Consider the following 127837-nt stretch of genomic DNA (forward strand, 5'->3'; position numbering starts at 1 on the left):
ACACGTGTTTGTGAAGCGAGTGGAAAAAAGTGAGGGTATAGAAGTGGCGTCCGTCCCGAAAATAAATCGTTGTTGGAAGTTAGCGCCTGTGTGTGTCTTCGTTCTACTTCTACGTCCGCGTGTTTTTTGCGCTTCACGAAGAAAATCTGCCAACTCATATAGCCGATGCAGTGACGAAGGCACACTTTGCTTTTACAAGTTTACTGTTTACTTTAGAAGCTCTATGGAGTTCAGAGAACTGCAGCATCTCGGGTGCAGATAATATGGTTGCAAAAAATTTAGCGTCTGAGCTATTTCTTCCCTCGATCTCTTCATGGAAATTCATTCACAGTCGAGCTACCCAGAGGAGAAGGGTTACTGTTGATTTGAAGAGAACGAGCATCACGATTTCCCAGATCTTTTGCACCGCGGACGCAATAACGACTGCGAAACAGCTGATGAGCTGGATTAGAAGCCGCTCTCTGTCCAATGGCAATCTCTGTTGCTCCTTCCCCTCCCAGTAGCTCACTGATGGCGCCTGTCGTATGCTCCATCGTGAAGGCCCGCAATTTACCCGACCATTGTTGCTTATTTTTGGCGCTCCCCTTCTCCAACTACCTTTTTTCTTGACTACGGACTGCTGCCACAACGTGCACGTGTAACTTGGGTGTTCCTTTAAAGAGTAAGCGGGTGTAAACAAGTTCTTTAAAGGGACACTAAAGGCCGTGAAACAATTACCAATGAACAAAGTGAAATGGTCGACGATGTAGAGTGTGCGAACCTCTTTAATGCAGCCTTAGTCTCTGTATTTACAGAAGAACCTACCACGTCCCCTATTTTCTCGCGTACTAATGCAACAAGTGTTATGCCAACCATCACCTTTTCCCCAGATGGTATTTAATCGTTAATCTACAATGTTAAACTCGCATCGTCAGCCGGCGTGGATAACATAAATTCAAAACTGTGTTACGTATCTACCTGGGCCAGCGTATAACTTGTACGTTCCCCACAAGGCAGATCTTTCGTCAGCGTCGCCCAGACGGCGACAGTCCCCGACACCGACGAGACGGGCAAACAAGCGCCCCAACTCGGCAGTGCGCATTCTTTGGGTGCTTCCCCCGATGCCACCCCCTTCATCAGCGGCCGCCTACCTGGCGACGCGTCCCGACAGCGCCAGTGACGTTCGGACAAAGAAGCTCACTTAGAAGCGACTGACCACAACCGCCACCCTTTGTTAGAAGCGGGGATTAGCGTGAAGGCCATTCTCCCGACCCTGGCAAGAGAACCGTCGGAGGGCAAGAAACTAAGTCACCGACTTTCATGGAAGTAGCGTCAACCCCCTGTTTCCGGATTGCCTCGTCCTTGCTTCGAAGGTGCAACATTAGAGGCGGAGTTCAGCGAACCATACGACCCCTCTGATTGGCCGCACCAAGGTCATCTGATTCCCTAGTCGGGTTAACTAGGGAATACCGATGTTTTATAAGGAGACACCTTGAGTGCAGTAGAGAGAGGGGTTGACGTGACCTGAGACGAACTCAGACGTTGAAGGTGCTCCTGATGGAGTGGGCTTCCGTACCCGGGGCCAGTGTAAATAATGTAAATTAAACCATTTTCCTATTTCCTACAACCGGATATACTCCTCAATGGGCTTGGTGGATTCCTTGGACCAAACGCCACCGAGATCCGCAACAACTGTTAAAGAATACTAAACATGTCACCGTGGCAATCCTGTGTTTGCTGTTCTCGCAGTCACTTTCAACTGGTGAATTGCGCGGACAATCTCTCTCGTGCGGCATGTTGCAAACGGAGCGAAGTGTGGCGCGACTGCCTCGCTAATCGGGAGATCGCGAGTGGAAGATAGATAGATAGATAGATAGATAGATAGATAGATAGATAGATAGATATAGATAGATAGATAGATAGATAGATAGATAGATAGATAGATAGATAGATAGATAGATAGATAGATAGATAGATAGATAGATAGATAGGCTGAAAATAGCTTAAGTATGCAAACAATTGCTATAGCCACATTAAAATAAATATGTGTGTACATATGCTAGGAAGCAGCGCACTGCCAAGGACACAACAAACTGCTCACGACGGTGGAAATACGAAAAAAAGAGTGCCCCAAGTATTCCACAGTATGACATGCAGAGCAGGGTGCCTGATTGCTCTACTCCTCGTCCTCGCTCGGGGAGAAGAGGGAGAGTATCGGGTGCCCTAATGCGCAAGAGCAAACGGCGCCACGCAGTATCAGAGTCTCGACGAATATGGTCTCTCAATTAACACAGCAGCCCCTCACTCCCAATTATGTCTGTCGAGATCAATGTCTACGAATATCGAATTCTGAGAGTGGACGAGCGTGTATATTTTGGTGGAGAGGACAAAGAAATGCATCAAAAGCACGAACCAAGGGCTCACGGACTACCTGGCTCTCTTCTTCTATACTTGGGCTGCAACGCAAAACAGGCGAAAGACAAAAGAACACAGAAACGCAATTCATGGGCGCCAACAAGTGATCCTTTATTGTGAGCTGTCTGACATGTACAGATACCGGTTGAAGCGGCTTGCTTGCCTCCTAGAACCACTCGTCTAACTTGTCGATGTATTTATATGTTTGTCACTGACCGGCTCCTACCAAATGCGCATTGTTGCGCATTGTCATTTATGAATATGGAATTCGTGGGCGACACCACGCATGTACTACGCTTCGTGCCGCGGTCGTACAGTACGTTCTTCTTGGGCTTTCTAAGCTTCAGCCTGCATTGTTGTCCAACAGATCGCTCATCGAATAGCCTATACGGCAAGGGCGTGTTTGGACTTCCTCGAGCTGTTTCAAGTCCACAACAGTCGTGCTCACCAGAGATCATTCAATTCAAACGTGCACCACTGGTGACTGTCGTATAACGAACATTCGTCATATTTCGCGGGATCTCTGATCCCCACAAAGCCCTCCAACCGTCTCGAGGACCTGGACCTACATTTGGGAAATAATCATGCACCTACAAAGTGCGTCGTTCATCGGGGCATACGCCAGCAGCACAGCGTTCATTTCGATACAGGTGTCTCCCATAACACAAGCTCTCCTGAGCATTACGGGGATTACGAAGACGACCGCGTGTAGACCTACAAATGCCCCCCCCCCCCCCCCCCCCTAGGCGGCACTGCTGGTACTGAATATAAATATTGTGAAATGGCACATTCATACAGACTTTAGCCGCCAGCTTCACTGGCGCCGTTTTTATTCCCGCTACAATAGTCACAATGAAGGTTAATTATGGCCCAGATGACATCAGCGGTGACAGAGCTTGCTGCCCTGCATATGGCTGTAAAATAGGTCCTACAAGAGCGACCTCGCAAATGCATCATTCCTTGAGAATCTCGCAGCTTGAAAGTTGCCTTACACCGCAGGATTGACCAGTAGATATTATGAGGCAATTAAGACAGGACTGCCACTACGCCATTTAAGCCGGACGTGTCATCACCTTTCAGCGGCAACCAGGTCGCACCGGCATTGTTGGTAATGACTTCACTGACGAAGCTGCGTGGGTCGCCCGTAAAGGTTATCCACCAAACCAAAACCGGCCTTGCAAGGAAATTTTGTTGCTTGGCTAGAACCACTCCACGTGCGCTTCAGCGTGGTCTGCGTACACTCATTTAAGACCGCTTTGAGAGGCCGTGTGCACCGCATGTACAGAAGTGCCTTTATTTCGCAACCTTTATTTCGCCCTTCCCAGCGCGTAGTATAGCAAAGCGGATCATAGTTAAACCGGCGTTTACTTATTTACAGTGGAAGAAACGAGTGCCTAGGCAATGGCTACCGGAGCGGTTCGCGTTAGTTGTAATGCACGGTATTAATGTTTCTCCAGACACGAAGCGATGGGTGTTTCGCTGTACGCACCTTTAAATTTAGTTGACTTGTCAGCGCGTTATTGTCCAGGAAAAAGGTTCAGCTTAGTTTTTCAGAAATGGGGTATTTCTCTCGTGCCCTCCAGAATTTCCATCACAGTCAATCGTATGTAACTTTTCACTAAATAGGCACATACTTTGGCATTATTGCGGCGTTATTGTGTCCGCGTTTAGGCATGCCATAATCTCAATCACGATACCATTTAATTTTATTAATTAATTCATTCATTTTATTTCGGCATTATGGTACATTATAGTATGTACAAAATACTGGGGGCACCGACTAAAAGCCAAAAAAAGGCTTGACGGGGTCTGTAACCAATAACTGAACTTTGACAGGGGCAACAGGAAATGTTCCTATGCGACAAGCTCACAATGCCAAAACTATACATCTGAAAATAAAACTAACAGTGTTGCAAATAACATTAAAAAGCAAATACTTTACTTTTCTGCACGGCATCAAAATTTATCAAAACTTGGAGAAACTTTCCAGTATAAAATCAAAACTTAACAACAGCAGCACAACAGAAAACAATGCTGGTTGTTTAAAAGAGTAGGCAATGTATATGCGATCATTTCTCGGCCATAATTAGTACGGATCCAAAAATGACCAAAAAATGATTACGCGCGTGTCATAAACATGCACTCTTTCAGTCAAATTATCAAGTTATTTCACGCTCAGATTGTTTGTTTTACATCTTCGCAACAACATCTATTTGACAAATAGACCAAGCAACAAATAATTATAACTAGACTGGACAGTATCGTCTTGTTAGATTAACAGTTACTACGTTTTGTCGCGTCTTTTTTCTTATCTTATTCAGATAAAAATAAATGGAGGTTGCCTCATATCGTACGAGTTTCACATAAAGTTTCTGGGGACATTCATACAGACAAAATTGAAGCTCGCAACGTCTAAAGCAAGCCGTAAACGTAGTTTTTTTCGGTTACCGCTCATAAAACAAAGAATTTTGTGCGAGCCCTCCCAGTGTTTGCTGCTGTCTTGCTGGATAGCTTACCAGAGGACATCCCACGTAACTATACCTGCAGCCATTTGAGCTATCGCTACAGATGTGCCGGTCACCAATTATGTGCTTCCCGAAATCACGCAACGAAATAATAAGCGCTGTATACATAAATATATTCACTTCAACAAATATCCTGCCTGACAGCCCACCAGCACTTGTTTAATAAATCGAATTTACTTCTTTGGTTATTTCTCCCGTTTTTAAAGCGAATAGCTTACTTCTGTCGCTGGGTGCACCGTTTCGTCATGCCGGCGCATCAGAGCTTCGCTTACAGCGATTCCTATGCAGTGCATGCATACTTTTTTAGTCGAGAGCAGTGAGGTGCCGCCAAGTGCCGGTCGGCATTTGCTTGCGTTTGAAAAGGGCCGACTGCCGATCCCCGCAAGCACTGAAGGACAAGCAGCGACGTAGTATTTGCATGGAGATGCAATTCATCATCCACTACAGGCTAGCTCAAGCGGTCCACAGCGTAGGCACTCGGGTTATCATCTCCAGCAGCGCCGACCGAGCGTCCGTCTTTTGAAAAGGTCAGAACAGCAGCGATCAGTGGAGCTTCACAAGCGCAAGAAACGCAGAAGCGCCAACTATGACCTCCGACATTGACCTGCTCCGGTGTATCACGTCCGTGACGAGGTGTGGCTACAAAGGGGAGTCACCTCGCCAGGCCAGTCGTTACTACCACCGTTTTGAATGAGGGCCGTTGTTGCGGCTCGAGGTGGCGTTTGGGCCAAGAATACACGATCGATGAATACATCCAGTAGTAGGAAATCGGCAACTGATTTAATTTACATTATTTACACTGCCCCCTCGTACGGAAGCCCACTCCATCAGGAGCATATTGAACGTCTGAGTTCGTATCAGGTCACGTCTGCACCACCCCCAGTGCACCACCGGTCTCCGCTTTTAATCCCTTCGTCTTCCCTAGGAGACTCGACTGGGGAATCTGCTGACTTTGGTGCGGCCAATCAGAGGGGTTGTATTGTTCACCGAACTCCGCCTCTACTGTTGCCTCCTCGCCCTCAAATTTGCTGCCACTGTGTGGTCAACTCGGAAACCGATATCGTTGAGGTTCCCACGGTAGTAATTCCTCGAACTTGACCTCTCGCCTCAATCCATGGCATCTTCGTGACGGTCAGCTTGTCAGGGTTGGTGTCTGGCGCTATCGCCGTCTGGACGACGCTGATGAAAGGGGCAGCCTCGTGGTAAACGTCCAAGGTATACTTTGGACCAAGTTGAGACGTAACACCCTTCACTGAGCGCATATGTAGGAGAGAACCCCTGGCGCGTGAGCACCTCAGTTCCAGGTGCCAGCCTCGACAGGCGTAACAGAAATAAGTTCCCCGTGCACGTGTCGTGCCTCAAGAAAAGGTACTGGCGGTTGAACTGAACTGTCAGTTTTGAAGTGAACTGTCGATTCCTTTTTTTCAGGTCCGCAGCATGGCCGAGTGTGAAGACAAAGATACGCACTTGGGCGCGGCGGGCGCGACCCCTGGCGCGTGAGCACCTCAGTTCCAGGTGCCAGCCTCGACAGGCGTAACAGAAATAAGTTCCCCGTGCACGTGTCGTGCCTCAAGAAAAGGTACTGGCGGTTGAACTGAACTGTCAGTTTTGAAGTGAACTGTCGATTCCTTTTTTTCAGGTCCGCAGCATGGCCGAGTGTGAAGACAAAGATACGCACTTGGGCGCGGCGGGCGCGAGAAAAGCAGAAGAGGCAGAAGTAAACAGGCGTTCCGGCAGATAGCCGATTGTTGGTCTGCTTTACAGTATATATCATCATCATGATCATCATCATCATCGTCATCATCAGCTTATATTTATGTCCACAGAGGGACCAAGGTCTCTCCCTGCGATCTCCAATTGCCCCTGTCTTCTGATTTCAGGCGCAAGCAGATTGCAGGCGCAACTTACAGGCGCAAGCTGATTCCAACTTGCGCCTGCAAATTTCCTAACTTCATCACCCCAATAGTTTTCTGCCGTCCTCGACTGTGCTTTCGTTCTCTTGGTATCCATACTGTAACTCTAATGGTCGACCGGTTGTCCATCCTATGCATTACATGGCCTGCCCAGCTCCATCTTTTCCTCTTAATGTCAACTAGAATATCGGCTATCCCCGTTTGCTCTCTGATCCACACCGCTCTCTTCCTGCCTCTTAACGTTAGACCTAGCATGTTTCGTTCCATCGCTCTTTGTGTGGTCCTCAACTTGTTCTCTAGCTTCTTTGCTAACCTCCAAGTTTCTGCGCCATATGTTAGGACCAGTAGAATGCAATGATTGTACACTTTTGTCGTCAACGACAGTGGTAATCTCCCAGTCAGGATTTGGTAATGCCTGCCGTATGCACTCCAACCCAATTTTATTCTTCTGTATATCTCTTTCTCATGATTAGGGTCCCCTGTGATTAATTGACCTAGATAAACGTACTCCTTTACAGACTCTGGAGGCCGACTGGCGATCCTGAATTCGTGTTCCCTTGCCTGGCTATTGAACATTATCTTTGTCTAATGCATATTAACCTTCAACCCCACTCTTACACTTTCTCGGTTAAGGTCCTCAATTATTTGTTGTAATTCGTTCCCATTGTTGCTGGATAGGACAATCTCATCTGCAAACCGAAGGAGATATTCGCCGTTGATCCTCACTCCTAAGCGTTCCCAGTCTAAGAGCTTGAATACTTCTTCTAATCATGCAGTGAATAGCATCGAAGAGATTGTGTATCCTTGCCTGACCCCTTTCGTGATAGGTAACTTTCCACTTTTCTTGTGGAGAACCAAGGTAGCTGTGGAGTCCTTGTAGATATTTACCAAGATATTCACGTATGCCTCCTGTACTCCTTGATTACGCATTGCATCTATGACTGCTGGTATCTCTACTGAATCAAAGGCATTTTCATAATCTATGAAACCCAGATAGAGAAGTTGAAGGTACTCCGCAGATTTGTAGATTACCTGATTGATGACATGGATATGATCCATCATAGAATATCCCTTCCTGAAGCCAACCTGTTCTCTTGGTTGGCTGAAGTCAAGTGCTGCCCCGATTCTATTGGAATTTAGCTTGGTGAATATTTCATATATTTCATACAAGATTGGAAGCAAGCTAATGGGTCTACAATCATTCAATTCTTTAACGTCTTCCATCTTATGGATTAGTTTAATGTTGGCGTTCTTCCAGCTCTCTGGCACACTTGATGTCGTGAGGTATTGCGTATAAAGGGCCGCCAGCTTTCCAAGCATCATAGCTCCTCCATCTGTGATTTAATCGACTGTTAGTCCATCTTATCCGGCAGCTTTTCCCTGGTCATGTCTTGCCAGGTCCTTCTAACTTCATCGCTGGTTATAGAAGGAGCCCCTGTATCCTGTTCATCACTACTTTAAATGAAAGTAGTTTGGCTGCTCTGGGCACTGTACAGATCAGTATAGAATGCTTCTGCTGCTTTTACTATGTCATCGAAATTGCTGATATTACTCTGCTTATCTTTCAGTGAATACATCTACCCTTGTCCTATGCATGTATATATATATATATATATATATATATATATATATATAATATCGAAAGAGCAGGAGCCACCACAAACTTTTTTAAATGTGCAGTTTGTACCGTTGCTCAGGTACACGTTATAAATAATGGTGACTTTAGTGTGCGGACGAAATGATGCGAGAAAAAAAAAAAGGGGGGGGGGGGGAGGGGGCAATCGCGCAAACAACCGACGACAGCAAATACGAGCTACAGTGGGCGCCCTCCTCGCCAGTTTAGCAGCTCGAGCGACGAGCGGAGCACCTCGTCGGCCAGTCGGTGGTCAGCCAAGTGCGCACTGCGGTAGCAGGGTGCGGCGGGCGCGCAGTTCTCGAAGTACTCGCCACTCGTCTGCTCCAGCTCGGGATCCACGGCGAGCCGTACAGTCGTCTGCGCTCCCTCCAGCGGCGTCTGCGTGCAGTTTTCAAGGGGCGATTAGGCAGCCTGTCGAGAGTTGGTAAGAGAGAGCGGAAGCATATGTCCTCTCCTGCATTGGCTACATCGGCGCCTCGTGCGCACGTGAAACGTCAGTGACAATGGTCAGGTGCTCATTTGCGTTGGTTTTCGGGAGCCCGAAACCGATCTATAGCCACAGGAAACAGACGAGAAGGTGCGTCAAGCTTTGCGCGAGCCGTGTAGTACATACTGGGGAGAGAGAAGCCCAAGCGAGGCGAACTTCTCGTTCCATTCGTGTCCAGTGGGTCCGCGTCTTTTACGGACAATTTTACTATATGATTAATCTTTACCAAAGCACTCAACATTCTGCCGCTTTGAGAATTAAGGGTGCACGGTGAAAGCTATATATATTTTTTTAGAGGTGCTGTGAATTGTGACTCCGTAGATGGGCGCCGCAGAGCCTCCTCAGTGTTTCTAAAGGTCTTTGTGTAATATTGAGCAACACGAGGGTTCCAGCACCGGCCAAGGCTGCATTTGGAAAATCGCGCGGGAAATAAGAGGTGCGCTCTATAGCTGAAGGCGCTCTTGGTGTACGCCTAATAATAATGGCGCACTGATCTACGAACGCATTTTGTTTCTATGAAATTACGTTGTTGCTTCTCTCGATAATTTTGTTCTCTATAAGCGGCTCTTAATGTTTCAGACAGACCTGCTAGAAGTTCTTTAGTATAAATAAAAAAATCGCAGTTTCGCCCAAAAGGCGAAGCATCGATTGCGATGAGCAAATAAGTGGCCACTTATACGAAGTAAGAATAGTAGTTTCATCGGCCGTATCAACTTGTAAACATAGGCATATGAACTAAATGAACAAGCATGGTGTCATGCGCGCACGAGCACACTTGAACACATCTCACTCGATGAACGCGTGAACTCGCTGTCAAAACGCTGGGGTGAGGAAGCGCGGCGGCAGCAGCGAGGGAATTGACCTTCGTGCTGCTTATCGCATCAACGCAAACTAAGCCGCGAAAGTACAGCGCTCGGCGGACTTTGTCCCCGACGCAGATGGCTTTCAAGATATAGCCCGACGGGCGCGCGCGGCCGCCGGGGCCGTCCGGAGGAGAACGCCCCTCGCCCTCCCTACCCTCCCCCCAGAACATTGTGCGCGACGGAAAACGGTGTGTTTCCTTCCCGCTTCTCTCCCTTGCGTGAGCGAGATTCAGCTGCGATCGCCGGCTCACCCTCACATGCTTTCACCCGCACATGCAGCATACGGAACGCGGTGACGATATAATCGCTCTTGGACGTTATAACGAGCCTTACGGCGACATCAAAAATGTGCCTGGAGTGCCCATATAATAAATAAATAAATAAATAAATAAATAAATAAATAAATAAATAAATAAATAAATAAATAAATAAATAAATAAATAAATAAATAAATAAATAAATGATTCGCCCTTCGTGTCGCGTTACAGCACTCTGAATAGTGCATTGCTTCATTCATTCATTTTCTGAACGGCTATTAGAGCTCGCTAAAGGTGGGAAGAATTAGCGCAGCCCAGGCCAAGACTCAAACATTCGGGTTTCGCCGTCATATCTCGTTGTCAGGTATTGAAAGGGCGTTGAGGAAGTGGGTGCTCACCTTGCCCTTGATGATGAGGATCAGATCGAAGAGGAACTTGCGGAGGCCCGGCCCCTCATCGGCGATGTGCGTCTTGACGGCACCAGGATGAAGCGAGTTGACCGTCACGCCTGTGAAAGTCGGGAAATGCATTCACTTGACGCGGCCACTGTGCTCACTTCGCTTGGATGAAAGGGTCGCCGCCACTGTTGACCTGTACACACAGGCTGAAAAATCGAATTTGTTGTCGTGCTTGTAGCGACAAATCTTAGTTTTTGGTAGTATTTTAAGACACAATGCTCTTGCCAGGTCAGATATTTGTCTCTTGTGCAGAAAATTCTGCGCTAAAATTTCTCGTCACGTCTCGTTAACATTTCTTGTAATGACGGTAAGCCTTGCCGAAGGCTTGTCATCCTGTCGGTGCAAAGAACGTGACATATTTGTTGCCGCAACTAAGCGTCAGGCTTACGCGATACATACAGTAATCGCATCTTGAGGCCCTTACCCACCATAAAATGGACGAACATCCGTACATGGATGTAAAAGGAAAAATTGCCGGCAACGCGTCACTAAGATTATAAAGACAATGCGTGCCACTGAAAACGTAAGTTTACTGCGACCTGCTGATCATCTTGACAACGCCGATTGCAATATTGGGCGAGAATAATGAACCACACATGGCAGGCATTGTCCTATTTGTTCCGTCTTAGCAACAACTTGGTTTGGGTAAGTTGGTTTCCCTTGAAGGTCATTGAAGCAGCTCGATGGAACGAGGACGAAAAAAAATTCACAGTTTTGCCCTAAGGGCGAAGCAATGAATGCGATAGCAACACAGCAATGTCATACGAAGTAAGGTGAGCGGCTTTGGTAGCAATAGCAATTGTAGTAAACATGAGCTGATCAAGTAAGCAGGTGCGCTGCGGCGTAAGTAGACCGACATGAAGAGAGACTCGATGACCACGAGAAGGCGCGTGTGAAACGGTGGTGTTGATGAGAAGCGCTTCCCGTGGGCAGCGCGTGCGAAGGGACACACCTGTAGCGCTGCACTGCCGATCTGGGCAGCATTTCATGTGTAGCGTGCGTTGGAAAATGTGGCCCGACTATTACTAACTGAATGAACAAGCGTGGTGTGAGCGCGCGCAAACAAACACGAATAGATCACACTGAATGACTGCAGACAACGACTGTCAAAACTCTGGCAGCAAGCGCATACGCCGCAGCGGCGAAGGTACAGTCAACCACAAAAGTTTGCGGACCACGCGAGCGCGTGGCCAAGAGCCTCTTCGCGACACTTCCGCTACGTCACCAGCGATCGACAGCAGCGCTACGTTGAAGACGCATCCCTCCTTAAATCTATGGCCTGTCTATTTTCGCACTGTGCGCAAATATTTTCTACCTATCTCTTGCAACGTGACGCGCTCTTTGTTAGCCAGGGCTACTTGCTTATATTTTGAGAGCAGAATATCAGTACAAGTAATCAGACAGCGTATTCTTCGGCTGTTATCAGTTCTATTTTCGCGTAGCCACGCTGTTTTTTTTTTTTTTCGTGAGTGCGTGAGTGAGCGGTGAGGCAGCCATGGGACACAGATGCTTAGTCAGTAGGCAGAATTTTTCCGTTCCTCCCCCATCGCTAAGTGACAGTAGCGGCCGAGATTTGATCGCCTGCGCCCAGGTTTTGCTGCGCAAAGCCCGAACCACCGCGCTGCTATAGTGGTTACATTTAGAAAAATAAGAAATAATCGGCTGCGATGACTCTTTTTATAACCCTTTGCGACACGGCGTCCTCGTTTGGGGACTCGAACTTCGGAGGCGCGTCCCACGCCACGTGTTTCTTCAAATGACCTAAAACTCAGTGTGCACATTCATGTCCGCTTCCTGATGGGACAACTAGCGGTCAGTTAACTTCATTGTCCTGCGTATTGCTGCAGATGATCACTTTGCTGGAGACACTACCATGTTAGACAATCGTTTGACGTGCCGCGTTCCAAGACCAACGTCAAGAGTATTTTTTTTCTCCGGTCGACACGAATACAACCGAAAAAGCAAGTGTGCATGCGTTTCGGGCCTAATAGTTTATTCTTTTTATGCAAGCATTGAAGCTGACGAATTTCAGAATAATTAGATGATGAGTTATACGCTAATTAATTTTTTTTACTGAAACTCGCACAAAACAGCACATTGCTTCGTCTTCTTTCTTGGAATGTAATAGTGAGCGTCTTGAAATGATGTCATGCGCATTTGACGCATTTGCAGCCAGTGCATCATAATTCGTGTCTGAAGGGGATGGATTTATTCACAAGACATTTACAGAAGTGTCATGAAACATAGGTCTCTCAATGATCTAGTAGGAAGTGAAATGTCCGCCGTTTTCTAGCACCTTATTGATGCGTGTGGGCATCGACTCGTACAAAGATTCAGTAATCTCCGGTCGACCGCGCAGGCTTTCCCATTCTTGTGCGATCGCTTGCCACAGCGTATCGGCCGTGCGGCCGCGGTTGGCTCGTGTGGACAGCCGTTTCTTCAACATGCCCCAGACATTTTCTATGGGATTCAAGTCGGCGCCACATGGAGGCCACTCAAGCTGGCAAACAGCATGTTCTTCTAGCAATGACTGGACGATACGTGCTTTATGGATCGGGCTGCGGTCGTGTTGAAAAAAATAGCAGCCGTCGCTGAAGGGACCGTCCAGCGCATACGGAACGAGGTGTCTAGTGATGACGTCGCAGTACCGTGACGCAGTGAAGGGCCCTTCCAGACGCACAAGGGGACCAAGGCCATCTTTGCTGATTGCTCCCCACACGCTCACGGAACACCGTCCACTGGATAGAACACTCTGTGTGTAATTAGGCAGATATCTGCAAGAAATAGCATACAATTGGGTTCCAGCGGCGCGTCTAAAAATGTTGTGATTCCTCTTGCGTATGAACTTTATAATGCTGTTATAGAGTTGCAATAGAAAACGTGCAAACATCATTAGATAGTACTGAAAGACCCACTGGCAGCTTTTAATTAGCTTCAGAGTAAGTAGTACTATGAAACAATCGTTAATGTTTTCAACATAATACCACTACAGAAAAATCTCGTAATGTCCAAAAGCTCATTTTATGTGAAACATGTTGTGATGCAGAATTAGCTTCGTGAATTAACTGCCAATACACTGTAAACACACCTGCAGTTTAGTGGACGCCAAACCCGCTTCCGTTGGTCCCAGCGCGTGGAAAAAGTTGACTCGTCGCTAAAGATGACATTTCCAAATTTCTGTGTTGTCCAATCTTTCATTGCTGTAGCGAACATGAGTCGTTCTTGTAGCTGGCTGTCTGAGAGGCAGGGCTTCTGTGCTGCTACGGAAGACTGCAGGCCAAGCTCACTCAGCCTTCTTCTTACAGTCTCAGACGATACCGTGAGCGAGAGCGCTTCTCGGATATCCTCTGCACTTTGAAAAGGATCAGCCACGATGGCGGCCGTAATCAGGCGGTCCTCTTCCTCAGTCGTGGCCCTTGGACGCCCACTGCGCTCCATATCTGTGAATCTGTCATCGTCGCGGAAAGCTTGAATAATCCTATTCACGGCAGTCCGGCTCCTGTTGGTTCGGCGGCACATTTCGCGCTGAGGTATTCCCTCTATAAATAAACGCACAATGTGCCTTCTTTCGTCAAGTGGAACACGCAGCGGCATCTTTCCAAATAGGCAATCACCACGTGGCCTGAAGCAAGTCTACTACGTTTTCAGCGACTGATGCGAAGATGCGCCTATGTGTGAAAGAAAATTTTCTATGCATCCGCTTTTTCTTTATTTTTGATGACAGTGAAACACCTCCCTACCCTTTCTCTCAAGACGCAGAAGCAGCAACACTCATTGGACCAAGATGCTGCCAACCAAAGTGCGCCAGTAAACGTCGCGTAAAAAAATCGTCGCAGCGCTTCGTAAAACTTATCTACCCACTGGCACACCAGTCGACAAAGGTTGCAGTGATTGCTCCGATACTGCTATCAAGCCAGATATGTGGCGGTCTTATCGCAGACAGCGCTCTGCGTCAACACAACGAACTAACAATGTCATGCACGGGAATAAAAAATTAACAGGCAGGCGAGTACCAAGAGGGCTCATATCCGGGAGAGCGCCCCTGTCGCCGCTAGGTGGCGTACCGCTAGGTGACGCGGATAGGCAGTCTGGCACGCGCTCGCGTGGTCCGCAAACTTTTGTGGTTGACTGTACGTACGGTCTGTCGCTTCAACGCAAACTGAGCGGCGAATGCACGGCGCATAAAGGTCAGAGCCGTGTGGAGATAAGAGACGGTGCGGGCGAGCGACGAGCGCGGTTCTTGGCAGAGTAGAAGTGCGCCCCCCCCCCCCCCCCCTTCGGCGCTCGCTTCCCGCTTCCTTGCTTGCGCGTGGGAGATTGAGTGCATTCGCTCTCGGTGATAGCGCGCGTCCCCGCACGCTTCCGCTCGGGCATACGGCGCGCGGCGAAGATTTTATCTATAGGGAACCTCACGGCGACGGCGACGCCGACGGCAGAAATCAGGTTGAAGTGTCCATATAATTGCTATCGCAATAAAAACACACACAACAGGACTAGCGATGCCCGCGTGGCTAAAATGATCCAAGTCAACGTCAACAAGCTTTGTCTATAAATAATCAAATATTTATTTGATGAATTAGTTAATAAATAATGAATCAATTATTTGATTAAATAATATTTCGATACTGCATGTCAAGTTTGGCTCAAGCAGGAGCGGAATACAATGTTCACTAACATAACCACAAGTCATTTTATACATTGAGAGATGCTTGCACAGAATTATGAATTCGCTCACATAAACACTGAAACAGTGAAGAATTAAGGGATTGTTAAGTGCTAGAATTTGCTTACATGCGTTACGCAATAATGAAAAATCAAGGAACGTAGATAGTATGAAAAATAAATAGAGAAAGCTGCAAAATAGAAGAGCATAAACTTTAAGTGTTGAAAAATTGTTCAAGAGACTTAAGTATGTTATCTGTATTGAATATGTCATGAGGCAATGAGTTTCAATGAGATATTGTTTGCGATAGGGTAGGTGTTAGGTAGGGTAAAGTACAGTGACCATAAGTGATTGAGGTCTAGGATTTTTCTCAATTTGAAGAGAGAAAGAATAATATTAGTCAAGAAGAAACAGGCCAACCTAGACGCAGTAAGGGTAAAAGCAGACCAATTCAGGCTGGTGCTCGCAAACAATTATGCATGCTTTAGAACAGGAAGATCAAGACAACATAGAGGTAATGAATGAAACCGTAACTAGGCTGATCTCAAAAGCAGCCATTGAAATGGAAGGTAAGACACCAAGGCAATAAGTAGGTAAGCTCTCCCAAGTAACAAATGACGTAATAAAGAAACGACAAAACATGTAAGGGTCAAACTCGAGGGACCAAATAGAATTCTCTGAACTGTCAAAACTGATCACCAAGAAGAAAGTAAGGGATATTCGAAATTATAACGTGGAAAAGATTGCGGAAGCAGTAAGTAAGGACGCAGCATGAAATCAGTGAGAAGAAAACTTGGCATAGGACAAGGCAAGATGTATGCACATAAAGATAAGCAGGGTAATATCATCAGCCATTTTGATGACACAGTAAAGGTAGCGGAAGAATTCTATACTGACCTGTACAGTGCCCAGAGCAGCCAAGCTACTTTCATTCGAAGTAGTCATGAACAGGATACAGAGACGCCTTCTATAACTAGCGATGAAGTTAGAAGGGCCTTGAAAGACATTACCAGGGAAAAAGCTGCTGGAGAAGATGTAATAACAGTAGATTTATTCAAAGATAGAGGAGTTATCAAACTTGATAAGCTTCGGCTCCTTATACGCAATTCCTAACGACTTCAAGTGTACCAGAGAGCTGGAAGAACGCCAACATTATACTAATTCATAAGAAGGAAGACGTTAAAGAATTGAATAATTATAGACCCATTAGATTGCTTTCAGTATTGTATGAAATATATGAAATATTAACCCAGATAATTTCCCATACAATAGGGGCAACACTTGATTTCAGACAACCAAGAGAACAGGCTGGCTTCAGGAAGAGATATTCTACGATGGATCATATCCATCTCATCAATCAAGTAATCGAGAAATTTTCAGAGTACAATCAACCTCTCTATATGGGTTTCATAGATTATGAAAAGGCATTTGATTCAGTAGAGATACCAGCAGTGATATAGGCATGCTGTAATCAAGGAGTACAGGAGGCATCGTGAATATCTTGGCAAATATCTACAAAGTTTCCACAGCTACCTTGGTTCTCCACAAGAAAAGTAGAACGTTACCTATCAAGGAAGGGGTCCGGCAAGGAGACACAATCTCTCGAATGCTACTCACTGCATGTTTAGAAGAAGTATTCAAGCTCTTAGACTGGAAAGGCTTAGGAGTGAGGATAAACGGCGAATAACTCCTTCGGTTTGCAGATGACATTGTCCTATCCAGCAACAATGCGGACGAATTACAACAGATGATTGAGGACCTTAACCGAGAAAGTGTAAGAGTGGGTTTTGAAGATTAGTATGCAGAAGAAAAAGATAATGTTCAAAAGCCTGGCAAGGGAACAAGAATTCAGGATCGCCAGGCAGCCTCTAGAGTCTATAAAGGAGTACGTTTATCTAGGTCAGTTACTCGGGACCCTGATCATGAGGAAGAAATTTCCAGAAGAATAAAATTGGGTTGGAGTGCATATGGGAGAAATTACCAAATCCTGACTGAGAGCTTACCAGTGTCCTTGAAAAGCAAAGTGTACAATCATTGCATTCTACCGGTGATGACATATGAGGCAGAAACTTGGAGGTTAACAAAAAAAAAAAGAAGAAGCTTGAGAACAAGTTAAGGACCGCACAAAGAGTGATGGAACGAAAAATGTTAGTTCTAACGTTAAGAGAGAGGAAGAGAGCGGTGTGGATCAGAGAGCAAACGGGGATAGCCAATATTCTAGTTGACATTAAGAGGAAAAATTAAGCTGGGCAGGCCATGTAATGCGTAGGATCGATAACTGGTGGACCATTAGGGTTACAGAATGGATACCAAGAGAAGGGAAGTGCAGTCGAGGACGGCAGAAGACCAGGTGGGATGATGAAGTTAGGACATTTGCGGGTGCAAATTGGAATACGCTAGCGCAAGACGGGTAATTGGAGATCGCAGGGAGAGGCCTTCGTCCTGCAGTGGACATAAAAAATATAGGCTGAAATTATGACGATTGTTTGCGATAAGAATGAGTGTTTGAGGCAATTAATACGCAAAAAAATGGGAGTTATAACCTGAAAAGACGGTGGTGTCTTGTAGGTCGGGTTGACGATGGCTGCAAGTGGCCGATAGTACTATATTTCGAAATAATATTTAGCAAGTTATACACTGCTAATCGCAAAAAATATGAAGAAAGATTGCCACATCTGTTTCGCGCGTTTTTTGACTGCCTCTAAAGTGCATTATTTCTGTAAGCAACCCTGCAGTGAGTCATATGAGAGGAGCAGTACGTTTCGGCACTGCCATGGTGGACATGGAAGGCATGTGAGTGCACGGACCGGGCTGTGACAGAGCTATTGTAGTGTCACGGAGCGGCATATTTTCGAATGTTTGGACGCTGATTAACGACACGCCGAATTACGAGCGTCAAAAACGTGGGCTCCTGACTGTGCAGCGTATAATGCATTCGACATCGACACGCCAAATTACGGGCGTCAAAAGCGTCGTGGCCGCTCGGGCTGCCATCTCGATTCCAGACGCGACACGCCGATTACGGACCCCGAAGTGTGCGTGTACGGCCACGTGGTAGTGCCGGGCTCGACCTTGGCCCTTGACATTGGGAGAGAGGATAATCTGCGGTTCTTCGTCCATAGTGAAAGGGCGCGGCCAAGATTGTTGGGAGCTAAGAGCCCTGAATTCGGAGAACGCTACATAGCGGCAGTTTCCCTAACTAGGGAAAGGAGAGGCTATTTAAGCGCATGTTTTGGGCCCTGCTGCAGGTTCAGCTGAGAAGCTGAACCTATGCGCTGCTGAGAAGCCGTTGGGGGGCTAGTGCCGTCCAGTATCGCGTGGGCCGCCTGGCCACGTCGGAACTCCGAGGAACTTGTTGGCGTACGAGACGTCAAACCAGCGTCTGCAACGAAGCTCACGGTAGTTCACCTCAAGTTAGCTCAACCTGCTTGAGGGAAGTCGTCAGATCTAGACTCCCGGGAACCCCAGCCCAGCAATTCGCATCCACCTCGACAAGATCGGACCGCCAGCATTCTTCGGGAAAGCTTTGTGCACCGACTTCACGGTTTATGGACTTGCTGCTGCTGCCCGGCCATGCGTATGACACCATTTGTTTTCTTTTGAACTTTGATTTCTTTTGAACTTTGTTTAGTGAAATGCTGTTAGGTGTTATTCTTGTATATTTGATCCGCGTCCTGTTTCATATGTATATGTACAGATAATTGCTCGTATTTATTTGTCTTCATCATTGTGTTAGATTAAGTTCAGATGTGTTAGTCTGTCTTGTGTTTTTTTATTATTGTATTTTTTTATTTGCGTATATTTATCAGCCGATAAATATCTTGTTTTTTTGTTTACTCCCGACTCTGACTCTTTTCACTGTGCTCGCTTGAGTACGGTACGACCAACCGGCTTGTCTACCCCGTCGATTGACTTCGCGCCAACGACGAATCGGGGACAGCTGTGACATGTAGTCATACAGAAGTGCGGAACGAACGTCCTTGTTCTGTGGTTCTTCAAAGTTGTGCGACTTCTGGATATCAGGAGCTTCCCCGAAGACGTCGTCCTCTGGAATGGGGGACGGAGGACCTCCGCGCCCTCCTGACAAGGCGAGTCCCTGTCCGTGGGAAACCTCGACATCACGGACTATAGACTTCCCGATTCATCTGACAGCTCTACAGCGGGAGAGATGGAATCGGACAGTGATTACACGTTAGTGCAATCGTGCCACTTGAAGCGCAAGCTTCGTCGTACGTCAGCAGGCAGTGATTCTACTCATAAAAGCAGATGCGACGAACGGGTCTTCTCCGTGGGCTACACCCCAACTACAGCAGGAACGAATTTGAATTCGTTGAACAGACAATCGCTGACTAAATACTTCGATCGAATAGCCTCAGGACATGTGAGAGAGATCCACATTAATGCTCGGAAGAACATTCTGACAGTGGACGTGAGTTGTCAGGCAGTATTGGAGGCTTTGAAAGCCATTCAAGTGGTTGGCAACATTCCAGTTCGCTCATTCCTAGCGTACGGCAACGATACCTGCACTGGTGTTGTATCAGATGTCGACATTGACATCAAGGATGACGACCTACGATCTCTTCTATCGTCAACACTGCGAATACTCGACATCCACCGATTCGGCCGCTCCCGGTGCATCAAGTTGGTTTTCGAGTCAGACTCTTTGCCAGCATCAATCAAAGTAGCTTATGTGAGGCACTCAGTGCATCCATATGTGCCACGACCGTTACAGTGTCACAAGTGTTTCAAACTGGGCCACGTGAGTGCTGTGTGTAAGAACTCTACGTCGTGCCGTAGATGTAGTGGTGCTCATCAGGTAGACTCCTGTGAGACTGACGCCATGAAATGTGCAAATTGCTCCGGAGCCCATGAAGCGACATCCAAGGACTGCCCCAAAATGGCAGAGGAGAGACAAATCCTGCGAAAAATGCTGAGGGAGAACTCCACGCACAAGGAGGCTGCCAATTCCGTACGCAAGGCGCCGGTTGCGGCAACAGCGTCGCCACTCCCAGAGCAAGTCCCGGGGGAAAGAGGCACTTCATTTGAGTACTTGGATGCAAAAGGTGCCCCACAGAGAGCAAGGCTGGCACACACAAGATCCGCCTCCCCCAGTACCTCCGCGCCCGTCAAGGAATGAAGCGTCATCCAACGTGCGTCCAACCTCTTCGGCTGTAGCGTGGCCTTCGCTACCACAAAGGGCTTCAGGTGGACATACTCTTTCGGCGCTCCCCAAGAGCCGGGAGGGTAATGAAAGGCTTGAAAATGAAAAGATGATAGACATGCTTAAACAGCTAGTAAATACTATGCGTATATTGATCTCCGGATTGGCAACACCAACTGCTCTATCTGTCGTGAAGGCGTTAGATGCTATGGAGCCGCTATTAGCGGCTCTAAAATAAGGGTGGCAATCCTGACTCTCGCGATAAAACACTGGACATTGGAACAGAAGATGCATCATTCTGTTATAATGCAATGGAATGCTCGAGGTCTATGCCGGCCGCATGTCTGACTTTAGGCAACGGGTTTTCAAATACCGCTTCCCAGTGGTCGTGATATGCGAGCCAAATCTCACGTCGGACTTTTGCCTTTCTGGATACGTTAAGCTCTGGTCACCTGAAGATGGACACAAGAGCAAAGTGTTAATGTGTATACGCAGCGACATGACGTTTGTTCGGCACACGATCACTCCACATGACAGCAATGAATATGTGTGTGTGACACTAAAACATAAACTGTATGTGTTTTCGATCATCGGCGCCTACGCACCTCCTAGACAAAGACTTGACCTCTCCTACCTATCTACTGTGTTACAAGCTTCTCCAGGCCCTCATGTTGTTATTGGAGACTTCAATGCTCATCATCCTTACTGGGGAAGTGCCGCAATGAACTGGCGGTGTAGCAACTTGATGGACTTCATAGACACTGAAGGTCTGACTGTCATCAACGATGGGTCGCCCACTTACATCCGCGGCACTACCTACGGATGTTGCTTAGACCTCACTATTGTATCTCAGAGCCTCCTGCCCTCAGTCAGCTGGTGCTTGGACATAGAAACGCATGGGAGCGATTATATACCAACAGGTGGGAATGGAAGTACTGCAGTGATGCAGCCGCCTCAATCGCCATTCTGCTTTATCGTGCAGGCTTTGATAACTGTTACCATGTGGATCCAGCAAAGCAGTGCAGGAACCGAGCTACCGCCTCCTCGATGTGACGCCGTGTTCCCCCTTGAACTGCCAGCAACACCTTTTGCCTGTTGCGATGAGCCCGCTTCATTCCCTCGCGAGTACCAGCCTGTACTCGCCGTAACCTGGTCTTCCACATCGCCGTATGCATCGCAAGAGGGCTTCTTAAGCAGCTGGCCTCCTCCGCCCCCGCTCAGTGGGCATGGAAGTACTGCAGGGATGCAGCCGCCTCAATCGCCATTCTGCTTTATCGTGCAGGTGGGTTCTTCTCCTTCGTTGAACTGTAAAAGATCTAGCAATCGTTGTTTGCTAGTACTTCCATGCCCACAAGTGTTATTCTCTCTTGGTTGCGAGTGTGTATATGTAACAAAGGTACTGTTTCTCGCCGGTGATGTGGAGTTATACCCTGGGCCGCCAAAGGAGGAGCCAAGCAAAGAGCACAAAGAACTTCTTTCCTTGATAAAATCCCTTCACAAGAACGTTAATGCAAAGCACAATGAAATTATGGCATCTCTGAACGCTGTCAAAGAAGCGCAGAACTCGCTTGAGGAAAAAATTTGCGACATTCATAACAGGCTTTCTCTGGTAGAAGACACTATGCGCTTGACTGGAGAAAACGCGTGCTTGGGCGTGTCACCGCAAGTGGCAACTTTAACCGAACGTCTTGACGAGCTTGAAGATCGCTCTGCCGAGATAATCTAATATTACACGGCATTGAAGACAGTGTTGCCGAAACATGGGCCCAGTGTGAAGAAAAGGTGTGTAAAATCCTTAATACAACGTTGAAGCTTAACCTGGGTACTGATGACGAACGCATATCTCGTGCGCACAGGCTGGGGAAATTCACACCGAGAAAGTGCCGGCCTGTCATAATCAAATTTGCGTCTTCCAAGCTACGCGAGGGCATTCTGGCCGCAAGAGCCAAACTGAGGGCTTGTGACGTGTCGGTTAATGAAGACTTCAGCAAAGCTACAAGAAGTGTGCGCAAAAAGCTTTTTGAATACGGAAAGGCTAGTAAGGAGCAGTTCATGGTACGTTACAACAAATTATATATACAGAAAAAGTGATTCGTCTACTCGCGAGCAACCGATAGTATTTGTGAACTAGAATCTGACAGTGCCGTAAGTTGAAACAATTTCTCGTCCGCTTCTACGTCTGCACTTACTTACTTGTCCTAGCACAACAAAAGTTTCGCCCTCTGTTCCACGAAGCATATCCTTGCTGCTTTCAAACGTGCGAAGCATAACCAATAAGCGAGACACGTTATCGGCTATCGTTGACTCATGCTCTGCTGACGTTGTGAAGCTTACAGAAACGTGGCTTTCTGCCGTAGTAGCGAACTATTTGACTGCGATAAGAAATACACCGTCTATCGTCGTCGCACCGGAAGAGGGGGAGGTGTACTTATAGCAGTAGCCGATAACCTAGCGTCACATATGATACCAGTGAATTCTTCCTTAGAGCTTGTTTGTGCGAACATCCCTTTGCGTCATCAGAGTGCTCTTTTTTGTGTGTGCTACAGGCCGCCCAACGCGACGCCTGATTTTTGTGAATTATTACATGACGCGTTGAACTCCTTAGTTGTACAATTCCCGCATGCTCCTTTGTTTCTGTTAGGAGACTTTAACTTCCCTAAAATTGATTGGTCAGGTACCGGCCCTAAAAACACTGAAATGACCGTCGAGAATAAACTATTTGTTAATCTATGTTTAGATTTCAATTTCACTCAACTGGTGACCAAACCAACAAGAGTAGGCCTTACGTCTGCTAACGTGTTGGATTTGATCCTGACCACGACACCAAACTTAGTGCACTCACTGACTTATTTTCCTGGTCTTAGTGACCATTGCTGCCTTGAATTTACCTTAAACGTCGACATTTCACCCCGGACTACTATTACCAAAACTATAAGAAACTACAAGAAAGGGGACTATGCAGCGATAAATAAGGAACTGGAACAGTTCATCGATAATTATATGCCTGGCTTTTCTGACAGGTCACTCGAGCAGAATTGGAGCCTCTTTAGAGACGAAGTCGATTCATTGATCGACAGGCACGTACCACTACAAGTTATATCCAAAAAGCAGCGAGCGCCATGGTTTACAACAAACCTAAAAAGGCTTCTTAATAAGAAAAAACGCCTCTTCCGTTCTGCAAAGCTCGGCAGCAGTGTTTTTCGTTGGCACGCTTATCGCGAAGCTCTTTCCGCATATCGCACTTCTATCAAAAACGCCAGGAGTGACTATCTCAACATTACGCTTCCCTCGCTGTTGTCTACTGACCCATCCAAGTTTTGGAAAAGCGTTAAACCAATGAAAGACACCGTAATAACACTTACTGATTACGATGGGCGTGCACTGCGCAACGAAGAATGCTGTTCCGTTCTTAACAATGTTTTTTCGCAATGTTTTTCTGATTCAAGAGCAATTTCGGTGCCGCAGCTATGCGACCGCGGGTTTTTTCCAATGGATTTTCTCGTGATTGAATTTGAAGGAGTCATTAACTTAATCCGGAAACTTAAGCTGTCGTCTGCCTGCGGCACCGATGAGATAAACGCGAAATTTCTGAAAAACACTGAAGTGTACTCTTCCATAATTTTGTCACACATTTTCATGCAGTCTCTTCAGCGCTCCACTTTGCCACCTGATTGGAAGGTGGGGAAGGTGATTCCCGTCTTTAAATCCGGTAACCAACACTCTGCCTTAAACTACCGACCAATTTCGTTAACAAGTATCCCCTGTAAGATGCTTGAACATGTAATCTATTCTAACCTTATAACATTTCTTGAAACCAACTCATTCTTCAGCAGGTTCCAACACGGCTTTCGTAAGCACCACTCGTGCGAAACTCAGCTTCTGTCTTTTACGCATGATGTCATCTTAGTGCTAGATAATAGAATTCCGGTTGATTGTATGTTTTTAGACTTCGCAAAAGCCTTTGATAAAGTGTCGCACCAACTATTACTACTTAAGCTCAGCACGCTAAACACCGACCCCAATATCCTCAAATGGATAGAATGCTTTCTGACTAACCGCACTCAGTACGTAACAGCTAATGATTGTTCCTCACATCCCTGCGCAGTTAAATTTGGCGTTCCACAAGGATCAGTTTTAGGTCCTTTGCTCTTTTTAATATATATCAATGACCTTCCGCATAACATCAAGTCATCCATAAAACTGTTTGCAGATGACTGTGTCCTGTACCGTAGAATAACTAACGAAAACGATAACTACCTTCTTCAAGCCGACCTTAATCGCGTCTCGGACTGGTGTAGTACATGGCTAATGACTCTTAACGTAAATAAATGTAAAAGTATGGCAATCTCGCGTCTTTCTAACACTTCTGAACCTTTTACCTACACCTTGAATGGAACTAAATTGGAGCAGGTTAGTACTTACAAGTACCTTGGTGTTTACATATCCAATGATTTATCAAGGCACTCTCACATTAACTACATTACTAACAATGCTTGTCGTACTCTTGGTTACCTTCGCGGAAACTTTCGCCAAGCACCAGCACACCTTAAACTACAGCTATATCAAACATTAATCCGTCCAAAGCTCGAGTACGCTTCAGCCGTATGGGATCCCGCTCAATCAACGCTAATTGACACCTTAGAATCGGTCCAGAACCGTTCAGCTCAATTTATACTCAATAATTATGCTCGTACTGCCAGTGTCACCTTGATGAAATCCACTCTTCAACTTCCAGACCTGGTAATGAGAAGACGGATTTCCCGTCTCCTGCTTTTCCATAAATTTTTTTTTTCATAATCAAGTACTTCGACAGGAATTCATCTCAGAACCTGTCTACTTTTCATCACGTGTTGACCACCCAAATAAAGTAGCCGTTCCTTTGTGCCGCACTAATCTTTTTTACATTCTTTTCTTCCGAAGACAAGTAGAGAGTGGAATCACCTTCCTCCCTCCATCGCTGCCACTGAGGACCAAGCATTGTTCAAGTCTGCAGTTACCGAACACTTACTGGTGTAGCTGCAAACTTATGTTGTTGTTGTTTTCCTGTGAATTCCTTTTATTGTTTTGTTTTTTATTTACATTGTACCCACCCCCTCTGTAACGCCCTCTGGGTCTTGAGGGTATACTAATAAATAAAATAAATAAAAAAATATATATGTGCAGATGAAGTGGTTTGTGCAATCAACTGCATCTACTGTACGCTGCACTGATTGGTCCACATTCTCTACATTTGTCGAAGAGTATTGCGGAGACATCACTTCACCATCTGATATAGAAGACATTATTGTATCGTCAGTCCAGAAGACAACAAAGGTTATCAGTGCACCTACATTCAGAACGGCGATTGATATTGAGTATGAACGGCTCCGCGCGATCCGTCGTAGAGCGGACAGGAAGGTGAGGCGAACTCAATCGTCATTAGACCTTGTCTTATGTCGACAAGCTCAACGAAAAATACGGCGTCACCTTCAAAAAATGGGAAAACAACGGTGGAGGACCTTCTGTTCGTCTCTGGATCCTCGAAAGCCACTTTCTAGGATATGTCAGATAGTACGAAGCCTTCGTGCCCCTCCTCAGAAAAAAAAAAAAAAAAAAAAAAAAAAAAAAAACATCCTTTCCGTGCTCTAGCACTTCACCAATCTGACGGAAGTGCAGGTTGCCGAATACTTCTGTAAGATAGTCACCAGTACCGATATTTAAACATGTCCAACATTGGATCGACCCGTGCCACCTCCTAAAGATGCTCGTTTTGACCTTCCTAGCTTTCACGATGCCGGAATTGGAAGCTGCACTTGCTGCTTCGAGACGATCTTCTGCACCTGGACCTGACGGTATTTCATGCTCTGTGCCACCTTGGTGTGGAAGGTCGGAAAGTCCTGCTGTCGTACTATAACGCCACGTGGTCATCCAGTACAGTCCCGAAGCAGTGGAAAACCAGCCGTTTGGTGGCCCTCATAAAACCTGAAAAATTGCCTTACGAAATGTCATCTTACCGGCCAGTAGCTTTAGCTAGCTGTGTCGGTAAGGTGATGGAACGAATGGTGCTCACTAGATTATAATCGTTCATGGAAGGGAATGAGCTTTATCCTGAAATGATGAACGGATTTAGACGTGGAGGTTCTGCAATAGATGGGGTCATTGATTTCGTGTCCACGATCGAACCCGAAAAAAGGCGACACCGACTTGTAGGAGCAGTTTTCTTGGACATAAAAGGAGCCTATGACAATGTGCTGCACGAAGCCATTCTTGATGCCCTCAGTAATTTGGGTATCGGCGGCCGTCTCTACATGTAGATTGAAAGTTACCTAGATGGTCGCACAGTCTTCATGTCCACGACTGATGGCGAAACGAGAAGACACGTTGTGGTCCGTGGAGTGCCTCAAGGAGGAGTACTCAGCCCGACTCTTTTCAATATCGCCCTTATTGGCCTTGCGGAAATAATTCCTTATACAGTACGCATCAGTACCTACGCAGACGACATATGCATATGGGCGTCCGCAGTCACGCGACCGCAAATTCGTGCAAGATTGCAGCGAGCTGTTTCTTTAACATCTCAGTACCTGCAGTGCCAAGGACTACAACTGGCCCCAGATAAGTGCGCTGTGATAGCGTTCACACGGAAGCTTATGTGTTGGTATCCAATTATGATCAATGGCAATGCCATCCCATATGTGACCCACCACAGATACCTCGGCGTTGTCATTGACCGCGGTGTTTCATGGTCGAAGCATGTGGAAATGTTAAAGAAAAAAATAACTGGGCTTGCTCAAGTTTTTCGCTTTCTGGCCGGTATGAAGTGGGGTCCATTTGAGCATTCGCTACTCCGGCTGTACCACGCTCTCTACGTCGGCTATATTCGGTATAGCCTGCCAGTTTTATGAGGTATGAGCCGGTCACGCTTGCGTACGCTGGAAAGTGCCCAGGCACAGATGCTGAAAACATGTTTCGGTGTTCCACGTTGCACCTCAACCTACGGAACAATTGAGGAGGCTCGCGTCACCCCTTTATCTGTCTATCTACGATGCGAACCACTTCGAGTATTCCTGCGACTGATGTGCCGTCATGGATGCCACCCCTTATCGACACTTCCCGATATATATATATATATATATATATATATATATATATATATATATATATATATATATGGCCGGACTCCACTTTTTCAAGAGCCATTAAATGCCAAGAATCTACCATACCATCATACTTTGACCCCTGCTGACCTTCCACGTATGCCCCCATGGGTAATGTCCAAAATACGGGTACGTCTATCTATTCCCAGAATTTCTAAAAAATCGTGAATACCTACCGTCGGCCTCAGACATTTAACACTTGAATATATGTCGAAAGAATATGACTCGTCGGTGAATGTGTATACAGACGGATCGGTCTCTTCGTATGCGTCTGGTGCGGCTTTCGTCGTGCCTGCGCATCAAGTCATTCAACGGTTTCGTCTGTGTAACAAGACGACTACAACATCTGTGGAACTAGTGGCAATCAGAGAGGCCGTTCAATATATTTCGCGACACCCTCCTCAAGTATGGACAGTCTTCAGTGCCGCAAAATCGGCTCTGCAACTACTTAGACTGGTGTTGAAAGAAAGCGCTTACAGAGTGTTGGCTCTTCAAACTGCCGAGCTATACACTTTAGCGCAAGAAAACAGCCACCACATCACATTTCAGTGGATTACCAGTCACTGTGGTATACACGGCAACGAACTGGCTGATGCCGAAGCAAAGAAAGCACTCGAAGAACCACAGTCAATGCTTGCAATTCCTTTTTCAAGAGCGGACACCAACTGCCCCCTCTCCAGTGTCATCCGAAAATCGACAGAAAAGCACTGGGACAATCCCGATAATCGACACAGACGACTACAGAGATTGGACCCTACCATGAGATTTAGGCTACCACCGAAAATTCAAAGCAGCTGTGCCAGTCGTCTGCACAGATTAAGGCTGGGGGTAGCGTTTACGCGCGGATACGTGCACCTCATGCGACGCACCGAGTCTCCAGACTGTGAGTTGTGTCATGTAAATTAGACTATAGGTCATGTGCTTTGTGACTGCCCTAAGTAAGTGGAAGAGCGTCAAAGTTTGAAGAATGACCTTGCGCGTCTCGACGGCCTTCTGTTGTCGGAGGACGTTATTTTAGGCCCTTGGCCAGACGCTCAATCGGGTTTCAAGGCCATTCAGGCGCTACTGAACGATGTGAATGACTCGCATTCATAATTTGTAATATTCAATTTCATTTCTCCCTCAGCCTTTCGCATGGTGGCTCACGCAGAGTTGGCGCCGATCACAGAGACGGCGTCTGTGAAATAGAAAAAGGGCAAAAAGAATGATCAAATAAATCGCATGGCCTCCGAGGGCTCTTAATCACACAGAAATTAATCTACAATGTGCTTTGTCCTGTTAGCTAGAGCTCGCGCTCTTGCCACTATAATCACACCGATCGGCGCAGTAAGGAGACGATCATGGCGGCCATGCAATCATTGAAAGTTTCTTACGTAAGAGGTTTTCCAGGGGCTTTAGTGAGAGGCACCTCGTGGGCCCTCTGCAGTACATTAAATGAACCTCAATTTGAGCAATGGTGCACACCCACTGAAAAATGATGCGATTCATGTATGCTATAAAATGCAGGCGGAACGCGAGGTATGCATGCCTCTTCTGGCTAAAACGCTGACTCGTTCGCACTCATATTTCGTAGTGGGCACGTTTTAATACCGCAGTCGAGTGTAATACTTGCCTGCAGGCGGACGCTTGCAGCGCCTAAACAGAACGTGTCGAATTTGCTGTAACGGAACAGTGGCGCCGTCTGACAATGTGAAGGTGAAACCACAGACTGTGGGTGAAACATGGCATGCGCCATGTTCTGCCGCTATAACGACAGGCGGCACTCCGGTTCCGTTAGCGCAGTTGCTACACTTTCGACTTTGCAAAGTAGGCGACGTGTATTCCGATTTAATCTGAACGAGGCAAGAAATAGTAGACCCAAATGTGGCATTAAAAATTGGGAGACGCTTAAGCTTGGCCTTTAAGACTAGAACGCGATAGCATTCAAAGATCCCTGGCTGCTTCTCACGCTTCCCGGCAACTTTAGCTTATGTAGCTGTAATGTTTACCGGGAAACGCTGGCGGCGAATGCTATGCGCGAAGGCGAGCGTTCTAGTTGATTTTTACAGCGATTTTTTTATTCCAAAACTTTATTATTCCACCGAGCTGGTGTGCCCGCCTCTTAACCTACACGTAGGTAGGGGGGGAGGACGAAGCAGTCCCCGCGCGTTGAGGACGGTGAGTCTTCACGGCCTCAACAGCCAGGCGGATTTCTCGACTCTGGTTGTCTTCAGCCTCGCTCTGGAGCAAGGCCTCCCAGGCTTCTCTACTGTCAATGTTTCCTTGGCCCCTGGGGAACCAGCACACTCCCATATTACATGGTCTAACGTACCTTTCTCCTTACAAATTTTGCAGAGGGCGTCGTTATAGTCCCTCGTCTGAGTTAAGTAGATCCAATATGGTGATGTATAATTGTTTCCCTGGAGGCGCCGCCAAATGCGAGCGTCCTCCAGAGAGAGAGACCGATGCGGAGGCGGAAAGATTCTTCTTTCGGCTTTGTAATAATCTACAATTTCCCTGTACGTGATGATGCTATCTTTTATCCCTGGAACTGGCTGCTCTAGGAGTTGCCCGGTGGTAGAGTGCTCGGGCGAGCTCGTGAGCGGCTTCGTTACCTGGGACTTCTTCATGGGCCGGAACCCAAATAAAAGTTTTCCTACTAGGAGGGTTTTTGAGTAGAGATTTGAGGGCCTCTTCCGAGATTCGCCCTTTGCTAAAATTTCGGATAGCTAATTTGCTATCGCGTAATATGACTCCCGCTTTTGTACCCGCACAAGCGAGCGCTACTGCAACCTCCTTGGCTGTACAGGCGTCCCTCGTGCACGTGGAGCACGCTATCTGAATGCAGCCGTCGCCATCTACCACCGTCGATACCGCAGCCCCGTCTCTGCCGCAAGCGGCGTCCAAGTACGCTACTTTATACGCCGGTGTGTTTTCAAGTTTATTTACTAGAGCCTTAGCCCTGTGAGCTCTCCTCTCCTTGTTGTAGATAGGGTGCATATTTTTAGGTAGGGGGGCAATCCGAAAGCGTTTACGTGCGTCCAATGGAATGTCCTTCTTGCCAGTCGGGGCACCCCTGTCACATTGGATTCCTACCCATTCCATGATTTTTCTCCCTGTTTTGGACTGGCCTAATCTTTCCAACTGAGATACTCGTACTGCCTCAGTGAGCTCAACTAGCGTGTTGTGAACCCCCATTTTGAGAAGAAGGTCTGTCGAGGTCGAGTCTGGGAGTCCTAGGGCTCTCTTAACGCTCTTCCTAATAATCGCATCTATTTTGTCGTTTTCTTCTTGTTTAAAAACAAGATACGGTGTCGCATACGCTATTCGACTAGTAATAAAGGCTTGCATGAGCCTGAGGAGGCTGTTCTCTTTGAGGCCCCTGCCTTTGAGTGCAACTCTCCTAAAGATCCCCGTGACTTGCGCCGCGTATCCTTCCAACTTTTTGATTGTCGTGAGGTTGTATCCATTTCTCTGGATATACATGCCCAGAATTCTGATTTCCTCGACCTTGGGAACCTCCTTTCCGTTTATGAATACATTGATTGGTCTGCTGCCCCCAGCGTGTCTCCTTTGATGTTTTGGCTCAATGATTAATAGCTCCGATTTCCGTGGCGAGCACGACAAGCCTCTGCGGGCCGCATCCTCTTCCACCATATTTGCCGCTATCTGTAGTTTAAGTGCGATGGCTGCGTCACTCCCACTGTTAACCCAGATGTTGATATCATCCGCGTACATGATAAATTTTATCGATTTAATCTTATTGAGTTCCGCTGGGAGACCCCTCATCACTATGTTGAATAAGAAGGGTGATAGCACCGACCCTTTGGGAGTCCCCTTGCTCCCGAGTGTGATGGGAGGGGACTTTACATCCAGAAATTTTATATTCGCCTCTTTCTGTGACATAAAGTCTTTGACGTATGTATATGCCCTATGACCCACACCTACCTCTTCGAGGCCTGCCAAGATAGCCTTGTGGCTAACGTTGTCAAATGCTTTGGTGAGGTCGAGGCCTAGGATCGCCCTGGTGTCAGTTGAGTGATATCGGTCTAGGATATCATGCTTAAGTCTGAGCATGACATCTTGTGTACTGAGCCCCGGCCTGAATCCAACCATTTCATGCGGCCAGAGATCGTTCTCCTCCATGTACCTGGTCAGTCTCGTCTGAACAACATGCTCCATCAATTTTACTACACACGAGGTGAGGGGAATTGGTCGCATGTTGTTCAAGCTGGGTACTTTGCCTGGCTTTGGAATAAAGACTACGTCCGCCTGTTTCCATGTCTTTGGGAGTTCTCCTGTCTCCCACACCTGGTTCATGTATTTGGTTAGTGCGATGATAGACTCATCGTCTAGATTCCTGAGAGCTGTGTTCGTTATCCCGTCCGGACCCGGGGCCGATCTCTTTCTGAGGTTATTAATCTCTGCTCTAACCTCTGTCGAGGTGAGGGGGGCATCGAGATCTGGGTTGGGAGGTCCCTCGTAGTCCTTAAACACCTCGCTCTCTGTTTTTCCAAGATATGTCTCTTGGAGCTCGCTAATGAGCTCGTCATCTGTACCAACGAAGCCATGCCTCGCTTTCACCTGGTTTTTACTAGCCTGCATTTTTGATTTACTAGGGTCGATGAGATGTCTGAGAAGGCTCCAGGTTTTGGAGAGACTCATATTGGCTTGCATCTCATCGCACTTGCTGTACCAATTCTGCTCGTTGAGCTTAATCGCATATGTTTCGACTTCTTTATTGAGTCTGGCTAATTCGCGCCTGATATTCCTGTTCCATCTTTGTGCCTTGAGTCTTTTCTCCAGGTTACTCTTTCTGCTCCACGTGTTCAGCAGTTTGCAGTCTAGCGCTGGGGGTGCGTCCTCATCCTCTATAGTTGTAGTCGCTTGCCCTATGTGCGTTTTAAGGAGGTGTGTCCACTCGTCGATATTGTAGATATCGTCCGGCAGTGAGGCCTCCTTTCTTATTTCTCTGAATTTGTCCCACTCCGTTAATTTCGGCTGTTTGATGAGGCGAGTCTTGACGCCTTTTCCTAGCGTGAGCGAAATAATAAAGTGGTCGCTGCCTAGATTTTGTCCTGTGCTTCTCCACGTTACTGTTCCCGCCATATATATGGGTTATCGTGAGGTCGGGTGCAGTGTCCCTGGTTATACTGTTGCCTGTGCGCGTAGGGACGCATGGGTCATTATGTAGAGTAAGCCCTAGCGTTTGTAGATCCTCCCAAATTCGTCTACCTTTGGGGTCTCTGTAGGTATATCCCCATTCCTCGTGAGCCGCGTTGAAGTCTCCCATAATGATGAGCGGTCTCCCAGCTGCGGCTTTGAGTGCTTTGCGGAATAAAGTAATGAATTTAATTTTCTTCTGCCTGGGTGTGCTGTACACATTCAGCAGGAATATGCTATCGCTATTTTTCTTTCCTGTGATAATCTCAACGAGAACAGCCTCTGCCTCGCTTGGGGAGACATCATGGACTATGGTTGCAATGTTTCGCTTTATGAAGCTGGTGACTCGGCTTTTATCCCCCTTGCCGCTGTCAGAGCTTTGGCAACCCGATAACCTAACAGGGGCCTTACCCGTTTCCTGCAAGACTATGGCTACGGGTGCTTCCTGTTGTACCTCGAGGTATTGTTGCAGCAACGCTCTCTTCCTTTGGTACCCCCTACAATAGAGCACTGCACGGGCCAATTTTTTCAGCCCGGGCCCGGCCCGGGCCCGGCCCGGGCCCGTTTTTACGTTGGGCGGCCCGCCCGAGCCCGATCAAAACTTTCATCGCGAGACCCGGGCCCGGCCCGGGCCCGGAAATTATCTACGTTACCCGCCCGGCCCGGCCCGCCACCCCTTTACCTTAGGCACGAGCCCGGGCCGAGTCCGACTCGAAACCGGCCCGAACCCGGCCCGAGACCAAAAAATAATGTTTTTCAGAGTTGAGACGCCCGAGAATAACTCGCTGCACGTCACATGCACACCACCAGAAAGCCCGAGCCCGGCCCGGGCCCGCGTAAAAAAACCCAAGCCCGGCCCGGGCCCGGGTCAAAAAGCACACGCCGTGCCCGAGCCGGGCTCGAGCCCGGCCCGAGCCCGTGAAAAAATTGTTCTACCCGGCCGGGCCCGGGCTTTCGGGTAAGCCCGAGCCCGTGCAGTGCTCTACCCTACAATTCCACTGCCAGAATGTGGAGGAATTTTTCTTATCCGAACGTTTATCCATTTCTATTAAGAATCGCTTCTATTGCCCCGATTTTCTCGCACAGCCTAGCTATTGTTGTGCCTAAGGTATCCATCGACGCACTCAGGGCGTCTATCTTGTAAGACTGTTGGTTCACTTGTGCCTGTAATAGCGCAATTGCTCCTCCATTCTGTAGCTGTCCTGTTTTCACAGTTTCGTTCTCCTTGTCCATTTTTGTCAGCCACGTTTCAATTTTCTTTTGCCAGCTCACCAGCGGGTCGGTCTCCCCCGCCTTGCGTTTGGAAGGGGGTTGTCTCGTAAAATCAACATTCATGACCTCTTCCTCCGGTCCAGATGAAGCTGGTACAGGAGCAGGAGGAGTGATTTGGGTGTTGCATTTTTTGGGAGCCTCTGCGGGACGCTTATCTGTTTTTAGTGCGATCAGCTGATTTTGGTTTTCCCTCAGCAATCGTTCTAACCTCATGTTTGCTTTCTTCTGCTCCTCTATTTCTTTCTTAAGTAAGCTAATCTCATCTTTCTCAGCCTGGGAGCCCTTGCTACCAAAGCTTACCGAGTGGATATTTTCTTCTTTTTTCTTTTTCCCCCATGGGCCCTTGGGGTCCCTGGGCGGCAGGCCTGGTCCCCGGCCCTGGTTAGCAGGTCCTCGGCCCTGGTCAGCAGGCCCCTTGGCTGGATTCTGCTGGCGGCCCGCTCCGGACCACGAACTGGACCTCCTTCCGGGTCTCGAACTAGATCTCTCTCTCAACTGCTGCCCCGCCTGGTCACTGGTAGCATCCCTTGCTCTGCCTCGGTTTTCCTCTATAGGTGCCGATTTGCTGGCCTGGGGCTCGCCTTGAGTAGGGGCTTGCGCCTGGAGCTTCTCTTGTTCCATCTTCTTCTCCCATAATCTCTTCTTGATGATGTACGGCATGCGATATATCTCCCGGCACTTGTTGTCGCCTAGGAGGTGGGCTTTCTTGCATAGCAAGCATCGAGGCTCGCAGCTGTGATTTGATTCCGGGTTGGCGGCTCCACATCCCCGACATCTGACGTCGTCGGGGTTCGGGCAAACGTCGGCCCGATGTCCAAGTTTTCCGCAGGTGACACACACTTCATATTTTTTTCTTGTATAGGTAGCAGCGTGTGGGGAAGCATCGGAGGTAAACTTCCATCGGCACTTTCCGGTCTTCAAACAGGAGCAATACAGATTTGTATTTCGCTCCCAGTCTTCTGACTCCAATAATCGAAGGGTTTTTTCTTATTTCTTCTAAGTGCATCGAGGATTTCTTCGTGAGTTGCATCCAGCGGGACATCGTGGATCACTCCTTTCCCTCCGTTTTCCGGCATGGCAATATACGCCTTCGTCTCGACCATCGATCTACCCACCCGAAGTGCCGTGATCGCAGCGTACTTGCTTGCTCGTGCCGCATCTAGCGTAGCTATCATGATCGATTGCTGCGTCAGGTTTGGTGATGCTACGTCTTCGTCTGCAGCCTCCGGGTCGACCCCGGCTGCTTGGGCCAGGTAGACGTGCATGCGCAGTCTTCCAACTTCTTCCAGGATGCGATTAATACCTCCTTTCGGGCGAATAAAAATTTTCTCAGCACCTTCCGGAACCTCCGCGTACTGCTTCTCGACCGATCTTGCAGCTAGTTTCTTCCCCAGCCGGGGGTTAGGCCTCGTACCACTCCCCGTCGGCTCGCGCACAGCGGATGCGTCGCCGTGCTCGGGCGTGAAACGGCCTTTCCTCCCAATAAACCACGTTCCCCCGCTTGAGAGCTCGTCCGGGGAAGCGGCAGCGTCTACGGGCTCCATCTCCAGGCTCATGTTAGCTTGCGAACGCCGCACGGCCTCACCGAGGCTTTGGCTCGGTTCCTTCACGTTAGGCCTAGCGCTCAGCTGGCCGAGCTCGAACTTCAAATGGCAGTAAAAATCGAAAAAATGCGCCTACCGCCAGAAATCCAGCATCCCCATGTTGCTTGTAGGTTCCGTCGATCGCTGGTAAGTAGAATTTCCACGAAACGTTCGATAATCCGCCAAAGCATAGGAAAATAGCACGTCCGTCACTTCGCCGACGCTCAACGCGTTCCCTTTTTACAGCGAAAATTGTATTGTATATGGCTAGGCGAAATGTTACGCCGTTCGTCCCATGTTTCTCTAAACGTCTCCATTGGCTGCGCCGTCAGTTACGTCGTTCTCTACGTCGCACCCAAGCGCGCGCGCCATTGGCAGCGCCGTTAGTGACGTCGTTAGCGAAAGCGTTCCCGCCATTGCGACGGTGACGCCGCTCTGCCCAGCGTTCATAGCTGGCTCTGCCCGCAACTACAGTGTACCTATTCTATAAAAAAAAAAAAAATAGTACGCTGTACCGCAACGCCATCTCCTCGGCTCGCCGTTGTCGCATGCGTTCGATATCTCGAGTTAGCGCGGCGTCGTGGTTAGCAGCATCCGCCCGCCATTGGCGCTTGCGTTCCACTAGAAACGCAAACATGTATAACCAATAAATGAGAAACGCTTCAATACAGCGTCGGGATTAACCCACTGCTGAACACCGAGCCGCACGTTTCAGCTTCGCTGGTTAACCATCTGTACGGAGTGCTTGGGCGGTGTTTTTTTTTTTTTTTTTTTTAACAGCGGAGCTTTTCTTAGTCAACCATTCGCTGTCTGGTTAGTGTCACGCAGGTAACATCACCAGGAGAGGATGAGAGCCGTGCCGGGGGAGGGCAGGTCACGCGATCAGCAGAGAAGAGGCTCGCTGAAAGAGAAGGCGACCAATGAGAGGGGGCGAGCTGGGGTGAAGAGGCGACCAATGAGAGGCCACGCTGGGCGCGAGGAGGAGGGGCGATAAGAGGTGTTTCTATGCCGCGCGCCATTTCGGATGACGCGCAACGTGTAGAGCTCCTGCAGACGTCGTCCGCGTTTTCACACGTTCGCGCCGAACGCGCGGTGTCCGTGACTGCAGGCGATGCCTCTGGCGGCGGCTCATCAGGTTTCGACCAGAGAAATGGACCCTCGTCGAGTAGCGTCGGAAACCGCTGCCTCTTCTCGCCGCGCAACGTTTCAATATAAATTCCTGTTGTAGATCTGTGCTTACTTGTGTTTACGAAACTGCATCACGTGCAACACATCCACATGTAACACTCGTAACACTCGGTGTAACTAACACAGCTTCGCTGTTCGACCATCTTCAGGGAGTGGAAGCGGCGGGGATGTTTCTTTTCCCCGGCCGTCCGGCCGGCACCGCCGCTGCCACGGATATTGCTGCGCAGCGCTATGATTGGTAGAAAGCACGTGGTGCGCACCGCTCTGTGATTTCTAGAAACACGGCACGGTCCCCGCTGGTATTGCTAGCGAGTTTTGTAGCGGGAGCTACATTGGCCGCATTTTCGCCGTTTCGCTGTGGCCGGTGGCCGCACCGCGAGCTGAGCCGTTACCTAGCAACCACCACAGCTGGTGATGATGATGATGATGATGATGATGATGATTTATTGGCATCCCCTTTGAAACGGGGCGGCGACAAATAGTCACCTAGCCTGCTTGATTTAATCAGGTATACTATACATGTTCTTTATCTAGCATTTTTGTATACCTCTCATTATTATTTTTCTTTTTCAAAAATTTACCTTGTACCGCTGCCTATGATTTTAAGAGATCAGGTCGTATCCATCTTTTCCCTGCTTTTTTTCTACCAGTACTCTAATCGTCTCTTGCTGATCTCTACGGCTGATCTGTTTATGTTTCCTTCCACTTTAAACACAAGCGCTTCTGGGAGTTGCACGTTACCTACAGTTCTCGCTGGGTGGATCCCGTCGCATTCCATTAGGATGTGCTGAGTGGTCTCTTGATCTTTACTGCAGCATACACATGTCTCATCTAGTTCCGAATATTTGTTCCGATATGTTTTCGTCCTTAGGCAACCGGCTCGAGCCTCAAATAGCAAGGCACTGCCCTTTGTGTTATCGTACAAATTTTCCCGTCTAATTTCTTTCTTCTCATTCTTGTAAATCTCCGTTGTCCTTTTTGTTTCCATTCTTTGCATCCAATTCACGGTCTCTATTTCTCTCACTTTCTTTCTGATGACCCCTGGTTGTCAATTTACAGTTTCGATTATCCTGTACTTGGTTGCCAACTTCCTTGACATCTTCCTCCATTCTGTGTCCACGCTTTTCATGTAGAGATACTTGTGCACTTTAGCCGCCCATTTATTTTTATCCATGTTCCTGAGCCTTTCTTCAAAACTAATTTTACTCAGTGCTTCTCTTACTTCAAAAGAGGCCCAACCCATGTCACCATGCACTGCCTCATTTGTCGTATTACCGTGTGCTCCCGTGTGGCAGCACCGCTTGCCGCGCCATCTGGCGTCGTCTGCTCGAGTTACCGCGGCGACGCGCCGCCGCCGCAGTTGCGTTGCAAGCGTTCGCCGCTTGCATCCAGCATGACGTCAGAGGAGGATCCGGTGACACCCCGTTGCAACAGAGGAAGAGCCGGCGTCGCATCGTATATATAGAAGGGGTGGCTCGGTGGGATTCGTCGGCAGATATGGAAAGTGAGTCCGAGAGACTGAAAGAAGCAGGCTTCGTCGTCGGAACGAAACCTTGAGGAGGCAGCGAGCCGAGGAGACGGAGGAAGAACGAGCCGCAAGCCTCGAGAAGCGTCGTAAGGACGAAGCGCCCAGGCGAGTGGATTCAGATGAGGATAGCACACGAAACGTGTTCAAGTCACTGGACGACAACCCCTCATCCTCCCGCCTCATCGAAAATTGGGCCGTCTTTGTGGCAATTGAGAAGCAAGATGAAGACTTTCAAAATAAATGCGTTACACTTTTAAAATGTCTAGTCTTTAATGTAACCATAACTTAACGAGAGGTAACAACCAAACCTAAACACTCAGACGTACGAAGCTAAACGACAAAGATGTAACCGTAGAGAGAACCAAGCTAAACAATAATATTAACTGTACCTCTCGCTACGCACACCCAGGCATAAATGAGTTAAGCCACAGCCCTATTTTTAGAGACGATATTCTTTCTTGAGCTGCCTAAACGCGAAAAACTTTTCCTGTCTGTCTGTTATTCCATTCAACCGCCTGGCCAAAACCGATTCAACCACCCGGCCAAAACCAACCAAGCTACTAGCACTGGTGGCACGGGGTCATACACGCCAACATTATACAGCGCAAAGGAAACCTCAGGCCTATTTGAGGCAAAATATATGTACATAACTGTTATCCACAACGTTCATTTAATTAAGAATACATATTGGACTGCTTTTTACGTTAGTAAATGAAAAATCAACGCGTTAGAAATGGTGTCGAAGAGACGCTACGCGGTAAAAACAACCCGCTGAAGCCAGCGTTACTAGATTACCTCAGGTAATCTAGTAACGCTGGCTGAAGCCGCGGCTCTGTAGCTGACTTTAAGCCAACAGTAATAAAAGGTCCCAACAGATGGCGCGAGAGCAAGGCGAACGCGGGAAATTTGAATTCAATTCAGCAAAACCTCTATTGCATTCATCATGGGAGGAGTGAGAGGGGAGGTGGTCCGAGGAGGTTTATTGTTTTTTTCGCACGCTGAACGCCGTTGATACTGTGCTAACTGCATAACGGGGCCCTTAAAGCTTTCGCTTTAAAATGCCTGCACCACGAAATGCTTTCCTTGTTTGAAATTCGACCGCGAACGAACGAGCACTTTAGCAGAAAGAGTGATGCATACCAGGCACTTGTCGGAGGCGGCGCTAAGAGGTATCCGCCGTGGCCACGGTTTATTTAGGTTGGCCAGCCTAGGGGCCGCGGAATCTCGGGAGCGGCAGATACAGCGTGGCCTCTGAGGTCGAGCGCGCTAACGTGTTCTTTTAATAGCGGAGCTGTTTAAGCCGGAGGTTGGCCCGTATAGTGAAGACCAGAAACTGCGCCTGGCGATGACGTCACCGCGCGTTGCCTACCAACCACATGGCACAGCTGCGCCTCGCTTCGCCGCTGCTCCGCATCGTCGAGCCGAGCTGCGACGACCGCGCACCTGCTCCATCTAGCCATGACGTCACTTCGCGTCGCCTATCAACCACATGTGCCTCGCTTCACCAGGCCGCATCGTCGCTTCGCAAAGCTTTGCTACCGCCTTGTTACGCGCTTTTTCCCAGCCGCGTTGACAATTGGATGATCGCGTGGAGGCGGAACTTAGTCGTGACGTCACTGGGGAGATAAAGCGCGGAGCCGCCGCGACGGCGGCAGAACTCTCGTCGACTCTGTGCAGAGTACATGTAGCCTTGACAATGGGACGACCAAAGAAAATCCGGACACTCGAGAAGGAGCCGCTCATCTTGAAGCGCGTGGCGCGGCAAAGCGACAATCTGCGCGTCGGCGGCGAGCCGATCCGGAATACCGTGCCGAAGCTGCAGCCGAGAAGAGGCGTCGTCGAGTCGAAGATCCCGAGTTTCGAGAACACGAGAGTCTGCGTTTGAGTATGGCCACCGTTCACTGTTCAGATGGCGCTACGACATTTCATGTTTCGCCCCAGTATTGCCAACGCCGGCCGCTAGAGAGGCGATGAAAATGATACGCCATTCCGAACGACAATGGCTTCCTTATCGTCGCTCGTTTGAGAGGTATGCCCTGCGCTTTGACGATATCAAGCTCACAATTGTTCCCGCTGCTCATATCGATTGCGAATGCGTGCTATCATATGCAGAGCATGCGCACTTTGATATTTTCACAACTCAGACAGTCTTCTTTCGTGATAAGCGATCGAAATTATCACGGCGAATGTGTACAGCGTCTCTGCAGTTTTGCTGATTTTGACACTGGCCGTCCCAAAGCTTCACTTGTAGTGGCGCATAGATCGCGCGCAAACTGCGATGCACGGTGCCTATCCAGCATCGTCGGAATAAGCTAGGTCGATCACAAGCTCCGCTGTTCGCTCCAGCCTTGCACCACTAGTGCAAGCTGCGCTCATTTTTTTAGGGGTGCGCTCATTTTTTAGGGTGCCCATAGCGCTCATGGGCGCTATGGGCACCCTGCACTATTCAGAGGGCGCTTCACCCCAGCGTCGCCGACACCGGCCGCTAGAGAGGTGATGAAAATGATACGCCATTCCAAACGATAGCGGTCAATTCATCGATCGTCTGAGTGTTATGCCCTGCGCACGCGCACTTTCGACTGTTTTCACAACTCGGACACTCTTGCCCCGTGATAAGCGATCGAAAGTGTCACGGCGAATATATGCAGCGTCCCTCCAGTTTTGCTTCGCCCGCTCGCTAGGCTGTGTGTTCTGGCGCTGCTGTATACTCTGCAAAGCTTTAGCGCAGGGTGCCTATACACATGCACGTGAGCTGTCTTCCTCTTCACCAGCTCTGGAGGCGATAGTCGCGCCACTACAGCCCCCCCCCCCCCCCCACCCCCCTCCTCCGCTAGTGCGAAGCGCGATTCAAAAAAATTCGAGGACGCTTAAGCTTCGCTTTTAAGAGTGGAATGCGATAGCGTTATCGCGCCCCGTTCGAGCCCCGTTATCGGGTCCCGTTGTAAGCTGGCTTTCCCACTGCAACTCAAAACGTGGGAAAGCCAGCCTACAAAGGCCCAGCTTACACCGATCCCCTTAAAGCCGGCTTCACTTTTAAACAGAAATACTTTGCTGGGAAGACGTTTTCCCAGGGGCAACATAAGTCATGTTATATTAAAATGCGAAGGCGTAGCACCTTTTTTAAATATTTTATTAATTGTTTGCTATTGCCCCGACGCGCGCGCGTGTCCAAAACGCATTAGGCAAGCGAAGTCCCAATTTGACCTGCCGAGGATGCGAGCGCTATCTGGATATCATTTTCGCAAGTAAACTTCCCGAGCGCGCAGCTGTAGGTCTGGTAGAAATGCCGGAAAAGGGGTTAGTGTTTGAGTTTCCTCGTAACAGAATTATGTTTTCTCGTAAATTCAAATTACAATCCGACGCCACCATGTCTGTAGGTCGTGGTTAAGTCGTACTTTTCCATTTTCTGATGGATTTCACTGTGAGAAATTGAATTTTTGTTCACCAACACCTTGCACCGTGCGGAAAGCCTGCGCGGTCGGGGTGGTTCGGGATGATTTTCTTCTGCACTATCACCTTGCGCCACGCGGAGGGACTGCTCGGTTGGGGTAGTTCGGGATGATTTTCTCTGCGACGGATGCTGACATCGACGCGGACGCTGGATTTTCTGCGACACGGGACCCTTAACACTATCGCATTAAAATGTAAACAAGAGCGGAGAATTTGGCCCGACATGATGGTGGTGTAACGCCAACTTCCGGCGTCACTTCGCTTCACGAAGAGTGACGTCAGGTCCCCTCCTCAGCTTTTCCATCCTTCGTGTTCCCATGACGCCGGGCATTTCCGGTTTAAGGCTGTTGCAAACTGGTTACCCAGTGAAGGAACAGCCCATAATGCTTGCCTTCAGCAAATATTCTTTCAAGAGTAGTACAGACATCTTCCCGCACGACGATGCCGCCGAAGCTCAAGTGGGCGCGCTGTCCTCACCACGCTTTCGCGCTGCCGCCGACTCAAGTAGTGAAGGTGAACGAACCTGCACAACTACCCGGCGCAGCGTAGAGAGCCCGTCCCAAGTAAGCTCGCTGACTACGCCACGACCTTCGGCTGTGAAGACCATTCCGCAGACCAAATTGGACTTGAACATGATTCCGCCTCGGTCATCGCATTCCTTGTACTTCTTCACTGCTCGGACAAGCGACGATATTGATATTTAAGTGCTTCTGCTACGTCTTTTATACTTTTATTTTTATCGCACACCAATCTCACAGCATCAAACTGCTCGATGTTGGGCTGCTTTCTCTTGTATACCCTTGGCATGTTCCCGAAAATGAAAAAGGATCCATAATTTGCAAAGGTAAATATTCACGCAAACAAAACGCGCTTGAGTTCGTTGCATGCATTTAACAGCTTCTGCTGCAGCCTACTATTCACGCACTTATCCTGGGCTGCTCGCAAATGTGTACAGTAATCAAACCTTTTTAAGTGGAGCGACCTCGCATTTTATAACGCTCCTTTAGTTTAACGTGTCTTAACGTGAATTGTTATGCAGCCAGTCTGATTCGCTAGACACAGCAATAGCCTTATTGTGCGGAGGAATGGGAAAGCAGCCTCAACTCAACAGTCCCATTCCTCCCAATCTACGTTGCCCAGGGAAAGAAAGAAATTCAAAGAAAACATGATGGTATTAGGCCTAAAATTGTTCTTGCACGAAGTACGACGCTGAGGTGTGTTTTCGGAGACAAATTGGTATTAGCATCCACAGAGCGCTTTAAATGTGAGAGAGGTGTAATTGAGACAGCAAAACTTACTTTTGACACGTCAGAGAGGCAATTTCTAATCACAGAGAGCTCCATCCGCCGAAGACGTCCACCATTACAGCAAGGCTATCGGCATGCAAGCGCCATTTCGTGAGTAGTCGGTCAACATGTTTGAACTAACTGCAGGAGACATACACGAGCTATCCCATTCCTATACCCACCCCAAACCTCCCAACTCTCCCCTAAACATGAGTGGCAATTCGTACCGTCCGTTAAGAAGTCCAGGTAAAATCCGTGATGCGGCAAAGGGCACAAAAAGCTCTCTGATGGTCGCGGCTGAGATTGTATAGTCTAGAGCACTGCACGGGCCGATTTTTTCAGCCCGGGCCCGGTCCGGGTCAGATTTTACGCCGAGCTACCCGTCCGAGCCCGACCAAAAGTTTTATGGCGAGACCCGGGCCCGGCCCGGGCCCGGAAATAATCTACGTTACCCGCCCGGCCCGGCCCGCCACCCCTTTACCTTAGGCCCTAGCCCGGCCCGAGACCGGCTCGAAGCCGGCCCGAACCCGGGCCGAACCCGGGCCGAACCCGGCCCGAGACCGAAAAAGACCACCGAGTGGCATTAAAAAAATAAAATAAAGAAGAGAATGAAAAGAATTTATTCTTAAGGCATAAATGCATGTCATATGCAATTATGAACACTATTTGAGTGGTCTGAACGCAAATACCAGCGCGCGAAGTATTACGAATGACCCTGCCGAGCAGTATCGCCAACACTTTCCAACGGCGCGTCTTTGTTGCGGCCCAATCCACTTCTATCGCAACACCCCCACAGTATTTTTCTACGTCGGGCGCCTCACTGCCAAGCATGCGCCGCCCCAGCCGCTCGTCCCACTCAACCGTATTCGAGTACACTCTAGCCGAAGCGCAGCCACGACCACTGATCTCCCCGCCACGACCGGTCGTGAGTGCAGCGCATGGATGGAGTAAATTGAGAAAGAAAGCTTCTCGCTCCTCCATGGTGCAGCGTAATGCGCTGCTGCTAGGCGGCCGGTTGAGAACATGCGTGCAATCATAGATGGACGCCGTGCCATATTTCAGCCTCGTGACAAATTATCTTATCTCACCAGTAATCGTTTTAAAAATTCGCCTTTGAAGAATCAGCAAGTCGCGAACGCGCTTACACCGCGCTGAAAGCATTAATTACATTGATTTAGGTAAGGAATACGATGGCATCCTTTGGTTTGAGGACTCTTTCTGGACTTTTAAATTCTGTTCAAACAGCGCAAAATACGACGGAAGAAGAAAAGGGAAGTACACAGGAGTAGCACTGCTAGCTTCCAGCTGCGCTGGGGCAACAGGTTTTTCACAGTCGAGACGCGCGAGGATAACTCGCTGCACGTTACATGCACACCACCAGAACGTCCGAGCCCGGCCCGGGCCCGCGTCAAAATACCCGAGCCTGGCCCGGGCCCGGGTTAAAAAGTCCATGCCGTGGCCGAGCCTGGCCCGAGCCCCTGAAAAACTGTCCTACCCGGCCCGACCCGGCTCACGGGCCGGACCGGGCCCGGGCTTTCGGGTAAGCCCGAGCCCGTGCAGTGCTCTAGTCTATAGACACAGGGCGCATTGTCTTGTGAGTTGAAGACGTCGTCTTGCGTTGTCAACGTCTGCGCGCCAGTGCGGTTCAACTCGCCAAGTAGAGTTGAGTCTTATTGGCCGGTTCATGGCACGTGCCGAGAGTTCAGGCCGTTGAGGGGAACAACGCTGAAGACGGCGTTGTCGAACGGCGAGCAATGGTGGCAGTGGCGGAGAACTTCGAATGTCGCTGTGCCTTGTTGAACTTACTGATTTATGCTGCCTCACTATTTCAGGTGTGGGTACGGTTGTGCAGGGTTGTGTATTGTGATGACCAGCAAGACCTTGGTCTCGAGATGGCGTGGTCAGTCCGGCCGCTGCTCGTTTGTTGCGTAATTTGGCATGGCTTTCGTCAGAGGGGCTACGGAAAGCAGGTGCTGTCGTCGTTGGTAGTATTGGGGGCACTCAATCCGAGAAAAATGTATACCAGAAATCCCCGGCAACGTAGGTAGTGAGGGAGCCGCATCCATATAGTGATGCCGTATATGAGAAATTACGAGCTGCCGCAGGTTCTTGTAGATGCCCGAGCCTGGTATAAGTCGGAGCTCCGAAAGAAAACCGTCTGGCAGCTCGCGACTTGCGTGGAGATAGCGCAAGGCTTGGTCCCTCACGTTGTTGACGAAGAAGTAATTCTCGAGCTGAAGAAACCAGATGGCAGAGCTGCTCCTGCGAAACTTCGGTAGGTCATGCATCTGCGGAAGGTACGAACACATAACATCGGAAGGCTTGCCTGCTGCTGCTTGCGGCGAAATAGCGAATGCCGATAGCATCGGGGTTGCGGTCTTCGCTGGAGGTTGTCCTTGTGGCGTCGCCGTGCCTGCGAAGTGCAGCCGGTGGAAGAGCCTCCGAATCGGTGATGAGTGAGGTGCCCCCGGACGGAAAGCGGATGGCTTGCTGGCACGTCCAAGGAAGGAGAGCAGCGGACCGTAGAATAGCCGAAAAGACTTGCGTTTGGCCCAGTGAATTCCTTGGAAAGAGTCGTTGCTCAACTGCCTTTTAGATGAGTAGGAGACTCCCGGACCGAGTAGAGCTTTGATGCTGGGGTCGGCGCGTGCTGATCGGCACGGCTGGACGCAGGCGATGTGGGATGACAAGACGCGGAATGACGCGAAGGTTGAAATGGCGAGTGCTGTTGTGACTGAGCGCTCGAGGTGGCGTAGTGAGCAAGGACGGCTGCCCGCAAGTCCTTGAAGAAGTCGGTCCCGGGGGGCGGCAGCCGGAGCCTAGAACGCAGCGGGAGCCTGGAATCTTGTTGATACGGAAGTGGCTGTCCAGCTGGATGAACCAGATATCCGGCATGTCGATGTAGAATTACTGCACACACTACAACCGCGGGACGTCTGCCGGACCTCGTGAGGCCTCGTCACTCTTGCCTTGTTAAAGTCGCTGTGTTGAGGCTGGCATGGCTGTTCTCGGTCTTCCGGTGTCACCAATTTGTGTGAGGTGGCGCGAAGAGGCAGCCGCCGTGGCCACGGTTTAATTAGGCAGGCCAGCTACGGGGCCGCTGGATCTCGGGAGTGGCAGATACCGCGGCCGCTCAGGTCGAGCGTGCTAGCGTGTTCTTTTTTTTTTCTCGTGCTATACATGCACGTGAGCCGTTTTCTTCTTCACCGGCTCTGGAGGCGATAGTCGCACCGCTACGCACTCATTTAGGCAATAGAGTGCATGATCTTCGCTATGCCACCTTCATTTTGCAGCAAAGGACACAGCTAGGAAGACGGTGAATAAACATTTTTATTTATTGCAGTATGTGCGATATAATCACACGTAAATAATTTTATTACACGAATATTACACACGTGAATGTAAAGTGTGAGGGTCGTAAGAAAGCATTCTACGTTTCCGACATCCACCCCTTATACAATAAACTACGTGCTTATACTTACGTGCACCGAGCATACGTGAAAGTGATAGTTCCAGCATCACGAGTTTCCGAGACTGTGCGGCAGTGCATCAACGCTCAGCACAACACACTGTGCAGTAGTCAACAATTGGCGCATGGCTGTTGCCTTGACGGGCAGAATGCATAAAACGCATACGACAGGGTAAGCAAAACCCATTGAAAAATTTCGTCACAACAGCCGACACAGTCGCTTTGAAGCAATCGGCTTGTAGTAGGCCTATCGCTACCACCGAAACGCCGAGCCGCTTCATCCGTGTACTTAACCTCAAGAACTCTTTTAACGTCGCCGTCAGAGCAGTGCAACAAACGTATCAACACACCACTGCAATTTTCGTACTCCCGTGTGGCAACACAATGGCACAATTACCACCTAACGAGGCTGGAACCGCACATATGGAGACGCCGCGTCTAGGTCGCGTCCACTCAGTTTACATTTGGCGACCCGATGACGGTGCTGCATGGAAAAGTTCCTTCGTTCTTCAAAATATTTCGTGGCGGAAAAGATGGCGCACGAAATCATACCCGCGTCCTTGGTCATCGAAAGAATGCCTTCCAGTCGGCGTGAGTGTGGCGAATGGACAACAAGGCACAGTACAAATCGCGGTGATTGATGGCCATGTCAACTGTTCCCCTGCGACCCTAGCCTCGGCAAGAACCCTACTTTTTGACTAGTAGAAAAATGTCGCATAGACGCATAGGATTGTTAAAACGTTTCTTTAATCAATCAGAACACAACATGTGTTGTGGCACCTGTCACTACAAAAGGTTAACCAAAATCTGGTAAAATGTTCTTTCCTTTCTTCTTCTTTCTTTTTTTTTTTGTGGCATGACATGCCTTGCTTCTTAAATACCATACCGCGATACCATGCTCGTTCTAAGAATTTGCTCGCCCGAGTTCCACAATATTCTGCATTAAGAGGCGACGCTTTCAAGTGAAATTTCCTGACCAGCACTTTTAATAAGCTGTGGACTAGGTGTGAAGCCGCGGTGATCTAGGTGGCGTTTAATAACGCGGCAATAAAATAGTTATTATTTTCGTTTTTAAGTGTTCGTGCAAGCCGACCCTAGCAATGGAACCCACGACCTCGTGTACAGAGCCGCAGAACAGGGCACGTGATGTTCGTAACGGGGAAACAACGCACAGGTGTGGGCTCTTTAGTTAAACAAATCCTGCAGGATATCTCGAGGCACAACAGCGGGCAGCCTAGAGAATCTCCCCCCCCCCCCCCTTTTTTTTTTCGTTCTATGTTTTCTTCTTTTCTTTTATTAGCGCAGAAGTTTATCAAGCAAGCAGCGGCCACACACAAGTATGAAGATTCGCAGGTGTTATTCCGACAGCGATACAGAATAAGCTAAACGATCTCAGCTGGAGAAAGCATATTTCTGCGGTACGTCGTTCTCATGGTGTGATAAATTGGTCACGGGGCTGAACTGCCCCGGGACCCCTTCAACACGACGTTCGACGCACGGAAGGTGTTCACCATCGGCAACGATCTCCGCAGAGCGGGCGAAGCCTACTTCATCAGAGTGCGCCGCACTCACCGGTGCCTCGAAGCCTGTCGGCCAGTGCGACGGTGGCCATGCACAGCGCCAGCTTGGCGTTCCCGTAGACAGCCGTCGGGTTGGCCACCAAGTTGACGCCCCGTGCCTTCTGCGCCACGCTGCCCACTTCGCCCAGCCGGTGGAAGTCGGAGGCGACATTGATCACCCTGCTCGGTGAACTCTTCTTCAGCAAGTCTGCGCCACCACCAATGATTGCGATCGGCTAAACTGTATGGTGCTCCCGTCCTGCAGAGGCTCGTTTCCCAGCGACGTTATGTTTTATGTACTTTCATTGATTTCACCAAAGGGGACACATTCTCTTTTACTACACTTTCACCCATTTCTATCAAGGGATTACTGCCATGACATTCGCGACATTTCATATTTATTCCCCTGTTATATGCAGATTCTGCCACATCTACACCCTAAAAAAATACTTGAAAGCCTCAAAGCGCAATAAATAATTGACTAACAGCTTTCCTATGAACCAGTTAGGATTTCCTTTGCCAGGAGGTGTATGTGTCGTATTGTAATGACGCAGAAAATGGTCACGTGGAAGTAAAGACATCATGGCAATCGCTCTGCCCTGCTCGATTGACTGTTATGCAGCTACATATCGACACATGGGCCGGTATTTCGTAGCGATGACTTTAAAGTAATAATGCCTTTTTGCGCTTATCGCGCTTTGTCAGTGGTCAGAGCGACGGTCCGCTCGCGTTATCAACGGGATCAGCCGGCCGTGAGCGGTGGATGATAAGACTATTCCAAAATAAGTCATAAGGCATCGCTACAAAATCGCGGCCATGTACTTGTTTATCTTTCACCGGTGACCGCTTTTCACCGGCTAACAAAAGTTCAACGTTATCGCTCGGCGCAGAACGCGCCTGCATGTATCGGAAGCTACTCAAACGTTATCGATGCTTCTATCCGTCGTCTTTGGTCACCGATGCTTATGTAATCTGATTGTATGAGTGACGCCATTTGTGTGGTACTTTCTGGAAGACATGCGGACACCAGGCATTACTCTGGAACCTTCGATGAGTCAAGTATAAAAGCCGACACGTTTCGCCACTGCTCGGTTATACGACGACCGGCGATTGTGCTCGCCGCTCTTGTTGTGAAGTGAGTTAGTTTCTTTGCTGGGGCACATAATCGCCCAATAAAGAATCAGCTTCGTCACTCACAGTTTAGCGCTGTTTTCTTCAACATCACTGTTACGTGACAATATTGCGCGGTCCGGTGTTCCTTATGTTTACGCTATACTTCTTCTTCTTTCTTGGGTTTTACGTGCCAAAACCAGTTCTGATTATGAGGCACGCCGTAGTGGAGGGCTCCGGAATAATTTCGACCACCTGGGGTTCTTTAACGTGCACTACAACGCAAGCACACGGGCGTTTTTGCATTTCGCCTCCATCGAAATGCGGCCGCCGGGGCCGGGATTCGATCCCGCGACCTCGGGCTCAGCAGCGCAACGCCTTAGCTGACTAAGCCACCCCGGCGGGTGTTTACACTATACTTGAATAGTACACATAATGTTTACAATATCAGTGGACAAACTATCCAATACATTTAAAAGCCAGCTTTAATGGACTCTATTTGCTGTGCGTTCTCTGAGGTTGCTACGTTATAGAGCAGCTACAGCTGTCGCCGCTTCTCATTTGGGCCGAACCTCTGAACCTATATGCTTCACTGAGCAGTGACCTTTATCATACCACCTTTACCAAGAATGATAGATTCTATATTGCTTCATAAACATTGTGCACACACTAGCAAGACAGAATGAGAAATGACCCCTACCAAAAACTCACATTCTAGTTGCTAAAGGTTAGAGCCAAGTTAAAAATCTGCATGTCCAGAAGTTTTCAGAAAAGTATGGCTCACCAAGAAGAAGCACTGTGAGTAGCAAAGGAGCCAAATAGTTTGCCTGGAAGATTTCTTCAAACCCATCTTCGGTGAGCTTAACCTTTTTTGAATCTGTAATGAAAACGAATGAGAGACACAATCAGCATGACAGCGCAAACAGTGACACGCAGGCATAAGAAAATTATATTGACCAGCATTCCAGCTGAAATATTTCCCAGAGTAAAAAAAGAGCGAGCGTATTAAAATGCGGAATTTTAACATTTGGAGATTTTCCACGGATGACATAAAAACTTCCGTGCAGGATTTCTCACGACAAAGCTTAAAGGCCTGCAGATCGCACGTCCTTTGGGGAATCGATTTTATGCGAAGCAGTGTGCGGGGTTACCAAGTTAACGAATCGACCATAAGAGCACCAAGAAGTAGGGCCATTTCATGGCCTACATGACACGCATGCCATGATATTCATGTCATGAGTCCTCAAGAGTCCCTTAGCTACACCTAAGAGACCTTAAGGCGAAAGCCTTAGTTATGCTCATGACTATGACTTCGACCACGGAGCAAGAAACCTTTAGGAGTGGAAACTCCGCCAGTTGCGGCGACCAGATAATGTCACAAGCCCGCGGAGCCACTTTCATGCTGGCGGCACCTGGCGGCTGAGAAAGAAATTACCGCCGTCTTGGTTGCCAAGGCAACCGGTCACATGTGTTTCTCTCGTTCGCGGCCGCGCGCGTTGCTCCCGTTCGGTCGCGTGCCTCACAACTTCTACTGAGGGCACTCACGCATCCCACCTGCATCCCATCTTAGGCTAGCAATTTCCGAACAAGGGTACACTGCACGTATCAGCGCTGTTAGTATTACGGCCCTCGAACAGACATCGACAAGAACAGTTACTGTTTGACTTAAAGGCCCACAAAAACAACGCTACGGCGTGCACGCTGAAGCGAACGCCGAACGCCTGTGTCGTCTACTTTGAGCGCGGGAGACACGGGCGCCGCCGAAGAGAACGCGCCCGAGCGGCACCACCGATCCGCCGGGCTGCTGCTTGCATGACGTGCCGCAAGGCGCCGCCACTGCATGCGCCCCCGTCGGCGCATAATAATGTGACGTTATCTGGTCGCACGCGAGCGCCCGCGCTGACGGGAGTTTCTACTGCTAAATAATCTTCCTCCGTGGACTTCGACCATCAACCTTTAGCATTTTCTTTCACTTAGTACCACATCTCAATCCATTCCATTGGTTTTTGAGTATTAATTTTTTTCCGCTGAGTCATTGTCATTTTTGCTGAGTCATGCTGATGATTATGGCTTCTACCATCATCCTTTAGTGTTTCCTTCACTTAATGCGCACGTCCGAACCAATTGCAGTGGTTTTTGAGTGTTATTTTTCTTCTGAGTCATGCTCATGACTATTACTTCTACCACTATCCTTTAGTGTTTCCTTGACTTAGTACCCACGTCCGAACCCATTTCAATGTTTTTTAGTGTTAATCTTTTTTTTTTGCTGAGTCATTGTCATGACCTACATTACATGCATCTCATGACCTATCATTTATGTTCGTCATACACTCCTGTCATACTATGCCAATTTTGGTACCTACCAAGTTACGAAACGACCATGAGAGCACAAAGACGTAGACGGATAGATAGATAGATAGATAGATAGATAGATAGATAGATAGATAGATAGATAGATAGATAGATAGATAGATAGATAGATAGATAGATAGATACTGTCAAAGTAGCAAATGTTCGCCAAGAGATGCTTCGCATTTAATAATTACTAATCAAGATTTTCTGTTATTGTGATCTTAAGGGCACCGTTATGTACTATCGACCAAAAGAGTTTACGGACCACGGGATCTCAGAAAACGCTAAATATAGTAGCCAGTAAAACCGTACATCACAATGTTGTTCGCATATAACAGTAGAGGCTGGAAATGGGAATAACCGGCTGCGTTTTGAGGCTGCGGAGATGTTCAGCTTTTTGTGATATCCCTTGGTCCGTAAACGTTTTTGGTCGATAGTACTTTCTCCCCAAAATGTTCAAACAGAGTGGGAAGGGGCTTCAATTATGCATTCTAACTTTGTACCTTGTCTAAGCTTATCAACTCCTAATTTTCCTAAAGTCACTGTTGTTCAAATCAATGCAATGAGCTAGACTCACTTAGCGCTGCGTTGCACACAGTACGAATTTAATACTTGATCGATTCAGTCGAGGGAGGTTCTGCAGTTTGCAGAGGTCGAGTAATTCCTGTCAAATTACGAATAAAGCCGTTAAGGGCTCTTTATTAGTGCTTTTCATTATGATGATTGAGGATTTCTATTGGCATGACCTTTGAAACGGGGCGACGACAAATAATCCCCCAGCCTGCTTGAGCTAGTCAGGTATTGTATACATATATCGCAGTCTAGCATTTTGTATATCTCTCCTTGACCTATTATTACTTCGTTAAAACCCCTATGTTTACCTTGTTGCATGCATGTAACGACGGCGATTCTATCAATCTCTTCCGTGCCTTTACAACAAAGATTTTAATGCAACGATAAAAGCACTCGAAAACGTTTTATGCCAGTTTCCACGGTATTTTGAAAAAAAAAACTACATTACTCAAAAATGTATATGTTGAGAAAATGTGGTGAATGATAGGGGCAATACCTCGGTTTGAAGTGTGTGCATAAATTAGAGTTTAATGAAAATTGCTAAACTGTAGTTGTTGGAGCGTTTATAGTTGTTATATGGAACGCTTCAAAGGTTCCTTCGCGTGCCTTGGATGACCCAAAACTCGAAGAATTTCTGTCTTTAGAAAATGTGGGCCAGTCTATGCGTGTAGTGTACCGAAAGTTTCAATTGTGCAGGTTAATTTTGGGCTTTGGAAATAGTGGCGGAGTACGCGTCTTCACCCAAACTTTATGCATTGTACAAGGCATGAAGTTAATTTTTCCTCGTCTTCTCGGTTAACTGCGCGAGAAACGGTGTTTTCTATTTTTTTGAAGTAGGAAGCATGTTGTGAGTGACGAATGACAAATGCTTAATTTGTGCAGGTTACTTATAGCCTTTGCTGGAAGTTACTTATTAAAGCATTCCAGGGAGTGTCAGGTTGGCGTAGTCCGCGATCTTTCGCAGGGTCATAAAACAGTTGCACGAGACACCAACTTCTAATTCAGTGAAAATATGGGGAATGCTAGGTGCACTGTGTGGGGCAAATTTCATGTCAATGGCTTGACCAGAAGCATTGATCATTGAATTAACGCAGCACTTGTATCGTCTACATCCGCTGCTAAGTTAATTCTGGAACTCTCGTTCTTCCGGTATATTCGTGCCTGAGACTTCTTCGGTGTCCTCGGTGGATTACACCAGCCACCCTGTTTATATTGGACAAATAAAGGGGCAGGTTATGAGTAATTGGCACGCACAGTGCAAAGCGTGTTTATGGTCCTTCCAGTAAACTAGGCATGCAAGTGCTCTAGGCCGATGTTCATGCGAAGTAAATTTTGTGTGGATGAATTACTGGCGTCTGTAAAATTTTCTTAACAAGAACCGGAAAGCATTATATGCGGCCAAGGTTGCAAACGGAGCAGTCGTGTAGAGGCAACGTTTTCAAGAAACCCAAGTACTACCAAGTATGTACCAAGCACAAAGACCCAAGTATGTGATTAAATTACAGGCAACAGAACTGCTCGAAAGAAACAGCTTCGCTGTAAATCGGGTTGTGATTCTGCAAGGTCCACAGGTTTGCTGTAATTTTCTTTTCTCATCAATACTCTAAAGTCCTTTGTTAGTCACCCGCAATAGCAAGTGAGTGCGGTCTCTGGCGGACTTGAAGGGCGATAATTTATGAAAAGGAGTGTCTTTTTGTATCCGCCGTGCTCTTGTACTTGTTGTTTTTTCTATGCACTGGTGTTAATACATGCGTAGTATAGTTTCGCGCATACGTCCTATAGCCCCAGCATTGTTGATAAGCACGTCCAGCGTGTCCTCTGTCTTGATGACGTCGTCGCAGAAATGCCGGACCGACTTGAGCGAATTCATGTCCAGGTGTTTGACGACCACTCGCCGCTTAGTCTGGTCGAATATCTCCTGCGCCACCTGCCGTGCCTTGTGGAGGTTTCGGCAGCCGATGATGACTCTCGCTCCTCTGCGCGCCAGTTCCATGGCTGTCTCCTTGCCGACACCTGAGTGCAACGAGAGTGGTGCGGTTGCACTACTTGGCTGGCCCCCATAGGAGCGACAACACTGCAGACGACAGTCATGCGACCGCATTCAAGAAATCTGCTGGTATTGCGGCACCAATTATGAAATGCCGAATGTCCTGTGTGCATACAGCATCATGGTGAATTCGCGACCATTTATCTGCATCAAATATCAGCGTTACGTGCATCTCGGCAAGGAACACAGAATTAAGCCCTTTCCAGTTGATTATCATTAGTACCGCGTACATACGTGCTTGACATTAGCACTGAGGTGGTAATTTCACCATCAGCAAGATGTGCGGCTACACAATTTGATTTGACCATTACTGCTAGGCATTTTGATGCCACATATTAGACAGTTTTAGTATTGCGGAAATGGCACCACGCTAAACGCAATAAAATAGCGGGGTCAGACTGCGCATGCTCAGAACGCTATTTCAGTTTTGCGGGTAGCGTGCGTCCGCTATTTTTCAAATATAGCGGATACGCTAAACGCTCGCTAAGTTTCTAGCGTTGCAAACATGGTGGCACCCTCGGCCCGAGCGCTTGACATGCAGGCTCGTTTCAAGGCTTGGCGTGGATCCACACGGCTAGTTTGGTTGTCGAGCTGCTCAGTTTGCTGCTTTGATATACTCGCAGCTATAGATGGTTTCACGCTTAGCGGCGCATCGTTGTCTTACGCTGTACTCTATCGAACAGCGTTCCGCAAAGATTTAGCGTGCGTAACACGCTAACGCAAGCATTTTCCGCAATACTAAAAGTCTCTATTTCAAGAGCCACAGCATCGGGCGTGGTGCTTATTGTTGCAGACCGCTTTGAGAAATGAACCGCTTTATGAATGGGCACCCTCGTTCCTTTCTTTTCCTTCTGTTTTCGTTGCGTATGCGGTAAACGCAACATCCGTGGCCAGTGCTCTATTATGGATACGTTCCATGGGTTTCTGACCAACAAGAACAACAACCACTTAAATCAGCTCTGTTCCTCTCTAATAAAATCACAGCTCAAGCGCTTCGTACAGATGGTTAAAAAGCGATAGCGGTTAAGGGTACATTAAAGGCTTTCTCAATTATTGGTTACGTCCTTGTGTTTCTTAATGAGGCTTACACGCACACGTTCGACTGCGACGGAGAAAACGACGTCACTGACGGCATGCCCGCAGTCCGCCGTTGTCGCACTGCCGCTTGCGATTCATCAAAATTAAATTGCTTGAAAATTAAATCTGTCCGTCACGTAAGACAATGAATGGCTCATACCTCCTTAAGCAATGGCTCATACCCTCGTAAACGCGGCCTCCCCATTACGACGACCGAAGAGAAGTAAAATTCTAGTTCTCCGTCGGCGTCGCCGCCGCTGGAAGGCGGCCCTGAAAAGTTCGGAGCTGGAAGACCAGCTCTGGGCCGTCCGGCAAGCCGAAGATGCCACCCCAGTCCAAGGACTTTAAATAAAGTGTATTTCTTCTTCTTCTACGGTGGAATGATTAGCGGCAGCCAGCTGTGGAAGAAGATGACGACGCTCGAGCCATTGCTGATGATGATAGTTTTTGCGTACAGGTGACCGACGGACGAGTCGGCTAGCTATATAGAGCTTCGTTGAAAATACCTCGTGCAAATCCAATTTCATCGGCTTACTATATCGATAAATCTGCGGGGCCTCAGTAGACTTAGTCGCATTCACTACTCAGCACGTGACTGATCGAATGAAGGATGTCGCTGGAGCCAATGCTTCGACAAGGGCTCCGTGCCCTTTTCACCCGATGAGGGGGGAGGAGGAGAGTGAGCTGTGTTGCCAAGGGAGGCAGTTGCAACGACGAAAGCTTGTCGAAACCTTGGCTCCAGCGAGAATCCTTGCTCGGGAACATATTGATCACTACGTTTTTAATGGCGACCGAGATTGGTTCTTCGTAGCGCTTTTACAGCGAAGCTGTATATGGCTAGGTTGTGGAGGATCGCGTCCGCGGACAAAACGACGCGTAGAACAACAAAGTGGGCCGATCATGGTGATTGTGCAGATAGGGCCTAAGCTCAATGGCACATACCCCTGCGGGCTCGGTGACCTGTAACGCTCCATTGAATTGAATTGAATTTTATTGACATAAAACAATTTACAAAAATGAAATTGCAATAATGCATCTGAATCCCTAGCCTGAGGCAAGTTGGGACTCATTCAAGTATAATTATGAAAAGGAGCATGTCACATAACCAAACATTAATGACACAAACAAAAGTATTTTACTAACATTATAATACTTAAAAAAGCTAATTATCACATGATTATCACGCTGCAATACAATTTAAAACGTTTCATGCATTTGTACAAGTAAGTTTCACAATATTAGCGTACAGATCGTTAAAATTGTACAATCAACAGTTTCACGTATATAAAGAGCATAACACATTGTAAGAGGGTTTATACACAAATACAATAACGTACAACACAAGTATACATGGTAGTCAATTGAAAATGGTTGCTCGTCCTGAAAAAAAAAAAAAAGAAAAAAACTTTTTCTCTGGTGTGTGTGTGTGTGTGTGTGTGTGTGTGTGCGTGGGGGGGGGGGGGGTTAGCAGCTAATTTATTACGTGGCTATATATTACTTAGAAAATGTCTTTTCAATGCTAAGGAGAAATTTTTACTCTGTTTTATTTCTAGTGGAAGGTTATTCCACGCGGCGACTCTGTTAGTGCAAGTTTTCTCTTAACGTAGACATTTTTTGTTTGCTCTTCTCTTTGTTTGCTTTTCTCTTACCGTAGACATAAAAAATATGATGAGCAGACTGGATAGTTGGTGCTAATACTAGCTTGGACCGTTAGTGCTGTTCTATAGTCAATTAGAATGGTGAACGGCATGATGTTTAGGCTTCGGAAGAGTGGTAGCGTAAGTGCAGTATAGTCTGAATTTGTAATAAAGCGTATTGGGCTCTTTTCTGGAGTATAATAACTGATTGTAGGTATGTGTGACCCCAGGTAACTAAACAGTAATTTAAGTGGCTATGAAATATACTGAAATAAATTATTCGTAATGTCGGTATGTCAAATGTGTTTCGACAATTGTGCAAGAGAAAACAACTTTTACTAAGTTTCTTGCAGACTTCGTCGATATGAGGTTTCCAGTTAAAAACTTCATCAAGTATAACACCTAGGTATTTTATTGAATTCGCTCGTTCTAGCGTTGAATTATTTAATGTAAGTGTACGTGAGTGTTCTTGCAGAATTTTGCGCGGTGAATTAAAAACAATTTACTTGGTTCTGTGTGTATTTAACGTTAGTTTGTTTGAAGAGAACCATTTGTGGATATCGTTAAGCTCTGAATTCGCACAAATAAAGGTATGGTCCGGATAGTCTTGGGCACATATGAGAGCTGTATCGTCAGCATACATAAATATTGAAAAGTTTTTACTACGCAAGGAAGGTTGTTAATGTACAGTGAAAAAAAAAGTTGCAGTGGCTTAGCTCGGCTATGCCAGGATATACGTAAGCGTTAGCAAAGGTTCAGCTGATTATTCTTAGCTTTCCTGGTTGTCTCCTACGCTCAACCGCTAATTGCCAGGCAACTACTTCGGGATCCGATGAGTCAAGCTTCTCCGTTCTTCTGCGCTGTTGAGCAGCATTTGCGCTCTCCTTCTCCATGGCTATACCACACTGGCAAACGCCAGTCAGAAGCGCAGCGGCTCCAGCGCTGTGTCAGACGGCGACTGCACAGCGAGCGCGCGCCGGCGCCAGTGCGTCTACCACGGCTACGACGTCACTCCTCTGGAATGCGCAGACCGGCGGCGGTGAGTCGCGCGCGGCGGCGGCGGAGTGCGCGAGAGGTGCCGGCTCCGGTGTCTCCGGTGCGCAAGCCGTGTGACATCACTGATCCTTGCGCATGCACAGCACGGCTCTTGATGTGCCGCGCGAAACGGGCTTGGCTAGGCCAGTGTAGCTAACGCTACAAAATGTTGTCCCAAGAGCCTTGGGTATACCTACAGTTATTTCAAGGAACTCGGACCTGGTATCAGCTACTTGCACTGCCTGTTTACGGTTTTCTAGATAACTTTTAAAGAATTCTAGGCACATTTCACGAAAGCCATAGCATTCTAGTTTGTTTAATACTACGCTGTGGTTGACAGTATCAAAAGCGTTTTTAATGTCAAGAAGTATACGTACAACTGTTCTGTTGTTATTTAAGTGGAAGTTAATAAGTTCAGATACCTTGCACTACGTGGGAACCAAAGAGACAAAAACAATGCGCCGGAGCGATGAACGCGGTTGCCCTTAAAAAAAATTAAATTATGGGGTTTTACGTGCCAAAACCACGATCTGATTATGAGGCACGCCGTAGTGGGGGACTCCGGAAATTTGGACCACCTGGGGATCTTTAACGTGCCCCTAAATCTAAGTACACGGGTGTTTTCACATTTCGCCCCCATCGAAATGCGACCGCCGTGGCCGGGATTGAATCCCGCGACCTCGTGCTCAGCAGCCCAACACCATAGCCACTGAGCAACCACGGCGGGAGCGGTTGCCCTTTAAGGGCCCCTAAACCACCTCAGATATTTTTTGAACATTTCAAGTAAACACGTGCATCGAGTTCAGAATGCCGACACGATCAACGATGCCAAACGCTGCAGCGCTACGCGCCGCGGGAGCGCCAAAAAAAAGAAAAAAGAAAAAGAAAAACAATGCCGTCCTCCTCCCCTCGCTTTTCCGGTAGCGGTCGTCACGACGTCAGCAGGGTGAATCTGGTGATGTCAACTGCGGGAACGCTGTCCATTGGTCGAAGAAGAATCTACGACTTCCGGTTAGTCTGCTAGCAGGTACGCGAGCTTTCTGCTCTTCCTCGTCGTGTTGCTCGTTTGTGCGCCCTTTCGAATCGGTAATTACAGCGCGCAACGCAAGTGCCAAATCGCTCGCGTTCCATCACAGTCGGGCTTAGCGGTCTGATTAGCTGCGCGAACAGAGTGCGACAGTGTTGGCTTTTCTAGACGAGCACGCAACACAGGCATTCTTTGCATGAACACGGGCCGGCACCGCAGCAACAGCGGGTAGCCCAGAAGCGCTGAGTCCACGTCCCCGTTACCGGCACGGTAACTCGCCGCATACCGTTTGCCACTCGCGGGCCGCCGTTCGACGGCGGTTTTCCTCGCGAACGGCGAGATTTCCTTGTCGTAGAGAGGATGAGACCGGGACCCATTTGTGCGGTAGCCTCACCGCCACCGCCGCCGATCACTCGACGGCGCCGATATCGTCGCTAGGCCTTCTCCGGTTCACTTCAAAGCTAAAGCGAACGGCGCTTCGGAATGAATCTCCAACGCTCAAATGCCGCAATATTTTCTTACCATTGTTGTCGCTCTTCGCAATAACTGTACACAGAGAAGAAAACACGCTTATATTAGCGGCGCCGTCGGCTGCGATGTGAGCACAGCCGAGCCGGTCGTCTCCCGTCGGTAGCCGTGCACGGCAGCTGAGCTCGACAAGTATCGGAGCTCTCGTTCGTGTTTAACGTTTGACAGTGGATATCGTTCTTCATAAAATGTAATTTACGCATGACTTTATCTAGGGAAAATTATTTTGCTTGGAACAGAAGCTGCAGCCGATGTTTTCGACGCCGGTGGCAGATGCGCGCAGCTTCGCAGTCGTCGATTGGCCCGTTGATCGTGCTGCGGGCGGTGCGCCGGCCGAACTGCTGTCTAGTTTGGACACCTCTCGCGCGGCAGACGTTATACGGCACTGGCGGCCGGTCCGCCGCCGGTATATGTGCCGCTTGCGTAGACGTGCCTCAACCGGAAGTAAGCAGTGTTTTGAGAAGCGCGTTGGCGATGACGTATGTCACGTGACCTTTCGAGAAGCACTCGGCGAGGAGGGGAGACCAGCCGATGAGGAGAGTAGCGAAGGTAAGATCGAAACGAGCGAGGGCCGTTTTTCGATCATTAAACGCGTGTAACTCCGCTGTTACGGCACCATTTCGAAAAATTCTCGCGGCTACGTGTTCGTTGTAGACTCGTGCACAACTGCAACATCACAACTAAATTTCGACCTCTGGGTGGTTTAGGGGCCCTTTAAACGCTAGTCTATGACGGTGCGTGTTTAAACGTCAGTGATAAAACGTCTACCATCCAATAGCTGCGTCTCGTTCTCTGATGACGTAGCTATTTCCCTGGCGTCGTCATCAGTTGCCCCTTGGACTCGGTATGGGTAAGAACCGTGTCGCTCGCTCTGAAGAGCCTTGCAGGAGCGCCGGTGCGCTCAACAGCGCGAACGGATGCGAAAGCGACGAGAAGCCGAACGCGCGGCGGCCCAACGTGTTGCGGCCGATGGTGCAAACTGGTGTGAATCTAGTCGCCTAAACTCGCTTTCACTCGCACATACAGCATACGGCGTTGACGACGCAACGAAGTTATGTGTTGTGTCTTGTAAACCATCTAACATAACCACCAAATTAAACAAATAAAATATAATTAAACAAAACCAACAGCTTCGCTGGTCTTCCCATAGTGGAAGTGCTCTGAATTTTTCTTGTTTATTTAAGTATTAATTAGGTGCCGCAATTTATACATTTTCTTTAGTACATTTTATTTCATTTCTTACAGTTAAATATTGCCAGAAAATATCGGGGAGATTGTCTAAGCGAAGCGAGAGAATGCTACTGTAAACCTGCTGATGTGTGTACGATGCGAGCGTGCGCATAAGGCAGAGCGACGGCGCTGTCTGTTGGCGCACTGCATTTGCTTGCACCTCCGTTTCCGCGATGTCGCCCACTCAAGAATAATAAGGAAAGTTCACCAATAAAGCTGCTAATTTAATAGCCGAGTGATAGAATGTAGCCAGCATACGGCGACAAGGAGCCACAGATTTAGTTTCATCACAAGAATAATATTTGCCTTTCAGAGCCGCCAACCACGGTCGCGTCCTTAGGTAGCGAACCAGTGTATTTGAAAGCCCGGCTGAACTTGATGACTGGCTGTGAGGCTCTTGATATGTAAGCAAGCTTGACTGACTGATTTAATTGACCAAATCAAAAGCGTGGCTAGTTTTTGCCAAAGACTTTTATATTGTGCAAAGGATTGACATGATCAAATAATCAAATACTTAAAATAAACACTTCTAGTAAAACGTTTTTGTAGCGAGTAACACCGCTGTCACTTTCCCCTTCTCTGAATTTGGTGGCGGTTTCTTCCTGAGATAAATGCCCACTCCGGCGAACGCCCCAAAGTCTTGGTTCTACCAGAGTCCTTCCATGCTTTTCTGGTCACGAAACTGCCGCCTCAGTTTCATATAGAGCCAGCACCCGCCGCTAGAGGCGCGACCATGCATAGGAGGGCATGCGAACGCCGCTACCGCTGTGGTTGTGTGTGGGGCAGCCTCGGTATTCTAGCTTTCTCAACTTCCACAACCGTCGGTTTACTTTCACGTAACTATTTTTAACATTCCACATGCTTAAATAACTGCCTGATTGCGTCTTCTGCCATGATATGAGCGCCCGGGACGAAAAAAAAGCCGCTCATAACATGGAGCTCGCGGCGGTCTCGGACCAAAAAAAATTCTGGGATTTTGAGTCAGAACCGCCATACGATTATGAGGCATGCCGTAGTGGTGGACTAAGGATTAATTTTGACCACCTGGGATCCTTTAAAATGCACCTAAATTTAAATAAACGGGTGTTTTACATTTCGCCCCCGTCGAAATGCGTCCGCTGTGCACGGCCGGGCGGTCTCGGTCCATATTTCTTCGTCATCGCCGTTCGCCTCAACACTTCGGTAGGCTCCGCTGTTTAATATTTGCCTGAAATTAGACACCGCGCATTCGCACAAAGCGCCAGTGGTCCCACTTATCACCAGATGAAACCTATGGGCTGTTGCACCCCCGCAAGTAAGCGCCAACTCTCCGTTGCGCATAGCGTCAGATTGTTCACCGAGCACAGCTGTTCACTTTCTGTTAAATTGTGGGCAGTATCTTATCCGGAGATCAAAAGTATGAAATTGTTATTGCAAAAGACTGCTTCTGTAGAATGCTTAATGACAATGAAAAGAAAATTGAGCTGCTCCGAGCGCTTCAGATTTCTCTGCAAAACGATGCCATTTCTGAACGAGATTTAGGTAGGATAAATGCAAGACAAAATTCACTACTAAATGTCTTCGGTGCGACTTTTAGCAACGGATTAAGGCGAACGTGAAGTGTTAGGACCTGCACAGTTGAAACTAGCTGTATTGTAATTAGGCAATTGCCTTAGCAAGCAGTCTTTTAGAAGCGTCAGTAAGCCCAACACTTATTCAAGCTGCTCGTGGTTTCGACGCAGAAGCGATGAGACTAGGTATTTTGGTTCTTAATGCGCAACTATTTACAGGATGTTAAAATGTTGTAATCACCGGTCCTGATATTCTTATCATGGTTGAAAAAAAAAAACTGCTTTATAATTCGATTAAGAAAAGAAATAAAACGTGTTGGTGCAAAAACAACATACAACCATGATCATTTATTTATCATGCAAAATAAGTGGAGCGAAATACAAACAGCACAAAGAGGTGTCCGGTCATGAATGTTCCCCCATTCACAATGCAAGAAGTTCTTAAAAGCACTGATATAATAAGCATAAAGATATAATAATCTGATGTAATAAGCATAAAGAAAAAAACATCAAACGTGAGAGATAGGTATTAAGGGGCAGGAAACAAACACCAGCAAACGAATGGCAATAAATGCACAATGCATAAGATTGTTTCTATAAACAAGAAAGTGTAAAGCATAGGCATTTCATAACACATGGCAAAACAACTCAAACGAACACAAGTAGCCACATCACAAATACAGCAATGAAAAAATATGGCTGGTTAGAGATAGCACTATTCCACTTCTTCAGCTGTTACTTAAACATGCACACACAACTTGCTCAACAAATCATAAGGCAAATATAGGTTTGGGCTTCGTGAAGTACGCTGGAAGGCCTTCAAAAATCCTTGGAATGGCGTTAGTCTTCAGCGTCGGCTGCTCACGCTACAGGGACACGGGGTCGCCGTTGATGTTGAAATTGTACGCAGTGACGATGTCGGAGGCGTCGAAATGTTTCGCGCATTCGAAGTTAAAACCGCCACCTTCCTGCCGCGGTATGGCCCACTTCCATTTCTCGCGCAGCTCCTTGTCAATAGGCAAACGGAACAACGACACCTTTTCGGTCGTGCCCTTGTAGCCGGAACGGCAACCCGGCACGCAACACGTGTTCGGCATCGTTCTCCCACCCCGCCACTTCAACTAAACAGTCCAGCACTCGAAAAATAGCGCAGCACAGAACGCACTCGATCACTCAGCTCGCCTCGCACTGCGCAAGCGTTTCGGTACGCGAACGATGCCCTCCGGTGCGCAGTGGCGCCGCGTCGCGGCAGCTTTGGGCAGCGTATGAACCTCTCCCATAGCGTGACGGCGGAGTTTCGTGACCAGAAAAACATGGAAGGACTCTGGTTCTACTGAAGGCCAACTGCGAGGAAATTTCTAACGGAGTAAAAAGCCAATATAGAGATAATGGAGGTATGCATGAGCCTTCATGCGAAATTGGACGTTTCCAATGTGATGGAAAGCGTGACGAAAAGCTCCGAAAAATAGAAGTTTTCGATACCGAAAAAAAAAAAAAAAGTAGACGCCGCCATTACCACTCGCCCGAAGTGACGTATGACCTACGGCTTCTCGGCGTGGCCTCCGAGGTCCGCGGCACGCTGAAAAATCTCGGAGGCGGCGTGCTGCGACCTACGGCTAAGAGTAAAATTGATTTTGAAGAACGACTGAGGAAGAAAGTAGATGGGGTGCAAGGGTATTCAGGTATTTGTACAGGCAAAACATTGACTCACAGTGGAGGAAAAGAACTAGGAAACTTAAGGTGCATTCACACGACCGGTCGGAGGAGGAATTTTCGCAGCGGATGGCGTATCACGTGACGCGCGCGTCATCAAAACGTGCCGCCCTCGCCTAGTCTGGCCTCCTCCGCTCGCGGTCCGGGTTGAAAATGCTCGCCGTTATTTCCATCCGTCCGTTTGGCGGTCGTCTGACGTCGATTTAGCGTCATCATCATCATCATCAGCCTATATTTATGTCCCCTGCAGGACGAAGGCCTCTCCCTGCGATCTCCAATTACCCCTGTCTTGCGCTAGCGTATTCCAACTTGCGCCTGCGAATTTCCTAACCTCATCATCCCACCTGACTTTCTGCCGTCCTCGACTGCGCTTCCCTTCTCTTGGTATCCATTCTATAACCCTAATGGTCCACCGGTTATCCATCCTACGCATTACATGGCCTGCCCAGCTCCATTTCTTCCGCTTAATGTCAACTAGAATATCGTCTACCCCCGTTTGTTCTCTGATCCACACCGCTCTCTTCCTGTCTCTTAACGTTACTCCTAAGAGTAACGTTAAGTAATGCCGTTTAATAATGCCTTAATAATGCCGTTTTGGAAGTATTAACGCGACGATGCGAGACGGCGCAAATATCAAGTGTGCAGCAAGCGTTTGCGCACGTCGGATGGTAAAAAAAAAAAAAAAAAAAAAAAAAAAAAACCTTTTGCCCTCGCCTTGTCGGTTGCGGCAACTTAAGGCGCAGCAGCATTCCATCACAACGAAGTTCTTGTCCCTAACACGTTTGATCCGTTTGTGCGTACAGCACTTTCGTCGCACAGGCCCGAGAATGGCAGTCGGAGCGCGCGGAAAGAAAAAAAAATATATATACAAAAGCGCAACGCGAGCTTCCACGTGACACGGATTGGCCAATGGGTGATGATAAGTGGTTCTTGAGGGAAAGGGAAAGGTTGGCGCTATCTTCTGCGGCCCTTGAGGGAGCACGGCTCAGCGCCATACCAATGGGTGAGCGGAGGAGGCTGGGGCGACAGGAGGCGGCAAGGAGGAAACGCCGGGGTGAGCGCGGTGGCGGCAAGATCTAAGAATGGCGCTACTTTTTATATATAGGGGTTTTAGGTAATGCGACCTAACTCGGCTGCGCCGGATTGAAGTGATCACGTGACTGTTTGGCCCGCGGAGCAGGTGGGATTTTGCCCTCGCGTATGTATCCACCTTTACCAGCAAATATGCGACCGGTATGGCCAGCAACATGGCAACAAAGAACGTCAAACGCAAAGTGAGAGAGGCTGAGACAAGTTTATGGGTGGCGGCAATGGAAAAGAAACCTGATATGACTAACTACCTCAAAGGAAAAAGGGAAATCAGGAAAGAAACAATTTATCATAACTCAAAGGGAAGCTCCTTACTTTTCGAAGCGAGATCAGGATGCCTTAGAACGCGCAGTTATAAAGCGAAGTACACCAAGGACGGCGCCGCATGTGCTTGCTGTGATAAAGCTAGAGAAACGGTGGAACATGTTTTATTGGAATGTGAATAAATCTACCCAGCTGCGAGTCTAGGCTCCTCTGACCTCGTTGAAGTCTTTGGGTTCAGGGATAGCACGGGCAAAGTAAACATGTCAGCTGGAGAGATTAGTAAGAGGCGGTTGAAGGTTTAGTGGCAGAAAAATAGGGAGACCACAAACAACGGAGACGTACAGAAACAGAGTTCCCAGTAATGGATCAAAAATGTTGATGCCTGGAATTCTTTGTATTTGTGTGTTTCTCAAAAATAAAGGTAGGGCATTGGGCAAAATAATAACAAGAGCTTGGGGCAAAACCCACCACCCCGTTTCAAAGGGGACGCTCATAGCATCCATCCATTCATCCACGTTGTCACTAGTCTTCTACGCATTCCACTGTGAGTGAATGTGGAGAGGTGGACGTCCACCCTGAACAGCGTGTAAACATAAAATTCTGTGTGAAGCTTGGCAAGACAGCCACACAGACGTATGAGCTCCTTCGTGACGCTTACGGCAACGAGACATTATCACGGGGGCGAGTTTTCGAGTGGGAGGTTCTTTTCGAGGAGAACGTCGGTGGAAGACGACACAAGGCAGGGGCGCCGACCTGCAACCTCACGGAATGAAAACGACGTGGCTCGGATCAGGGAGATCGTACAGCAAGACCGCACCATTACAGTCCACACGCTATCGGATGCTCTCGACATTAGTGAGACAACATGCCACCAAATTTTGCGTGAGAACTTAGGGAAGCGAAAGCTGAATGCCAGAATTGTGGCGCACTCCCTCACACAGGACCGGAAGGACAGGCAGGCATCAGTGAGCGATGATTTGCTCTCCGAGGCAGAGAAGGATGCTGCATTCGTCGACAGCGTCATTGCTGAAAACCAAACATGGTGTTTTCAATACGATCCTCAAACAAAGAGGCAGAGCGCCGAATGGCGGTCCACAAGCTCTCTGGCGTCGAGAAAGGTGCGGCGATAAAAGACCAAAACAAAGACGATGCCGATAGTTTTTTCTTTGATGCCAGAAGTGTCATACACCACGAGTTCGTCCCACAAGGGCAGACAGTGAATCAGGAGTTTTATATCCGCGTGCTCCAACACATGCGTGATGCAATGCGACGCCATCGCCCTGACATCTGGACAATGGAGCCTTCTCCACGATAACGCAAGGCCGCACACTGCTCTCACGATAACGCAAGGCCGCACAAATTTCTCACCAAGCACAGCATTACTGTACTTCCCCATCCGCCATACTCGCTTGACCTGTCCCCATGCGATTTTTTCCTGTTTCCTCGTGTGAAAAGAGCCCTAAAAGGTCGCTGGATGGGAAGCGTCGAGGCCATTCAAGACGCCACGACAAAGGAGATCACAGCCCTGCCAAAAGAAGCGTTGGAAGCTTTGTATAAACTGCAAGGGAGACTATTTCGAAGGGGTGCTGCACAAATGATTTCAATGTTGAACGCATTTTTTTTTTTTTTTTTTATGGACTCGGTCCCGGAACCTTACGGACAAAGGTTGTATCAATAAACGACGTTCCTAAGATCATTCGTGGTTTGTAACTAAGCTATTGCCACGCATGCGTAGTATACTTGCGGGCGTAATGTAACAGTGACCCCCCCTGTCTTCTAGGAAGGATATATACAGGTTTTTTTTTCTTTTTTTAGCGGCACCAAAATTTTTAACTGAGAAAAATACATAGCTTGGTCACGTTATCTTTACCATTCGAGTGTACCGATTGGCGGCCTCTGGATACAGAGCAATTTCCGCACTTACGTTCGTAATTAGCGAAGTTACGCTAATTAACTTTCTAATTGTCAACAATAGGTGGCTACAGTAAATGATTACTTTGGGGCGCGTCCAGCTACGCGAACAATTAGTCCCCTTGGCAGGCTCCTTGAAACCGAAACTGGCTGCAAAAAGAGCGTCTGTGTCGTCGAAGTCCACGCCCCCGCGCCTTTCGTCACGTCTCCGAGGTAAGCGCCGGTCCGGCCCCGCGAGCAGCTTGCGTTATCTCTTTGCTAATTAATCTCCTTGCTCCTTGCTAAGTTAATTAGCGTAACTTCGCTAATTACGAACGTAAGTGCGGAAATTGCTCTGTCACTAGAGGCCGCCAACCCGTGCACTCGAATGGTAAACATAACGTGACCATGATTTACATTTTTCTCATTTTAAAAATTTGGTGCAGCTAAAAAAAAAAAAAAACACCCTGTATACACGGTATTTCAGCGAACACTTTCAGAAAGTTTTAAAAATTGCCTGTGGCAGATAGAATAATTCTAGTACATGAGCTGGTCTACTCGAAGATGCTGACATTACTTGGAAAAAAATTAAACGCATAATCGACTAATAAACCAAAAATCCATTACGCTTTTAACAAATTACCTGCTGCTGCTTCCTCGGTCTCTCGTCGCGCAGAACGTAGCTGGTATGCTGCGTCCTTGATTTCTCAGTGACATTGTCCAATTGATGCCAGTCTACATCCAACATGCCAACGTAGAAACTGTACATAAAAAATTAAAAAAGAAGTACCTAACCTACCAGTGGCGCACCGACGGGGGGGGATTCGGGGGTTGGAACCCCCCCCCCCCCCCCTGAGGCCGACTTAACCCCCGCTTTTGTTTAACCCCTTTTCTTTCCTTACGCATTTAAGTACTGCAACTAAGATGTAAAACGCGCAATCGCCTGCACAGTCGCAAAAAGCGCATTTTTTGACAATTTCCCGTGAAGAAATCGAAATTAGTGCTGTTTAGATGGTAATGGCAAACTGTCAACCCCCCCCCCCCTGGCAGAGATCCTGGGTGCGCTACTGTAACCTACACCAATTTAATCGTAAAACTCAAAAAAATTACTTACAGCGCAGACCTCGAAGGGCCACTCAGCTGCGTTCAATTCGACATAAATGCGTTCGCGCTCACAAATCATCAGCGTGCTTAGGGGTCCTCGGATTCTGGGTTGCAATCATAATCCGGTCACTACCGAGGAAGAGAAAAACAGCTAGCAGAAGACAAACGAGTGCTCCGATGACGTGTTGCGCGCGAAGGGAAGCTACTCTCGCCGCGCATGCGCACAGATATTGTGAGGCATCGCTTAACAGCGGTGGTACACAGAAAGCCACGCGCTCCCGCGTTCACGCTGAAAAAGATTGCGACCGACTACTACGTGTACATCTCTCTTGCTATGGTTCGAAGTAAAAAAAAAAAAAAAAAAAAAATACCCCGCATACATTCAGTTTGTATGTTGCACGATTTCTCTAAACTTTAATCCATCTATTGAAGCAACAGGTTAAACAAATAACTAATGTTGCCTTGAATAATTCTGGAAGTCACGTGTCTCTATGAGCAACGTCACAACACTGCCGTGTACGTAGGCGCGCTTGCGCGATATACGTCGACTCTCCGGCTGGTAGCGCGGCGCCCGTGAGAAGGGCAAATGGCGTTTGGTTTGAAATTTGAGCTCCTTCCTCGGCGCATAGGGATGTAATACTTAGCAGACACGATCGTTAGCGCGCATTGTATGCACTGACAAAATGACCAGATCTGGTAGGGGCCCTTTAAGGCAAGTTGTGTATCCATTTTTTTTTGTTTGTTTGTTTCAGGAATAAGTGGAACGTAGACGATGCAGAGCTTTCTCTCAGTCAAGACAGGCGGCTCAGCAAAATATACGAATACAATCAGTACGTCCTGCTCACCCGACGTGGCCCCCGTGACGATGACCGTGTTTCCCTCCATGGAGGCCTGCGAGTGGCACAGGGTGGGCTTCTCCCACATGTGCTCGAATGCAAGCAGCACGATCTTCACGAACAGCAAGAGCTCGGCTACAAGCGCCTTCAGCCACAGCAATGGGTCCAGTGGCTGCTGCTGTTTCCTCTCCTGCCTGTCACCGCCGGCCTGAGAAGCTTCCATGGCTGCGCCAGAAATGACGTTCATCACTGTAATCACCGTCCGTTCTTGGTAGTGCAGATTGATCTTAAATAGTGGTAGGTTAGACGCACTTGGTTTGACGACTTGGGAGGGATGGTTAAAGGTTATTATTATCACTATACCTTTAAATATCATGTTTGTTAACCAGAAGCTAAAGATTAACGCATATGTTAATATTACTGGCACGGTCGTTATATGTATTTGTGAAAATGTTCACTTTTATAACAATTGCATCGATGAAAACGCGCATCGATTACGCGCTATTCGCAAATTAACACTAGGGTGTGCATGAATCTCCGTCAAGTAAAGAAAAATATATGCACAGGCCCCTGCTCATTTCCAATTTATTCAATAGATTTGGGTTCTTGGTCACAAGTGTTTGTATCTGAATTAAATTGCGGACTCATTATCTTAAGGCGTCACTTAACGGTCCTGTTCTTCCTGTGGTACCATTGCTTACATACTTGACTGTGGCGCCTATACAGTTAAGCAAGCGTTGGCTAACTCCATGTTAACTACATTTCTTGAGTATCGACAGCTCCTATATACCTGGTGTATTGCAATATTCAATACACGGAGGCTTGAAGTATCCCTCTTCAAGTCACGCTCTCGGATCCCTTCTCTTAATCTTTACCTACACAAATCTGGCTTCAGATATTCGCCCTCTGGATTTTCTGTAATCAGGAGGAAACAAGATAACTTCTTTTTTGAGTGCCACCGCCTTGCTATACTGAGAAAATAAATCTTAAAAATTCCCTTTCGCGATGTCGGCTTGAATCTGAGAATTCCGGTTGTTATCCTTTCATTTGAAGCTTCGACTCCCGGGTACCCTCACAGGAATATTTGCGCCTACGTCCAAGATTTTATTAATTATTCCAAGCGATTGGCTAGCTAAATCTGCTTCCTTTATCTTTATAATCTCTAGAGCATTTAAATTCAAGCTACGTCAGTAATGTTTTTGCATCTGTCACATTGAAATAATAAAATTTCACAAATTTGAAAATGAAATTCATTTTCTATATTCAATAAGCCCTATCCACCTGTGTCTTGGCGTCGATTGCGATCCCCGCTTGCCTCCCTTGCGCGTGCGAGATTGAGCCACCATCGTCGGCTGCCCTCGCACGCTTTCACTCGCACCTACAGCATGCCGCACGTGACAACGGTCTTATCGCCCTGGATACGACAGCTATACGAAGTATAGATAGTAGTTTTATTGGCCGTACAAACGTAAACATTCGCTTACTTACTAAATTAAAAGCATGAGGTCGCGCGCGCACAAGCAAACATGAACACCTCTCACTTGATGACCGCGCACACTCGCTGTCAAAACGCTGGAGTGAGAAAGCGTGGTGGCAGCAGCGAGTGAATTGACATGCGTGCTGCCTCTCGCTTCTACGCGAACCAAGCGGCAAAAACACAGCACACACGAAGCTATCAGCACTCGGTGCACTCTATCCCCAACGCAGGTCTCTTTCAAGATAGGGCCCAACGCGGGCGTACCATGCGCAGCCGCCGCCGGAGTAGAACAGCCCCCCCCCCCCTCCCGCCCCCTGTGCCTTGAGCGCGATGGAAGACGGCGCACTTCCTCCCCGATTGCCTCCCTTGCGCGCGCGAGATTGAGCCGCCATCGTCGGCTGCCCTCGCTTGCTTTCACTCGCACCTACAGCATGCGGTACGGTGCGACGGTCTATCGCCCTGGACGCCCTTGGACGGCGACGGCAGAAATGGGACTGGAGCGTTCATAATAAAACGAATCTTTTTAAGGCAAGCATTTTTATTGCGATAGCAATTATATGGACACTTCAACCGGATTTCTGCCGTCGGCGTCGCCGTCGCCGTCGTCGTCGCCGTGAGGTTCCGTACAGATTAAACCTTCGCCGCGTGCCGTATGCCCGAGCGGAAGCGTGCGGGGACGCGCGCTATCACGGAGAGCGAACGCACTCAATCTCCCACGCGCAAGCAAGGAAGCGGGAAGCCAGCGCCGGAGGGAGCAGGGGGGGGGGGGGGGCGCACTTCCACTCTGCCAACAACCGCGCTCGTCGGTCGCCCGCACCGTCTCTTATCTCCACACGGCTCTGACCTTTATGCGCTGTGCATTCGCCGCTCAGTTTCCGTTGAAGCGATAGACCGCACGTACCTTCGCCCGCTGCGGCGTATGCGCTTGCTGCCAGAGTTTTGACAGTCGTTGTCTGCAGTCATTCAGTGTGATCTATTCATGTTTGTTCGTGCGCGCTCACACTATGCTTGTTCATTCAGTTAGTAATAGTCGGGCCACATTTTCCAACGCACGCTACACATGCAATGCTGCCCGGATCGGCAGTGCAGCGCTACAGGTGTGTCCCTTCGCACGCGCTGCCCACGGTAAGCGTTTCTCATCAACACCACCGTTTCACACGCGCCTTCTCCTGGTCAGCGAGTCTCTCTTCATGTCGGTATACTTACGCCGCAGCACACCTGCTTACTTAATCAGCTCATGTTTACTACAATTCATATTGATACCAAAGCCGCTCACCTTACTTCGTATGACATTGCTGTGTTGCTATCGCATTCATTGCTTCGCCCTTAGGGCGAAACTGTGACAATTTTTTAAAATATTGCTGCAGCTGCATTCGCAAACGTTGTGTACGGAGCCGCGATGAGGGAAATAAAAAGCAAAGCGTTAAAATTACGCGTCGGGAGCAGGCGTGCGATCCGCTGTTCTGCGTGACCACTGCGCAGTGCCGATATCGCGAGAACAGCAACGAACTGCGAGGATTTCGAATACGTAAAATAGGCGGCAAAATCACTTTTGTTTTAGAAATGGTAATGTCCGTCTTAAACCAGAACAAGAATGCTCTGCTGTAGGAATAAAGAAGTACTAATTATACTTTGTCATAATAATTTTGTTCTGTTTGCTTTTGATATTTCGTACACAAGACAGTCTCTAATTAAATTAGGTACTTTAAAAAAGGCGGATAAAAAAAACGCCGCATATCCACGAAGTGAATGATGATGAGTGGGTGAAGCACCGGGGGATCATTCTGATAACCGTGAATCCCGCCTACATTCCCCGCTCGACCATGCAAATGAGTGACAACACATGTGTACAGTATATACAATGTTGTTTTATTGGTCGTATGTGGTATTGAGGTGCGGACTTCGTTTTCCCTTCCTTAAGACTGCCTTGTGATCATTGCAGCAGCACGGCAACGCCTGCAGGCGGACCCAGAGGTGGCGAGAGCGCGGGAAGCGGCGGCAAAACGCCGGAAGCGTTCTCTACCTGAGGTTGGTGGCGCCGATGCTCAGTTCAAGCGCGAGCTTCACGAGCCCTCAGCTCCGGGCCCGCTTGCCGGCGTTGCCGTGCTGCTGCAGCTTCGCGAGCCCTCAGCTCCGGGTCCGCTTGCCGGCATTGCCGTTTCGCTGCAGCTTCCCGCACCCTAGACTCCGGGTCCGCTTTTTGTCTGCGTCGCCGTGCTGCAGCAGCTTTGCGAGCCCTCGACTCCGCTTGCAGTTGAGCCGCCACTCTCACCTTTTCATTCATATGGGGCGTGCTGTTATCAGAAGCGACCGTTATGATCCATGGCTGAAGAGAGAAAGAGTGCGCGCGTCGGGAACGAGCTCTTATATAGCCCTTGTGCACCGCAGCGCCCCTAGCGGACGCCATGCAAACCAGATCTCAATCTACGGACGACGACGACGAGGGGGGGACAAGGCTCAGCCCTAAGGTGCTTCGCCCATAAAACCAGCTGAACAAGGAGGAAGTGGGTCTAAGCTCAACACGAGCTAACTGCTGGAGGACATGCCGTGTGTATCAAATGGGAAGGAAAAAAGTTTTTAGAGGCCGACAAATAATTTTGTTCTCTCTCTCTCGGTTGTGCACACACACACACACACACACACACACACACACACACACACACACACACACACACACACACACACACACACACACACACACACACACACACACACACACACACATATATATGGAGAAGAGGTTTATTGGCGCTGTCCTTCAAGGACGATTCGAGTTCCAAGAACAGCGAAGCAGCGTGGAGCACCGTCTCCAAAAGACACCAGTGACCAACAGCGCGAGCACAGCGGGTCGAGCATTGGCGATGCCGCTGGACAGAGGCGCGTCTTCTTCTTCACAATATATATATATATATATATATATTAGCTGGATTTTTCAATGGGCCAAGCGTATTTAGACAAATGAGTACAACTTCGCGGTTACCTTAGGCTTATTTACTCAACAGTTTCGGGGTCGGTGGACCGACCTTTTTCAAGGGATACAGGAAATTCTCGCAACAGCCTTTTTTATATCTTTAGGTAGAGAAATAACACGCCAAAAAAGAAGAGAGAGAAAAGGGAGAAAAAACAAACATCATTGGCAGTGATGCCAATGATGACAGGAACGCGTCGTGCTCTGGGAGTGTGGGTCGAGATACCCCAAGTTCAGCAAGGATGAGTGGGACTCGCTACTGCGTAGCCCCGCTCTAGACAAGCAAATCCTGGCTGTCCGGCGTGCCCGCAACCGGGCCGGTGGGCTGGACCTGCCGGTCCCGACGTGGGACTAGCCGGGTGCGCAACGAGTTCGCGTCCTCGCCGGACCTCTAATAAAAGTTATTTCACTCACTCATGCGTCGTACAGAGCCCCACTCCCAACAAGTAATCTCTCTGGCCATCGACTCTCTCCCTCATGTCTTTTTTCTCCCTTTTCTCTCTCCCTCTATCTCTCCTTTCTCTCTTTTTGTGGCGTGTTCTTTCTCTACCTGAAGATATAAAAAGACTGTTGCGAGAATTTCCTGTATCCCTTGAAAAGGTCGGTCCACCGACCCCGAAACTGTTGGGTAAATAAACCTAAGATAACTGCGAAGTTGTGCTTCTCAATTTTCGTTTGCCACAATGCCTCCATTGTGCCACCATTTCATCAAGTAACAACTAGCCCATTGATCTCCTACGTTATCCTGATATATATATATATATATATATATATATATATATATATAGAGAGAGAGAGAGAGAGAGAGAGAGCACACGACAAGGGAAACAGAGGGGCCTGCCTGATTTTTATCAGTCATGCCATAAGAAGCCAAAACAATGACACCGAGGACAGCATAGGGGAAATTACTTGTACTTATTAACTGAAATAAAGACATAATAAATTAAGCGAAATGAAATTGGATTAAAAAAAGCTCCTGCGTTTGTGTAGTTCAAACCCTGCTGAAATTCTGCGCCTAATGTAGTTCCAATCCTGCTCAAATTCTGCGCTTGTGTAGTTCAAATCCAGCGCTAAAGCAGCTTCACTACGTGAAACCTGGGGAAGTGCGAAGCAGTGATGCGCCGGTGTTTCCCTTATGTTAACTCACCGTTGGTTTGAACTACACAAGCGCAGGATTTGAGCAGGATTCGAGCTACATTAAGCGCTGGATTCAAATTATGCACTTGTGTAGTTCAAATCCAGCGCTAATGCAGCTCCACTAACGTGGAACCTGGGCAAGTGCGAAGCAGTGATGGGCCGGTGTTTCCCTTATGTTATTCTTGTGCTCTTCTTGCACAATTGAGGAGGAATCGAACGCTTGTGGGGTGGTGGCGCCTTCTCTTGCGCTGCGCTGGTACCAGACTGGCGTTTCGGAAGTGATCTTCACGAGTTACTGCTAATTCCCGCAGATCTCTTACTTATACCCGCATATCCAATGCGGGTTAGCGTCGCACGTGAACTTATTATCGTTAATCATGACGTAACTGACGAGAATGGGATGTTATTATCATGCTCGTGAAAGGCGTCTATACATTCGTACCCTTCCGTGCCAATTTTGATACATTCCAAATGAATGAGACGCGAGTTTTCGGCAGATCTTGTTTTTGTGCATGCCCACGACGACATGAAATCACATAGACGCCGAGAGCCCGGGCCCCGAAAGGGTTTCGCACTTAAAGCAATTGTCCTCAAGTGGGGCCCCAGGGTTAGTTCTAGTAGATAAACATAATACCCCAGAAAGTGGATGGGAAAACGGTGCCGCGGTAGCTCAATAGCTAAAAGCATCGCACGCGTAATGCGAAGACGTGGGCTCATGCCCCACCTGCGGCCAGTTGTTTTTATTGCGAAGCCATTAAGGGCTCAGTCTTCGATGGTCCCATGTCCGGATGTAGCAAAACACTCTCATTGGCCGTATGCTGAATGTGCGAGTGAAAGCGCGTGAGGGACGCGCGCTTTCAGGGGGAGCGAACGCACGGCGGAGAGCAAACGCCACTTCTTCCGTCGCTAGAATAGTCGTGGGGGGACGTTAGGGAGGGAGGGGAGGCTACGTTTAGCTGCGGCACCAAATGCGTATCTTGCGACCGGGCGCAATGGGAATTGGCGACTCAATCTCCCACGCGAAAGGAGGACAGCGGGAAGGCAGCGCGGGAGGGAGGGGTTGCGGCTTGTGCTCTGCGAGCGACTTGTACGTTGCGCGTCACCGGGAGGTCGCGCGCACCGTATCTTGAAAGCGATCTGAAACACCGCTCCTACCTTTGTATGCGCTGTGCTTTAGCCGCTCAGTTTCCGTTGAAGCGATAGACCGCATGAACCTTTGCTCGCTGCTGCGGGCGCGCTTGCTCACTGCCACCGTTTGGACAATGGCTGTGGTGGTCCACGATACTCTTTAGGTGGGGAAACTTCTCGGCTTGCTTGCGAGGCGCGATCGACCAGATAAAGTAGCAGCGTCGCGCGCCGATTGACCCAGTGAGGGCAGCGGATACCTGTCGGCGATACGACGCAACTTCAAGACAGAAAAGGCTTTCATTGGTTTAATCTCCCGTTGGTATAGCAGCTGGTGCTTCGCGGGAAATCCGAAATGATTGAGTGACGCGTGAAAGTAGGTCACCGTGGTTAGGGGATAGCGTGAGGGACAGGGACAGGAGATACGGCGACGCGACGCCGCTTGCAGACGCTGTTCTCTGGCTGCTCGTGGTATCCGAGCGTTCCTTGCCCTCGCAAGCTTTCGCCTTCGTTTTAACTGAAGTTGCGTCTTCCCGCCGATAGGTATCCGCTGCCGTCACCGGGCCGACGGACGCGCGCCGTTGCTACATTATCTGGTTGATCGCGTCTCGCCAGTGTCCTCACCTTAAGAGTATATATCTTACACCGTGGTGCGGTCACAAAAACAATGCGCAGAACTGTTGTCGATGGCGGCGGCGTTTTGCCCGCGTTCGCACCGAACGCGCGTGGCGTTGGTGACGTGTTTATGAAGAACGTGCCAACCTTTGCCGTACATCCTATGGCTGTGTACCGTAGCGACCATAAGGCCATGGTCCCTGTGGTCACTAAATAAATGAAAACCACCGGATCATATATATTTCTCATTCTTTAATAGTTCAAATAACCAATTTCACTGTCACATCTTAATAGTCATAATTCGAAATACATAATTCCCACCACAGTACAGCTTCGTTGGTCTTCCATCTCCACCACAGTGGAAGGGCTGACAGATTTTATTGCGATAGCAATTATATGGACACTCAAAGAGGATTTCTGACGTCGGCGTCGCCGTCGCCGTGAGGTTACGTATGATGTCAACGTTGATGAAATCGTCGGTCATTCCAGCGACCATAGGCGGCGCGACGGTAGGTCAAAATGGCTGCCGAGACGGTGATCAGGCGATCTCGCAAGCGTGTGCATCTCGAGCAGCAAAGCAACGTCAGGCTCTCTAGTTTCGCTGCAGACCATGCTTTCTCTCGCTAAAGAGACGCAAAGGTGTGTGAATGAAGGCGAGGCTATATACTTTCAACGCCGGTCACATCATATGCTGCGGCATCAAGTCTATTACAGACACCGAGGTCAGCGTCAAATCGCTCTGCCTGCAGACGATTGCAATCAAGGGCCCGCTACGGCACGGTTTGAGAACGGCGGCACGCTGCACGATTGACTGCAAATACGATTACTATTCGCTTTTTTCATCTTCGGCGCGTTCATGAGTATGCCGCGATACCGAACCGTCGAACTGCGCCGCCTATTTCTATCACCGGGTGACTGCTTCGGAGGAGGGCCGTGTGGCGCCGCCTGCATCGCTGGAATGACCGATTTTCAAGCGCGAGTTCTTCCCGCGCGCGATAGCTGTGGGGGGGGGGGGGGGGGGGGGGGGAGGGGAGAAAGGAGGGAGGGAAGGGAGGTGACGTTTAGCTGCGGCACCAAATGCGTATTTATATAGAAAAGTTGCGAGGCGAGAAGGTGGTAAAGACTTCCCACGCTGCTCGACGAGTTTCCCGTTGTGATCTCGTCGAAAACCTCCGAGCCGCCCTCTGAGGCCCTGGCAACAGTCACCAACGCCGCGCGCGTTCGTTGCGAACGCGGGCAAAAAGGCGACGGCGTCGACAACAGTTCTGCGCGTTGCTGGTGCTGCAGCATGTCCAAGTTTATACAGCTGATAAAACTACCATCCTTACTTCGTATAGCTATCTACTAAGTTGCTATCGAAATTGATGATTCGCCTTTCGGTTGAAACTGCGACATTTTTTTAATCCAGTTTCTTTTGTATTAATTTATTATTTCTTTAATTCAATTAATAGGTACAAAGTAATTTCCCCTATGGTGTCCTCGGTGCCTTTTTGTTAGCTTCTTATGATATTGTCACGAGCGAAGTAAGACAACGCTTGGTGCGTACGTGTCTCGTGCCTTGGCGCCGAGAAAACAACAAATATCGGCGGCGAGCTCTCGCTCGCGAGGGGGGCTCGAGCCAATGCCTCCTTTACTAGTAAAGGAGGCATTGCTCGAGCAATAAAAAAGAAGGACCTTCCTGGTCTCCACTGTGTCTGGATGCGTCTTACGCCGGAACCCACAGAAACCGACTGCGGCAATGGCACGTCAGATTTGGCGCCCACCGGTACAGATTCTAGTACGCTGTACCAACGACCCGGGGTGAGCTACGAAGACGTTTATTTCTTTTTAACGCGACAGCGTTAAGGGCCCCGTGTCGCAGAAAATTCGGCGTCGGCAACCGGCGTCGGAGAAAATCATCCCGAACCGTGCACGCAGGCCCTCCGAATATTAAAACGGATAGGCGGGCTAGTTGGTTTGGCATCATAATGAAACTTTTGCGCACACAACACGAAACCACAACGAAGTACACAAGGACTAGCGCAGACTAACAACTGACCTTTATTCACTAAGAAAACACATATATATGGTCGCGACACGCACCTCACAATCACTGCACATGAGCACAAGGGCGTTTTGTAATCTATTACATAAAAAATAAAACCTTTTCAAATTCGCCAAGTGCTCTTTTAACCTAACGTTCACGCATCGCCCAGTCTGCCCTACGTAACACTTGCCACATTTAAACGGGATCTTATACACTACATTTCTTTTGCACTCAACAACCTGGTGATCAGAACGCTATCTTTCAAATTCGCCAAGTGCTCTTTTAACCTAACGTTCACGCATCGCCCAGTCTGCCCTACGCAACACTTGCCACATTTAAACGGGATCTTATACACTACATTTCTTTTGCACTCAACAACCTGGTGATCAGAACGCTTGGAACATTCATTACTGACACTAATAGGCCTGTCTTTATACAATTTGTTTACAGCCGGACACACGCCCCCTACTTTGTTTTTTGCCGAGAAAACTATCTTGACACCATATTTAGCGGCCACCTTCTTAATTTTATGGGAAAAACCATGCATATAGGGGATTACCGATATTCTCTTAGCTTCCTGGCTTTTTTGCACCTTTCAAATTCGCCAAGTGCTCTTTTAACCTAACGTTCACGCATCGCCCAGTCTGCCCTACGTAACACTTGCCACATTTAAACGGGATCTTATACACTACATTTCTTTTGCACTCAACAACCTGGTGATCAGAACGCTTCTTTCAAATTCGCCAAGTGCTCTTTTAACCTAACGTTCACGCATCGCCCAGTCTGCCCTACGTAACACTTGCCACATTTAAACGGGATCTTATACACTACATTTCTTTTGCACTCAACAACCTGGTGATCAGAACGCTTCTTTCAAATTCGCCAAGTGCTCTTTTAACCTAACGTTCACGCATCGCCCAGTCTGCCCTACGTAACACTTGCCACATTTAAACGGGATCTTATACACTACATTTCTTTTGGACTCAACAACCTGGTGATCAGAACGCTATCTTTCAAATTCGCCAAGTGCTCTTTTAACCTAACGTTCACGCATCGCCCAGTCTGCCCTACGTAACACTTGCCACATTTAAACGGGATCTTATACACTACATTTCTTTTGCACTCAACAACCTGGTGATCAGAACGCTTCTTTCAAATTCGCCAAGTGCTCTTTTAACCTAACGTTCACGCATCGCCCAGTCTGCCCTACGTAACACTTGCCACATTTAAACGGGATCTTATACACTACATTTCTTTTGGACTCAACAACCTGGTGATCAGAACGCTATCTTTCAAATTCGCCAAGTGCTCTTTTAACCTAACGTTCACGCATCGCCCAGTCTGCCCTACGTAACACTTGCCACATTTAAACGGGATCTTATACACTACATTTCTTTTGCACTCAACAACCTGGTGATCAGAACGCTGCACCGCGATCAGAACGCGGTGCAAAAAAGCCAGGAAGCTAAGAAAATATCGGTAATCCCCTATATGCATGGTTTTTCCCATAAAATTAAGAAGGTGGCCGCTAAATATGGTGTCAAGATAGTTTTCTCGGCAAAAAACAAAGTAGGGGGCGTGTGTCCGGCTGTAAACAAATTGTATAAAGACAGGCCTATTAGTGTCAGTAATGAATGTTCCAAGCGTTCTGATCAGCAGGTTGTTGAGTGCAAAAGAAATGTAGTGTATAAGATCCCGTTTAAATGTGGCAAGTGTTACGTAGGGCAGACTGGGCGATGCGTGAACGTTAGGTTAAAAGAGCACTTGGCGAATTTGAAAGGAAAGCAGCTGACACATTTGGCATTACATTGTGCACGGTGTTCAATGAATATGTGTAGTCCTGTGTGTAATCAAACTGATATTTTGTATGTTCATCCTAATCAGACAACAAGAGAGATTGTGGAAGCTTGGCATATATCTAAACTACAAAGCACATGTGTCAGTCATCCTTCAATAGCATTGAATGACAAGGAAATTGACCTGATGAATAAGATGTGATAGCGCAATGTTTTTGTTAAAGGTTTTATTTTTTATGTAATAGATTACAAAATGCCCTTGTGCTCATGTGCAGTGATTGTGAGGTGCGTGTCGCGACCATATATATGTGTTTTCTTAGTGAATAAAGGTCAGTTGTTAGTCTGCGCTAGTCCTTGTGTACTTCTTCGTTGTGGTTTCGTGTTGTGTGCGCAAAAGTTTTATTATGATAACCTCCGAATATATTTAGGTACATGTATATGCCACGCCTTCTAATATGACAGGCGGTATATGCGGGTTATATTGCCACACCATTCTATGATTAATGTTGCTGATACCTCGTCTTGCATTCTTGGCAAAGCTATTCCTCGGAATTTTGATAATGACAATCCACAAACAAATGTCATGAAACAAAACACCCACAGCGCATGCCTTTCATGTTAAATATTCTTAGACTGAAATATTAAAAGTACGAAACAAAAACATAAACCTGAAAATTATGCATTTCTTTTTTTTTTGGGGGGGGGGGGGGGGCGGCTGTGCAATATCTACTGGATCGCCGCACGCAAGATGCCGTGTTTCTACCAGAAAGTTCGCCTTCGTGCATAGCGTTCGCCGCCAGTGTTTCCGGTAACCATTACGGTTGCTTAAGCTGCAGTTGTCGGGAAGCGTGAGAAGCAGTTAGGGATCTTTGAATGCTATCGCGTTCCACTCTTAAAAGCGAAGCTTAAGCGTTTTCCAAATTTTTCATCTGGGGACGTCGCTCGCTACGCGCTCCTTTGTTCGAACCACTGACTTCAGGACAGCGTTGGCTCCATAAACCCAACATGGCGACCGCCCAGTGTTCCATCGATGTGTTCGAGCTAGAGCACTGCACGGGCCGATTTTTTCAGCCCGGGCCCGTTTTTACGTTGGGCTGCCCGCCCGAGCGCGGCCAAAAGTCTTATGGCGCGACCCGGGCCCGGCCCGGGCCCGGAAATAATCTACGTTACCCGCCCAGCCCGCCACCTCTTTAACTATAGGCTCGAGCCCGGCCCGAACCCGGCCCGAGACCGAGAAAGATCACCGAGCAACATTAAAAAAAAATAAAGAGGGTGAAAGGAATTTATGCTTAAGGCACAAATACAAGTCATATGCAATTATGAACACCATTTGAGCGGTCTGAACGCAAATACCAGCGCGAGAAGTAGTACGAATGACCCTGCCGAGCAGTAGCGCCAGCAGTTTCCAACGGCGCGACCTTGATGCGGCCCACTCCACTTCTATCGCAGCGCTGCCACAGTACTTTTTCCACGTCGGGCGCCTCACTGCAACGCATGCGCCGCCCCAGCCACTCGTCCCACTCAACCGTATTCTAGTACACTGTAACTAGGGCTCCGTGTTTTCGGATAAATACGAAAAATCCGATAAACACTCGCCGGTAAAATACTATAGTATCCATGAAGGTCTGCGACAGTCGTTGAGCGGTCATACGTTGAGCGGTCATACGCCTTTGTTGTGTGCGATTGGTGGGGTCTACGAGACATTGTTGACGTGAGGTAAAGTTTATATCGGCCAAACCGGCCGATGTATCAATGACTGCTTAAAACATGCCCTGAACAGGGTCATATATGCCGTTAAAATCGGAGTATATCGGATAAATCCGAATTATCGAAAATTTTACCGGCGAGTGTTTATCGGATTTTTCGTATTTATCCGAAAACACGGAGCCCTAGTTACAGTGTACTAGAATACGGTTGAGTGGGACGAGTGGCTGGGGCGGCGCATGCGTTGCAGTGAGGCGCCCGACGTGGAAAAAGTACTGTGGCAGCGCTGCGATAGAAGTGGAGTGGGCCGCATCAAGGGACGCTGCTGTCGCTGAAAAGTGGAGCCAGACAGTTGAGAGGAACCTTTTCGATGCCCTCCAGTACACCAGTGAATCGTTTTGTTATAGTGTTCAAATTGTGAATCTACATGTTAAGCATGAGTTACCCCGCGCGTTCGAAACCTATGTGCCGATTTTTAAGTTAGTGTTTATTGAAACTGGCGTCATGAGTCAACTCAACATGAGATTTTGCGACTATCAGATCTAATTAATCAGTAACATTGTTGAACCCCTGTCGCTTTGGAGACATCACACTGTCCAGTGGCCAGTGCTTTCTCGCTGCGCGCTTTGTCTTCTAGCGCAAACGTTGAAAGGGCATTTTCAAAGCAGAGAATCATCAATCGAAAGGAGCGTGCTTCCATCAGGGACAGCAAGCTCGTAAAGTATGATTGCGTCTATTACAACAAGCGTTAAGGTTGTAATACGCACAAACGTAGGTGTTTTGTATTCAAGTATTTGTGCTTGTGTGCATATGTGTTTGTGCGTTCAAACCTTCCAGACAATAAAAAATACGCTTCGTGTGTTGTGATGTTTTCGTGTTCAGATATCATTTCATCCAAGATTTCGGAGTATTGAGAATAATGCAAAATTTAACTGCGAATTTCAGAGAATTGGGGATTTACGAGAAATAGACTCCGATAAGCTCTGAATTCCCACCAGAAAATAAACTCCGAAAAACACCCTCCAAATTTGAAGAAAAATAAACTCCGAGAACACGGAGCTCTAACTATAGCCGAAGCGCAGCCACGACCGGTCGTGAGCGCAGCGCTTGGATGGAGTAAATGAAGTAAGAAAGCTTCTCGCTGCCTCCATGGTGCAGCGTAATGCGCTGCTGCTAGGCGGCCGGTTGATAACATGCGTGCAATCATGGATGGACGCAGTGCCATATTTCAGAAGCGTGACGAATTATCTTATCTTACCAGTCATCGTTTTACCAATTCGCCTTTCAAGAATCAGCAAGTCGCGAACGCGCTTACACCACGCTGAAAACATTAATTACATTGATTTAGGTAAGGAATATAATGACATCCTTTGATTTGAGGTGAGTTCGGTCTTTCTGGACCTTTACATTCTGTTCAAACAGCGCAAAATACGATGGATGAAGAAAAGGGAAGTACACAGGAGTAGCACTGCTAGCTGCTAGCTGCGCCGGGGCAACAGGTTTTTGAGAGTCGAGACGCGCGAGGATAACTCGCTGCACGTTACATGCATACCACCAGAAAGCCCGAGCCCGGCCCGGGCCCGCGTCAAAATACCCGAGCCCGGCCCGGGCCCGGGTCAAAAAGCACATGTCATGCCCGAGCCCGTGAAATAACTGCCCTACCCGGCCCAGCTTGCCCACGGGCCGGGCCGGGCCCGGGCTTTCGGGTAAGCCCGAGCCCGTGCAATGCTCTAGTTTGAACATTTAGATGACGCCGCCCGGGTGGAAGCCTACAGGGCAGCTGTGTCTGAAGCAGGTGCCCCAAGGACCGAAGTGGATCAGCTCCGGCGCGAACTGGAAGGACTGAAAATAATGTTTTCGGAGGGACACGACACCGCCAAAGAAGTCGACGCACCAAAGTCACCTATTGACCCACTCTTGACCCGCAGTTGCAGGCAGGTCATGACTTCTTTTGCAACTTACTCGCTCCGATTGTGGAACGCATCGAGCGCTTGGAGTCGAAAACACGTGAGGACTCGGACGCCGAATCCTTCAAGAGTACGGAGACGAGAGCTGCGTCGATAAATCTTCAACGCGGCTCGGGAAACCAACGCGGCAAAGCTAAAGACGAGGCTACTTCGTGCATCTCTAACGGCTCGGGTGAAGATGATCGCAACCGACTTTCAAGTTTCGCGGCTAACTTCTTACCGCATCTTGGGAAAGATATCATCGCCTGGTTTCATCAAGTTGATTTTTGGTTCAGAACCTTCAGCGTTCATGAAGAGGTCGCGATACCCTTCATTATCTCCACGCTCTCAGCTAAGGATTTCACATGGATGCGCCACCACGTAAAGATGGCCAATATCGCTTCTTGGGCTGATGTGAAGTCAGCGTTCCGTCGCCGTTACAACATAGATTGTGATGTAACCTCTAAGCAGCGAATGTTGGGGGCTACACAACGAGCTGGAAAGTCGTTTACAGACTTCGCATACCGCAAGTTGGACCTCATGGAACAGTGTAATTATCCAGTATTGCAAAAGGAGAAGTCTCAGGTCATCATCGCTACGCTTTCAGACAAGGCCAAGAAACACTTCTTTGACAAGAATTTTGAGAAACTGAATGACATGATAGACTCGTTTGCGCTTCGACCAGATCAGAAATTCCGAGGAAAATGTTAAAGTTCTGGTTGCGGTTGAACCTCCCACACCGCAGACCGCGGAATGCCCCGTTTTGGTAAAGAGTTCGCCTCGGAAGTCTACGCGGAATCGTCAGTGCAAGGAGAGCATAGAGTCGAGCGGTTCCTCAGAGAATCAGCTACCACTGAAAAACCTGCCTCAAAGGGAACATGCAAACGTGAAGCCACCTCCGAGGCATCCGACTTATTATTCACCACGTGTTTTTAGCTGATCCCAAGAGAATACCTCCAGGATTCGTAAACTGTGCTTGAACGGCTCTAGAAGCGGACATTTTGTCACACAGTGTCCTATGCCACTAACTGCAGAATTTTTGAAGTGACAGTAGCAATTTGAGTCCACCATCCCAAAAGAGCAGGGAAGCAATCAAATGGTGACGCCAATGCCCGCGAGCAGTCATCAGTGATTGAGCAGGTTTCTTGTTCTACAAAAGCGGGTATTTTTTCCGTTCCTGTCATAATCAACGGAAAAACGTTTAAAGACATATTGGACTCGGGTGCTGTGAAAAGTTTGATCACTGCACCACTGGTTGAGAGAATCAAGCTAACCATTGGGGCTTCGTCCCTGCGTTTGGTAGGAGCAAGCGGCCATCACTTGGAAAACTTGGGTCAAGTCAAAACTGTGTGATGCTCATCACAGGGACAATAAAAATTGTGTGATGGTCATCACAGGGACAAAGTTCTTGTACGACCACTATTCGGTCATTGTGGAGTCCTTGGTTGAAGATGCATCCGAAAAAATAGTCAAGGTTTTGCTGACGAACTGTTCATCCCAAGCCATCGTGCTTCCATCTCAGATGACAATTGGAGTCGTAGAAGAAGCAAGGGGAATAGAGGACATTGAACTCTCTGTAGAAGACTGCCAACAGATCCTCCAAATTTTATGCCTGCCTTCTCCTGAGGATCTTGATGAACCACCAGCCTATGCAGTTGTTGACCCGCAGCATCACTCAATCCAAATTGGTGACGTCAACTTTAACATTGGAACAACGTTATCCTCAAGTGAGCTGCAGGTCGTGAAAGAGTTCTTAGCGCAGCATGCTGATTGCTTCGCAAAATCAAGTATGGATGTAGGCTCATGCAAAGTTGAGTAACATTGCATTCCAACTGGGGATGCAAAGCCTATCTTCCAACGACCTCGCAGATTGTCTCCTGCGCAACGTGACCTCGTCAAGAGTCTGATCAAGGACCTCATCGATGCCAACATAGTCCGGCCTTCTCGGAGTCCTTGGACTGCGCCTCTGGTCCTAGTAGCGAAGAAAGACGGGACAACACACATGTGCGTCGATTATCGATGACTCAACGCAGTGACTGAAGTTATTGTTTACTCTTTTCCAAGGATTGAAGATGCCCTGCAGGCACTCACCGGAAGCAAGTAATTTTTGTCGTGGACTTGGTGTCTGGTTTTTATCAGATAGCCATGCATCCAGATGCAATACAGAAGATGGCTTTTGTTACACCTTGGGGTCTCTACGAATTCCTACGGATGTCGTTTGGCCTTAAAGGTGCCCCTTTCACGTGTCAACGAGCCGTCGATACAATCATTGACGGAATTAAGTATGACAATGCCCTCGTCTACATGGATGATTGCGTAGTCTTCAGTCAGACATTTGAAGACCATGTTTCACACCTGAGGGACATCTTTTCAAGGTTCCAGAAAGCAGCTTTGTAATTCAAACCACAGAAGTGTTTCTTTTTCTGCACTGCTATTAATTACCTTGGGCATGTTGTCCCAAAAGATGGCGTAAGTCCTGAGCCATCGAAACTGGCAGCTGTTAAGATGTTCCAGCCTCCTCGAACCTGTGCAGGAACTCCAGTCATTCATGGGCCTTACGTCATAATTCAGGAAGTTTATCCCTAACTACAGCGTTACCGCTGCACCTCTACGATCCCTCCTAAAGAATAATTCTGCTTTTTCCTGGCAAGAGGATCAGCAAGTGGCCTTTCAGACATTAAAGTGCGCTTTGTGTCAGCCGCCTGTCCTCAAGCTATTCTCGGGGTAGCCAAAATTTAGGGTGCAAGTACACACAGACGCCTCTCGTCTCGGCTTAGGAGGGTCTGTTGCTGCAAGAAGATGAAGAGCGACGATGTCGCCCAGTGTTATACCTGAGAAGGGCACTTAAAGGCGCAGAAGTCAATTATTCTTTGACCCGGCCACGGCGGCCGCATTTCGATGGGGGCGAAATACTAAAACACCCGTGTACTTAGATTTAGGTGCACTTTAAAGAACCCCAGGTGGTCCAAATTTCCCTTGTCCCCCACTACGGCGTGCCTCATAATCATATCGTGGTTTTGGCACGTAAAACCCCTTAATTTAATTTTTTAAATTATTCTTCGATGGAACTGGAAGCCCTTGCTGTGAAATGGGCATTAGAACAGTTGCGACCATACTTGATAGGCCGCAAATTTCAAGTTGTCAGTGACCACCACGCCCTTTGCTGGATTTTGCGCTACAAGGAAGGTAACCAACGTCTTCTCCGTTGGTCGCTGATTTTGTAGGAGTTTGACTTTGACGTCACCTACAAATCAGGAATCCTGCACAGCACACCAGATTGTCTCTCAAGGACACCTCCCATTTTTCCAGAGAAAGGCCAATTCCTTGCTGTATCCTATGCACCACTGCGATACTGTGGCAACATGGATGACGAACAGCGTCAGGACGCATTCTGCGCTAACGTCCTGAATCTGCTTAATAGTGCATTGAGCACAAAGAAGCAACAGAAACGGACCCAAAAGAAATTTTTGATGCACAATGAGGTGTTGTACAGGAGAGATCAAGGTCCGGTCAGCAGTCGATTTCTCCTCTGCCTTCCTTCTCAGCGACAGGCTGAGGCACTTCAAGAAATGCATGAAGGAAGGTACGGTGGCCACATGGGCATCAGAAGAACATTCGAAGCGCTGAGGTCCAAGTTCTACTAGCCAAAGCTCTAAACGGATGTCAAACAGTATGTGAGTCACTGCGACCTTTGTTGGAGGATGAAGATGTTGACGTCGCTGCCTTGAGGATTGCTACAACCAGTAGAAGTGCATGGCCCTTTTCATACAGTTGGCATGGACATAGCAAGACCATTCCAGAACTCTAGAAGATATAAATAAATATATCATCGTAGCCATCGACTACCTCACAAAGTTTGCTTAGGCAAAACCCTTGAAGAATATAGAAGCCAAGACAGTTCAAAAGTTCATTGAGCGCAGAATTGTCTTGAAGCACGGATGACCAGCCACGATTATTACAGACCGCGGTACTCAAATGATGGCACGCTCTACTGAAGCTTACCTCAAACATCGTGGCATCACACATGCTGCCACTACCGCATATCATTCTGCAGCAAATGTCTTGTGCGAAAGGGCTTACAAGACTATCAAGCAGAAGATTGCCATGACTACCGCCGGAGGAGAAAAGTGGGCTGATGTACTCCCGTATGTTGTATTTTGCTACAACACCGGGTACCAGGACACGGTTCGCCAAACTCCATTCTTCTTAGTTTATGGCAGAGATCCAGTGCTTACCATAGACGTTGTTTACAGCCGCCGAGAACTTGAAGAACTGAAAGAAGATTCCAGTTATGGCGCGGTAGTGAGGGAAAGACTGCAAAAATCTAGAGAACTTGCGGCCGCATACATGAGACTAGCACAAGAAAAACAGAAGGACTACTTCAACAAGCACCCAAGGACGTTGTGTTCAAAAGAGGACAACTAGTGCTTCTTAAGGCTCCACCGTCAGGTGTTAAATCGACCACATGTTACAACGGCCCTCACAAGATGGTGAACAGAACCTGTGAACTACGAGATTGAACTCGCGGATAACGTGGGAACGGACATTGTGCATGTGGAGAAATTGAAGCCCTACCTGAGCCCAATCGCCGAGATGGAACAACCTCGTGCTTCGGACTAAGCTGTACATGTGTCTGACGCCGTGTGGATGCAGTGAAGTGTGTGGTGCAGTATAGTGCCAGTGATTGCATTAATTTCCTTGTGTGAAAATGGAAAGACAAAGCTTGCCCTTGTAAATAGTTGCTGTTGTGTGATTGCTGTTTATGTTTGCTTATGTTTTAGCTAATCCCTGTTTTACCATTGCGAATGTTATGTGTTGTGTTTTTAGCGTTGTATGCAGTCTGTACTACTTGTCTCGAAACCCGGCCATGTCCCGAGCGAAAGCAGGCGACTTTTGGTGCGTACGTGTCTCGTGCCTTGTCGCCAAGAAAACAACAAAGATCGGCAATGAGCTCGCACTCGCGAGGGGGGCTCGAGCAATAAAGAAGAAGGGTTGGGTAGTCCCTTCCTGGCATGGAGGAAGGAAACCCAGGGGCCGTATTCTGAAACGTTCGCCTAGGCGAAATTTCGCCTAGGCGAAATCAGCATGCGCGCTGATTGGCTGGTTGAGCAAATTGAATGACGTCGGCCTCAACCACCCAATCAGCTCATCTAATTTTGCTAAAACAGCCAATCGGCGCACGCCTGAAAGCGAAAAAAGAAATTTCGCCCAGGCGAACGTTTCAGAATACGGCCCCAGGAGAGGCCCCGGGCAGCACGGACGTATTGGAGGTGGCCCGGTGGCGGAAGTCACGTGCTGTTTTTCGCAAAGGAGCACTGGGACGGGTACCCCAAATGTCAACGTTGTCATAGCAACCGCGCTCCTAAAGCTTTCGCTGCTGCTTTCGGTCTCTGCAAAGCGAGATAAGATTTTTCCGCTGGTGTCTTTCTCGCAGCGCCTTTTGTTCGCGAGAAAAGCTGACTTCGGAGTGTGGTGTGTAAGCTTGGAAGTTGTGTTTTGGGTCTGTGAGTGTGAGTGCCAGCCAGCAACAGATACACTCAAGCAATCACGGCGCGTGTCTTCGTCGTCTTCTTTAACGTGCCACGGAAAAACACAGGAGCGTGTCTGCTTCACTAAAACTGCTAAAGAAGTTTCGTAGGCCTTGTTTTGACACGCGTTGGCAGCACACTCTTCCGGCGGCTCGTAACAATGCAAGTTCAAAGTTCGCGCCCATCTGCTCCGGCGAGCTGCAGAATCCCTGATTAGAGGCGCAAAGGGAGATGACACGTACCCGCCGCGTTGGCTGAAACACCAACATGTCTGCACTTCCGGCTTCAAAAACGGGGCGTCAGGGCCTCTCCTGTTTTGTTTCTTTCCTCCATGCTTCCTGGTCTCCACTGTGTATGGATGCGTCGTACGGCCCCGGAACCTATAGAAACCGACGGCCATAACGGCTCGTCGCAGATATTATATATATGGAGAGAGAGAGAAATGAGAATCGCAGCTTCGCGGTTATCTTAGGTTTATTTACCCAACAGTTGCGGTCGGTGGACCGGCCTTTTTCAAGGGACCTTTTTCCATCCCTTAAAAAGGTCGGTTCACCGACCGAAACTGTTGGGTAAATAAACCTAAGATAACCGCGAAGTTGTGCCTCTCATTTCTCTAAATACGCCTGGCCAATTGAAAAATTCAGTTACTACTATATATATAGTTGGCATGGATTTCCTGGGCCCATTTCAAACTTCTACAGCTGGCAACAAATGGATCATTGTCGCAACCGATTACCTGACGCGCTACGCGGAGACTAAAGCTACGCAGCGGGGCACAGCAGCCGAAGCGGCTCATTTTTTCATCGAAAACGTCGTCCTTCGGCACAGCGCCCCAAAAGTAATCATCGCAGACAGGGGAACTGCCTTCACTGCAGAACTTTTTGACTCGGTTCTCACACTAAGTGGTACAAGCCACCGGAAAAGAACCGCATATCATCCCCAGACCGACGGACTAACCGAGCGCATTAATAAGACCCTCGCAGACATGCTATGCATGCACGTCGACGTGGCACACATGAACTGGGATCAGATTTTGCCCTACGTAACTTTCGCATACAATACCGCTCGACAAGAAACTACTTGAATGACACCCTATATATATATACCGGTATATATATATATATATATATATATATATATATATATATATATATATATATATAGAAACATTGTGCATGTCGCTATGTTTTACACGCACGCTGTAGTCTGTTAGCCTGCATGTAGTATTTTACGGTGAAAAAAGTACACCGACGATTACGATACTCCATAATGCGAAATTTGAGCCCAGCTCTATACGATGTATTCCCTTAGTCGCTCATTAATACAAAAAGTAAGGAACAATGTAGACAAAGGCGCACATCTTGTGTGCCATCTTAATTTTTGCCGCAATTGTGCACCACGGTTTGATGATACGTCGATTCTCAGCATGAGCAAAAATAAACGCGCTCCGATGGCCTTGGTATACTTACCACATAAAGAATAAAGCAAATGACTGTGTCAGCGATACTCCCTTTTTCCTGTACTCAACGGAATATAATTTCATGCGTTCGCGTCTTCGGTAACTGGCTCTGCTGTCAGATGCGTAATTGTATGTGTCGTTATGCGTGCGCATGCGTGGTCAAGGGTATATATATATATATATATATATATATATGCGTTGTCGTAAGAAGAATGAAGCAGTTGTTTGTCAGCGCCACTGATTGTCTCGTCTATTCTTTATGGTTGTCCTGGGTGTTTGGGCTGATTTTTTCACCTTATAATACTACGTGCTCCAACCCAAGTTTTATCGAAGCTGCAAGTAGTACCCACTGAAAATACAATAGGCGGCGATCGACAGACAAACAATGCAAAGGCCCCACAAGGTCAAAGCAAATTTCTGTGGCGTAACTCAGTGCTACAACAAATTGGCCTTTCACGTGCGGTGGCGACCTCGACAAGCGACAGGAAAACATTGCGCGCTTGAATGCGTCTCTCGCCCGTGCCGAAATCACACGATCTGGCGAAGTGTCGCACGACACGCAAGCATGTCCTCGCGTATAAGGCATACGTTCGAATACATTCTAGTTAGCGGCAATACGCTTCATCGCTTTGCTCCACGATTGCTCGGAAGCTATCTGTGAATCACGGGTGCGAATCCTAGAAGCATCGATAACACAGCTGAGACAGCAGTGAGTGTATGCGAAGGGAAGTCGACCAGGCGAGCATCTGGTTTGCTACTCTGCACGGAGGTGGTTGGAGGTCTCCTCTAGACTTGCAGGGAACATATAATGATATGCAGTCATGATCGTTTCAAAACGCAGGCCCCGACGACATGGGAACTAGGGAGACACGAAAGCACACTGGTGCTCGCGTCGGTTAGAGAATGCGCTATACTATTGCACTGAGATCTGAATGCGAGCTATAGTTGGTATACGGTGAGACAGGCAAGCGGCGAGCCACACGCGCGATGTCGTCAGATGCGTATACGATCGGCGTGTACTCGGTGAGTGGTTCCGCTACATGCAGCGAGAACGCAATAACAGTCCTCAGCGAAGGCGGTCGTCAGACAAAATGAATATAATACATGCGCCACAGTACGGTGTCTACAGTATCCACGATTTTAAAAGATGATCATTGGAAACACAGCAACTAAAAGTATAACATGCATAATCTGCGTCTCGATGCACACACAAACGGTTGTGAGCGCGCAACGCAAGCGCGTAGGACTAAGAATGTTTCGGGAAAAGCACTGGTCTATATAAGGTGGTAACGTCCTTCGAGGCATTTCAAATAGTCTATGCGTATGGCCGGTGTTGAGCTTGCTTTCCTGTGCGACAAAAACGCAGATGCTTGGCGGTGGAGGTTGCGTGCGGTGCTGTCATTGCAGTCGACCATAGCCTGCCCTTGCAGCTGGCGTCTCAACAGCGTGCTGACAAACAGAAGGAGCACGTAAACACGCGCCAGCAAAATGGCTCCAAAGCGTGCACTCAGCGTCGAGGACACCGAAAGAAGCCTCGCACGGAATACAGGCCGCGAACGTATGCTGGCTCGAAGACGCGAGGCAAGGCAACGACGCGTGGCGGCCGTGGGAGACGAGCAGCGTGGTGAGCACCACGACTACAGGCAGATCGTCAATCAAAGCAAACAGCATAGAAATGAACTTCGCTCACATCGATTCCCACTATGCGTGGGATCCGCATATATATGTAAATTGCACCTGGCAAATAGCACAATTATAATCACTGAACTGGAGTGCTCAAAAAAGTGGGCATTACTTGCACAATAAATCGAAATGCATGATGACATAATTACAATTTTTTTCATAATGCAAAGTGCACAATCGCGTAAAAAGTTTTCGCTGATTAAGCGTATAATAATGACATTCTGGCCCGCATTGAAATGTACGAACTGCACCGGTAAAATCAACTGCTTTTCAACTTACTAAAAAAAATGAATAATAAGCAAGGCCGTTTTATACCCTGAGAGGCGAAAAATGCCTGACACGACAATGTACTCTGCGACCGAATATGTCGACTGCTGCCGAAGCGCCTTACACTTGAGCGGGAAAAACACATTGATAAATAATCTGATACGTGTTAGCTTACGGGCAATAGAACATATTTGCAGCGTTTGCTTTGCAGTATTTTCAGGATTGGACTTCACCTAAAAAGCTGGCTGCACAAACAAAATGAGAGATAAACATGACGATGAAAGAAACGTGAAGAAAAATGGGTTGAAACACATATATAGCAGGAACTCGAAACCCTCGAACTTAGGGGTATTTATGAAATTAAATGTATAAACTGAATGAAACTTAGAGGTTGATGAGGAAACTCGAAACCAAGCGGAGCATTAGGCAACAAGAAATGCAGAGGAATGCCATATGCGTTCTCAGGGAGGAAGCGTAGATTTCTTCTTTTACTATGTTTTTACTCTGAAATGCTAGCTAAATATTATCTCTTGTGAAAGTATTTTATAGTATTAGGGAGCGAACGCGGGTATTTGTTGTATCAGTTAGAAATGGCATTTGGGCAGGAGTTGTGCTATGCATAGATCCCGTAACCAGCGCCGCATTATAGACTAACACAAAGAGTGAAAGGGGACGCAGTTGAAGCAGGGATATGATCACGTCGTGTTGTTGCGATTCGCAAAATAGGGTAGAGTTGCCGGTAGAGTCTTTTATATTGTATATACTGAGCTGGATGTTCTGTTGTTGATCATGATGGGAGTGGGGACATATAATGGGGACGACAAAAGTGAGCGTAACTTTCTTACAAGAGGTCGACCTGCGGTTCGTATTGGAGCAGAACAGCAATTCGTCTTCGCGCCATGCAACGGTGCAGCCATGGTCTAGGATCTTTATCTCATAGTAGAGTCCGGCCAGTTTAAGGTAGTCTGTACAGAAGCACCGGATATGACTTGGAGTAGTCACAAAGTGCAGTAAAAAAACAAGGATTTCACGCAAATTGTATATATACAAATCGGTCTGCACCACAAGCGTTGGTCCAGCGCTTTGGAGCAGCACTGCCTGCGAAAATGCGAACTTGGTTGTCTAGTCTGACGAAAATCCGCCGGAAGGAAGCACTCGCCCAGGACCAGCAGCGACTCCATCCACACCACTTTCACGATCAGCACTCCAGTGGAGGTTCTAACTCGGACTTATGCCCAAATCACGTCAATTCCCATCGGCACGAGCTCAACTGATGCCACCGCCTACCTCGCTCCGCGCGATGATGCCGGGCGTCATTCATATGGCCCACAGTGGTGAGTCACACGCTGAAATCCTAAATGGACTTGTCCCCTTCAATCCTGAGCTGCCAATCATTGACGCCCGGCCCTTTGGAAAAAACGCGCTCCTTCATCATCACTTTCGCCACCGCAATGGAGACATGCTACAACTGCCGCCGCATCGAACACCGCCAGGATGTCTGTCCCGCACCAGCCAGCCCATGCTGCCAGAATTGCGGTGAAAAGCACACGCCGCCGACCGAGCCCCCAACATGTCCACCCAAGTGCATCGTCTGTGGGAACGGGCATCATGTTGGGAACATGCAAGTACCGGTACGCCCGCCCGCCACCACGCACTACCCAGCCAGCTGCGGGACGCCAGTCAAGAACCAGGGAGCAGCCCACCGACAGTCATCGCGCAGTGCAAGCATTACGCGCTCCGCTTAAGCCACGGCAGGACATCACATGGGCCGCTCGTGCAAGGAGATCGCTGCCTGCCTCCGCCCAGGAAATTCCGGACCTCAACGAAGGGGAGCTCCGGGCCCTGCGGGAAGAAGTAAGCCGCCTCACAGCCCTCACTCAGCGCTCACTTGCCTCTCCTAAGCTTTCTCTCTCAACTTCACCTCCTACTCTAACACAAACGAACACCGCTCCCCCTCAATCATCGCCCTCAAAAAAAGAAAAACGTATCACTCCCCTCCCCCCTCCGGGCCGACTGATGTTGACTCTAAACTGAAAGAGCTCTCCAACCGATTTGACAAAAAAAACCTCAAAAGATCTTGAGATTCGCCTCGAAAGCAAATTCAACGCCCTTATCTCTGACCTCGCTACAAAATTGGAGGCGTACATGGAACGCTGCATGGAATCTATACTCCATACGATGGTCGGCCTTCTCGAAGTACGCCTAACACAGCTCCACCCGCTGTCTGCCCCCCTCCTCCCCACAGCACAACCTACCGCCATGGAACTCCACATCCCAATAGATGCCAGACTAGCCCCTCTTATCCATCCCCCTACGATCCAATATGGCGGGACGGGACAACAATAATTCACTTCATGTCATAACCTGGAACTGCCGCGGCTTCCGGAGCAAGCAAGCGCCCTTGCAGTTTCTACTTCCTAAACTTTCCCCAACGACCCAAGTCCTCATTCTCCAAGATACTGCCACTTAGACTAGAGCACTGCACGGGCCGATTTTTCCAGCCCGGGCCCGGCCCAGGCCCGTTTTTACATTGGGCTGCCCGCCCGAGCCCGACCAAAAGTTTCATGACAAAACCCGGGCGCGGCCCAGGCCCGGAAAATAATCTACGTTACCCGCCCGGCCCGGCCCGCCACCCCTTTACCTTAGGCCCGAGCCCGGCCCGAGCCCGGCTCGAAACCGGCCCGAACCCGGCCCGAGACAGAAAAAGATATTTTTTTCAGAATCTACACACGCGAGGATAACTCGTTGCACGTTACATCACACCACCAAAAAGCCCGAGCCCGGCCCGGGCCCGCGTCAAAAAGCACATGCCGTGCCCGAGCCCGGCCCGAGCCCATGAAAAAACTGCCCTACCCGGCCCGGCCCGGCCCGTGGGCCGGGCCGGGCCCGGGCTTTCGGGTAAGCCCGAGCCCGTGCAGTGCTCTAACTTAGACCACACTCCCCACTTACAACTCCACACACTCTGACCTGACACCACAAACAGACCCAGGGCGTCCACATTTGTGCACTGCACTCTAACACATAAGACACATTACATCACGTCAGAGACGCCCTGCGTGATCACCGCAATTATCCATCACACACATACACTCCCATCCATCCTTACCGCCAATATCTACCACCCCCCATGCCAACCGATGGCCTCCTTGGACTCCCTCCTCCGAGAGCTGTACCGTCTGGTAGGGAAGCACCCCCTACTAATCGTTGGGGATTTCAACAGTCAACACCACTGACTGGGGATACAAAACAACCACACACAGAGGTCGCAGGCTCTGGCTTCTCCTGCAGAACCTCCAACTTTCCGTCCACAACAATTTTCAGACCCCTACGCGAATCGGCAACAGTGTCAGCATGATCCCTAGACGGGATCTGGTGCTCAGCCGCTCCCTCCGGGATGTGACTTGGACGAAAACAAAACACACACTGGGCAGTGAACATTACTTGATACAAGCCACTGTACCATTCAAACCATCCCTGCACACCTACACGACCCACAAACTTATCAACTGGGACGCTCTCAGCACAGAGCGGATTGCCAGCCCTGACAACCGCATCACCGACATCAACGACTGGGTAGACTCTCTTCAGACTGATATCCAACACGATATGCAGCAGATTGAAACCACCACAGACACACCCGCACTAGATGCCAGACTCGCCCACCTCTGGGAGGCCTACCACAGCCTCCTACAGAGGTGTAAACGGGTTAAACATAACAGAACACACACACACACACACACACACACAAAAAAAACGCTTAACCACTCTACAATCCCAAATTCAGCTACATTCGGAGGAGCGCTGCCACTCTGATTGGGGGCAAGTATGTGACGCCATCGCCGGTGAACTGTCCACCAAACGGGCGTGGCACCTCCTCCGTCACCTCATCTATCCGTCGAAAGAAAAAAAAAGTTGTCGCAGTTTCACCTGAAAGGCGAAGCATCAATTGCGATAGCAAATTTGTAGCGAGCTATACGGAGTAATGATATTAGCTTTATCAGCTGTATAAACTTGGACATGCAGCAGCACCGGCAACACGCAGAACTGTTGTCGACGCCGTCGGCGTTTTGTCCGCGTTCGCTCAAAATGCGTGCGGCGTTGGTGACTGTTGCCGGAGCCTCTGATATAAATAGGCACTTGGTGCCGCAGCTAAACGTCGCCTCCCTTCCCTCCCCCTCCCCCCCACGGCCTTTCGTGCGTCGGAAGAAGGCACGTTTGCTCTACATATATGGTGATTGTAGAGGAGGAAAGAGACGCCTACTTCTGCAGCCCTTAAGGGAGCACGGCGCAGAACGCGCGTTTGTTCTCCGCCGTGCGTTCACTCCCCGTGAAAGCGCGCGTCCTTCGCGCCCTTTCACTCGCTCATACAGCGTTCGGCGCGCGGCGACGATTTCATCTCCATTGACGTCATACGGAACCTCACGGCGACGGCGACGGCGACGGCAGAAATCTGCTTTTGAGTGTCCATATAATTGCTATCGCAATAAAAAAAAAACTGAGCACCACGTCACCCGGCTCATAAACGCACACATGGACAATCCCGATGCTCTCTTGGGTACACTCCGCGACGCATACACCTTACCCGGCATACCAACTTCTCGCCCCTCATATACAGGACAGCTGAACCCCGAACTCGATACCGACATAACAGAGGCAGAGGTCAAGCAGCGCTCTTGACTCTCCACACCAATTCCGCCCCCGGCGCCGACCAGGTCACCAGCACAACGCTCCGTAATCTGGACACTCGATCGATCACTAGCATCACGGAGTACGTCAACCATTGCTGGAAGGAGGTCTCAGGGCACCCTCCCTCAGCCCTGGTGCCACGAGAAGATAATCTTCATCCCGAAGCTCAACAAACCACTTACACTCCAAAACGTTCGCCCAATCTCGCTAATCTCGTGTCTCGGAAAGTTCTTCGAGCATGTGGTATCAGCGAGGCTTACACAGCACATGGCAGACCATGACTTATATCCTCACATCATGGTGGGATTCCGCCCCCATTTGTCCACACAAGACGCCATGCTGCAAATCACCCGTGACATCTTCGACCCGCTCATTCCAGGCCACGTCACGGCAGTCTTGGCCTTTGATCACGTTGAACATCATGCGAGCATGACTGCACTCTCCGCAATGAATGTGGGTGCACGTACGTACACCTACATTCGGGGCTTTCTCACAGCACGCACGGCTGAGCTTCTCTTCGGCCCGCTTACCTACCCCACATACTATCTAAAAAGCGTCGGCACCTCGCAAGGGTTCATCCTCTCACCGTTCTTATTTAATATCACTGTGATCCCCCTAGCACGACAATTGGCAACTGTTCCTCACCTGAAACATACTCTCTTCGCTGACGACATCACGCTATGGACTACCCATGGTAGTGATGGCGCCATACAGGACACTATCCAAGCAGCCGCCAATTTGACCCAAAACTATGGAGTTAACGTAGGACTTTCTTCCCCAGAGAAGTCCGGGCTGCTTTGCATCTGTCCCAAGAACAGCAACTCGCCCTGCTGCCCCATCATCATCGAATTGGATGGCAGACCGGTACCAGAGGTGCAAGCCCTCCGGATACTGAATATGCATAGCCTGAGTGCGGTGTTGCCAGATTTGGCTATATATAGCCAAGTTGGGCTACGGGCAAAATTTTGTGGCGTCGACTTGGACGAGTTGGCTATGTGGCTATATTTGGGCTACTGAAAATCTGCGACTTGGCTGTGTTTGGGCTATAAGTGGCGCCCTAATCCACGCTCCAGAGGTGGCTCTGATCGGGTAGAGGCAAATCTCGAAGGCTGTGTTATAGCTGGTTAAGCCGGCCGCGTGGCTGTGCGTGTGTGCGTGCGCGAAATGACCCCCCCCCCCCCCCCCCCTCCCGCCGTTCTCTGAGCCGGTGACTTGGATCTTTGATGCACTTAAACTTACACCCTGCTTGATCGTTAGGCGCCCAATCCCCGGGCATCGGGATGAACCAGGAAGTAGTGGGTTTTTCACAGTATACTGTACTATCACGGCTATGTTCAGGAAGGGAGAGCAGTAACATGGGGTCGGGGCCGTCGGGCGATCGTGGTGCCAACATGAAAGAAGCGAAGCATGGGTGGATGACACGCTCCAGTGTGTTCATGGCCATGTCTTTCGAAAGAAGTATCGCGCCGGGCACAGCTTTCGACCTACTCCACGCTTCTGGCGCGAAGCTTTACTGCCATTTTCCTTCTCCTGCTAGATGAATTTTTCTTCGTGCTTAGATTCGAGATTCATTTCGATAGGTTGGACGTAAGATCGGATCCCCCTCAGAGAGGAGAATCCAAACACGGGGAAGTGGGCCTAGTATGCGAGAACGTATAAAAAATAATGGGAGCAAGACCCCGAGCCAAAGGTGGGTTCTGGTGCTTTTACTTCTAGATGGTTTGCCCGTAACGTCATGAATGCAAATACTCATTCTACTAATATCGAAACATGTTTTCCACGATGACATCAGTGCACCACGTCACATGAACTTCACCCACCATGTTAGCGTAACTTGTGAGGTGTCGTGCTGCTGGCTCAAGAACGCGGGTTTGATTCCCGACCACAGCGGCCGCATTTCGATCAAGGCGAAATGCAGGAACACCCGTGTACTTAGGTGCACGTTGAAGAACCTGAGGTGGCCAAAATTATTCCGGAGTCCCCCGCTGTGTCATGCCTCCCAATCATATCGTGGTTTTGGCACGTAAAACACTAGCAATTATTAGAGCTTCAGAATAGGGGCCTCTAACGTATTGGGGCCCCAAAGAAATAGCGTCGAAGCCACTGCGCATGCGCAAGACGGAAACTGTGTTTGGGTTTTGCGTCGGGCACGCTATTTCATCGATTTAGCGGGAGCCCCAAAAGCTTTCGTCAACAAACATGGCGGTGCCCAATGAAGCGACGGCTCTAATTTAGCATAAAACTGGGCTCGATTCGTGGTAATGCGTGAAGTTCGTAAGCTAGAAGAAGGGATTGTGGTTATCGCTTTCTCTCAACTAACATGTGTAATTAATGAAGATTGATTCATGATACGACGCTGATTCCGAATTCAATTGTCGATTTCATGGCTTGTAGGCCTATCACGGATTGACTTGGCTGGGTGAAGGTGCGTAAAGTTGGTTACTCAAAACTAAGCGCAACAAGTTGCATGCTGCTAATAGAATAAGTTCTAAATTGTTTTAAGGCAGAACACGAAAGTCTAAATTAGTTTTCTTATCATAAAATTGTATATTATATTTTAATATTTATAACAGCTTGTCTTTGACGCCGTAGTGACGCTGCAAACGCAACACGCTATCCACAAACGCAAAACGCCTATTCCAAAACTCTTCATTCCTGCATGCCCCAACGCTAACACCGGCAAAGCTCTTTGGGGCCCCAAACTTTTAGGGGCCCCTATTCTAAAACTTTATTAGCCATCAACATGGTTTGCTTTTTGACAGTAACTGGTTTTCACAGCATTACCACTGTTATCAATTTGGTGTTTACCATTGCTTTTTGTACGCCGTCGCGGCTTTTACCATTTCGAGCGAGTTAGTTCAGGACGTGCTCGTCGCCGAAAACGACTGCGCGCTTCTTGCACTATAGTGTGCCGGTTTGCGCAGTAATCTTTTAAAGCTGCGCTTACACCGATTCAGACAGTGAGTGGCATCTGTTGCCTGTCCTATTAACGCATGCTCTTGGCATGCTAGAGACCTAAGATGGCGGCCAGTTTGATGTAAATTGACACTATATAGTTGGTGTGTGTCTCAGCTAATCCGGGCCAAGCTAATTGAAAAACAAAAATAAGAAAATGAGAAAACAAGATAGGACGATGAGACAAATAACGCGAGATGTCATACCGCGAAAGACTTGTTTTAGCTTATCAAAAAAGAAGCCGTGAGCATGTCGCTGTCGCAGATCGCTGGACAGCTGAACTTCTACGCCGTAGGCAGAGATAACGTGAGAGATCGATGACGCTGAACATTATTTTGTGTTCATGACAACTAAAGAACAGAGTTCGTAGTTAATATTACTGTAAATAAATAAAAATAATAACTTAGTACTATCTGTCATAAAATAAAAGCATTGATTTAGCCCTGTGCAGCGATTCGCTGGAACTTAAGAGCTACCGAGGCCAACCAAAAAGTGTTCTGTGCAAGCATGATGTCGCTGTTGTTGATGCAAAGAGCCGACCGTCACGGCGGCACGGACATTTTGCTCCGACGGGTTGTGCAAAAAAGGATTGCTGTTGTCGAATGTGAAAATGTATACACAAATAAAACTGCAAATAACAATGGCTATATTTGGCTACAAAATATTTTGCACTTTTTTTCTGTTTGGCTACATTTGGGCTACAACTTCTCTAGCTTTTGGCTACGCCGCCTCGTCGGACCTGGCAACACTGCAGGCTGAGTACGTGATGGAAAGAACACCACTACACTCCGGAGACTCAAGCAAGTAGTAGGGGCGATCTCGCAAATCATCCGCCGGGTCTCAGGCCATCACAAGGGTGTGAGGGAGCCTGACCTATGCCGCCTTGTTCCCGCCTTCGTACTCAGCCATGTGTTTTAGTCCCCCCACTAGCTCTCTCGCCGTGAAACCGACGCCATGGATGCTCTCATTCGTCGGGCTTACAAAGTCGCCCCCCACTTTCCCATAAATACACCTACCGACCGACTCTTACATATAGGCCTTCACAGCACAATCGGGAATCCCGATACCGGCCAATAATATGACCTTACGCCCCATTTCAAGACCCTTACACCGCGAACTGCTCATTAAGCCGCTCCCCCGTAACATTCACCCCTACCACCACAATAAGCGCCATAGAGCTCGCGCGACAGCACTCCACGGCTCGGAACCGGACGCCGTATGGGTAGATGCGAGCGATGAAGCGGTCGCTATGGTGGTGTCTCCCCCATCGCAGCACAAATCCCTTAGCGATCGAACCCTTTGGCGCCAATTACACCCTCTCCCCTCACTCTTTCTCGCTATCACCCACTTTTCCTCACCTGGGCTCTCGGTCCTGAACCTTGTGCTTCTGCTCTCCACATCTCCTTTCCCATTGTGCGGCGGATTCTCTACCGCGGGGCACGTGAAGCGGACTGGGAGACCCTGCTGCGCTCCGGAGACCCGGTCGTGCAGACCATGGCTATACTGACCGGGCTGCCAGCGTTGGGGACTGAACGAACATAAACGCTTAAGTGCAGTGGGGTCGTGCGGGGGGTCTTGGAGCCTGCGTACTCCAAACTCCTTAGTTTCAATAATAAAGTTTTTATGATGATGATTATCTGGTCTGACCCGCACCGGTGCGTTGCTGTTCCACTGCGTTATTGATAAGCTCAGCAATCGGTCGCATACAGTGACCCGCGCCATAGACGGGAATCTGGTCGCATCCCACCCTGCATTCCATTTCTGTCCTTCAATTTGTGTCGCAATTGTTGGCGGCCGTGAGGCGGTAGTCAATGTGTCCTTTCGCTGTCGTTTTGTAGGCGCCGAGGCAGGGCGAAGGCCTCGCATGCATTGTCGTGCGTCACCTGGCTCAAGTCTCTTCCTCCACCGTCGTCGGCTGCGTTTCGCTTCCCCCACTCTGTTACTATATTAAATAACCGCTTACCTGCCACGCACCGTTATTTTATTTCTCCTAAAAAGACAGAAGGATACGCCCTTTCCCTTTCCAGATTCCACCGCCGTCTTCCCACCAGCGGCATACTCTCAACTCGAAGGCGAGCGGGCGGCTTCTCTCTCTCCTCCGTTGCCCTTCCCGCGGGCGCGTCAGCACCGAACATATAACGTTGGCGCTATTTTCTTGCTTGAAAACTCCACTAACGTCTGCTTACCTGGCCTTCACGCTTTTCTGCCACGCGCTTGAACCACCGAGGACCTGGGTGCTTTACGCGTTACACGAGGTCAGATCAGTTGATCAGTGCGCAGGACGGGTAAGCCAGACGACGAGGAAGGGCGGGCGTCCGACGGCATGACAAAGCCACGCTCGCAGACGGATCCCTCGTTTCTGGACCAGTCAACAGCTTTTGCCTAGCTGGTCATCCGGTGGTCTTACGTCACGCGGTGCGTAACGCGTGCTTAAGGTTGCATGCCATCGGTAGTACAAGTCGGGCTACTTGGAGCGATATAGGCGCGGAACAGGTCGACACCACTGGCCCTGATCATGCTGCCTTCGCTCGCGACTGTTCTGAGATACTCTTGAGGTTCAGCCGGAATCCGTTCTTCGAGAGGTGTTCGTGCCAGGTCGCTGCGATCTGCAGCTCCTGTCGTGTGCGGCGACGACCACATCATCTGCAAGAGCAGAGTGCAAGGCACGTGATGGCGCTCATGACCAGCGGAAACGGCGGTGAATAGAGGGCGGAGCCTTGCTGCACGTCGACGGACGTGCGCAGCTGCTTCGACATTTTGGCGGCGCCTCAAACTTGACTCTTCGAGTCGCGGTAGAAGAGCCGGACCCAAGTGACGAGCTCCTCGGACGCGTGACGTTGCCAGGTCAGCGCCGATTGAAAGCGTTTTTCGAGATCGAGGAATGCAACGGGGAGCGGGGCCTCTGCTTATCGCGGTGCTTCCTGCGGACCTGTCGGGAGGTGCGTGAATCGTGTCATTCACTCCGCTGCCTTTCACGAAGTAGCCTTCCTGCCGGTTAGCCGTCAACTAGGCGGCGGAACCACCTTTCGCGGGTGCGCTAATGTATGTGTTTGAGAGAAGAGAAATGGTCCTTTAGATGGTGGACTTACCATCCCGATAAGCAATTTAGTACGTCTCTGCTAATTGGCGTCTTTTTTTATTGTGATAGCAATTATATGAACTATATGGACACTCCTGGCGCATTTTTGTCGCCGGCGTAGACGTCGCCGTGATGATCCGTATAAAGACCAATGGCGATAACACCATCGCCGCGCCAGCGTTTTAACACCACTTCCTCACGCCAGCGTTTTGGCAGCGAGTGCCCGCAGACATCAAGTGCGATATGTTCATGTTTGCCTTTGCGCACGTGACACCGTGCTTGTTAATTTAGTTAGTAAGCGAATGTTTAGAAGTTTGTTTGGCCGATAAAACTACTATCCTTAATTCGTACAGCTGTCTACTAATTTGCTATCGCAATCGATGCTTCGCCTTTCGGGGGAAACTGGGACTTTTTTCCGCTCTTCGAAGATGGTTCGAGAACTTGGTGAGCCAAGGAGTGGACTTTCAGCTACTGGCTCTACACAGTTCGGCTGAGATGCTGTCCGGTCCTGCTGCCTTGCCGGTTTTCGCCTGTTTCGTCGACTTCTTCGGCGGGGAAGGGTGGTTGACGGTGATGCGCTGGTGCTCCTAGGTCGAGATCTTCTCCACGTGACACCCCAAAAGCTCTGCAGCCACCCACTTGTGGATGATCTGCTTGTTCTTATTGTTGACGCCCTGTAAGAGCTCGATCTGTAGCGTTCATTGATGCTGACGTTTGGCGAGGCGGCGGAGATTTCGCGTCGAGTTTCTCGTAGACCTCGGTACATAGGCGGTGGCCCACCTTGTGGCAACAGATTTTACAGCGAAGTTGTCAGTGCCAGAGAGAGAAAACCGAAGAGGGAAAGATAGGGAGGTTAACCTCCGTAGCCGGCGCTCGAAATGTTATAAAGGTGTTTCCCCGATGTGGAAGGGAAAGCAAATAATTGACCGAGTTTATATTTGGATGCGTCGAGGCGCACGTTAGAGGTGATGCGAGGGCAAAACTATAGGTGTGGATATTAAGTATGGGATAAATGAAAACGGCTAAACCCTTGATTTCTGTCTGTTTAGAGGTATTTTATGAAGCGCTTGTGAGTCCTCCCCGATGCCTCGAGAGAACCAAAATAGGCAGCAATTTAATATTTTGCGAGAATAGCCGCCATGTGATGGGTGATTTGCATCAAAAGATTGAAGCATGTTTGTCTATATGGTACTTTGGGAACTAACCAAATTCCCGTTTTCTTCCTGTCTAGGGTTGTTAAACGAAACGCGTGTTTGTTTGCCCAGTGTACCGGGAGAACAAGATGTACCTAGATTTAATTTGCACAGGAGTGGGTGAATTTCGTGCATGGTGTATGATCAATAAACCATGCAAGTTCACAAACTGTGCAGGTTAGATTTGTAAATCTATTTGTAGAAGCGTTCCAGAATCTTAGATGTCTGTTTTAGGAAGCCCGTGCGGAATCTTGTCCAATATCCTAAAAGAATTGTACATGCCGCATAGTGGACATTTCGATGGATTAGGAGGCATCTTGTGGGCTATGTGCATAGCGAGAGAGAGAGAGAGAGAGAGAGAAGAACTTTATTTATTTCCGGCAGATTGTTGGGCTAGGTTCCCACCTAGGAGCCAGCGGAGAGACCGTGTCTCCCGGCAGCTTCCTCGGCCTGCTGGATAGCCCACAGTTGCTGGTCCAGGCCTGAACTGAGCAGCGCAGTCCCCCAAAGCGGCCGAAGGCCCTCATTGGAGGCCGCGACCCCAGTATTGCTGATTAATGCTGGACATGCCCATAGGATGTGATCTAGTGTGGCTCTGGTGTTACAATACTGGCATAGATTGGTTGTATTTAATTCGGGGTATATATGGTTCATGATGACTGGAACCCTGCATAGCGAAAGTTTAAAGCATTTCAGCTAATTACAACCTTTGCAGTAGAGTACTGATGCAAGCGCTGAAGGCGTCAAATGTGTGCTTTGTAAACCACGCAGAATTTATCCCGCTGTTCTTGGGAAACTAACTGCCACCGAGTGACGACATTGGCAATTGACCAATGCTGTGGACGTCCGGAAGGTGGAGGAAGGTTCTCTGGCAATCCGATAGCGTCCTGGTTAGCTCTGTCACACGCAAGAACTCCTTTACGTAAGCGTTCTTTTACCAAGCTGAAAGACTTTTGAATGAAGAGGTGTTGCGCAGCAGACACACGGCGCCGACGATCTTCTTTTAGTGTTTCCTTCTGGACACGCTACCGAAAGCGTGTCGCTAGCGTTCGAAACAATATCGGCAAAAAAAAAAAACTTATGTATCTCGAAATATAACACGAAAACTTATTGTGTACACGTTTTTCAAATAAATTTAGCATAAGAAACGCCAATATAAAGATTTATTGTAGTAGCTTAAAGAGCGTCATCACGTGACATCCCCAGCCCGTTCGATCTGCTTAGGAGAGTACAGAAGAAAGATCTACACCTTCTGTGAGACATAAAATTATTTTTATGATGAGCCTAGGCGACAGAAAATTACGCATTCGATTATTTTCTTTAATATGTGATAATTGCTGGTGTCCACTGCTTTCGAGGCAACTCCTTTTCGGCTGTAAAGGAGATCGGCGAACTCCTCTTCCAGAAAAGACCACTTCTGAAAAAGAGATCGCTCCCTGTCGTGTGTCTGCGGGCGAAACTCTTTTTCGGCAGAAGTCTTTTTGCTCAAAAGACTTTCGAGTGCCCGTGTGACAGGGGTATAAGACTCGGTTAGGCGTTGGTCCTGAGATCGACGCACGGACCAGAACAAACATTTCTTCGACTCCGAAGGTTTCTTTCCGAGAAACCCGTATGGATGTGCTTTGTTGCTCGGTGCTACCGAGTTCGATGGATGACAGTTTCGCCCCTTCCCTTTAGGGCGAACGTTGAGCCTGATGGGCGTGGAAAGTTAAATGTGTGCGTGCGAATTACGGCGTCTGTAGCAAATAACGTGTTAAGTTGACGGACGACAGATGCAAGACGAACAGCAAGGGTTTTTGCATTTATTGAGCGACGATCATTTTGCAAGTACGAAGGGACAAGTGAATAGCACAAGATGTGGCTCGGATATGTAAGCCAAGCATCGGTGATAAGACACTGTGATGGTGCATGCGCAGTGCTTTTCCCTGATAACACCAACATCACGTTGCCGTGATACAGGACACAACAGAGCGCATGCAGCCACGACACTACCTATTTAAGTGCTCGTGAGCACTGCCAACACCCCCTAGATAACAGAAGACGTGTTCACTCTGATCCATGACGTCACGCTACCTGGCCCGAAATTTCCATTGCCAAGGATGACGTCAAAATTACTGTTGCTTACTCGGGAGCATCCCCATTAGATTATATGGCAGTCGGTCCAGGTAGCATGACACCATGGATCGGAATGAACAGGCCTTGTGATATCTAGGTGGTGTTGGCACTGAACGCAGCGGTTATCCGCAATATTTTTAATTAATGTTCTGTACGAACAAACGGTGTGCTTTAATGACCGCCTTGGAAGTGCCTCGCTTATGCAAGTGCTACCGCGCGTTTTGTTCTACGAAGGGCGCATTATTTAGGCCATTTTCCTGTAGTAGTTATTTGCCGCCTGGATCAAATTAAAAAAAAAGAAGGAAATGTGAGAAACGGGATATCGCCAGTGCGCATACGACGTTCATTTTGTGTGTAGATAAATTACAGTCCCTATTCAAAAAAAAAAAAAAAAAGCTTTAGCAAGTGTGCAAAAGCGCTATAAGGTCATTATCTTAAATATTTTCCAGTGTCGTAAGAAAGCTGTACGCGATACCCAGTTCCCATTGGGTGGAAATAGGAGCAATGTTAGTGTCAATGTTAGGGAAAAGTTTAACATTTCTAGCGTAATTGTGCTCGTTGCAGATATTTACTGAACCCTCAATTTTCTCTGTATTCGTGGTTTATATACGAGACGCCTGCATTGTCCCCGGTGATCTAGACGAGCTTACTTGTATATATCTCCCAGAAATAGGGGGACAAGATATGGCTAATGTGCAGGCAAGGTTAGGCATGCGAAGTTAATAGTTTGTGGGTGAAGTACAAATACAGCCTAAAATATTTTAAACAAAGAGTATTCGTGAAATACGGGCCTTGCTGTAAATTATTTTAGCAAGTCATTGAAATGGCTATATGCGGGCATAGTTGCGAAAGGGTGAGTTGTATATGCGGGTAACGCTTAAAGTGTGTGGCTAATTTGAGGCAACTGAAGAAAAACAGCTTCGCCTTGAAACGTGCATTGAACGAGTGATCGACGCTGCAGACAAACAGGATGCATGAGTAGGTCGTAAGCAACGGTTATCGACCGACAACAATGGTCTTCGGTTTCACTTTTGCCAACATATCTCATCCGCTGAAGTGATGCAGAAAATGACGCCATGGGATAAGTAGTGCTTGACAATTATCGAGGCTCTGTCAGCGTTTCCTTGATAAACTGCGTGAAATTCGGGGAGGTTTTGGCGATGGGTGGCAATGCATCTGGAAAGGGGGCAATGGACGGCGTCTCTAAACCACCCTGTTCGCTTGCCGCATATTTATAGGTTTGGTCAGCACGCAACACAGACAATTGATTCCATGCCTGTAACCTATCGTAAATGTCGCGGCACGAAAGCGCCTAGCCACCTTGTACGTTTTTAGATCCTGTGTGCATGCGTTGGAGCCCCCAATAAATGAAAAACCGCACCAGCTATCTTCGTGCTTGGAAATAAATCAGTTGCACATCTCGCGATAGGTTTTGCAGCTTCCCCATTGGAGGTGTTGCGTGTAAATCAATATTCTAAAGCTTTGGTTCATCATCATCATCAGCCTATATTTATGTTCACTGCTGGACGAAGGCCTCTCCCTGCGATCTCCAATTACCCATGTTTAAACGTTTCTTACTAATGACTTTGTCACTAATGCGATGAATTGCTCAAGATGATTGGACAATACTTAGTCGGTTGCATTTGCACAGTGCAAATATGATTCATTGAGAGGTGTTAGCCCTAAAAACTCTGCACATGCGTGCACAAAGCTGCAGCAGCATTGTCGATGGATCTGTCTCTAGAATAAGCTTCCGCCACCGATGAGCGCCCCTTACGAGTAGTATTTGTGAACTCACGATGATAGCCTGTTCGTAACACCCTTGAAGCGATCATTTAAACTTTGAAAAAGTTGATTGGTTAAGGTTAGGTTGGAATAAATGTTGACAACTGCTGTATCTCCGGCTTCCCCTCAAACAATAAAATTTCCACTGATCAGAGGATTATAACATGAAGTGATGTGAAAAACGTCATGTATCTAGATAGTCGGCAGTGAATAAAATACTAGCTCCTAGACACGGCGAAAGATCTACGTTTCTCTTTCTTATTCTGAGTGTCTTAGTGCTCTATATCTCGCTCTCCCCTAAAAATAAAGTTCCAAGGCCACCTAGACCCCAACTTAAGCTGATCGGTACGGACGAGGCAGAGAAAAGCAAGAAAGAACTGTTGTCACTTACAGCTTGCGAGGTGTCCTTCCGCTGACTCGTTTTAGCTTCACCTCTACCACTGTAGAAAAACTAGTTTTGAACGAGCGTGGTTCAGATTAAGTCAAATTTGCAAACGCATAGTCTACCTACGTTGAAAGAAGCTACTGCTTGCGATAGACGGTACTCGAAGGAAATCAGAATTGTGCGTTATGGAGCGCGTTAAAGGAGGAACGTCGTTCGGCGAAGCAAAATGGAAGCGCTTATGGGATGAAACGGCCAACACGCCCGAGGCACACACATGGCAGTATACGTAGAAGGCGGCCTTGGAAAGGCGGGTCTTCAAGGCGCGCTAAACAGTGATGCCGACCGGGAAGCACTCGCGTCATTCCGATGTACACACACACGCGGCTGGCGGCGCGCGTCTTTCGATGTGTTGCAAATGACATTACTGACGCCTGTCCCCTCGGTAGTGTAGCACGCATATGAAGGGAGCCCCCTAACCTAACCTATCCAGGGTGTCGGGGGTGGCTTAACTGGGAACATTGGACACATAAACATCGCCGGGGATAACGTAATCACTCTGTCCCGATTATTCATCTCTCAGCACTTCACCAGGGGTTCTTTCGTCACTCTGCCTATACGTTAATAGCCACGTGATAAGCCGGTAGATGATAAGGGGGAAATGAAATCGAGACCCACTTTCAGAAGAGTAGATTCATCCTCTATAAGTGCCGTCTCCTAATCCGGAGAAGTAATTTTAATCTCGGACGGGTAAATTTGGAGGAGCGCTGCTCCTTGCCGGAGCCGCATCACTGTACCTTGCAGCACGAAGCCATACGAATTGCTGTGCATATTGATGGAGCGACATTTTGCCATTCTCGCATAATGCTGTATTTGTGACACTTCCTCGCTTTCGCTGCCTTTTATACCAGCTAATTTCGGACAGAAGTTTTTGTGCATAAAGGAACCAAACGTAACCTCAACCGAGAATTGGAAATTTCGGATGAATCGACCTGACTCGTACCCCAGGTGTGTTAACAACGGTTGTCTAGGTGTTTTTTGCCCTTAGCACTTAGTTATAAAAACTCAAAATAAAGGAATTATTGGTAACTATTTTGTGGGGGTAGCTGTTATTGTGTAAGCATATTTACCTTTATTTCTTAGAGTTTTTGCACTCTGCTATAAATTGGGTTGGTATTTTAAAAAATACGGCAGGTATTACCAAATCTTCACTGGGAGTTTACCACTGTCACTGAAAAGAAAAGCGTACAATCTTTGCATTCTACCGGTACTAACATATGGGGCAGAAACTTGGAAGTTAACAAAGAATCTTGAGAACAAGTTAAGGACCGCACAAAGAGAGATGCAACGAAAAATGCTAGTCCTAACGTTAAGAGACCGGAAGAGAGCGGTGTGGATCAGAGAGCAAACAGGAATTGCCGATATTCTAGCTGACATTAAGAGAAAGAAATGGAGCTGGGCAGGTCATGTAACGCGTAGGGTAGATGACCGGTGGACCATTAGAGTTACAGAATGGGTGCCAAGAGAAGGGAAGCGCCGTCGAGGACGGCAGAAAACTAAGTGGGTGATGAAGTTAGGAAATTTGCAGGCCCAAGTTGAAATCAGCTAGCGCAAGACAGGGGTAATTGGAGATCGCAGCGAGACACCTTCGTCCTGCAGTGGACATAAATATAGGCTGAGGATAATGATAATGATAAATTGCACGTATTCTATGGAAGCATCAACCGTTTGGGCAGCGCTATAAAATATGAATGGCCAATTTGGTGTGGAGGCAGGAAACGAGAATATTATCGTTTATGTTTCGCGCATTTTGCTCCAGATTTGAAAGACTGGATTATCTTAATTTATGCGTGCGGAATAAGGCAGCGCAAATGTATGAAGCCTTCAACCCGGTTTATCGTGTTGATATTGTAAAGGAGTCTGAATTTCAGAAAAATAAGCTCTTTTAACCAGATAGCGTTAAGGGTCCCGTGTCGCCAAACATCTGGCGGCAGCATCGGCATCGGCATCGGCGTCCGTGGCGGAGAAATTCACCCCGAACCACCCCTACCATACAGGCCCTCCACTTGGCGCAAGGCGTTAGTGAACAAAAATTGAATTTCTCAAAGTAAAATCCGTCAGAAAAATCGTAAAGTATGATATAACTACAACCTACAGACATGATAGCGTCGGATTGTAATTTGAATGTACGAGAAAACATACTTCTGTTACGCGGAAACTCAAACACAAACCCCTTTTCCAGCATTTCTACCATAACAACAGTGGCGCGCTCGGGTAGGTTATTTGCAAAAGCCCCATCCAGACGGCGCTCGCCTCCACGGCAGCGTGAAACGCTGAGGTGAAGAGGTGAAGCGCGCAGAAGTGAAGGTGGAAAGAAAAAAAGCTGCAGCTGCCGGGAAGCCTGACAAGCATTTAGGGATCTTTGAATGCTAAAGCGTCCTCCAAATTTTGGACACGCACGCGCCTCGAGGCAACAGCAAACAATTAATAAAATAATAAAAAAAAGTCGCAGTTTTGCCCGAAAGGCGAAGCATCAATTGCGATAGCAAATTTACTAGTAAGAGCTATACAGAGTAAGGATAGTTGTTTTATCGGCTGCATAAACTTGGACACAATCACTTACTAACTGAATTAACAAGCATGGTGTCAGCGCGCACAAGCAAACATGAATAGATGACACTCGATGACCGCATACAACCACTGTCCAAACGCCGGGGTGGCTCAGTCAGCTAAGGCGTTGCGCTGCTGAGCACGAGGCCGCGGGATCGAATCCGGCCGTGGCGGCCACATTTCGATGGAGGGGAAATGCAAAAATGCCCGCGTGCTTGCGTTGTAGTGCACGTTAAAGAACCACAGGTGGTCAAAATTAATCCGGAGCCCTCCACTACGGCGTGCCTCACAATCAGAACTGGTTTTGGCACGTAAAACCCCAGAAATAAGAAAGAAAACGCTGGCGTGAGCATGTGCGGCGGATAGCAGCGAGCGAAGGTTCGTATTGTCTATCGCTTCAGCGGAAACTGAGCGGCAAAAGCACAGCGCATACAAAGGTAAGAGCCGTGTGGAGATTGCTTTCAAGATACGGTGCGCGCGACAGCCCGCAGCCGCACAAAGTACAAGTACGCAATTGCTGGCAGAGTAGAAGCCGCACCCCCTCCCTCCCATGCTGCCTTTCAGCTTTCCTCCCGACGCTGGTGATTGAGTCGCCAGTTCCCATGCGGTGATGGTGAAGAGGCGAAAAGCTGGCGTAATGTAGCCATCGCTACAATATAACCGCTTACGGTTACGAGCCTTCCGCGTGAAGCGACGAAGAAGAGCACGCGACCATGGACGTGCCGGTCAGGTTTTCGCGAACCATAGCGCGAAGATTTCGCTCTGCATCAGACATTTGTGCAAGAATTATTTGTCATTTCCACTCTCCACTTGCTTTTTCAAGAGCTCACGCAGGCGAGGCAGCTGCGAGGCACTTCAACACTGCGTGGATGACTGAATAGTAGTTTACGCCGTCGGCGTGAGCAACTGCACAAGAAGGCTGCAAGTGAGCGAAAACAGTACCGACCTCTTTTCGCCTCCGCTTTTCAAACGCGCCGCTGATCCTTTCTGCCTTGCGTTTTCGTGAGAAGACCGAGGGCACAGCGTCAGGCTTTGGGCATCGCCGAGGCATTTCAGCCCAACCGGGCTGGTCGCATAATCATCGTCGACGAAGTGGTCCGCGCAAATGAAGTCATTTTTAGAGGTCTCCAGGCTGGGCGTGATGGCTGACAGGCACGTATCCAAAGTTTACGCACCTTCTCAGCTCTAGGAAACGTGTGCCACCACGTGTCACTACAGACGATGCTGTTATAGCAGCCTTGAGCGCAGCAATGTCTGGGCATTTCCTTCCGCCGCGACGAACGCGGGAAGGCACATGTAAGACGCACCACCTGCATGGAGCGCCGACGGGCATAATGTTTCAGACGGACCACGTGCGAAGATCGCCGACGAGGATAAACGCTGCAAGTGACCAACACCCACGAAAGACTGCAACGGCTGTGGTCGACCTTTGCCGCGCGTGGGTGTTATGACGTCAAATTTCAGCTTCTGCCGGGGGCCGCTTGGAGGCAAGGCGCAACAGAAAATCTAAAAAAAAGTTGCAGTGGCTTAGCTCGGCTATGCCAGGATATACGTAGCGTTAGCAAAGGTTCAGCTGATTATTCTTAGCTTTCCTGGTTGTCTAGATTGTCAAGGATTAGCTTGATTGTCATGCTTACTGCTGCTCCAATGACACACACGCGGTATACGTATTATGTGGCACATGTATTCATTCCTCCTACGCTCAACCGTTAATTGCCAGGCAACTACTTCGGGATCCGATGAGTCAAGCTTCTCCGTTCTTCTGCGCTGTTGAGCAGCATTTGCGTTCTCCTTCTCCATGGCTATACCACACTGGCAAACGCCAGTCAGAAGCGCAGCGGCTCCAGCGCAGTGTCAGACGGCGACTGCACAGCGAGCGCGCGCCGGCGCCAGTGCGTCTACCACGGCTACGACGTCACTCCTCTGGAATGCGCAGACCGGCGGCGGTGAGTCGCGCGCGGCGGCGGCGGAGTGCGCGAGAGGTGCCGGCTCCGGTGGCTCCGGTGCGCAAGCCGTGTGACATCACTGATCCTTGCGCATGCGCAGCACGGCTGTTGATGTGCCGCGCGAAACTCGCTTGGCTAGGCCAGTGTAGCTAACGCTACAAAAAGATGTTTCGCGTTCTTTTTTTCAAAGCAGCCTGTTGTATTCGTCATTTTCGACAGTTCAACTTTTAATCCGACGCAAAAAACCACCCGCCCACTTTTGTGTCCGTATCTCTTTAAGCGTTGAAACGAAATGTGGCGTTATCTCTTACGGCAGGCGTATGGGAAATAAGTACGCCGATCTCACGCACTCGTCAGAATCTATGTAAGACGAAACTCCAGACGAGCTTGTTTATTGAACCCCACACAGGTATAGCAGCGATGCGGGCAACTGCGTTTACTCGTATACCCCGCAACATGAAACCTCATGCAATGTTTATTTATCCACCACAGAAGGTTTTTCATGTTTCTGCAGCACACAGCTTAGAAACTATGCCGAAATGGACGCAGGCAAACGCGCAGCGGTGCCTGCGCGGTGCCACGAGGACGCAGGCGTTGCCACGAGGACGTAGGCGATGTTTGAGGGGGGGGGGGGGGGGGGGGGCACACACGACACACGTCCAAAGCCATGCACACATTCTCTATGTGTATGTACCGCTTGTTTCACACTAACACACTGACCAGGTCTGGACTCAAAATGGGCACACACACACAGTGGCAGATAGAAAATGACCAAGAGAGAGAGAGATGCAACTTTTATTGACGCCAGCAATCATGAGGGCGGCCGCAGCCTCCCTCAGCCTAGCAGACGGCCTAGGTCCCCTAGGTCTCAGCGGCTGCCTCGGCTAGCTGGACGCCTTCGAGCATGCCCATAAAATATGTGGAAGATCCGCCCTATTATTACATAATTTGCATTGATCGTTGTATTGCCCTGGATAGAATCTGCTGCTGGCCACCGGGTTACGATACGTGTTTGTTTGCAGGAGGCGCCAGGCCACCACCTAGAAGTAAAATCCAAGTAGACCAAAGACGTCAAATATAATGCGTTATTTCATTGAGAGGTTGGTGTGCTCTGGAAAGAACCTTTTATCCGACAATATAGGTTTACGCTTTATGTAGGAATTTATATTTTTATTACATAGAACAGAAGTGCGCTTACTCGCACTGCTTTGCAAGTTAGCACACATTGGTCATGCAACGGCAAGCTAGCTACAGCGGTGATAGGCAAGCGGTGGTAATGGCGGTGATAGCGTAAACAAGCCGCTCATTCGCAGTTGAATCTTTTTCTCTTGGGAAAGCACCTCGGACCCAAAGGCATAATCGCGCCTTCCATCCTCGCTCGGTTCAAAACGGAAAACATTCGAGGAAATTTTGTGCTTGATTTTGCAGTGATCGCCGCCTATACGTGCTAAGTCGCATATGCTCGCTTCTGTCCGTGTTGCCTCAGCCTCGCTTTAGCCGCATATCTCAAAGCTTTGTAAAAAATAAAAAAGAAGTGCGACAGAATCAACTCGACGCCAATTGGCAGCGGCAGCCACGGCTGAAAGTGCCTAGTTTTCAGGGAATTTTCTGCTCGTTCTTGCAGGTGCTGCAAGTGATCGTGTTCTTTTGCACGCATGGAGCTGGCGAGCAGAATCGATCTGCTTGAAGCATTGATGAAAGGTCGATGTGAAAGGGTAGCTGCTGATCTGGTCAAAACGTTTTCAGCGAGACTATCATCTGAATCCAACATCGTGGAATTGAAAGCTGAAAAGGAAGCCTTGGCAAAAAGTGTCGACATGCTCCACTTCATGGTTGAAACAGCTCGAGCTGAAAACATAAGTCTCGCTTCAGGTAATAAAGACTTGAAGGCTTAGAATGAATCGATGAGAAAATGGGTGGCAGGACTTAAACAGCACTCAAGGCCAAACATTGTGGAAATTACGGCAGTAGCATAAGCGCAAAGCGACAGCTGCCTTGCGAGTGTGGTTGGTGAAGAAATAAGCTCTCCTACGATGACTTTGATGTTTTGCACCAGCGGTGTCCGAAACGGGCGATAAAAACGTTATTGCACGTTTCCGCTCAAGGACAAAGACGTAGGATTTTTTCCCATAAGGCGCGTTAGGCTCGGCTAAAGCTAAAAAAAAAAGGTTGGCTTCTCTGTACCGAATCATAACTACACTAAAACTGAAATTGGGGCAAGTTGGATATTCATATTCGTCAAATACTAGCGCGTACAAATAATAAAGAACAAGAAAGGAAGAGAAAAAAAATGTGGTTGATCCCTCTTATATAGGAATCGGTATAGAACACGAAAGTGAAACGTGTCTTCACAGAAGTAGTGTAATGTTTATTGCACATTGATATATAATGTCTATTGGTGTTTTGTGGCTAAAGCGCCCTTAGGCGTTGATGCACCCACGTTGACGCCTGGTGGCACGTCTCCTCCATCACGACTACCAACGTCGATGACCATGAGCAACCGTCGTGCATATGGAAGCTGCACTACGCTGCACACGCTAGCACAACGCGAAAGACGAAGCACGTAACTGACACACTAATACAACGCGCAAGACAAAGCACGTAACTGAATCGTCACCGAGTCAAATCAGCGCGTACAGCGCGTCGTAATTGCAGCCTCCGCGATCAACTTCAGAAACATTTTCAGAGCTAATTGCGGAGGCCACGCTCCGCTGTGCTGAGTACGGTGAACGCCACCTAGGTGGCGTTGGTAGTGCTTCTTGATGCCAGCGTCCCTTCGAATGCTGGCATCGAGGCGTCGTAGTGCTGAGACCACCGAAGCGTTCACTGTCGGTGCGCGTTAAGGCCGGAATACATGGAGCGAATAACCGGCGTCCGAGCGAAGAACTTCGTCGGGCGGCGAACGTCCGACGGCCGGCGTCAAGAAATTTGCCGTCCGCAGCCGATCTGCCTGTCCAAACATTTTCGTCGGGCGAACGCCGCCGCCGGAAGCGTCTAGCGCGCAGCGGTGGACGACAGCCAATCAGGAGGCACTAGTTCCGGTCGCAATGCATGCTGGTGTTTCGCGCGCGCGCGCCTTTTCGCGTCGTCTGCAATCGCGTTGGTGTTGCCGTGTCTGCATGTCTCTGCACCGATTGAGTAGTTCCTAGTATGATCTCTCAGGAATCGCGTTGTATTTGTACATCCCATATCCGCTGATCTGCGAGGAAACAGACAAGCAGTGCAAGCTCTCTACAACAACCTTCAACAGAAATCTTCTGATCTCAGAGGCCACATGCTGTCGTCATGCCTATCTCCCGACTTCCCCGATAGATGGCGTTGGCATCGGATATTTCTTTCGCTAGGCTTAGACGCGTTCGAAACGAGAAGCGATCTCGAAAACTACTCATGGTTATCCATAATACTCTGTCGTCGAAGCGGCCTGAGACTAAGCGAAAGCCGTTTACGCAGTCATTTGCTTCCAACTAAGTGAATTCTACAAGGACAACGCCAAATTCAGTTCGAAGCGGGCGGCCGGGACCGCCGCCAACACGGCGGCCAACGCGCGGCGGCGTTCGCCGCATGTATTGCAACACAGCAAACATCCTGCGTCGTGTCGCCGCGTCGTTACTTGACGCGTGAAGTTCGTCGAGAAAGTTCGCTCCATGTATCCCGGGCTTTAGTGTCATAATGCAGTACTTCTCTTTTCTGCTCGTAGGCGGCGGCACCGCCCCGAGCAAGAGCGCGGGTACACGGAGGAGTGTTAGATATATAAGGCGCGTCTGTGTAGTTCTCTGCGAATGCGTTTGTGGCGCAATGGGTTAAACGCTCGGCGATCTATCGTCGCGGACCGAGAGGTCGTGGGTTCGATTCCCAAATTTTGCATGTTTGTGGAACTTTTTCTTCTGGTTTCTTTCTTTGTATTATGTTCTATGACGTATTTCCGTGACGGAAATACGTCAGTGAAGTCTTGGTGGACCCCGGAATAAAACACTTTCGTGTTAAAAAAAATGTGGTTGATCCCTCTTATATAGGAATCGGTATAGAACACGAAAGTGAAACGTGTCTTCACAGAAGTAGTGTAATGTTTATTGCACATTGATATATAATGTCTATTGGTGTTTTGTGGCTAAAGCGCCCTTAGGCGTTGATGCACCCACGTTGACGCCTGGTGGCACGTCTCCTCCATCACGACTACCAACGTCGATGACCATGAGCAACCGTCGTGCATATGGAAGCTGCACTACGCTGCACACGCTAGCACAACGCGAAAGACGAAGCACGTAACTGACACACTAATACAACGCGCAAGACAAAGCACGTAACTGAATCGTCACCGAGTCAAATCAGCGCGTACAGCGCGTCGTAATTGCAGCCTCCGCGATCAACTTCAGAAACATTTTCAGAGCTAATTGCGGAGGCCACGCTCCGCTGTGCTGAGTACGGTGAACGCCACCTAGGTGGCGTTGGTAGTGCTTCTTGATGCCAGCGTCCCTTCGAATGCTGGCATCGAGGCGTCGTAGTGCTGAGACCACCGAAGCGTTCACTGTCGGTGCGCGTTAAGGCCGGAATACATGGAGCGAATAACCGGCGTCAGAGCGAAGAACTTCGTCGGGCGGCGAACGTCCGACGGCCGGCGTCAAGAAATTTGCCGTCCGCAGCCGATCTGCCTGTCCAAACATTTTCGTCGGGCGAACGCCGCCGCCGGAAGCGTCTAGCGCGCAGCGGTGGACGACAGCCAATCAGGAGGCACTAGTTCCGGTCGCAATGCATGCTGGTGTTTCGCGCGCGCGCGCCTTTTCGCGTCGTCTGCAATCGCGTTGGTGTTGCCGTGTCTGCATGTCTCTGCACCGATTGAGTAGTTCCTAGTATGATCTCTCAGGAATCGCGTTGTATTTGTACATCCCATATCCGCTGATCTGCGAGGAAACAGACAAGCAGTGCAAGCTCTCTACAACAACCTTCAACAGAAATCTTCTGATCTCAGAGGCCACATGCTGTCGTCATGCCTATCTCCCGACTTCCCCGATAGATGGCGTTGGCATCGGATATTTCTTTCGCTAGGCTTAGACGCGTTCGAAACGAGAAGCGATCTCGAAAACTACTCAAGGTTATCCATAATACTCTGTCGTCGAAGCGGCCTGAGACTAAGCGAAAGCCGTTTACGCAGTCATTTGCTTCCAACTAAGTGAATTCTACAAGGACAACGCCAAATTCAGTTCGAAGCGGGCGGCCGGGACCGCCGCCAACACGGCGGCCAACGCGCGGCGGCGTTCGCCGCATGTATTGCAACACAGCAAACATCCTGCGTCGTGTCGCCGCGTCGTTACTTGACGCGTGAAGTTCGTCGAGAAAGTTCGCTCCATGTATCCCGGGCTTTAGTGTCATAATGCAGTACTTCTCTTTTCTGCTCGTAGGCGGCGGCACCGCCCCGAGCAAGAGCGCGGGTACACGGAGGAGTGTTAGATATATAAGGCGCGTCTGTGTAGCTCTCTGCGAATGCGTTTGTGGCGCAATGGGTTAAACGCTCGGCGATCTATCGTCGCGGACCGAGAGGTCGTGGGTTCGATTCCCAAATTTTGCATGTTTGTGGAACTTTTTCTTCTGGTTTCTTTCTTTGTATTATGTTCTATGACGTATTTCCGTGACGGAAATACGTCAGTGAAGTCTTGGTGGACCCCGGAATAAAACACTTTCGTGTTAAAAAGAAGCCGGCAGATCCCTCGCTCAGTGGAAATCGATGTTATGTGAAGCAGGGTGCCTGGAGCCTACCAATTTAACGAAACGACCATGAGAGCGCCAAGACCTAGGCGGCTGTTTCATGACTTACATGACACACATCATGACATTCATATAACGGGACTCCTCAGGCTAACGGGCCTGAGGAGTCCCGTTAGCTACGCCTAAGAGACCTTAAGGCGAAAGCCTTAGTCATGCTCATGACTATGACTTCGACCATCAACTTTTAGCCTTTTCCTGCACTTAGTACCACATCCGAAGCCATTCCATTGCTTTCTGAGTGTTAATATTTTTTTCACTGAGTCACTGTTGTTTTTGCTGAGTCATGCTCATGACTAAAACTTCTACCATTGTCCTTTAGTATTTCCTTCACATAGTACCCAGGTCCGAACCCATTTCAGTGTTTTTTAGTGTTTATCTTTTTTCACTGAGTCATTGTCATTTTTGCTGAGATATATCCATGACTATGACTTGTACCATCATCATTTAGTGTTTCCTTCACTTAGTGCCCACGTCCGAACCCATTTCCGTGGTTTTTGAGTGTGAATATTTCTTTCGCTGGGTCATTGTCATTTTAGGTGGCTGTTTCATGACCTGCATGACACGCATGTAATGACATTTATATCATGACCTATCATTTATGTTCGCCATGCACTCTTGTCATACTATGCCAATTTTGGTACCTACCAAGTTACGGAAACGACCATGAGAGCACCAAGACGTAGGCGGCTATTCCATGACATACATGAAACGCATGTCATGACATCCATGTCATGAGCTATAATTTACGGTCGTCATACACTCTTGTCATCATAATCACTCGTCATCATCAGCCTATATTTATGTCCACTGCAGGACGAAGGCCTCGCCCTGCGATCTCTAAGTACCCCTGTCTTGCGCTCGCTGATTCCAACTTGCGCCTGCAAATTTCCTAGCTTCTAGATGTTGGAATGCGCAACATTTTTTCCTAGCTTCATCACCCGACCTAGTTTCCTGCCGTCCTCGACTGCGCTTACCTTCTCTTGGTATCCATTCTGTGACTCTAATTGTCGGCCGGTTAATCATCCTACGCTTTACACGGCCTGCCCAGCTCTATTTTTTCTCCTAATGTCAATAAGAATATCGGCTATCCCCGTTTGCTCTCTGTTCCACACCGCTCTCTTCCGGTCTCTTAACGTTAGGCCTAGCATTTTTCGTTCCATCGCTCTCTTTGCGGTCCTTAACTTGTTCTCGAGCTTTGTTATCCTGCAAGTTTCTGCCCCATATATTAGCACCGGTAGGAAGCAATGATTGTACATTTTTCTTTTCAACGACAGTGGTAAGCTCCCAGTCAGGATTTGGCAATGCCTGCCGGATGCACTCCAACCCGAATTTATTCTTTTGTAAGTTTCTCACTCATGATCAGGGTCCCGCGTGAGTATCTGACCTAGATAAACACACTCCTTTACAGACTCTAGAGACTGACTGGCGATCCTGAATTCTTGTTCCCTTGCAAAGCTATTGAACATTACCTTTGTCTTCTGCATATTAATCTTCAACCCCACTCTTGCACTTTCTCGGTTAAGGTCCTCAATCATTTGTTGTAATTCGTCCCCATTGTTGCTGGATAGGACAATGTCATCTGCAAACCGAAGGAGATATTCGTCGTTGATCCTCACTCCTAAGCCTTCCAAGTCTAAGAGCTTGAATACTTCTAAGCATGCAGTGAATATCATTGGAGAGATTGTATCTCCTTACCTGACCCCTTTCTTGATAGGTAACTTTCTACTTCTCTTGTGGAGAACCAATGTATCTGTGGAATCTTTGTAGATATTTCCCAGTATATTCACGTATGCCTCCTGTACTCCTTGATTACGCAATTCCTCTATGACTGCTGGTATTTACACTGAATTAAGTGCCTTTTCAAAATCTATGAAAGCCATATAGAGGGGTTTATTGTACTGTGCAAATTTCTCGATTGCTTGAATGCCATGGATGTGACCCATTGTAGCATATCCCTGCCTGAAGCCAGCCTGTTCTCTTGGTTGGCTGAAGTCAAGTGTCGCCCTGATTCTATTGGAAATTATCTTGGTGAATATCTTATACAACACTGAAAGCAAGCTAACGGGTCTATAATTCTGAAATTCTTTAACGTCTCCCTTCTTGTTGATTAGTATAATGTTGGCGTTCTTCCAGCTCTCTGGTGCACTTGAAGTCGTGAGGCATTGTGTATAAAAGGCCGCAACCTTTTAAAGCATGATATATCTCCTCCACCTTTGAGTAAATCGACTGTTATTCCATCTTCTCCAGCAGCTTTTCCCCTGGTCGTGTCTTGCAAGGCTCTTCTAAATCCATCGCTAGTTATAGAAGGAGCCTCTGTATCCGGTTCATCACTATTTCGAATGAAAGTAGCTTGGCTGCTCTAGGGGACTGTGCAGGTCAGTATAGAATCATTCCGCTGCTTTTATTATGTCGTCGAAATTGCTGATCATATTACCCTGCTCATCTTTCAGTGCATACATTTTCCCTTGTCCTATGCCTAGTTTTCTTCTCACTGATTTCATGCTGCGTCCATATTTTACTGCTTCCGCAATCTTCTCTACGTTATAATTTCGGATATTCATTACTTTCTTCTTGTGGATCAATTTCGAGAATTCAGCTAATTCTATCCGATCTCTCGAGTTTGACATTTTCATGTTTTGCCGTTTCTTTATTAGGTCCTTTGTTACTTTAGGGAGCTTACCTACTGGTTGCCTTGGTGCGTTACCTCCCACTTCAGTTACTGCTTCTGAGATCAACTTGTTGCGGTTTCATTCATTACCTCTATGTTCTCTTTATCTTCCTGTTCTAAAGCTGCATATTTGTTTGTGAGCACCAGCCTGAATTGGTCTGCTTTTACCCTTACTGCGTCTAGGTTGGTTTGTTTCTTCTTGACTAACTTTATTCTTTCTCTCTTCAAATTGAGAGAAATCCTAGACCTCACTAACCTATGGTGGCTGCACTTTACCCTACCTAACACTTCTACATCCTGCACTGTGCTGGGATCGGCAGAGAGTATGAGATCTATTTCATTCCTTGTTTCTCCATTAGGGCTTTTCCAGGTCCACTTCCTGTTGCTGCGCTTCCTGAAGAAGGTATTCATTATTCGAAGCCTATTCCTTTCCGCGAATTCTACGAACATCTCTCCTCTAGTGTTCCTAGAATCGATGCCGTAGTTGCCAATTGCTTGCTCACCAGTCTTCTTTTTCTCCACTTTTGCATTGAAGTCGCCCGTTACTACAGTACACTGAGTTTGCACCTATCTCATTGCCAATTCAACATCTTCATTAAACCGTTCTATTTCTTCATCATCGTGACTGGAGGTTGGGGCGTAGGCTTGTACTACCTTCATTCTTTACCTCCTATTCAGCTTTATTACGACGACTGCTACCCTCTCATTAATGCTGTAAAATTCATCAATGTTGCCCGCTATGTCCCTCTCCGAATTCTTACTCCGAATCTCTCATATCCGGAAGACCTCTCTAGCAGATGATGTGGCCGTTAGTCAGCACTGCATAAGCCTCACCAGTTCTTTTCACCTCACTCAGGCCAATAATATCCCAGGCAACACCTGATAATTCTTGAAATAGCCCTGCTAAACGAGCCTCACTCGATAGGGTGCGAGTGTTGAACGTTGCCAGGTTCAGTTTCCAGTAGCGGCCTGTCCGGACCCAGAGATTCTTAGCACCCTCTGCCGCATCGCAGGTCTGACCGCCGCCTTGGTCAGGTGCTCCGCAGCCGCTGGGGACTGAGGGCCATGGGATAATTGTAGGAGTCATGAGGGAGGTAGTGGCCGAATACTGCACCAGGGAGGCCAATTCCTGTTCTGGTGAGGGAGGAGGAGGAGGAGGAAAAATCTTTATTAAGAGAGAGAGAAAAAAAATCAAGCAGGTCTCTTCCTGCTTATGCTGGGAGGTGCCCTCAGTCCAGGGCTCCTGCGGCTCTTGCTGTCTCCCGGGCCCGCCGCACCAGTTGTTGCTGATCACGAGGGTCCGAGCTAGTCAGCACGGCCTCCCACTGCTCGGTTGTGGGGTTGGGTATATGCGGGGCTACCTGTATTTTGGGACATGCCCATGTGGTGTGATATATTGAAGCGTAGTCGTTACAAAGGGGGCATTTGTACGAGTACAGTGCAGGGTGTATTGCGTGTAATCTGCTTAAAGGGGGGTATGTGTTGGTTTGTAATTGTCGCCATGCTACTGCGTCTTCGCGTGAGAGGGTCTTGTGTGGGGGTGGGTATTGTCGTCTGTTCAATCTGTGGTGTTGTAATATGGCGTTGTATTGTAAAGGTACGGGCTCGATAGATGCGGCCGTATCCCTCTCTTGTGGCGCCCGGGTAGCATGAGCTCGGGCTACAGCGTGCGCACGCTGATTTCCACGGAGGGACTCGTGTCCTGGAGTCCATACTATTTCAACGTCGGGTAATTGAGAGTTTTGTTTGAGGAGTCGGGCGGCGATGGAAGATATTCTGCCTCTGGCATAGCTACGGCAAGCTACTTGGGAGTCGGTAATAATTGTAACGTGTTCTTTGGTTTGACTAGAGGTGATGGCTAAGGCGATGGCTGTCTCCTCCGCTTCGAGGGCGTTGGCAATGCGGACCGTCATCGAGACCATCTCTTGAAGGGTATGGTCGACAACGCTGACTGTCATGGCTGGTTTTCGGGGGCACTGCGCGGCATCTGTGTATAATATGGTGGGGAGGCTACCGTATCGTGTTTGACGAGTCTTTGCGCGAGCTTTGCGACGACCGGCATGATGTTCCGGATGCATGCTTCTGGGGATGGCGGCTACCTTGATATGCTCCCGGATGTTGGGGGCCAGATAGATTGATTTTTCGTGGCCTCGGCCCTGTGTTGGGTAGCCTAGGCGCGCTAGGAGCTTCTTGCCTGTTGTTGTGAGGGCTAGGCGTTCTCGTTGGCTTGTGAGATGGGCGTCTATGATTTATCTTACTATGTTATGGACTCCTAGGCCTTCGAGCTTGAGTGTGGCTGTTCTTGGTGGTAGGCGCCGAGCGCTTGCTTGTATGCTTTCCGCAGAAATATGTCTAGTTGATCTTTCTCTTTGGGAGTGAGGGGAAGGTACGGGGCAGGGTAGCCGATGCGGCTGATTATCAGGGCCTGGACGAGCTGGGTCACGTCGTCTTCTTTCAGGCCGTGTTGTTTGGTGATGATGCGGCTGACCATTCGCATGACTTGGAAAGTGGTCTGCTTGAGACGTTGGATGGTGTATGCGCAAGGTCGATCCAAATGGTCGCGAAGCTTCGGGCGAAAAGCGGTTCAGAATGATTTGTCACCGACATCAGCAAGCGTGGTTATGGGAGCAGCGATTAAAGCGCGACTATGTTTGGAGGGAACAAACATTGGGAAAGAAAAAGGTGTTTTTAATTAAAGCGACATACAGTTAGATTCATTCAACGAAAATAAAATTCCCAATCAATTTTATATAGACATGGCGGTAAAAGAACAACTCTATTTTACTTGACCATTATCAATAAATACTTTTTTTCAGCGCCCACCGATAGCGGCGGGCGTTGACGCCGCTATCACTTGCAATGCAATGCAGCTCTTGAAGTGGACAGAAAGACGCGCTCGTAAAGTTCACGCCCCCCTCACATGTTGTGTTGCTTTGCTTGTCGACGTTTGTCTGAATTTGGTGACGCGTGTAGTTTCATTGTTTCTTAACCTGTTCAGTCAAAAGTAGTGAGTTGCGACCACCGGATAGTTATTTACTTTAGTTGTTTTCCTGGGACAGCGCTGGCCGACATGCTTGGCGTCCGACGAAAGGACGAGCACTCTACTCCCAAAACGTTCGTCGGCCTCCAAAGAAAGTATGTTCCATGCAGCGATGCGATTTCGACACCCGTACGGCTGAACTTTTCCTGCATCGCTCTCCGCGCTGAAAGCTCGAAACGCCCATGAAGTTGAATGGCGGGTATATTTGAATATACAGCTCTAATGGCAGGCTTTCGAAAACAAATTTCGCGCCTTTGAGAACAAAATGATATCACTTCAGTTTTATTGCGATAGCAATTATATGGACACTCAAAAGCAGATTTCTGCCGTCGGCGTCGCCGTCGCCGTAGCCGTCGCCGTCGCCGTCGCCGTGAGGTTCCGTATGACGTCATTTGGAGAAGAAATCGTCGCCGCGCGCCGAACGCTGTATGTGCGAGTGAAAGGGCGCGAGGGGCGCGTCTTTCACGGGGAGTGAACGCACGGCGGAGAACAAACGCGCGTTCCGCGCCGTGCTCGCTTAAGGGCTGCAGAAGTAGGCGTCTCTTTTCTCCTTTACAATCACCATATATGTAGAGCAAACGCACCTTCTTCCGACGCGCGAGAAGCCGTGGGGGAGGGGGAGGGAAGGGAGGCGACGTTTAGCTGCGGCACCAAGTGCCTATTTATATCACAGGCTCCGGCAACAGTCACCAACGCCTCACGCATTTTGAGCGAACGCGGGCAAAACGCCGATGGCGTCGACAACAGTTCTGCGTGTTGCCGATGCTGCTGCATGTCCAATTTTATACAGCTGATAAAGCTAATATCATTACTCCGTATAGCTCTCTACAAGTTTGCTATCGCAATTGATGCTTCGCCTTTCAGGTGAAACTGCGACCACTTTTTATTGGATATGACGTCAAATTATTTTTTCTTTCACCGGAAGTGTTCCCTCCTCACACAGATGGCGCTAAGCCCCATGAACCGCAGATGAACCGCCATGTTTTGAACGTATGGGCTTCTATGGAAGCTTCGCTACCTTGGTATGCGCCTCCGCCGTCCTGTTGTATGTGAAGGCCGAGGATGCGGACGCGATTTACTGTGGGTATTTCTTTGCCGTCGAGGGTGAGTGTTATGTTGGGTATTTCATTGAGTTTTCTACGGGATTTCTATCGAACGACTAATAGTTCCGACTTCTCGGGGGAGCATCGGAGACCGCTGCTTCTTGCATAATGCTGGACGACGTCGGTCGCTTGTTGGAGTGCGTCTTGTTTTTCTCCTTCAGAACCAGTGGTGGTCCAGAGAGTGATATCATCGGCGTATATTGCGTGCCTGATTCCTGGTATTGCGTTGAGTTAATCAGGTAGCTTCATCATAGCAATGTTGAAAAGGGTGGGTGATAGAACGGCACCTTGTGGGGTTCCTTTGTTGCGAGTAGGTAAAGTCGAGGTTCGGAGTGAGCCAATTTGCCTATTGTGGCCGTGCGGTTGGTTAGAAAGACGCGCTGGTGAGGGAGTGACTTTGTTGAAGCTTAGTGGGCCTTCCTATTTTGGTGGCACCTTGACTAGTGTAGCCTCACTAGCGCTCGGCGCTTTTTTATTTATTTATTTTTTTGCCGGTGTCAGGCGCTCCATGCCTGAAAATGTATAGTGAACTGTGTGCCGTATGTTGGGCGCCGAGCGCTATACGTGTACCGCGCAAGCGTATCGCATGTCAAACCGCAAGCGCCATGTATTCACGATTCTACTCAAACAGCTTATCTGTTATCGGCCGAAAGACACGCCCCTTTGAAATCCTATATATGTACGAGTGTTCAATAAATCGTGGTTGTTTTACTCACTGCCTCGGCGCAGCATGTCTGGCTTTGTGGACGCAACGATACAGACTGAAAAAAAAAATCATGAACAGGAACACTACACGTCTATGCATACAACACCAAAATCGTCCAACTTAACTGCAGAATGACCCTAAATAATTGATAATTGAAATGTCATATGTTCGTACTCTACATCCGTTATTAACGCACGCAACAGCGCCACTGAGAGCCTCTTGACTTCACGGATCTACTACCAGACTCGCTTTCATTTTGCGGTCAAAACTCTTGCAAGCGACTCACGCATTAAAGAAACAAAAAACAAAAAACAAAAAACTTGCGCAAATTACGCGTTCAAGACTACAAGAAGATTCGCGCTTATTTATAAGTATTTGCACGCACTAAATGAAACTAAAATGCTGCCGTCTTCTAAATACACGTGCGAGACACGCACAGCCTTAGACATACCCTTACATAATACGTGGAAGAGAAAAGAAATCTGTGGAGTATACCATTACTAAAAGCGATCCGCGCAGCCCGTTTCTAAGGCGCGGTACTCTCTACGTGCGTTAGGGAACAACTATCCGGCGATTTCTAAAATCAGCTGAAGTAGTCTGCAGAATAACCACTATCTAAACTGATGCAGCGTTATTTTCAGAACTCGCGAAATCCGAAAAGAAAGTCTTAGTTTAAGGGGAGCTCACGTGAACTATCTACATATCTCTGCTAAAAAACCACTGACGCTATCCTTTCTCGAGCGTTCAGCTGTCACGTTTTTCTGAAAGCAAACATCAAATTAACTGAAAAATTTATCTGCCTCTACCACGATCAGTAGAGACCAACACGGCCCTCTGCCTAACAGAACGTTCCTAAAACTCAGAGTTGTTCCAAAGTATCCTCAGAAAAAAGAATAATAATGAATGCAACTTACCAAACATGCCCCGAAAGAAATATATATCAAAACGTTTATTAAAAAAAGCGTCGCTCATCAACTGGCGCAACTTGCGCATGACCTTCCAAACTATATGTTACGGCGCCCGTTAATCGGCGTGTCGCTGTCTCAAAA

At 48.4% G+C, this 127837-nt stretch overlaps 1 protein-coding gene and 1 long non-coding RNA gene across 4 annotated transcripts; both read right to left on the reverse strand.

Annotated features, from left to right (window-relative positions):
• Positions 1–2484: 2484 nt before the first annotated feature.
• Positions 2485–121270, reverse strand: LOC125939611 (uncharacterized). The gene is made up of 2 exons (XR_007465775.1): positions 120741–121270; positions 2485–7411 (listed from the first exon to the last, which is right to left on the reverse strand). It is a non-coding gene; the product is annotated as an uncharacterized LOC125939611 (long non-coding RNA).
• On the reverse strand, positions 8508–109203 carry LOC119443172 (retinol dehydrogenase 13). 3 transcript variants are annotated; one of them, XM_037708336.2, is made up of 7 exons: positions 108965–109203; positions 69039–69254; positions 53776–54015; positions 49862–49954; positions 47981–48175; positions 10474–10583; positions 8512–8846 (listed from the first exon to the last, which is right to left on the reverse strand). In XM_037708336.2, the coding sequence occupies exons 2-7, from the start codon at positions 69250–69252 to the stop codon at positions 8646–8648; spliced, it is 1053 nt and encodes a 350-aa protein (XP_037564264.1). In that variant the 5' UTR covers positions 69253–69254; positions 108965–109203; the 3' UTR covers positions 8512–8645. The 3 variants fall into 3 exon arrangements, with proteins under 3 accessions (XP_049518583.1, XP_037564264.1, XP_049518582.1); XM_049662625.1 differs by having other exon boundaries at positions 8760–8879; XM_049662626.1 differs by lacking the exon at positions 53776–54015 and having other exon boundaries at positions 8508–8846.
• Positions 121271–127837: the final 6567 nt, after the last annotated feature.

The sequence above is a fragment of the Dermacentor silvarum genome, chromosome 2 (assembly GCF_013339745.2).
Source record: "Dermacentor silvarum isolate Dsil-2018 chromosome 2, BIME_Dsil_1.4, whole genome shotgun sequence".
Taxonomy (NCBI): Eukaryota; Metazoa; Arthropoda; class Arachnida; order Ixodida; family Ixodidae; genus Dermacentor; species Dermacentor silvarum.

Excerpts from the sequence above, each read along its gene's own strand:
- LOC119443172 (XM_037708336.2), bottom strand. The coding sequence starts at position 69,252 with ATGGAAGCTTCTCAGGCCGGCGGTGACAGGCAGGAGAGGAAACAGCAG. Across the intron at positions 49,955-53,775 it reads CAATGCTGGGGCTATAGGAC|ATTCAAAAAAGGTTAAGCTC; the intron begins GTATGCGCGAAA and ends TTTTCATTACAG. Across the intron at positions 8,847-10,473 it reads TCCTCATCATCAAGGGCAAG|ACGCCGCTGGAGGGAGCGCA; the intron begins GTGAGCACCCAC and ends AACTGCACGCAG.